General features: G+C 42.8%; 2 protein-coding genes across 5 annotated transcripts; one reads left to right on the top strand and one right to left on the bottom strand.

Moving 5' to 3' along the window:
* Positions 1-8,867: 8,867 nt before the first annotated feature.
* Positions 8,868-9,623, top strand: GJA3 (gap junction protein alpha 3; the record flags this gene model as incomplete). Its single annotated transcript, XM_080689417.1, has 1 exon — positions 8,868-9,623. One exon carries the CDS (start codon positions 8,868-8,870, stop codon positions 9,621-9,623), a length of 756 nt encoding a protein of 251 aa, XP_080545543.1.
* Positions 9,624-27,095: 17,472 nt separating this feature from the next.
* Positions 27,096-140,123, bottom strand: ZMYM2 (zinc finger MYM-type containing 2; the record flags this gene model as incomplete). Of its 4 annotated transcripts, XM_080690121.1 has the most annotated exons (25): positions 27,096-27,288; positions 28,083-28,203; positions 29,221-29,472; positions 29,995-30,109; positions 42,648-42,799; positions 43,479-43,647; positions 47,133-47,227; positions 49,006-49,131; positions 51,958-52,126; positions 52,740-52,855; positions 53,347-53,476; positions 58,996-59,030; positions 62,523-62,688; positions 68,541-68,713; positions 71,474-71,630; positions 74,297-74,413; positions 80,545-80,660; positions 86,047-86,197; positions 89,401-89,472; positions 96,726-96,938; positions 99,522-99,687; positions 102,281-102,566; positions 111,158-112,014; positions 138,897-138,965; positions 139,968-140,100. In XM_080690121.1, 23 exons carry the CDS (start codon positions 112,002-112,004, stop codon positions 27,096-27,098), a joined length of 4,137 nt encoding a protein of 1,378 aa, XP_080546247.1. The 4 variants fall into 4 exon arrangements, with proteins under 4 accessions (XP_080546247.1, XP_080546248.1, XP_080546249.1 ...); XM_080690122.1 differs by lacking the exon at positions 138,897-138,965 and having other exon boundaries at positions 139,968-140,123; XM_080690123.1 differs by lacking the exons at positions 138,897-138,965; positions 139,968-140,100 and having other exon boundaries at positions 111,158-111,251; positions 111,513-112,007.
* Between the last annotated feature and the right edge of the window lie 4,056 nt (positions 140,124-144,179).

Raw genomic sequence — 144,179 nt, 5'->3', positions numbered from 1 at the left:
CATGTTGCTGGGCAGACGGTCTGCACATCTGTAAAGCACTAAGTCCTCCTGCTGGCCGGGAACAGTGACACACGCCTGTCATCCCGGAACCGCGAGGCGGGGGCAGGAGGGGGCACGTGTAAGTAAATGAGCGAGGTGCTGTTTCAGACCACACAGCGAAATTAGGTGGGGGTAGCTCAGAGCTGAACACCCCTGGGTTCAGTCCCCAGTGCCACACACACACACACACACACACACACACACACACACACACAGAAAAACATATACACACACAGGCGTGTGCGCACACACAGGAAACATGGCCCAGTGAAAGGAACAAAATAATCCTCAGGCTGGGCATAATGGTAGAGGGCCCTGGGTTCAAGCTCCAGTACAGGAAAAAAAAAAAAAAAAAAAAACCAATCTGGCCTTTGCTCATGTGCATCCAGAACCATACATCCTTTAGTGCTGCCTACAGCTGTCACAAAGCAAAGGTGCACGTGCCCGCTCCATGCTCAGGACCTGGCTCAGGTGGACAGTACACCACAGTCTCTGGGGACCAGGCTGGCACAGCAAAAGGAGAGGGCACCTGTGATGCCTAGCCCTGAAGATGTGAAGGATGGAGGGAACTTCCTGAGACTGAGAGGAGAGCCAGGCCACTAATCTAGGGCTTTGTCAGAAGGAAACCCCCAGGCCAGGCATAGGCTGGCACTGGCCACCTTTGAGGGGACAGCGAGGTGGGGACAGTTGAGCACACCGTGCCATGGATAGGGGTTGGGTTTGGGGCTTGAAAAACAGCACACAGGCCTTATATGGAGTTTCAGCGTCCACAGCCAGGTCCTGCAGAGCCTCGCATGCTACCATGGTTCTCGTCCTACACAGTGTTGCTGGAAGGATTGACAGCTCTGGACTCGGGACTGTGCATTAGAAGATCTCAGCCAGGCACAGTAAGGGGAGGGCTAAGGTCAGAGGTGCCATCGGGCAGGGGTGTGTTTGTGAGCTTTGCATCACTGAATTAAAATATCTGAAAAAGTTCCAACCACCTTCAAGGGCATGTTCCCAACTACCTGAGACTCTCCCACCAGACTCTAGCCCTCAAAGCTTCTGCCATCTTCCAGGAGTGCCACTCTGAAAGCCAAATCTCCAGCACATGAACCTCAGGGGATACTCAGGCCACATCAGAACCATACAAGGAGCCTTGATGACAGTGTCTGGGAGCCAAGTCTCCATCCTTCCTGACACAGCTGGGAGGGCTGACTTAAGAGCTAGGTGATGCATACCCGTAATCCCAGTACTTGGAAGGCTGGGTGAGGAAGATTGCAGGTTTGTGGCCAGACGCAGCTACTAAGTGAACCCCTCTGCAACTCAGTGAGACCTTGTTTCAAAATAGAAAATAAGCTGAGCATAGTGCTGCACACCTGTAATCCTAGTACTTGGGAGGCTGAGACAGGAGGACCACAGGATCAGGGACAGCTTCAGCAAGTACTAAGACTCTCAGCAACCTAGTGAGACCCTGTTTCAAAATAAAAATAAAAGCCGGGCATAGTAGCGCATGCTTATAATCCCAGCATTCGGGAGGCTGAAACAGGAGGATCGTGGTTTGCAGACAGCCTCAGCTACTTAGTGAGGCCCTTTGCAACTCAATGAGACCCTGTTTCCAAATAAAGAGTACAAAATAGGGCTGGGGGTTTAGCTCAGAGGTAGAATACTCCTGGGTTCCATCACCAGTACCACAAAAATAAGTAAATAAATAAAATAAAAATAAAATAGGGTTGGGGTGTAACTCAGAGGTAAAATGCTCCTCAGTTCAAACCCTACTACCATAAATAAGCCGGGCATGGTGGTGCACACTTGTAATCCCCGTGCTTGGGAGGCAGAGACAGGAGGATCGCGGTTTGGGGACAGCCTCAGCTACTTAGTGAGGCCCTTCGCAACTCAGTGAGACCCTGTTTCAAAATTAAGAATAAAAAATAGGGCTGGGGGTGTAGCTCGGAGGTAGAATGCTTCTGGGTTCCATCCCCAGTACCACACAAATAAAAATTATAAATAAATAAATAAATAAATAAATAAAATAAGCTCGGTGTATATTTCAGTGGTAGAATGCCCCTTAGGTTCAATCCTTAGCAACACAGGGGAGGGAAGAGGGGTGGACGAGAGAGCAGAGCACAGAAACATGACCCAATCAAAGGAGAAAATAATTATTAAGCTGGGGTACAACTCAGTTGGAGAGCATACCTGGGTTTAATACCCAGTTCCTGTCTCCCCCCAAAAGAGCTAGGATTGGTAGTTTGGAGGAGAAGCAGGTCACCTATAATGATTCCCTGATATTCCTCTTGGGCAAGAGTGAGTTGTTTCATGGTTAATACATTCCTGAAGTAAAACATTTTACCTTATATGAACATGTAAAATGTCAGTTATTAACCGAATACAATTTATACAACATATGAACTATTTACAAATTAATCATGTGTTAACTAGTAGGACCACATACACCTCAATAAGTATTATTTTTTTGAGGGGATGAGAGAGTACTGGGGATTGAACCTAGGGGAATTCTACCTCCAAGCTATACCCCCAGAATTTTTTATTTTGAAATGGGGTCATGCTAAATTGCTGAGGCTGATCATGGTCCTGTGATCCTCCTATCTCAGCCTCCCAAGTACCAGGATTACAGGCATGGGCCACCACACCTGGCCGTAACCATCATTATTGATCTAGTGCCATTTACCTATCTTGTAGGCATTAACCCAATTATTACCATCAGACTGATACAGATCTTAGAGTGCTTACATTTTTGTGTGTGTGTGGTACTGGGGCTCCTGGAAGCCCGTCTACCTCTGGGCTACACTCCCAGACCTATTTTATAAGTTTTATTTGGAAACAGGGTCTCTTAAGCCAGCGTGGCTGGCTTCGAACCTACGTGATCCTCCTGTCTCCGCCTCCCAAGTGCAGGGATTACAAGCGTGCGCCACCACGCCTGGCCAGTTCTTACATTTTGTAACTGGAGACAAAACTGTCATGGTAGAAATTCAAGCATCCACAGACCTATGGGTGAATGTTTTGGCAGACATTTTGCTTTTACTCAGATCACTCCATGTGGGTACCACTTACTCACGTACACAAAGAAAGCCCTGTATCATTCAACATTCACAGGTCTGGGTTTGACATTAAGGTCCATGTCTAAAGTACTGTTTAAGGAAATCTGAGTCATCCCTGAGCTTCTCTATAGCATCCATGAGTCATTTCCTTTTCCATTGATCCAAACTGGGCACAAGTGCTTACAAGAAGTAGTTATGTGTGGGTGGCACGCACCTATAGTGCCAGCTACTCGGAAGCTGAGGTGGGAGAATGGCTTGAGCCGAGGTTGCGGTCAGCCTGGACAACACAGCAAGACCTTGTCTCAAAAACCTAAACAAGATGATGCCAGTCACAGTGTGAGCCAAGAAGACTTAGGGTGCGTGGACAACAGGACCTCTCTAAAGATTTCAATCTAACAAGAATTTGAAAGTGTATTTGGAGGGAGAATGAACATTCATCGGCTTCTTTGCTAGGGAGTCAAGTTTGCTTTCAAGCCTATTACTACTAAAGTTACTACTTTACAATCCAGAACAAAAGGGCATTCCTTGTTTTTGCTCATGACCTGGGCAGCCTCACACGGCAGAGAGACCGGACGTGGTACTGCACACCTCCAATCCCAGCACTTGTGAGGCTGAGATGGGAGAGTCACAGGTGGAGGCCAGCCTCCGACTTAGTGAGATCCTGTTTCCAAATAAAAAGAGTTGGGAGTATAACTCAGAGTTAGAGAAGCTCTGTATCCAATCCCCAGCACTACACACACACACACACACACACACACACACACACACACACACGGCAGTGACAGCTTGGGAGCGCTCCTTCAGAGCCTGCTGTGGCGTCCAGCTTGGGTGAGTAGCAGCAACAGCCTCTGGTCTCGGCCCTGGTCTGTCTGTACAGCACTGCCACCTTTTCAAAGGGGGTCTGTCTTGCCTCCCTCCAGCGCTGGCTCCCAGTCCCTGTGCTCAGAGAGAGAAAACTCCTGTGCAGGGACACTTCCTGAATACTTGATGCTGAGATGACATTACTTATTTATTTATTTGTTTGTTTATTTGTTTATTTATTTATGTTTGGTGGTGCTGGGGGTGGAACCCAGGGGCTTTCTACCTCCAGGCTATACTCCCAGACCTTTTTTTTTTTTTAATATATTTTTATTTGGAAACAGGGTCTCACTACGTTGCTGAGAGCCTCATTAACTAAGTAGCTGAGGCTGGCTTCGAACGCCTGTGATCCTCCTGTCTCAGCCTCCCAAGCGCGGGGATTACAAGCGTGCGCCACCACGCCCGGCTACTTATTTGTTTAACTATTTTTTTTCTGCGGTACTGGGGATGAAACCCAGGGGCATTCTACCTCTGAGCTACACCCCCAGCCCTATTTTTATTCTTTATTTTGAAACAGGGTCTCACTGAGTTGAGAGGGCCTCATAAATAGCTGACGCTGTCCGCGAACCGCGATCTTCCGGTCTCAGCTTCCCGAATGCTGGGATTACAAGTGTGCGCCACCACGCCCGGCTTGAGGTGACTTTTTTTGTGGTTATTTCTGTCAACTTTATGGAATCACATGGTGAGAAACCTGATCCTTTATCAGTTCTGTGCCCACCGTAACAGTGGCCTTTGAGAAGACTTTCTGATACTAGCAAAGTCACCCTTTACGTATACAGATTCCACCAACCAAGGATCAGAGGTGTTTGGGGATAAATATGACTGTACTGAACATATACTGACTTTTTCCTTGTCATCACTCTGGAAACAATATAGTATGACAATTACGTGCAATTCCGTGTTCCCAGTGCTTCGGAGGCTGAAACCAGAGGATTGCAGGTTCAAGGCCAGCCTCGGCAACTTAGTGAGACATTCAGCAACTTAGGGAGACTCTGTTTCAAAATAAAAAGGAGCTGGGCATAGTGGCACATGCCTGTACTTGGGAGGCTGAGACAGGAGGATCACAGATTCAGAAACAGATGATTTAAAGTAATCGGGAGGATGTATAGTTTCTATGATAATACAACGCCATATTACATATAAAACTCAAACATCCTTGGATTTTGCTATCCTCAGAGCTGCTGGAACCAATCCCATTTGGATACTGAGGGATAGCTATGTATCATTAACACCTCTTCCATACTCTAATCTCATTTATTTATTTATTTATTTATTTGGTACTGGAGAATGGAACTCAGGAGCCTTCTACTTTTGGACTATACTCCCAGACCTATTTTATTTTTATTTGGAAACAGGGTCTCACTAAGTAGCTGAGCCCAGCTTCAAACCTGCATGATCCTCCAGTGTCCGCCTCCCAAGCACTGGGATTACAAGCGTGCACTACCATGCCCTGCTAATCTCCCTCTTTTATTTATTTATTTTTATTTATATATGTGTATACACACACACACACACACACACACACACACACACACACATTTGTGTGTGTGTGTGTGTGTGGTACTGGGGTTCCTGGAAACTCTTCTACCTCCGGGCTACACTCCCAGACCTATTTTTATATTTTTATTTGGAAACAGGGTCTCTTAAGCCAGCAAGGCTGCCTTCGAACCTGCGCGCGATCCTCCTGTCTCCACCTCCCAAGCGCTGAGATTACAAGCGTGCGCCACCACACCCGGCTTGTATATATTTTTTATTGAAAGTAAATGGTATACATTTAAACTGTACTTGGTGCCCTCTCCCCCTCACTCTTGTTTTCCCTCCTCCCGCTCCCAACAATGAATGTCCAGGGTAACCATGCTATGTTTATACTTTTACACATATTCAGATGTAGCCCCTCATTAATCAAGTTCAACCTTCTTCCTCTCCTATCCTTCCATTCAGACTTTGCTGAGATTCCCCTTCCATTATCCGGAGTCCCTCTGCTATCCCCAATGCTCCCTAGTTTGGGCATATTAGAGAAAACACATGTCCCTTCTCTTTCTGTGCTTGGCTATTCTCACTTAATATAATACTCTACAGGACTTTCCATCTTCTTGCAAATGACATGATTTTGTTCTACTTTATAGCTGAATAGAATTCCATTGTGTGTATTTCCCATAATTTTGCAATCCATTCATCTGTTGATGGGGACCTGGGTTGGTTCCATATTTTGGCTATTACAAATTGTGCTGCTATGAACATAGGTATGCATAAGGTGCTGTATTTCTCTGATTTCAACCCTTTTGGAAAAATACTCAGGAGTCGTAAAGCTGGATCATATGGTGGATCTATTCCCACCTTTCTTAGGAATCTCCACATAGATCTCCATAGCGGCTGAACTAATTTGCATTCCTACCAACAGTGTAAAAGAGTTCCTCTTTCCCCACATCCTCACCAGCAATTGTTGTTGTTTGATGTCTTTATACTTGCCAATCTGACTGGGGTTAGATGGAATCTCAGTGTAGTTTTGATTTGCATCTCCCTGATGGCCAGTGATGTAGAACATCTTTTCATGTGTCTGTTGGCCCTTTGTATCTCTTCAATCTCCCTCTTTTAAACAAAGAAAGGGTTTATACTCAAGAGCTTTGGAAATCAATTGTCATTAATGTGTTTATTTTTAAAGTATTATATCATATCAATACCAATTTTTCTTTTACAGAAGTGATGTAAAGTTTCCTATTTAAACCGGGTGTGGTGGTGCACACTTGTAATCCCAGCATTCGGGAGGCTGAGACAGGAGAATCACCGTTCGCGAACAGCCTCAGCTACTTAGTGAGTGAGACCCTGTTTCAAAAGAAAGAATAAAAAATAGCTTGGAGGTAGAATGCCCCTAGGTTCAATTATTAGTACTGGGGAAAAAGTCTTCTATTTAAAATTAATTGAAGCAAGGCTTGGTGGTACTGTATCCCAGTGTTTGGGAGGCTGAGACAGGAGGATCACAGGTTCAAGGACAGTCTCAGCAACATAGTGAGACTCTCAGCAACCTAGCAAGAACCTGTTTCGATACAAAAACTAAAAAGGGCTGGGGGTGTATCTCAGATTTAGAATGCCCCTGTGTTTAATCCCCAGTATAAAAAAAAAAAGAGAGATATTTAAGCCAAGCCCAGTGGTGCATACCTGTAATCCCAGGAGAATTCAGACCCTGTTTCAAAATTTAAAAATATAAAATAAGCTGGGTGTGGTGGCCCACACTTGTAATCCCAGCATTTGGGAGGTTGAGACAGGAGGATTGCGGTTCTCAGACAGCCTCAGTGAGACCTTTGCAACTCAGTGAGACCCTGTTTCAAAATAAAGAATAAAAAAATAGGGCTGAGGGTATAGGTTGGAGGTAGAATGCCCCTCAGTTCCATCCCCAGCACCGCAAATACACACACACACACACACACACACACACACACACACCCCACAGCCGGCCACGGTGGCGCACGCTTGTAGTCCCAGCACTTGGGAGGCTGAGACAGGAGGATCGCGCAGGTTTGAAGCCAGCCTCAGCTACTTAGTGAGACCCTGTTTCCAAATAAAGTATAAAATAGGTCTGGGAGTGTAGCCCGGGGGGTAGAAAAGCCCCTGGGTTCCACCTGTAGTTACACACACACACCACACACACACACACACACACACACACACACACACACACACACACACAGTAAAGCTGGGGGAGAATGTCCCTGGGTTCAATTCCCAGTACCATACCACAAAATAAATAAATAACTTTAAGCATAGAAGGAAAGTCGATATGAAGAAAAAGAAAGTAAACGATAGGAAAGGCAGTAGATCAGTATGGCAGAAATTGTGACTTATGTGGCACAGAAGTGACAGCAACTGGGGCAGAGGTTGCTCTAGCCTGCGGACACAGAAAGGTAGAGATGAGGAACTGGTCCAGGCTGCATGTAGAGTCCCATCGGCTTGGGGGACAGAGTGCTGGAAGGGTAGGAGTGTCAGAGACAGTGTCTGTCTGTCTGTCTGTCTGTCTTTCACACTGGGTGTTGAACCCAGGGGCATTCTACCTCCAAGGTGTATCCAAGAGCTCTTGTTGTTGTTATTTTACAGGATTTCACCAAGTTGCTGAGGGTCTGGCTAAGTTGCTGAGGCCGTCCTCAAACCTGCAGTCCCCGTCATCTCAGCCTCCCAAATACTGGGATTACAAACATACAGCCCCAGCTGTAGACATCTGTTAATCGAGCAAGGTAATGAGGAGACGCATACAGACATCCTTCAGGATCTATGCAGATAGGCTCCAGGAGTTCTGCAGATACCAGAATCTCGGGGTGCTAACATCCTTCATGTAAAATGACTTGGTGTCCGCGTAGAATCTGCACACACCCTTCTGAATACTTTAAGTCATCCCTTGATGCCTTATAATACCTAATCCTATGTAAATATTATGAAACTAGTTGTCATCCTGTGTTGTTTAATGAATAAGGCAAGAAAAGTATACATTTTCAGGACAGATCCCATCCTGCTGTTTTTATTTATCTGGTACTGGAAATTGAAGCGGGGGCATTCTACATCTGAGCCACACCTCCAGCCAGCCCTTTTCTGATTTTTATTTTGAAACAGCGTCTTGGTAAATTGTTGAGCCTCGCCTCCAACCTGCACGCCTCCTCTCTTTGGCCTCCCAAGTACTGGAACTGAAGATGTTCACCACCACGCCCGGATTCTTAAAGTTTGTTTCCGTACTTTTATTGGTGCGTCGTAATGAAACATCCTAGCGAGACTATCCTAGGATGTAATGAAACATCCTAGCGACACGTTTATACCTCCCCGGTTTTGGGCCGAGGATGCGGCTCGCTGACGGTGGCGCCAGTGGGGCGCCCCGGCTGGGAAGCGGGGTCCCCTCCGCAGCCGCCGCGCTCACGCCCGTGTTCCCTTCCAGGCTAGGCGTCTGGAGCAATGGGCGACTGGAGCTTCCTGGGGCGCCTACTGGAGAACGCGCAGGAGCACTCGACCGTCATCGGCAAGGTGTGGCTGACCGTGCTGTTCATCTTCCGCATCCTGGTGCTGGGCGCGGCGGCCGAGGAGGTGTGGGGCGACGAGCAGTCGGACTTCACGTGCAACACGCAGCAGCCGGGCTGCGAGAACGTGTGCTACGACCGCGCCTTCCCCATCTCGCACACGCGCTTCTGGGCGCTGCAGATCATCTTCGTGTCCACGCCCACGCTCATCTACCTGGGCCACGTGCTGCACCTGGTGCGCATGGAGGAGAAGCGGCGGCAGCGCGACGAGGCCCGGCCGCGCAGGGACCCGCCGCCGTCCGCGCGCGCCCGCGAGCCCGGGGACGCGCACGCCCGCCCGCGCCTGCGCGACGACGTCGGGCGCGTGCGCCTGGCGGGCGCGCTGCTGCGCACCTACGTGTTCAACGTCATCTTCAAGACGCTGCTGGAGGTGGGCTTCATCGCCGGCCAGTACCTGCTCTACGGCTTCCGCCTGCAGCCGCTGTACCGCTGCGACCGCTGGCCCTGCCCCAACACGGTGGACTGCTTCGTGTCGCGGCCCACCGAGAAGACCGTGTTCATCCTCTTCATGCTGGCCGTGGCCTGCGCCTCGCTCGTGCTCAACGTGCTGGAGATCTACCACCTGGGCTGGCGCAAGCTCAGGCAGGGCGTGGGCCGCGCGGCCGCCGCGCCGCCCGCCGCCCTGGCCGTGTAGCGGCCCCGGGCTCCGCCTAGAGCGCTGACTTAGAGTTGCCTCCCCGTGGGGTCCTGGCCAAGGAGCGCGGGCGAGGCTCCGGCGAGTCCCCGGCGGCCGGGGGGGGGGGGGGGCCGCGAGCGGCGGAGGTGGCGGGAGCGCCAGGTATTTATTTTTTCCATGGTATTTTGTGCTTTGCTCTGAATGGTGCAGGTATGCCGATTTCCCTCGTTTTCTTTAGGAAACATAGTATTGGTAAAAAGTGGACACTGACCAAGAGTATGCCAGTTTGTCCTGGTACAGACTCATAAAGATTTTGAACCTTCTTTGGAAAAGAAGCCGGCTGATCAGTCTGAGAAGGGACGGTAGCAAATAAAAGCGAGGGAGTTAGGTGCTTTCACTACTTGAAGTTGTGGAGTTTTGAACAGAAAGTTAAAAGTACTGTTGCCAAAAAGAATATTTATACAAATAGTCAATGATACCCACTTTTTTTTTTTTTTTAAGAAAACAGTGCAAAATAAAACACTTCAAGTTTCCTAACCATTCTTTGTGGGCAGCCTGTGTGCTTTCTAAACTTTTTTTTCCCCTTTTTGGTGGTACTGGGGTGGAAGCCAGGGGCTTTTCTACCTCCAGGCTGTACTCCCAGACCTATTTTATACTTTATTTGGAATCAGGGTCTCACTAAGTTGCTGGGAGCCTAAGTAGCTGAGGCTGGCTTTGAACCTGCGCGATCCTCCTGTCTCAGCCTCCCAAGCGCTGGAATTACGAGTTTGAATAGAGGTGTGGGATTTGCTTCCTCTACAGGCGTACTGAGGCGGACTGATCGCTGGCTGTGTCCTAGTGCCTGACGTGGGAGCGTGTGGCCAGCTAGAAGACAGCACAGGTCTCTGTACAGCACCCACTGCTGAAACCATGTTTATAAACTGATGAGTGGCAGTTTGAGCCATCCAGGCACACTTCACCTCTGACCTCCACTGAGTCTCACCAGCAAGTCCTTAGCCCTCATTCAGCAAAATAGCAAATATATGCCCCCATTTAATTTCTTTTTCTTTTTACTTTTACTTTCTTATTTATTTATTTATTTATTTATTTATTTATTTATTTATTTATTTTTGGTGGTACTGGGGTTCCTGGAAGCCCTTCTACCTCCGGGCTACACTTCCAGACCTAGTTTTACATTTTTATTTGGAAATGTATTTGGAAATTTATTTGGAAAGCACGCGGCTGGCTTCGAACCTGCGCGATCCTCCTGTCTCTGCCTCCCAAGCGCAGGGGTTTACAAGCGTGCGCCACCACGCCCGGCTATTTTATTTATTTTTGAAACAGGGTCTCACTAAGTTGCAAAGGCCTCGGGCTAAGTAGCTTGGGCGTCCTTGAACTGTGATCCTCCTCGATCCTCCTTCATCCTCAAGTCTCCAACACCCAAGAGCTGGGATCATAAGCATGCACCACACCCAACCCTTTTTACTATTATTGATGCATTGTAATTATACATCATAGCAAGACTCAAAGTGATGCAGCTGGGCATGGTGGCACATACCTATAATCTCAGTACTTGGGAGGCTGACACAGGAGGATCTCGGGTTCAAGGCCAGCTTTAGCAATGAGGTGAGACCTGTTTCAAAATATAAAGATGAAAAACTAGGTGTGGTGGTGCACACTTGTAATCCCACTACTTGAGAGGCTAAGAAAGGAGGATCGTGGTTCGTAGCCAGCCTCAGCTACTTAGTGAGGCCTTCTGCAACTTGGTGAGGCCCTGTTTCAAAAAAAAAAAAAAAAAAAAAAAAAAGTAGGGCTGGGGGTGTAGCTTGGAAATAGAATGCCTCTGGGTTCAATCCCCAGTTCCACCAAAAATGAAAAATGAAAAAAAAGGGCTGGATAGTTCAGAGCTCAAATGATGCTGTGCTCAATCCCCAGTACCTACCCCCTCCCAAGAAAAATCAAAGTGATACAAATATACTTTGACACAGCATTTAGTGTATTTCTCTTTGCATCCCACCCTGCTCTCCTCTCTTCATTCCCTATACATGTTAGTGAGATTGATACCTTCATATGTAGACATAGCATTATTTGTTTTTTGTTTTTTGGTGGTACTAGGAATGGAACCCAGGGCCTTTTCTACTTACGGGCTATCCTCCCAGACCTATTTTATACCTTATTTGGAAACAGGGTCTCACTAGGTTGCTGAGAGCCTCACTCAGTAGCTGAGGCTGGATTCGAACCTGCGCGATCCTCCTATCTCAGCCTCCCAAGCGCTGGGATTACAAGCTTGTGCCACCACGCTCGGCTGACATAGCATTATTTGAAGTGTTCCTTTTCTCTCCTCCCCAACTCCCTCCTCCACTTCTAGGTCTACCAGTCTTTCTCCTCTTTTATCCTTCGAGCTACACCCCAGCCCTAATTTTTAACAGGGTCTCACTTAGTTGCAAAAGGCCTCACTAAGTAGCTGAGGCTGTCCCGGGAACCCTGATCCTCCTGTCTCAGCATTCCGAATGCTGGGATTACAAACATGCACCACCACGCCCAGTTTACCTAGCATATTTTTTAGTTTTATCCATTTATCTGCAAATGTAATTTTGTTCTTTATGGCTGAGTAGAATTTTATTGTGTATAGTTCATTCCTTTTTTTTTTTTTTTTTTTTTGCAGTACTGGGGATAGAGCACAGGGACATTCTACCTCTGAGCTACACCCCCTGCCCTATTTTTTATTCGTTAGTTTTTTGAAATGGTCTCATTGAGTTGCAAAGGGTCTCACTAAGTAGCTGAGGCTGGCCACAAACAGTGATTGATCCTCCTGTCTCAACCTCCCAAATGCTGGGATTACAAGCGTGCACCACCATGCCCGGCTTTAGTTCATTTCTTTTTATCAATGAATTTCCTGGTGTTCACTTGGAGCCACACTCTAATCTGCCTTCTGAATATGTCCTAAAGGATGGGCCATCACCAGTGTGCCCACAAGAGTGTGATCTCTTCCTGTGTTTAATTTTGCATGTGAATCAAACACATGGTTCATGCTGAGCGCATTGGCACACCTGTGATCCCAGAACACCTGTGGGAGGCTGAGACAGGAAAACCTCGGGTTTAAGACCAGACTTAGCAACTCAGCAAGACCCTGTTTAAAAATGAAAAAAAGAAGGCTGAGGGTGTAGCTTGGAGGTAGAGTACCCCTGGGTTCAATCCCAGACCACAAAAAACAAAACCCAAATCCATAACTAGTTCATCAGTGAGTTAGTGCTTTATAGTTACCATGGATACCTAGATTTAGAAAATGCTAACTTTCCACACACATCTTGAAGCAGAAGGAAGCCTTTTGAAAATCAACCCAGTGGCTGGGTGTGGTGGCGCATGCTTATAATCCCCGTGCTTGGGAGGCAGAGACAGGAGGATCGCAAAGGTTCGAAGCCATCCTTGCTGGCTTAAGAAACCCTGTTTCTAAATAAAAATATACAAATAGGTCTGGGAGTGTAGCCCAGAGGTAGAAGGATTTCCGAGAACCCCAGTACCACCAAAAAAAAAAAAAAAGAAAGAAATCAACTGAATGCCTTGTGCAGTTCTCCTCGCCCAGTGTGTGTCTAGGGCCATCTAGATGTGTGACATTAACATTCCATATGGCACAGATGTCAAGAGTGAGGGCAGCAGTGCTCAGTCTCCTGTGCAAAGGCAAGAAAACCCTAATGGGAGAAGCTTTAGCTAGCCCTGGTGGCACACGCCTGTGAGCCTAGTACATAAGAAGCAGAGACAGGAGGATCACAGGTTTGAGACCAGCCTCAGCAACTTAGTGAGGCCCTTTGCAACTTAGTAAGACCCTGTTTCAAAATAAAAATAAAATAGAGCTGAGGATGTAGTTTGTAGAATGCTTCTGGGTTCAATCCCAAGTATCAAAAAAAAAAAAAAAAAAAGGAGGGAGGGAAGGAAGGAAGGAAGGAAGGAAGGAAAAAAGGAAAAGAAAAGCTTTCTAGTACAAAGCTTAGCCAGGTATGGTGTTGCAATCTCAGTATTTGTAAGGCTAAGTCAGGAGAATAGCAGGTTCACGACCAACCTCAGAAACTTAGTGAAGCAACTTAGTGAGACCCTGTTTCCAAATTCTTTTTTCTCCAAACAGATTTATTGAACATAACAAAATTCTATATACAAAGTGACATGGACCTCCTGTTTCAAAACATGATCCTTTCTTATCAATATCCAAATAGGCTGGTTAAAAAGTAACTTAGTCTAAAATAAATGGAAAGTGCCCAATACACATTCAAATGAATGGCCTAACCACTGAAACTTTATAGTTTTACAAGGTAATTAACATAGGTAGGACTGAATCCCTATGATGGGCTGCTGGAGAACTGGTCAGAGACATCAAGAGGCCATTTTGTGCACTGCCACTGTGATGCCGTCATGTTTCTGGATCATAACATTCCCATTACCTGGCTTTGAACCTGCACGATCCTCCTGTCTCCGCCTCCCAAGCGCGGGGATTACAAGCGTGCGCCACCACACTTGGCCAGAGCAAAATACTTTGCAACCTATGTTATTCAATTTTAAATCATTGATGAAGAGTTTTCCATTAACTGACATAAAATACTAATAACTCAGTAGTAGAAATGTAGAAATTTTTATACTACATTTAGATTAAGCGACTAATAAGAATTATATTTTAGAAGGATTTAATGTATAACAAATTAATATCTTACATGTGCATATTTCAATTCATGCAAGAAAAGCATGAGGAAAACTGCATAAATAAGTTTATGAAAGCAGTCATAATCTGGAAAATCTCTTATTGAGGTCTTATTTTTTTACTTGATATATTATTATTTCTCCAGGTTAAGACACTTTCTTCAAAATCATAATCCTAAAGGCTTTATGGCATTTTACCATATAAACATTTGACAGTGTGTTTAAGCAGAATTCAATTGTCAAGCATTTAAGGTATTTCCAATTTTTTACTATTTTAAATAATTCTTGTACCTGAGCTGGGCGTGGTGGCGCACGCTTGTAATCCCCGCGCTTGGGAGGCAGAGACAGGAGGATCGCGCTGGCTTAGGAGACCCTGTTTCCAAATAAAAATGTAAAAATAGGTCTGGGAGTGTAGCCCAGAGGTAGAAGGGCTTCCAGGAACCCCAGTACCACCAAAAAATAATAATTCTTGTACCTAAATTTGTCCTTACCACTGATTCGTTCTTTTTCCTTTGATACTTGGAATTAACCCTGAAGGGTTGTACCTCACAGCTATACTTCCAGCCCTAAGTGTGTGTGTGTGTGTGTGTGTGTGTGTGTGTGTGTGTGTGTGTTACTGGGGATGGGACCCAGAGGCATTCTAACTTAGTGTTACACCCCCAGCCCTATTTTATTTCTTATTTGGAAACAAGGTCTCACTAGGTTGATGAGCATCTCACTACTTGCTGAGGCTGTCCTTGAACCTGTGATCCTTCTGTCTCAGCCTCCCAAGTACTGGGATTACAGGCATGTACCACCATGCCTGACTCCAGTCCTTTTTTTTTTCTTTTCTTTTAAATTTTGAAACAGGGTTTCTCTTGCTAAATTGCTGAGGCTGGCCGTGAACCTGCAATCCTTCTGTCTCAGGCTCCAGAGTGCTGGGATCCCAGTGAGCACTATTTTGCCTGGCTCCACTGTTTCTTTAGGTAGGTTCCAAGAAGTGGGATTGTTGAGACTTTGGAATGCATATTGCTAAGCTGCTTTCCAAAATCACTGTAGTAAATCCTACCCTGGACCTAGATCACGAGGGCCCAGGTCTCTCCATCAGGGGACTCGTCACTTAACTTGACCCAAGCAGATTCACCAGAGGTGGTGGGCTCACGCCCCAAGTGTTAACTAAAAAACAAAGATGCTGGGTGTAGTGGCTGTGTGTCTGTAATCCCTGCACTTGGGAGACCAAGACGGGAGGATTGTAGGTTCATGGCCAGCCTCAGCAACTTAGACCCTCAGCAAATTAAAAGTGTCGGGGGGGGGCACATCTTGGAGACAGAATGTCCCTGGGCTCCATCCCTATCACCAAAACAAACAAAAGATCCCGCTGCTTATAAACCAGCAATGGGCCTCACCGCTCACTCAGCGGAGAGCAGAAGAGCCCAAATTGCTCAGAGCACAGAACCATGAAGCCCCTTCGTCAGTTTGAGTTTTGCTTCCCTGTTTTCCAAAATGGCTATACTTCAATTACTTGAATAAAACAGTTTAAAATGCAGCTGTCATCTGTTCCATGCCTCTGAGAGCTAGACAGGTTGTTTGATGATCGCTGGGGGCCTTAGTTCAGATCACGTGCTAACAGGGCCTGGGCGCTCGTCCCTGCCTCTCATCATATCCTGTAAGCTCGCTTTCGCATTTCTATCTGGTCATCCCTCCCGACCCTGCTGAGCGCAGCACTTGGATTGTGCTGGACAAAGGGAGAAGGGATTGCTCAGGGACAAAAGGGAGCTGAGGATTGTTTTCATACCATGTGCCCTGTCGGCCCTGCCACCCGATGAATAGAGGCTATCTGGAGCCTGGCCAGAGCACTCCATGGAAAACTGATTTCCAAAGTGTTCCCAGTGCAGCCCCAGCGAAGAGGAAGCCCTTGCTGCTCAGGTGAGGGCATGCGGCTCACTTCTGCAGACCTTTTGCAAAGACTGGCTGGCAGGTGCTTCAGCTGTGTGAGCCTGTGTCTCTGCTGCAGCCACACTGCTCCAGCTTCAGACACAGCCGGGGCACTCTGGAGACTGGCAGGCGGGGCTCTGCACCACATGTCTTTTTGCTTTGGGGTTTTAATTTTTTTTTTTTTTAAACTGGAGATTGAAGCCAGGGGTATTCTACCTCTGAGCTATATCCCCAACCTTTTTTTTTTTTTTTTTTCTCATGGTACTGGGGGTGGAACCCAGGGGCTTTCTACCTCCAGGCTATACTCGACCTATTTTATATTTTATTTGGAAACAGGGTCTCACTATGTTGCTGAGAGCCTCACTAAGTAGCTGAGGCTGGCTTCGAACTTGTGTGATATTCCAGTCTCAGCCTCCCAAGCACAGGGATTACAAACTGGTGTGCCACCATACCCAGTTTATTTATCTACCTCCAAGCCAGCCCTATTCTTTATTTTGAAACAGGGTCTCACTGAGTTGCAGAGGGCCTCACTAAGTAACTGAGGCTGTCTATGAACTGATCCTCTGGTCTCAGCCTCCTGAATGCTGGGATGACGTGCACCACCACACCCAGCTCCTTTTTTTTTTTTTTTTTTTTTTTTTACTTTGAAACAGGGTATAAGTTGCTGAGGCTGGCTTCAAACTTGTGATCCTCCCTTCTCAGCCTCTCAAGTACTGGGATTACAGATGCGTGCCCCATGGCCAGATCAGATAATACTTTTTTAATTGTAGAAAAATCTCCCCTTGAGTTGGGCATGGTGGCACACGCTTGTAATCCCAGTATTTGGGAGGCTGAGACAGGAGGATTGCGGATTCGGGGTCATCCTATGCAACTTACTGAGACCCTGTTTCAAAATAAAGAATAAAAAAATAAGACTAGGGGTGTAGCTCAGAGGTAGAATGCCCCTGGGTTCCAACCCCAGTCCCACCAAAAAGAAAAGAAAAGAAAAATCTTCTCTTGCCAAGTACTGTGGCGTACACTTGTAATCCCAGTGTTTGGGAGGCTGAGACAGGAGAATCACAGGTACTTTTTGTGTGTGTATGTGGTACTGGAGATGGAACACAGGGGCCTTCTACCTCCGGGCTACACTCCCAGACCTATTTTATATTTTATTTGGAAACAGGGTCTCACTAAGTTGCTGAGGGCCTCACTAAGCAGCTGACGCTGGCTTTGAACCTGCACAATCCTCCTGTCTCAGCCTCCCAAGTGCAGGGATTACAAGCGTGCACCACCACGCCCGGCTAGAATCACAGGTTCTAAGCCAGCCTTGTGAGACCCTCAGCAGCTTAAAAAATAGGGCTGGGGTATAGCTTGAGGGTAGAATGCCCTTGGGTTCAGTTCCCAGGAACACACACACAGAAAAAGAAAAAAGAAAACCTTTCGGGTTCAGGCAAAGGGGCAGAGCTTCCCTCTAGAAACTTCTCCACTAGAGAACTGTAAGTCCAGAGCATGTTCTGAAATAGATCAGTGGCTCTGTTGCACACCTACTGTGTGCAGGAATTGCTGCCTGTCACCACATGCTCCCCAGCAGAGTTGGGTGCCAAGGGCTCACCAAGTAGCAGAATGTCAGGACACCAGCCCAGGGAGGCACTGGGATGGCCTGAGATGGACCTGTGTTGGGGCAGGAAGCGCTTTTCTCTGCCCTCAGGGATCCCAGAGCCTCAGGCCACCAGGATGCACCCCAGCCTGCCTTCCATGGGGAAGGGGCCAGGGGTATTCAGACTGGGGTCAGACCTTAAGGAGCCTTAGGGAGAGCCTGAGCCCTTCCTCCTTGCCTCCTGTTCACCCTACCAGCCCCAGATCAGCATCTTTGCTAAATAAAACCTGAAGCTGGGTGTGGTGGAGCATGACTGTAATCCCAGGATTTTTAGATGCTAAAACAGGAGGATTGAATGTTCCAGGCCAGCTTCAACAACTCAGCCTTTCAGCAACTTAGCAAAACCTATTTCAAAATAAAAGGGACTGGGTGTATAACTGGCAAGTAGAATAGCCCTAGGTTCAATCCTCAGTGTCACATAAATAAGGCATGGTTCAGAAGCAGAACACCTCGAGCCTGGCATAGTGGTGTAATCCCAGCTTTCGGGAGGCTGAGACTGGAGGATCGCCGTTCACAGACAGCCTCAGCTACTTAAGTGAGGCCCCCCACAGCTTAGTGAAACCCTGTCTCAAAATAAAGAATAAAAAATAGGGCAGGGGGTGTAGTTCGGAGGTCGAATGCCCCTGGGTTCCATCCCGACCCACACACACACAAAAAAAACAAAACAAAAAAAACCCATCTCTGGGTCCAATCCACAGTATCCCCCTCCCCCAACACACACACACATACAAAGGGAAAGTGACTGGGCCACCCTGCCACCAGAACAACCAGCTCCTAGCTGCTGTTTCAGTGTCAGACCTGAAGACCTACTGTGTGTTGTGCCTGTAAGGCATCAGATAAACAAGAACAAAAAGAGCCTGAACCAGAATCCTCTGTCCTTAAAAGCTGGTGTTAGGGCTATGGTTGGATACCTGAGTGTGTCAGTCCTACAAGCCCACCTGCCCCCTCCCCAGGAAGAAACAGGTCATGCTGGTGGCCATGGGTCCCTTCACTGTGCCGCCTGGGGACCAGGGTGTGAAGGAAGACACAGGACTAAGCCTGCTCTGGCCAGGGCTGTGCTGAAGGCAGCCACAGCTGGCCAGGCACAGCTGCAGAGGACAGGCTGCTGATGTGGCATCCACTGTGTTGCCCACTTCCTCACACCAACCACCAGTGATGGCCCTCTGCCTGACCCCCAATGTTTAGTTTTAGTACAGGAACTGAACCTAGGGGCATTCTACATGTGAACTACACTCAGAGCCCTTTTTATTTATATTTATTTTTTAACAAGACTGCTACTGTCCTCAAATCTTGTGATCTTCCTTAGCTTCCCAAATACTGGGATTGCAGGTGTGTGCCACAATGCCCAGACATGATCTCTGTTGGCAAATTCTATCTCCCTAAGAGACTGAGTACAGTGGAACTGTATTTTGAAACAGGGTCTCACTAAGTTACAGAAGACTTCACCAAGAGACTGAGTACAATGGAAATGTCCACAGATGCCCGGAGCTTCCTCCAGCTTTTGTCATGAGAATGAGCCTCAGAAAGCACTGAACACAAAGCTGGGTGTGCTAGCACACCCTTATGATCTCAGTACTTGGAAAGCTGAGACAGGAGGATCACAAGTTCAAGGCCAGCCCCAGCATAGGCACTTCATATATAACAGGTCTCATTTCCAATGGCTCCTTTATTTTTTGTGTTTTACTGAAAAGTGCTCTTGAATTTAAAAGGTACTTATAGCCACTGACTCACTTAACAGCATTTATTGATGCCCATTGCACGCCAGAAACTTTTTTTTTTTTTTTTTAGCAGTACTGAGGATGGAACCCAGGGGCATTCTACCTCTGAGTTACATCCCTAGCCCCATTTTTAAATTTTATTTATTTATTTTTGGTGGTACTGGGAATAGAACCCTTCTACCTCCGGGCTATACGTCCAGACCTATTTTATATTTTATTTGGAAACAGGGTCTCTTAAGCCAGGTAGGCTGGCTACGGACCTGTGCGATCCTGTCTCCGCCTCCCAAGTGCGGGGATTACAAGCGTGCGCCACCATGCCCAGCTGTTCTTCATTTTGAAACAGGGTCTCACTAAGTTACAGAAGACTTCACCAAGTAGCTGAGGTTGGCTGCGAACCTATAATCCTCCTGTCTCAGTCTCCCAAATAGTGGGATTACAAGCATGTGCCACCATGCCCAGCTCACCGGGAATTTTTGCAGGTACTTTGAACCAGGACATCAGAGAACCAGGACATTCCTGCTTTACAGTTTAGTAAAATATGTCCTGCTCTTTCAAGGTGCTAGTCAAAACCTGAGCAGCCAAATGCTATCTAAAAATTTCATAAATGGAGAGCCTTCAATCTGGTAGATTTTGTCCTTTCTCAGTTTGCATTTATCTGCATTCTAAACATCGCCTGAACCTCACCTTTTGCCAGAGCAGGAAACTGGAGAGAATCCTGAACTGCAGTCAAGAGCCTAAGGTCAAGGGCCTGTTCTCAGGGAGGCCTGAGGGCCCATCCTACGCTGACAGTCCCACATATTCCCTCTCTCCCCAGCAAGAACAAGGCTGGAGAGGAGGAGCTCGGCCTCTGACCTACTAGTCCCCAGCTGGGCTCAGAGCCTGGGACAGTGGCTGTTGAATGGGCGGCTGCAGTACGAGGCGGGCCACGTTTATGCTGAACACTTACACTGAGGCAAGATAGAAACTTAGTTTTTAAGTGCTTCAGAATCCAAAGCTGGTTCTAGAAGTTACATATGCCTGTTCTAAGCATTTCATGCATTTTTCTTTAAAACCAGTATGCAAATTTTATAGAGGAATACTTTGTTACCTCTACCAAGACAAAGCAATGAAAAAAGAAAAGGTACTATACATATTATTAAAGGAACGTGTTAGACGCACTTGTTCTCTTAAACAGGTCAGCAATTCCTTATCAGTTAATTCTGATTGTGTGTGGTACTGGGGATTGAACCCAGGGGCATTCTACCTTCAAACTACACCTCCAGCCCTATTTCTTATTCTTTATTTTGAAACAGGGTCTCATTAAGTTGCAGAGGGCCTCACCAAGTAGCTGAGGCTGGCCTGGAACCCAGGTCCCCCTGTCTCATCCTCCCAAGTACTGGGATTATAAGTGTGCACCACCACACCTGACTGAGATTTTATTTTAATCTGAAAACTTAAGTTTTATCCTAAACTGGTGACAAAAACTGAAGCAGTTTACTCCAGTCACTGTATCTGATCTATAACTGCAGAAAGTTTGACTATGGGTAGAACTCTATAACCTATTATAGGGTTTTATGTAATCTACACTATCTCATATTTGAAAAGGAGAAAATCACCTGATGCCTGTAATCCCAGTACGTGGGAGGCTGAAACGGAAGAAGGTTGCCTTAGCAACTTAGTGAAGCCAGTTCAAAATTTAAAAAGTTCTCGGGGTATAGCTTGGAGGTAAAAGGCCTCTAGGTTCAATCCCCAGTAAAACACACAATAAATAAAATAAATAAATAAATAAATGAATGAATGAAAAGGGGAAACTTATGGATCCCAGAACCTCCAAGATTTCAGACAAATTCCAAAGACAAAGGGACCAAAGCCTTGTAATCAGCTGCATACTGCCGCCACCTGCTGGCACAGACTTAGAACTGCAAGTCAGCCTGGAGCAGTGGCTTGTGCCTGGAACCCCACTGCCCGGGAGGGAGAGACGGAATGATGGCAGGTTCATGGCCTTTCAGCTACTTTGGGAGACTGTTTCAAAATTAAAAACAAAATAAGCCAGGCGTGGTGGCACATGCTTGTAATCCCAGTAAAACAGGAGGATCGCGGGTTCAAAGACAGTTTCAGCAAGTAGTGAGACTCATCAACCTAGCAAGACCCTGTTTCAAAATAAAAAAAATAAAAGCAGGCTGGGAGTTTAGCTCAGAGTTCAATTCTCTGTACCCCCTCCAAAAAAAGGGGGCATTGTGGGTGCACTTTTAATCTGAGTACTTGGGAAGCTGAGACAGGAGGATTGCAGGTTCGAGGACAGTTATCTTAGTGAGGCCCTCAGCAACTTAATGAGACCCTGTTTTAAAATCAAGAATAGGGCTGGAGGTGCAGGTTGGAGGTAGAATGCCCCAGGATCAACTTTCAGTACTGAAAATTTAAATAAGGCTGGGGGTGTGTGGCTGAGGTAGGGTATCCCTGGGTTTAATATCCAGTACTACAAAGAAATAATCTCTACAAATCAAAATGTAAAGAGTGCCGTTTTCAACTTACACTGAGCTGGGATAAAACTCAGGGATAAGGACAATGCCATCTGGACACTCCATCTCAGTGACCAGAACGCCGGGTGCAGGAAGCTCCCTCTGCTCATTCAAGTGGTGCTGCCCTCCAAATACTTGAGTGTCCACAACCTTCTCAGTTCTAAAACCATCAATATATTCTCTATGTTTCTAGGAGTTACATGTGTATCTTACGTACTCCCCAATGATGTAACATTTTGAACAGTAGTACTTTTTCTTCTTCCTCAACTAACTTAGTTCTTTTGGAGAGAAAATAACAGCAAACATTATGTTTATGATACTGATTTTTTGTATGCTAAGCCAATTCTGGGGAGTTTCCCTTTAAAACATTCATTAATCCTAGAACTTGGGAAGTTGAGACAGGAGGATCACAAGTTCGAGGTCATCCTTAGCAATTTACCAAGGCCTTCCACAAGTGAGGCCCTACTTCAAAATAAAAAAGGGCTTAGATGTATGAGTCTGGGTTTAATCCCCAATACCAAAAATGGGGGAAGGTCTTACCTGCTCAATATGAAGGATGTTTTGGGAAAGCCCTCTCCAACAAAATGTTTCTAAGTAAGTCACAAGGACTCATACACAAGTCTGTAAAGTTTACTATCAACATGCTCAACTTTAAACTCCAGAATCAGAAACCAAGACAATGTTTCACTGTACTGATAAACAAACCCAAACAGAAGCAAGTAGTGAGATCTCAGGAAGACAGTAGTATTATGTCAACACACCACAAAAGAGCATGCCTGGTGTTCACTCCCCTCCAACACCTAGTGGTGCATGGCCCTCTCCTCAGTTTTGTTAATACAGGTTAAGTGTCCTGTTTCCAAACTGCTTGGAAACTTATGTTTCACATTGGAAGTTCTAGAATGTTTGCATGGCCCAAGCATTCCTATTCCAAAATCTTAAACTCCCCAAGTGTTGTGTCATCACTTGTAATATTTGGATTTTTAGAGCATTACAGATTTTCCAACCAGGGATGCTCAACTTGCATTTTATTCACAGGTTAACTCTTAGCTTCTCTTTTTTGAAAGGCCTACAGTCATAAACTCTTCAGAGACACCTTTCCCTTGCAGTTCCAAGGGTGGAGCAGTGGCGATCATACCGTTCACTGAAATGTCCCTCTAACAGCAAGCTTCCAAGCCAGGGCAAAAACCAACATAAAGACCACCATTGCAGGGGTCTCTTATTCCCAGATGCAGAGGGGTGCAACCAACCTGTTCTTGACACCATCTTCTGTACTGGTAGGTTTTGTTATTGGTATGATAGACCCAGAAACATAAAGCACCTGGAAACTGAAAAAGAGCACCAATACTGGTCTAATCCTAAGAACACAGTAAAATGGAATAAATAAAATGCAGAATCTTCTCTAAAAGGGAAAAATAAGCTGGGCATGGTGGCACAGGTTTGTAATCTCAGTACTTGGGAGACTGAGACAGCAGGAACACAGGCTTGTGGCCAGCCTTAGCTACCTAGTGAGGTCCTCTGCAATTTAGTGAGACCCTATTTCAAAGTAAATTTTTAAAAAAATCAAGCTTGGGGTGTAATTTGGAGGTAGAATGCCCCTGGGTTCAATCCCTACTACCACAAAATAATAAAAAAGAGAAAATATACAAGTATTGTAACTTAAAATATATTATTTCTTGATTATATTGTTGGATTACCCTATGGCCAATGTCAGCTTAGAACATAAGTAACATGTGTATAGAAATATACCTTGCAAATAACTGGCAATACAAATATGTAAATGCTTGCTATGTCTTAAGACAAGGTACATAAGATATGAGATGGAATAGACCCTGCAGCTTACTGACTCCTCCCTTCCTGCAACCAAGGGAAGAGCGGTGGGGAATGAATGTGAAGGCCTGGGATACACTCTTCATACACAAGAAAGGAAGGAGTCCATACTATAAGAAAAGCACAAATTACTATTCAAGCACAAAGAACTTATTAGGGGGGAGGCGCTGAACTTCTTACCTAGAAAAGCCCTTAATACTTTATGTTTACTGAACATTCAACTTGCATAGGAAATCCACCCCCTTCAATATGGTGGTGATGATGAGGATTGAACCTAGGGGTATTCTACTTTCAAGCTATACTCCAGAGTCCTATTTTTATTTTTTGCAGTACTGGGTATGGGATCCAGGGGCATTCTATCCCCAAGCTATAACCCTAGCCCTATTTTTAGTCTTTATTTTGAAACAGTGTCTCACTTGAGTTGCAAAGGGCCTAAGTAGCTGAGGATGTTGCCATCCCCAATGCCTCGCTTTCAGCCCTATTTTTAAATTTTATTTTATTTTTTGCAGGTCTGGGGATGGAACCCAGGGGCATTCCACCTCCGGGCTACACCCCCTGCCCTATTTTTTATTCTTTATTTTGAAGCCAGATCTCACTGAATTGCAGAGGGCCTCACTAAGTAGCTGAGGCTGTCTGTAAACCATGATCCTCCAGTTTCAGCCTCCCAAATGCTGGGATTACAAGCGTGTGCCACCACGCCCTTTAGTTTTATTTTGAAACAGTGTCTTACTGAGTTGATGAAAGTCTCATTATTTGCTGAGCCTGTCCTTGAACCTCCTGTCACAGCCTCCCAAGTATTGGGATTACAGGCATGTGCCAGCAAACTTGAGTGATTTTAAATGGAAAAAAATTCTTTGAAACAGAAAAATATAGCATTTTCAATAGACATCTCAAGACAGTGAAGTCATATATACAGGATGCTAGGTTGTCTACAATGGGAAATCATTGAGAAGCAAAAGCAGCTACTACTGTATCACTGCCTTTTCAGCCATCAAGTACAATGAGGCCCAAGAAGGAGGAACAAGCTCTAGGTGAACAGACATTTCTCATAAAATAGCTTTTATTCCTCCCCCACTGCCCCAGAACAAAGTTAATTTTCCACTGGATTGCAACCAAGACAAAGAGCTCTAAATCCTTGATCATGACAAGATCAAAATTACAGACAGTCCCGCTTAGAAAAGCTAAAATGTACAAATGAGAGGGAAAAAATAAAACAGCAAAGACGCGGTACTCACCACTGGTGACCATGGCAGAAGTGTATGATGTCTGGGAAAATACACAAGTGACATTTGGGAAAAAGTTTATTGCTCTTTACGGAATATAGCACCACTATGAAGAGTAAAAGATGGTTAAGATTAACCACCATTTAATCAACAATATGCATGTATAAGAAAATGCTCAAAGAAGTCGTTCTGGAAAAAGGTGATCTTGAGGAGAGTTTTGAGTTTTTTAGATGTGTTGCTCACGTTTCTTCATTAGACAATAAGCAATGTAATTGGTAAAGGAACTTATACCAGACTCACTAAGGTCTGTCACTTAACAAATATAAAATTAAGGTCCTGAAAAGTTACTCAAGCTTATAAAACAAGTTAGAACATTATAATTTTTATGCCAAAAACATTCCAGATAATTATTGCTTAAAAATACAGTGATTATATCTGTCAAATTTTCCAGCTCATGATTGAGAGAATTTCTTTAATGTGCTAGTTTTATACTGAGAGACAGAGAAATATCTAAGGATGTGTTGATACAGCTATCCATTGTGGAAAATAGCCCAATTTCCCCATGATCAACTGTGAAAAGCTAATGTCACTAGGGTGGTTCAGGATTTAAAAACAAGAAGACATAATTACACAAATGCTATACAAAGTAAGCCAAATTATCTCTTTATGATAATTTTCGGCTAGCACTTTATAAACTCAGTCTTTAGAAAGTAGGATTTTAATTAACTTTCTTATTCTAAAGGAAAAGGTCTGAACAGAAAAATTGCTATGTAGAGGCTCAGTTTTTAAAAAAATGCAATCTTCTATAAGAAGTAAATTTTAAAAGCCAAACAATCTAAAATCAAACGTGATTTCCTCTGAAACAGATCTTATCCATCAGTTTTCTTTACTCTTCAGTCATCTGAAATAATCAGAATTACTACACTGGTAATCATAATCTTCATAGTAAAATGTGATACTATCTTATTTAAAGTAGCTTGACTTCTTATGACAACTATTTCAGTAGTAACATTTCTAAAAATAATTTGACCCAAGGTATGCATCATATTTGGAAGCAGGCACAAGAATTCTAATACAACTGGCAAAGGTTTGGAGCACTCTGCAGGTAATATCCTTAAGGGGGTAAGAAGGAGGAAAAATAAAGACTCAAGCCTCTGTAGATGAAGGTAACTTTAGACACTGGCGGCTGCTGGGAAGTAGAATCTCATACTGTCATCAAACATCTTTACAAAGGGAGATGTCTTGGTGACTTTGTCTTCAACTTATAGTCATTATATTATATATACATATACATATATATTTTTATTGATTGGGGTGATGCAGAAAGCCACAAATGAGAAAAGAACACTAGGTTTTAATAAGGGGAACAAAAAGTCATTTCACCAGGATAGATTCACATTACAGTACACCAATACCAACAGCATTCTCTTGTCTATTTTTGGTACAGAAGATGGTATCTCTCTACATAACTTGTAAGGCTTCAGCAACTAAAAAGTAAAACAAACAGCCACCCCCCCAAAAAAAAAAAAACAAAACCCAGCCTATTAGTTTACAGTTTATTTTAAAAATTCTGAAAGACACTGCAAGTTCTAACTTGAGTAGTGCTACCCATACACAACCTTCTGGTCAGGAGCCAGCAGAAGTGCCCTCTCTCTCTGGGAAGCTTTGCGACAGCAGAGTTGAGCAATACGGATGTTTCTTACTACAAGAAAAAAAATTATACATGGCACATTCTCGTTCATATTTTGTAATGTAAAAAGTTATAAACATACCTAATCAAATAAATAATAATAAAAAAAGAATCTGTATGTATTTGTTAAGTGTCCTAAAACCACTACAGAAGATAATGGCAACTCTCACTCAGAGATTATTTACATGGTAATACCCAGTGTGGGTACACTGCTACAAAACTCAGAACAGAAGAAGTAAACGTGAAATGTTTCCATAATGCATCTAGCAGCATGACTAGCTAATGCTGTTTATTCCAAATGCTTCCAAAACACGCCTCTTTAGTCTGTCTCTTCATCCAGTTCGTAATTGTCCTTATCATAAATATCTTTTACTAGAAGAACCCGTACAAGCATGTTTTCCAAGGTGTTTCGGTCCAGTGAAGTAGATGTGTACCAGACAGGGCTGTCGGTAGAACTAGAGCATTCTGGTTGCAAATAAAAAACGTCCATTCTCTGATTAAGATTCTGTGGACTTTGGGGGAAAAGAGAGAAAATGTCATTTTTATAACATATATAAAAACTCCCTACCATTTTCTTTCCTTCTTTTAAGAATATTAATCACCAAGTAGTAAGATTCTTATGAACCCATGTCCCATTTTCAGATAGTGGAATGTGAAAAACATGTTGTGGAACTGAAAAAATATCAATACATAAAAGTCCTTAGAGCATTATATATACAATAACAGTGCACGCGCGCACACGTGTGTGTTACTGAGAATGGAATCCAGGGGCCCTCCTACTTCAGAGCTAAACCCCCAGACCTATTTTATATATATTGTTTTGAAACAGGGTCTCACTAAGTTGCTGAGAACCCCACTAAGCTGCTAAGGCTGGCTTCAAACTTGCAAACCTACTATATGAGATTACAAGTATGAGCCACCATGCCGGGCAACTAACAAATTTTTAATCCAAGCAAGACAGTATTACGATAGGAATTGCCACCTAACACATAGTTGTTACCATTGGAAGACCCTGATACTACTGCAGCCAAATAAAGCTAACTTGAAACCATGGCCCCAAATAGGACCATGATCCAGGTGATATTATTGATGTTTTTTGTGGTACGGGGATTGAACCCAGGTACATTTGACCTCTGACATAACTATTAATGTTTTTGTTTTGAAACAGAGTCTCACAAGATTGCTGAAGCTGGCTTTGAACCTGTGTTTGTACTGTCTCAGTCTCCCTAATATTGGGATTACAAGCATGTGTCACCAGGGCCAGCATTGCCACCATCTTTAAAAGCCAAGTACCAGAAATACACACCTTTTAGACAGATAGCATTCAAACATTTTCACAGGACATCTAGAAGGGTTGGCTGTGTTTTCAATTTGTTCAAATACTGGCTCATCATCTTCATGTTTCCTTTTTCCAGTAGTAATTTTATCTTAAAAAATAAAAATTATAATAAATCTCCTAAAGTCAATTTAGAAGGGAAGGTATACTAATATATATTCACTCATAGGTTTGGTTTTATGAAAACAGGATTAGATGCTCTTCAGAATTATACCTTCTAGTAATGCACAATTTTCGACACAAAAGGAACTGAGACATTGTAAGACATGGTTTGCCTCGTTTTATGAAAACCACAGTCCTTGAGCTCTTCTTCTTCTTCTTCTTCTTCTTTATTTTTAGGTACTGGGGATGGAATCCAGAGGCTATACCAAGCTATACCCCCAGATCTATTTTCTATTCTTTATTTTGAAACAGGGTGTCACTGATTTGCAAAGGGCCTCACTAAGTAGCTGAGGCTGCCCACGAATGGATATCCTCCTGTCTCAACCTCTCAAATGCTGGGATCACAAGCATGTGTCACCATGCCCTGCTCCTTATGTTCAGGTTCTTTTTGTGTGTGTGTGTGTGTGTGTGGTACTAAGGGTGTGGAATCCAGGGGCTTTTCTACCTCCGGGCTATACTCCCAGACCTATTTTATTTATTTATTTATTTTTGGTGGTATTGGGGGTGGAACCCAGAGGATTTCTACCTCCGGGCTATACTCCCAGACCTTTTTTTTTAATATATTATTTGGAAACAGGGTCTCACCAAGTTGCTGCAAGCCTCACTAAGTAGCTGAGGCTGGCTTCGAACCTGTGCGATCCTCCTGTCTTAGCCTCCCAAGTGTGGGGATTAAAAGCGTGCACCACCACGCCTGGCTCCCAGACCTATTTTATACTTTATTTGGAAACAGGGTCTCACTAAGTTGCTGAGAGCCTCACTAAGTAGCTGAGGCTGGCTTCGAACCTGTGTGATCTTCCTGTCTCAGCCTCCCAAACGCTGGGATTACAAGCCTGCGCTACCACGTCCGGCAGGTTCAAGTTCTTAATGACTGTCCCAGGGGCTTTAATAAGGCAAGATTTGAATATCCCACCACAGACAATCTCAAAAGGAAAACCTATTAAACTACCTTCATTGTCTGTTCCACATAAGGAAGATACTTGGTATCGAAGACAAGCTTTGTTTTCCATTGTTAAGGGATTTTTTTTCCAATGCCTAAACACAGTGCCAAAGGAAAGTCTTAAGTGTTGTTCCACCGTTTTCAGGCCAAAATACTTAGTGTTAAAGTAGAACAGCGTATTGAGAAGAGCTACTGGAGAGTGCGGTCCTAGCTGTTTTATCCTCCAGAGATAGTCTTCTTCAACGCGAGAGAATATGGACCCTTGAACAGAGAGAACTACTTTAAAAAAATTATCATAAATAAGGCAGTTTTCGCTTAACCATCTAGAAATGAAGTTATTTTAAAACAAACGTAGACCAATCCTCCACTCACACCAGGTAGAGTAGAATGAATTTCAGAACTACCCATGTAGCTCCTTAAAAACACAGAGGTTAGAAAACACACCAGATTATGAACTACCATCTCTAGGATTAAGGGACTGCATGTTCACTTCTGTCCTTTCAAAGGACAAGTGGGGGAGGGGGGATTTCACAGACATGTACATTTGTGCTAAGTTGTTGAGCCTGGTCTCGAACATGTCATCCTCCTGTTTCAGCCTCCCAAGTACTGGGATTTCAGGTGTGTGCCACTATACCTGGCTGCATTCATTTCTAATTCAACAAGAAACAAGTAGATGAACTCATGAGCAATATGCTATCTGAATTTATCTCTTGATTATTTTAACATACTTTCTTTACAAAGAACATTTCAGTATTAAGTCAGCAATACTTAAAATAGCATTACCATCTGGAAGTATGCTTGGTTGCCAGCTTCGGAGTATTTTATTCAATTCTTGCTCAAACATCTGGTAGCCTGGATCAATAAATATGTTGTCCTTTCGATTACTACCACACAAGTACTACAAAAAGAAAATAAAGCAGCTATTCATAAAAATTACACTTTTGTATTTCCTAAGAAAATTAAGACTTTAAGCCTAAGAAAAGCAAGTGTTATAAATAAAACAGATTACTGGCTTCATATATATACCTAGTAATCATTTAGAATCAGAAATCACAATTTATCTGCTGTGCAAAACACTGAAAACTGAAACAACCATTCAAGAATCCAGAATGTAAAAACTGAGGTCAGTGTAGTAGCACATGCTTGTAATCCCAGTACTTGGGAGGGAGGCTGAGACAGGAGAATTGCAGATTTAGACCCAGTATCACAATAAAGAAATAAAAAAAAAAAAAAAAGAAAGAAGCCAGGAATGGTGGTATACACCTGTAATCCGAGTACTTGAGAGGCTAAGCCAGAGACTTGAAGGTTCAAGGTGAGTCTCAGCAACTTTGGGAAAACCCTGTTTCAAAAACTAGGGGAAAAAAAAAAAAAAGCCAAGTATGGTGGCACATGCCTGTAATTCCTGTATTTAGGAGGCTGAGACAGGAGGATGACATGTTTGAAGACAGACTTATCAAGTAGATGCTCATCAACCTAGAAAGATCTTGTTTCAAAATGCAAATAAAATAGGGCTGTGGGTGTAGCTCAAAGATAGAATGCCCCTGGTTGAATCCCCCATACCACAAATAAATACAAAGGGCTGAGTGTGTGGCTCAGAGGCAGAATACAGCATTTTTTAAAAAAGTATTTTATAGTAATTAGAGTAATTAAAAGTGTCTAACAGGACAAAGAAAGGGAAACACAGTAATAAGTATACTATTATAACAAGGCTCGGAAACTACACGTCAAATGGTAAAATATTTGAAGCTGGACAATGATTAATAAGATATATTCTGTAAATCACAACTACGAAAAAACTTGATGTTATAAACCAATTGTGCATTAAATGGAATCACAAAAGTAATTCATATAGAGCCTACTGCTTATTTCCATAAATAGTGTTCTTAGGAGCCGGGCATAGGGACACACACTTGTAATCCCAGTACTTTGGAGTCTGAGGCAGGACATCCTAGGTTCAAGGACAGCCTCAGCAAATAGTGACTCATTAACCTAGTGAGATCCTGTTTCAAAATAAAACTAGGGCTGGGGGTGTAGCATGGAGGTTCAATGCCCCTGGGTTCAACCCCCAGTACCACACAAATAGGAAGGAAAGGAGGGAGGGAGGGAGGGAAAGGGAGGGAGAGAGAATAAAGTATTCATAGGTTGGGTGTGGTGGTGCACAACTATAATCCCAGTTCTTGGGAGGCTTGGGCAATGGGATCACAGGTTCAAGGCTAGCCTCAGCAACTCTCCGCAATCTAGTGAGACCTTGTTTCAAAATAAAAAATAAAGCCGGGCATGGTGGCGCACGTTTGTATTTCCTGAGCTTGGGAGGTAGAGACAGGAGGATGGCGCAGGTTCGAAACCAGCCACGCGTGCTGGCTTAGGAAACCCTGTTTCCAAATAGAAAATATAAAATAGGTCTGGAGTGTAGCCCGGAGGTAGAAGGGTTCCATTCCCAGTACCACCAATAAATAAATAAAGGGGAGCTGAGCCAGGCATGGTGGCGCACGCTTGTAATCCCTGCACTTGGGAGGCTGAGACGAGAGGATTGCACAGGTTCAAAGCCAGCCTCAGGCCAGGCGTGGTGGCGCACGCTTGTAATCCCCGCGCTTGGGAGGCAGAGACAGGAGGATCGCGCAGGTTTGAAGCCAGCCGCACTGGTGTAAGAGACCCTGGTTTTTTTTTTTTTTTTTTTTTTTTTGGTGGTACTGGGGTTCCTGGAAGCCCTTCTACCTCAGGGCTACACTCCCAGATCTATTTTTGCATTTTTATTTGGAAACAGGGTCTCCTAAGCCAGCGCGCGGGGGCTAGCTTCGAACCTGCGCGATCCTCCTGTCTCTGCCTCCCAAGCGCGGGGATTACAAGCGTGTGCCACCACGCCCGGCGAGACCCTGTTTTAAAAATATAAAATAGGTCTGGGAGTGTAGCCTGGAGGTAGAAGGGCTTCCAGGAACCCTAGTACCACAAAAAAAAAAAAAAAAAAAAAGCCAGCCTCAGTTACTTAGTGAGGCTCTCAGCAACTTAGTGAGGCCCTGTTTCCAAATAAAATATAAAATAGGTCTGGGAGTATAGCCCGGAGGTAGAAAGCCTCTGGGTTCCACTCCCAGTTAACACCAAAAAAAGGGGGGGGGGGAGGGTGGCACTTGGCTCAGAGCCAGAATGTTCCTCAATTCAATCAACAGTATAAATAAGAACCAGGCATGGTGGCACAAGCTTGTAACCCCAGCATTTGGGAGGCTGAGACAGAAGGATTGCGGTTTTCAGAATGTGACCCTATTTCAAAATAAAGAATAATAAAAAATAAAAAAAATAGGGCTTAGGGTGTAGCTTGGAGACAGAATGCCCCTGGGTTCCATCTTCGGTCCCCAAAAAATATATATAAATAAGTAATTTAATGAATAAATGAACAATGGAATGAATGTATCAAGTATTCTTGGATCACAGCTGCCAGATATCCATACTGCCTTCTTGCTCACATTGGAGAGGCACTTGCCTGTGGGTACAGTGGCCTCTAATCCCAAACACATACTATTATCTCGGCTATTTGGTAAACATACTTGGTTAAAATCACTAAATAGCTGAGCATAGTGGTCACACTTGTAATTCCAGTGCTTGGGAAAATGAGACAAGAGGTTCGCAGGTTCATGGCCAGCCTCAGATTCTTATTTCCCTCCACAATTTAGTTGGACCCTATTTCCAGATAAGAAATAAAGTAGGACTGGGCGTGTAGTATGGAGGTAGGATGCCTCTGGGCTCTATCCCCAGTACCACAAAATTAAAATAAAAATTAAAAAAGTATTAATTAAAAGACATTGTCAAGCCAGGTGTGGTGGCACATGCTTAGAAGGCTGAGTCAGGAGGATTACAGGTTTGAAGCTAGTCTTGGCAACTTAGTGAGGCTCTCAGCAACCCAGTGATACTGTTTCCAAATAAATAAAAAATCAGGCTGGGGGTATAGCTGAGGTAAAATGCCTCTGGGTTCAATCCTCATTACTTAAAAAAAAAAAAAAAAAAAAAAAAAGAGAGAGAGAGAGAGACAGACATTGTCAGCCGGGCATGGTGGCACATGCTTATAATCCCAGTACTTGGAAGACAGGAGAATCACAGGTTTGCACACACCCCACACCTTTTGTTACACTCCCAAGATGTGAGGGAGTTTGTCTCTCTTTAGAAATGTAAAGCCTTTACCCTGGCTCCTGGCTTTTTTCTTACTTCTCTTTAGAAATGTAAAAAGACCCTTCTTTCTGACAATCCTGGCTTTCTTTAGTACAAACGGTATATTTTCAAAATTGGCAATCTTTCCCAATACTGGTACATGAATATATTTTGAAACCTCTTCCCAATACTAGTACAACAGCCACACACACACACACACACACACACACACACACACACACACACACACACACAGTCCAATAGCACAGAGGTAAAATGCCCAAGCCACAGCAACACACACACACACACACACACACACACACACACACACACACACAGTCCAATAGCACAGAGGTAAAATGCCCAAGCCACAGCAACACACACACACACACTCCAATAGCTCAGAAGCTCAGAGGTAAAATGCCCAAGCCACACCAATGTGCGCGCGCGTGCGCACGCACACACACACACACACACACACACACACACACACACACACCCCGTCCAATTTTGAGGCCAGCCTCCAAATAAGTAGTAGGCTGCGCATGGTGGCACATGCTTCGTTTTGGGGTGTTTTTTTTGCAGGTTTGGGGATGGAACCCAGGGGCGTTTGACCTCCGAGATATACCTCCTGCCCTATTTTTTTGTATTCTTTATCTTAGTGAGACCCTGTTTCCAAATAAAATATAAAATAGGTCTGGGAGTATAGCCCAGAGGTAGAAAGACCCTGGTTCTACTCCCAGTACCACCAAATAAATAAATACTAAAAATTAGGACTAGAATGGAGGTAGAATGCCCCTGGGGTTCAACCCTCAGTACAGAAAAAAAAAAAAAAAAAAAAAAAAACAACAACTGTAAACAAAGAATTTACTTCAAATAAAAAGACATAATTGAAAAGTAAGAGAAAGGAAAACCATAACACAGACACTAATGAAAACCCAGACTAGTACGCCATGTCTGAGCAGGCCTAATGTTATTTCTAGTCAGAAAGAATGCTGGCGAGCCTGCTCCCCAGACAATAGGCACAGACAGCAATGAGTGCTTTCAAACAAAATGGGTGGGAAATCTGGCAGTGCCAAGACCTCCCCTGCTTCTGGGTTAGTCATTGGGCAGCGTTCTCAAAATATCACTTCCTAGACCACGTGGATACTCCATGTTATTACTGCAGCACCAACTGATTACATACACTATCGTCATTCAATTCTTTTCTTTTTTTTCTGGTGGCACTTCCTCTGCACCACAAAACAACAACAACAATAAAAAACACCCCAAAACAGATAGGTAGGGAAGGAGGAAATACCCTTAGCTCCACTTTACAGACCACACTCCAGCCATGCCAAGCAAGCAGGCCTAGAGAGCTGAGCCTTTGTACATATACATGTTTCTCTCCCTTCCTAGGATGCCATTGACCTTCCTTCATCCTTTCTGCCTAGGACATTTCTATGTGTACTTCTTTACATTGTGATTGTTTTTATTACATAATTCTGTAACACCAATATGACATGCGTATAAGACTTGCTGTTTAAATATTATTTATCTATGTACTTAAATCCTTGGGCAGAGATAATTTATTTATTTATTTACTTACTTATGTGTGTGTATGTGCAGTACTGGTGATTGAACCCAGGGACATTATACCTCCTAGCTACATCCCCAGCCCCCCCCCCTTTTTTAATTCTTTATTTTGAAATAGTTTCCCTGACTTGCAAACGGCCTAAGTAGTTGAGGCTATCCACAAACTGCCATCCTCCTGTCTCAGCCTCCCAAATGCTGGGGATTGCAAACATGTGCCATCATGCCTGGCTCCCTATTTTATTTTTTATTTTGAAACAAGGTCTAAGTCGTGGAGGGCCTCACTGAATAGCTAAGGCTGTCTGTGAACCTGCGCTGCTCTGCAATCTTCCATGTACTAATACTACAAGCATAAGCCACCACAGCCAGCTTCTCTTGTTTTATTTCACTGTACTAGAGACTGAAACCAGGGGTGTTCTACTTCTGAGCTATATTCCCAGCTCTATTTTATTTTAAAACAAGGTCTCACTAAATTACTGAGGCTGGCCTCAAACCTGTAATCCTCCTCTTTCAGTCTCCAAAATACTGATATTACAGGCTTGCACTACCATGCCTGGGTTGAGCAGAGTATATTACAGTGGTGTTTAAGTCAAACTGCTCACTAGATTCAAAAGTCAAGCTATGAAACTTAAGCAACTATATTTCCTGACCAAAAAAAATAAACTGTTAAACAATTAAATGACATTTCCAACATTGAGCACGGAGCATGAAAAGCAATAGAAAGTGAAAGTAAGCCATCAATCAAACTTCTTCTCAGTGTCCAGAGCCCACTCCAGTGTCAGTGTCCTGCAGTGTCCCAGAAAACTGTATGCAACTGTTTGCACAGTTGGCCAACAACAACAACAAAAATAACAAGCTCCAATCTACCTCATCATTGCTATAAAAGACAAAATATTAATGCCCCGTGAATAAAGTGTTTTATATATTTTAATAGACTTGAAAATTACCCATTAATATAAACTTAAATTAAGAAGCTACATAAGTCAGATTGTGGGTGGGATTGGAGTGGGGTACTAAGGACTGAACCCAGGAGCATTTTACCTCTGAGCTACATCCCCTGCCCTATTATATTTTTTACTTAGAAACAAGATCTCACTAAATTGCTGAGGCTGGCCTCAAACCTGCGATCTTCCAACCTTAGCCTCAAGCACTGGGATTACAGGTATGGGCCACCATATTCAGCTACTTTAAAAGTACTATAGCTGGGCATGGTGGTGCGTGCTTGTAATCCCTGCGCTTGGGAGGCTGAGACAGGAGGATCACATGAGTTCGAAGCCAGCCTCAGCAACTGAGTGAGTGAGGCTCTCAGCAACTGAGTGATACCCTGTTTCCAAATAAAGTATAAAATAGGTCTAGGGGTGTAACCCGGAGGTAGAAAAGCACCTGGGTTCCACCCCCAGTATCAGGAAAAAAAAAAAAAGTAAAATTAAAAAGTACTATAAATATATTTTTAAATTTATAAATGGAGTTTACTCTTCTTTAAAAATTACATTTTTATCAAGTATGGTAGCATATGCTTGTAATTCCAGTATTTGGGAGGCTAAGACAGGAGGATTTCAGGCTCAAGGACAACCTCAGCAACTTGGTGAGCCTATCTACAACTCAGTGATGCCCTGTTTCCAAATAAAAAATAAAATAGGGCTGGGGGTCTAGGCATTGTGGTGACGCTTGCAATCGCAATACTTGGGAGGTTGAGACAGGAGGAATGCAGGTTTGTGGCCATCCTCAACTACCTAAGTGAGGCCCTCTGCAATGTAGTGAGAAACTGTTTCAAAAATAAAAATAAAAAGCCGGGTATGGTGGCACACGCTTGTAATCCCTGTGCTTGGGAGGCTTAGACAGGAAGATCGCAGAGGATCAAAGCCAGCCTCAGCTACTTAGTGAGGCTCTCAGCAACTTAGTGAAACCCTGTTTCCAAATAAAGTATAAAATAGGCCTGGGAGTATAGCCTGGGTTCTACCCCCTACCCCCATACCACACATATAAATAAATAAATAAATAAATAAATAAATAGGGCTGGGGGGATGAGAATTGGGGAAGGGCTAAATGAGTGATGTGTGGTATGTCTCTACTATCTTGTATCCTCTTAAGATGTATGACTACAATGTACCAACAAACAAACAGAAAATAGGTGGGAAATTTGGCAGTGCTGGGGATGTGGCTTGGTGCATGGCCTGCATGTGCACGCGCGCGCGCACGCACACACACACTCCTATCTACAGAGTTAAAGTTTAAACAATAAAAAAAAGTGCTAGAAAATTGGGGAAAAGTAGCATAAGCAAGGACCTCTTGCAAAATAAAAACAATAAAACAACTCACTTGATAATGGGAGGATTCACAGAAAAGCAAACATAAGCAAGCAGTAAACATTTTTTTGGAAGGTAACCTGACAATAACTTCATTTTAGTTTATTTTTTTGGCAGTATTGAGGATTGAATGTAGGAACATCCTATCTATATCCAAGGCTGTAACTCCAGCCCTTTTTATTTTTTCTTTTCCAATAGGGTCTCACTAGATTGTTAAGAGGCTCACTACATTTTTGAGAAGCTGGTCTTGAACCTCTAATCCTCAAGTTTCAGCTTCCCAAGGGACTGGTGCTAGCTTAAAAAAAAAAAAAAAAAAGCCAGGCATGGTGGTGCAGGCCTACAATTACAGTGTTTGGGAGGCTGACACAGCATTCCACACATGGGAGCACTTATATGAAAGACAATTCTGAAATGATGACAGTGGTTCTCAGAGGACGTTAGGGATTTCATGTAATAACATTTCCTTATTATGTAACAATAAACATTATTTCTTATATAAAATTAGGAGGAAAATAAGCTGTTGTTTGTAAAGAAGAAAAAAAATGTTGGGTTCTCTTTATTTTTATTGTAGTACTGGGGATGGATCCCAGGGGCATTCTACCTCCAAGCTACACCCCCAGCCCTATGTTTTATTCTTTATTTTGATACAGGTTCTCACTGAGATGCAAAGGGCCTCACTAAGTAGCTGAGGCTTTCTGTGAACCACGATTCTCCTATCTCAGTCTTCCAAATGCTGGGATTACAAGTGTGCGCCACCATACCCAGCTTTGGGTTCCATTTCTTACAGTACAGTTAAGCTATCATAATTTTGTTTAACTTCTCAATGTACAAAAGCAGCAGCTACTTACTCTTGTCTACCTTCACAAGACTTAGTCCTTACAACTCACTACAGACATACACAAGCAAGTCAGACTTCCTCAACATTTTATTTCTACTATCAGATGTCAACAAACAGAAAAACCTGCACCCTTCCAGAAACATGTTCTATTTCTGTATACATCCTTGAAGTAACTGTTTTAGGTATCTTTGTGCTGTTTTGGATTATTCTTATAAATAATAAAGCTGCTTATAAATACCAGTCTTTGGGAGGATCACAGATTCCCTGCCAGCATCAGCTACTTAGTGAGGCCCTCTACAACTTAGTAAGACCCTGTTTCAAAATAAAAAATAAAATAGGTCCGGGGAGCCAGGCGTGGTGGCGCACGCTTGTAATCCCAGTACGTGGGAGGCTGAGACAGAGGATCGCACTGGTTTGAAGGAGATCCTGTTTCCAAATAAAATATAAAATAGTCTGGGAGTGTAGCCTGGAGGTAGAAGGCCCCTGGGTTCCATCTCCAGTACCAAATTAAAAACAAATAAAAGGTATAGAGATGTAGCTCAGAGTAGAATGCTCCTAGGTTCCAAATATCCCCATTAACACACACACACACCACCCCACATAGACACACAAAAAAGGGGGCAGGGTAAGAAATCCTGATTCATGTAACAACATGGATGAACCCTAAGGACACTACACAGGGTAAAGGAAGCCAGTCACAAGAGGGCATATCCTGAACGGTTCTACCTATTCCAAGTTTGACAAAAGTCAAATTTAGAGACAGAAAGCAGAATAGCAACAGTCCGCACTAGCGAAGGACCTGCTGTTAATGGGTCAGAATTTCAGTTTTGCTAAGATGAAAAAAGTTTTTTTTAAAATAGATGGTAGGTGATGGCAATTAAGTGGACATATTTAATGCCACCCATGTATATTAGCACAGTAACAAAAACTGGTAGGAAAGAAACCTTTTAAAGCATTAATTCAAGCCAAGTGTGCTGGCTCACACTTGTAATCCTAGAGGATCGCACAGGTTCAAAGCCAGCCTCAGCTACTGAGTGAGGCTCTCAGCAACTTAGTGAGACCCTATTTCCAAATAAAATATAAAATAGGCCTGGGAGTATAGCCCGGAGGTAGAAAGCCTCTGGGTTTCATCCTCAGTACCACACACACACAAAAAAAAATCATAATCATAGTCATTCATTATAATGGTAATCCACTTAGCTCTCACATCAAATATTAGGAATAAAAAGTTTGATCACTCTATAGGCCTTAAAAAGATAATACAGGAATATTACCAACTTGTGCTAACAAATTTGACAATTCTGAGAAAATGCATACACTTCTTGGAAGATAGCATTGTCAAAGTGGCTCAAGAAGAAACAGGAAACCTAAATAGCCCTAGAATAAGAAGATTTAGTGATTTTGGATACTTCTCTTCCAAAAATCAACCAATCCCAGACCCATATGGCTTCACTAGTGAATCCTAGCAAACATTTCCAGAAGTAATACCAATTCTCACAAATTCTTTCACAAAACAGAAGAGTCTCAACTCATTTTATGAGGCCAGTATTGGATTATAATCCCTATGGCTATCAGTAAAACTATTTACAATATCTCCTCCAATCTAATCTGGCAATATATAGTATTATCCATTTTAATCTATCCTGGCAATATATAAAATACGTAATAGAGCCAGACATGATGGCACATACCTCTAACCCTAGTATTTAGGAAGCTGAGAAAGGAGGATTGCAGATTCCAGGATAGTCAACAACTAGTGAGACTCTCATCAACTCTGCTTCAAAACCAAATAAAATAGGGCTCGGGGGCAGTTGGAAGATAGAAAGCCTCTGGGTTCAATACCCAGTGCAACTAAAAAAAGTAAATAAAATGTCTGGATATGGTGATGTATGGTTGTACTCCCAGTACTTGGGAGGCTGAGACAGGAACCACTTAAGTGAGGCCCTCACAATTTAGTGAGCCCCTATTTCAAAATTAAAAAAAAAAAAAAAAAAAAGGAATATATAGGGCTGGGGGTGTAGCTCGTAGGTAGAATACTCCTGAGTTCAATCCCCAGAACCCCACACACATACAAAGTAAATAAAGCCGGGTGTGGTGGCGCACCCTTGTAATTCCCCCGCTTGGGAGGCAGAGACAGGAGGATCACGCAGGTTCGAAGCCAGCCTCTCTGGCTTAAGAGACCCCGAGTTTCCAAATAGGTCTGGGAGTGTAGCCTGGAGGTAGAAGGGTTCCATCCCCAGTACCACCAAATAAATAAATGAATAAATAAAGTAGTCAAAATAAATAAATTCAAAGATAGAATGCCCCTGAGCTCAATCCCTAGTACAAAAAAAAAAAGTTTGTTTCTAACAGAAGCCTTTTTGAAGTAAAACTAAAATTGTACATAAAAACCCACAATACATAAAGAAAGTATTCTTTCATTCCTGCTAAATCACTAACTTGGCAGAACCCTGGTGTTCTCCAGGAAGTTTTAAAGTAGAGTTGATCTAGACCAAAGAATTCTTCTTAAGATATAGGTTGTTAAAACAAATGAAACTGCCCCACAACTTTAAATCTCCCCCTCTCAGAACAGAGAACAGGTCTATTATATAAAAGTCATGACACTCATCCAGTTTAACAAGTTTTTGCCATGTGGACAACATATATAAGAAAGAGAAGACGACACAGTTCCTATTTCCTCTGAAAATATTTACATGGGGTCAGCAACTTCCTCTACACCCAGGCAGGGCACAGCATTTACAAATGCTCATCCTGATCATTTTTGTTACTGGGGATAAAAAGAAAGACCAGAGGAAATGCACATACAGGTCCATACCCCGCGTCAGAACCACCGGGGGGAGATGTTTTTTGGAATTTGTAATTTTTTAAATTTACATGTACACTACTATATAGTATTCCTTGAGTGATCTGAGCACTCTGCACTTAACTGGAAACATTAACAATTGTATAGTTAATGTCTTATGAATGAGGCCAGGTTTTGTGGTGCACACTTGGGGTTTGAAGACAGCTTCAGCTACTTAGTGAGGCCCTTTGTAAGTCAGTGAGACCCTGTTTCAAAATAAAGAATACAAAATAGGGCTAGGGGTATAGCTCAGAGGCAGAATGCCCCTGGGTTCCATCCCCGGTACCACACACACACACACACACACACACACACACACACACACACAAAGGAACACTAAGTATATTTATACTACAACAACTTCAACTTTCTTCAAGTCAGTTTTATTTTGTTTTATGGGGTGAGGGTGGGGGTGGGGGTGGAGGAGTGTGTATGCTCACACACTAGGAATTGAACCGCAGGACCTTTTACTTCCATCCTAAACCCCCAGCCCTTTAAAATTTTTTTTTTCTTCTTGCCGAACTAGTGATTGAATCCACACTCTACCTTCGAGCTACATGCTCAGCCCTATTTTTTATTCTTTATTTTGAAACTGGGTCTCACTAAATTGCAGAGGGCCTCACTAAGTAGCTGAGGCTAACTCCAAACCTGCGATTCTTGTGTCTCATCCTCTCAAATACTGAGATTACAAGCATGTGCCACCACGTTTGGCTCTTTTACGTTTTTTATTTTAATTATATAATTATTTTTTGCAATACTTGCGATTGGACCCAGAGGCATTCTATCTACAAGCTACACCTCTACCCCTATACTTTATTCTCTATTTTGAAACAGGGTCTCACTAGGTTGCAGGGGGCGCCTCACTAGTAGCTGAGGCTGGCCGAAGCCTACAATTCTCCTACCTCTGCCACCACAACTGGCTTCACTTTTTATTTTAAAACAGGAAGCAGGGTGTGGCGTGGTGGCACACACCTGTAATCCCAAGATGTGGGATGTTGAAACAGGAGGAGCACAGGTTCACAGCCAGCCTTGGCAACTAGGTAGGATCCTCAGTAACCTAGCCAGGTCGTGTTTCAAAATAAAAAAATAAAATAGGACTGAGGGGATAGGGTGTAGCTTAAAGGTAGGACACTTCTGGATTCAATCCCCAGTATCACACAACAAACAAAACAAAACAAACAAACAAAAAACCAGATAAGACAGTCTCAATAAATTACTGTGATCCTCTTTGTTTCAGCCTCCCAAGTATTGGGATTACAGGAGTGTGCCACCATGACTGGCTCAAGTCAGGTTTTATGTCACATGGGTTTTCATGATTCATTATAGAGCCTCTGGTTTTTCAGAAGTGATGAAGTTTTGGAATGGTAGATCTACATTACCATCAAAGCATGAAGCTTCAAGGTACATGTCAGTCTGTCAAAGAAGATTAAGAAAGGGCAAGATTGACAGTATTTCTCTCAGGTTGCTACTACAACCAAAAGAGATGATGGACTCTGAGTATAATACCTTAACGTCACAGACTACCTCCCATCAACCACACTGACATTATCTTATGCAAATGTCTATCCTGAAGTCAGGTAATTAAAATTATAAATTAAGACAATTACAGTTTTCTTAAGTAAACATCCTCAACTTATTTCAGTTCCTAACTCCTGGCACTACCCATTTTTCTCTCCAAGAACTGACCACAACACCTTTTCTTATGAATGTGCTATTAGAAAGCAGCCATCAAGTAACTGACCTCCTGTATCCCCAGGCAGAGGTAATAGATACTGTCAGGTGCATAATTCTCTCCATTTGGTCGGCGCACCTCATTGACAAAGTGGGCAAGCCCATAGTTAAGCTCAGCTGTGGTGTGAGAGAGCAGATCTTCTTTCAACTTTACTGATTTAGCTACGAAGAAATGAAATACAAATAATTATTATTAATTACGTCTGACTTGAGGGTAAAGACTTTCTGAAATTGATTTGTTCTTTAAAAGAACTTTAAATTAAAATAAAATACATTGTTGGAGCCGGGCGTGGTGCCACACTCTTGTAATCCCAGCATTCGCGAGGCTGAGACCGGAGGATCGCGGTTCGCGGACAGCCTCAGCTACTTAGAGAGGCCCTCTGCAACTCAGTGAGACCTGGTTTCAAAATAAAGAATAAAAAACAGGGCAAGGGGTGTAGCTCAGAGGTCGAATGCCCCTGGGTTCTATCCCCAGACCCGCCAAACAAACAAACAAACAAAAACTTGTTGGAATTGTTATAAGCTACAGCTACCTTTTTTTTTTTTTTTTTTTTTTCAGTACTAGGGATGGAACCCGGTGACATCCTACCTCCAAGCTACACCCCCTGCCCTATTTTTTATTCTTTATTTTGAAACAGGGTCTCACTGATTTGCAAAGGACCTCACTAAGTAGCTGAGGCTGTCCGCGAACCGCGATCCTCCTGTCTCAGCCTCCCAAATGCTGGGATTACAAGTGCGCGCCACCACGCCCAGCTACAGTGACATTTTTTAAAAAATTTAAGGTAGTAAAGTAATCTTGATTTTAAATAGGACTTAGGAAAAACAAAATAAAAAAACTTACGAGATTTTAGATCATCTAATACCAAAAGATCCTCATCCAGCTGCCTGGTCTTGACCCAGTGTTTCCACGCGTTCACCCCATACGTGTACTTGAAAGGGAAGCTGCATTCAGAATTGTCAGAACTGTCGTCATGAGACTGGTACCCTGACACAGCTTTTCTCTTAGCTCCCTATTAGAAAGTAAAATGCACTGTAAATTCCTTTTTAAGCCTATATTATTTCATGACTTTATGTAAGCCATCTCCAAACAAAGGCAAAATTTAAAAATAAATTTGCTTTAGAATTGACTGCTTTTCCCCTGAATCTGACATTGTTACCTATAATATTTCATTTTTGGTACTGGGGATTGAACCCAGATGCATTCTACTTCCAAGCCAGACCCCTAGCCCAATTTTTAATTTCTTATTTGGAAACAAGGTCTCACTAGGTTACTGAGAGCCTTGCAAAGTTGCCGAGGCTGGCTCTGAACTTGTGATCCTCCTATCTCAGCCTCCAAAGTGCTGGGATTACAACTGTGTGCCACCATGCCTGGTAATGTTTCTTGAAATGTAACTTCAGGAATGTCACAGTTCTACAGAAATCACTTTGTATAATAACATCTGAGTAAACGTGTTAATGAGAAAATAAATTAAATGTAAGGCAATTAATAAGCTAATAATCTAGAACACAAAGACTCTAAATATTACTGTAAGAGAGAAACTGAAGAATGTTTAAGAGTTCCACTTTCAAAGGAAATGCCCACTCAACCTTGTTTCACTTTTCCCTAGGCATTGCTGGAGATGAGCCGAGGGTCTGGCCCGCTTTCAAGAATGAGCGAGGCTAGGGCTCTGTCATGGAGCAAAACCCCCAACCCTCCTTTTTATTTAATTTAATTAATTAATTTATTTTTTGCAGTACTGGAGATGGAACCTTGGGGCATTCTACCTCTGAGCTACACCCTTATCCCTATTTTTATTCTTTATTTTGAAACAGAGTCTCACTAAGTTACAGAAGCTGAGTTGTCCACGAACCTGTGATCCTTCTGTTTCTGCCTCCCAAGTACTAGGACCACAAGCACGCGCCACCATGCTTGGCTTTCCTTTTCACTTTTTTTGGCGGGGAGAGGGATAGTACTGGGATTCCTGGAAACCCTTCTACCTCCAGGCTACACTCCCAGACCTATTTTTATTTTTATTTGGAAACAGGGTCTCTTAGGCCAGCACGGCTGACTTTGAACCTGTGCAATCCTTCTGTCTCCGTCTCCGCCTCTCAAGCGCGGGGATTACAAGCGTGCGCCACCACGCCCGGCTTTCCTTTTCACTTTTCTATTTGGCGGGGGAAAGGGGGGGGGGGAGTAGTAGTACTGGGGTTTCTGGAAACCCTTCTACTTCCGGGCTATACTCCCAAACCTATTATATATAGATATAGATATATTTTTTACTTGGAAACAGGGTCTCCTAAGCCAGCGAGGCTGCTTTGAACCTGTGCGATCCTCCTGTCTCCACCTCCCAAGCACCGGGATTACAAATCTGCACCACCACGCCCGGCTCCTTTTCACTTTTTGATGGCGGTGTTTGCAGTAGCCAAGTTTTTCACTTTTTTTTTTCCCTCGTGGTACTGGAGTTTCTGGAAGCCCGTCTACCTCCGGGCTACACTCCCAGACCTATTTTTTTTTTGGTATTTTTATTTGGAAACAGGGTCTCTTAAGCCAGCGTGGCTGGCTTCGAACCTGCGCGATCCTCCAGTCTCACCCTCCCAAGCGTGGGGATTACAAGCGTGCGCCACCACGCCCGGCTAGTTTTTCACTTTGATACAGCCCAATTTATCCATTTTCTCCCCTTTTATTTCGTCCTCGTGCTTTTAGTGTCTGGTATGACTTCCTCTGTATTTGCATGTTTCCGAGTCTACATATACTACATTGTGCCCCTCATCAATGCTAATTAATATCAAAAATAGTGGTAGCTGAGATGGGAGGATCCAGGTTTGTGGACAGCTTCAGCTACTTAGGCCCTTTGTAACTTCAGTGAGACACTGTTTTTTGTTTTTGTGTGTGTGTGTGTGTGGTGCTGGAGATAGAACCCAGGGGCTTTTCTACATCCGGGCTATACTCCTAGACCTATTTTATATTTTATTTGAAAATAGGGCCATATATTTTTTATTTTTTATTTTATTTGAAAATAGCAACTAAGTTGCTGAGAGCATAAGTAGCTGAGCCTGGCGGCTTTGAACTTGCATGATCCTCCTGTCCTAGCCTCCCAAGTGCTGGGATTACAAGCATGAGCCAGCACGCCCGGCTGAGACACTGTTTTAAAAAATAAAGAACAAAATATAGGTCCGGGAGTGTAGCTTGGAGGTAGAATGACCCTAGATTCCATCCCTAGTACTGCATTAAAAAAAAAAAAGTGGTGGGGCCGGGAGTGGTGGTGCATACTTGTAATCCCAGTACTTGGGAGGCTGAGATAGGATGACCACAGCCTCAGCTATTTATAGTGAGGCTCTCTGTAACTTAATGAGATACTGTTTCAAAATAAAAAATAAAAAGTAGGGCTGGAAGCCAGGCATGACGGTGCAAAGCATATAATCCCAGCACTTGGGAGGCTGAGATGAGATGATTTCAGGTTCAAAGTCATCTTCAGCAAGTAGGGAGCAACTTAGCAAGACCCTGTTTACAAATAAAAAAATAAAATAAGGCTGAGTATAGCCCAAGGTAGAAGGGCCCTGGGTTCTACTCCAAGTACTACCCAAGGGGGAAAAAAAAAAAAGACTAGAGGTATAGCTTGGAGGTAGAATGCACCTGGGTTCATTCCCCAGTACTACAATATCTAGTATCTAAGGGAGGATAAAAATGATAAAGAAAATAGTTCCCTAGAAAAAAGTCTCCATTGTTGTCAAAGAGCTAAATTTACATTTTTTAGTAACTGCTTTTTGTCATTCTTTGTTGTTATTGCTAATTTTTCCTTGAATAAAGCTTTTTTCTTTCTTTTTTTTTTTTTAAATTAAGGATTGAAAGCCGGGCATGGTGGCACACGCTTGTAATCCTTGCACTTGGGAGGCTGAGACAGGAGGATCACACGGTTTCGAAGCCAGCCTCAGCTACTTAGTGAGGCTCTCAGCAACTTAGTAAGACCCTGTTTCCAAATAAAATATAAAAAAAGGTCTGGGAGTGTAGCCCAGAGGTAGAAAGCCTCTGGGTTCCACCCCCAGTACCACCAATAAATAAATAAATAAATAAATAAATAAATAAATAAAATAATAAAATTAAGGATTGAATCCAGGGGCATTCTAGCTCTGAGCTACACTCCCCACCCCCAAGGGTATTTTATTTTTTATTTTGAAACAGGATCTCACTAAGCTGTTCAGGCTGGCTATGAACCTGTGATCCTCCTGTCTCAGCCTCTCAAGGTCTAGGATTATAAGCAGGCGCACCACCAGTCCTGACATGAGCTAAATTAAAAAAAAAACACTAAATGGCAAAAATATATTCACTCTTCTTCTATGATTAAACAACTAAATCTGAAACATATTACTTAGAAATAAATTCCCATTAGTTGTTTTCAACCTAGAAAACACTATCTTCCTCTATTCTGAAGCATATAAAATAAGCACTATATCTCCGGGGATACTGCTATATCACACAGATATTAAGTGAATGCAAGAAAATTATTAAAAACAGTACCTTTTTTTTTGATCGAGGTCTGGGCTGTTCCTCATACTCTTCTCCAAAAACAGGTGGTAATAAAAATTCATTTTCCATATCAAGCTCCTCAGCAGCTGACAAATCAGAAAGACTTTTATTACCAATGTAACAGTACAAGCCTCTGTTTCAGACACACCACTGACCACATGTTAGCAACATCCACACTTGAGGGAACCTGACCTGGGCTGAGGGGCAGGTGATCTGCTACACTAACATGATCATGGCTTCTGCTAAACACTCTTCAGACTCCCAAAAGAAGTAGGTATAACAAATATCAGTAAGAATCTTCATGGACTGGGCATGGTTGCGTACGCTTGTAATCCCAGCATTTGGGAGGCTGAGACAGGAGGATCTCAGTTCACAAACAGCTTCAGCTACTCAGTGAGAAACTTTGCAACTCAGTGAGACCCTCTTTCAAAACAAAGAATAAGCCAAGCATGGTGGTGCACATTTGAAATCCCAGCGCTTGGGAGGCTGAGACAGGAGGATCACACAGGTTCAAAGCCAGTCCCAGCTACTAAGTGAGGCTCTCGACAACTTAGGAGACCCTGTTTCCAAATAAAATATAAAATAGGTCTGGGAGTATAGCCCAGAGGTAAAAAAGACCCTGGGTTCCACCCCCAGTACAGCGAAAGGAAGGAAGGAAAGAAATAAAGAAATAGGGCTGAGGGTGTAGCTTAGAGGTAGAATGTCCCTGGGTTCCATCCCTAGTACCAAAAAAAAAAGCATCTTCATGTAAATAAATAACATCAGAAAAATTATCAGAACTTAAAATTTAATTATAAAATTTAAAAGGTTGGAGTACAAATCTGTATCCATCTATTAAACCGTTTCCTTCAAACAATGTTTTATATTCTGCTCAATGTGTCCATGAGCCATTTATAGATTAAGAAAATGTGCAGGGCGTGGTGGAGCACGCTTGTAATCCCAGCATTTGGGAGACTGAGACCGGAGGATCGTGGTTCGCAGACAAGCTCAGCTACTTAGTGAGGCATTCCGTAACTTAGTGAGACTCTGTTTCAAAATAAAGAATAAAAAATAGGGCTGGGGTAGAATGCCCCTGGGTTCCATCCCCAGTACTACAAAAAAAAAAAAAAAAAAAAAAAAATTGAACTTAAAATTTCCAAAAAGTCTTAAGAAAAATTCCATTGATATTAAAACAAAACAGCTGGGCATAGTGATATACACCTGTAATCATAGTACCTGGGAGGCTGAGGCTGGAGGATTCCAAGTTTGAGCACACCCTCAGCAAATTTAGCCAAGAACCTGTTTTTTTTTTTTTTGGTGTGTGTGTGTGTGTGTGTGTGTGTGTGTGTGTGTGTGTGTGTGTGTAGTACTGGGGATGAAACCCAGGAGCATTCTACCTTCTAGCTATACCCCTACCCCTATTTTTTTCTTTATTTTTATACAGGGAGCAAGACCCTGTTTTAAAATAAAAAGTGAAAAGCTGGACATGGTGGCACAGACCTGTAATCTCAGTAACTGGGAGGCTAACATAGAAGGATCACAGGTATGAGAAAAGCCTCAGCAAGTAGTGATACTCTCATCAACTTAGTGAGACCCTTGAAACATAATGCTCCCAAGTTTGGTCCCTGTACCACACACACACAAAAATAATAATAAAAAAAGTGGAAAGGACTAGAAGGGGTGTGGGTATAGCATAGAGGTAAAATGTCCTTGTGCAATCCCTAGTATCAAAAACAAAACAAAATAAACAACAACAAAAAAAAAACCAAAAAACCAAACCAAAAAAAAGAAAATATCATAGGCAATTATATGAACATTTAATGAACAATAGTCCTAATTGTTATGAGTTCATAATTTAATAATCATAAATTCATATACTGAGTACCTCTGGGAAAATCGATTTCAATATCCAAATCTGGTTCATATGGTACATCAGGCATGTTGGACTGTATCTCTGGGTCAGAATTCTTCATGAGATCTGAACCAATGATATCGGTTTCAATAATAACATCTGTAATCAATCCATAATTTAATTAGATATCAAAACAGAAACCCACAACACTTCTATACTTAAATCTGCCAAAATGAAAAGTCATTTAATTATAAGTACAAATGAAGAACACTTATATCACAAAAGGAAAAGGCACACAGCTACTTTAACATATAGACTAATCAAAATTTCACAATTAGAATTATATAATCATAAGCACATGAAAACTTTCAATCTTACAAATGCTGAGTGTCCCTCTTAATAGGTATGATTTGACAGTAAGGCAATTCTACTATGTACAGTGCCATCAGAAGTCTCCTCAGAAATAAACTAATGAGGGTAAGTAACTGCAATTTTCACTTTTCTTGAATATTGACCTAGGAGTCCCTATGGCACTCTACATGCTTCTTCATAACCAATCTCTAAGATTGTGATTAACAGCTCAATAATACCTCTATGTTGGAACCACAGTAAAAAGTGCCTTTCATCCAGATGGTCGAAGTAGACACATCACATACACTGAAAACAAGGGGTTTCCAAAACGATACTCCCCCTTTTGGTAAAGGACCCATGATGACACTTCTATTCCCTGTTCCATTTCTTTTTTAAAAAATAAGAACAGTTGGGCATGGTGGTAGCACTCTTGTAATCTCAGTACTTGGGAGGCTGAGACAGGAGGACCACAGGTTTCAGGACAGCCTCAGCAAGTAGTGAGACTCTTGTCAATCTAGCAAGACCATGTTTCAAAGTAAAAATAAAAGCCAAGCGTGTTTCCCCCAATGTTTTACACTCTGCTCAGTGTGCTCATAAGCCATTCATAGATTAAGAAAATAATAAAGGTAAGCATGGAGGCACACGGCTGTAATCCCAATATTTGGGAAGCTGAGACAGGAGAATCACAGTTTCAAGGACAGCCTCAACTACTTAGTGAGGCTCTCCACAACCTAGTGAGACCCTGTTTCAAAATAAAGAAGAAAAAAATAGGGCTGGGGTATAGCTCAGAATATAGAATGCCTCTGGGTTTTATCCCCAGCACTTCAAAAATAATAATAATAAAATAATAAATAAATAAATAAATAAATAAATAGGATCCGGGAGTGGTGGCACATGTTTGTAATCCCGGCATTTGGGAGGCTGAGACAGGAGGATCATGGTTTGTGGACAGCCTCAGCTACTTAGTGAAGTTCTCTGCAACTCAGTGAGACCCTTTTTCAAAATAAAAATAGGGCTGGGAGTGTATCTTGGAGATAGAATGCCCCTGGGTTCCATCCCCAATACTGAAAAATAAATAAATAACAGGGCTGTGGGTGTAGTTCAGAGGTAGAATGCCCCTGAATTCAATCCCTACTACTATAAAAATAAAATAAAGAATAAAATAGGGATGGAGGTATAGCTAAGAGGCAGAATGTCACTGGGTCAATCCCCAATACCACACACACACACACACACACACACACAAAATAAGACTGGAGGTATAGCTCAGAGGTAGAACCCCCCTGAATGCAATCGCTAGTACAAAAAAAAAAAAAAAAAAAAAGAAAACCCACTAGTAGCAACCTATTACATTAATTGCAACCTCTCAACACAGTGCTTCAAAAACACTACTATAATTATGAAACACATTCATACAACTGCCCTTTAGGGAAAAGGAGCTTAGGCAGCTCATGACTGAAATGGAATCTTAGGTTTCATCAAAGGGCTAAGATTAGAAATATTCTTTTCCTTTTTCTAGTACTGGGGACTAAACCTAGAGGTCTTCTATCTCAGAGCTCTACCCCTAACTCTATTTTATTTTTTATTTTCAATGGGCTCTTGCTACATTGCCAAGGCTGGCCTCTAGCCTGCAATCCTATAAAGTATTATACTGGACAGAATCATCCCCAACATACTCATACAGAGCCATGCTGCACCATGTGGTAAACAGTGCCTAACAGAGGCTGTGATAAATAATGGCTTCCATAACACAAACTACTTTATTAGTATAAGAAGTAAAATAAAATCTGGGATAACAATACTAAATAAGAGGCTGGATCATTTGCTAAGGCATACTGTAAGTCAGTTTTGTGTCTGTGCTACTCTATTGGAAAGAACAACCTTGCCGGGCGTGGTGGCGCACGCTTGTAATCCCCGCGCTTGGGAGGCGGAGACAGGAGGATCGCGCTGTTTTGGAGCCAGCCTCCCTGTTTCCAAATAAAAAAATATAAAATAGGTCTGGGAGTGTAGCCTGGAGGTAGAAGGGCTTCCAGAGCATGAGCCAAGCATAAAACATGCCAGTGGACCTAACTACTCAGGAGGTCTGAGATAGAAGGATCACTTGAGCCTGGGAGTTCAAGACCAGCCTTGGCAACATATCAAGACCCTACATCCCAAAATACATGGAAAAGTAAAACCCAGGAACATATATAAATTCCTGCTTTGGAGATCAGGCTTGGCAGAAGATGGCACCATGATAAATAAAATATATTCTTGGCCTCACCCGGTGATATATACCTGTAATCTCAGTCCTTGGAAGTCTGAGACAAGAGGATTACAGGTTTAAGGTCAGCCTCAGAAATGTAGTGGCCACAAAGTCAGCAAGGTAGCAAAACCCTATTTCCAAACAAAAAATTGTAAAAAGGGATGAGGGTATAGCTCAAAGGTAGAATTCCTCTGAGTTCAATCCTCAGAATGAATGAATGAATGAATGAATGAATGAACAAACAAACAAGTGAATGTATCCCCCATTCCCATATCAAGTTGAAGTACAGTAATGTGCCTGGAAAGTACTATGATAATTATAATACTTCTTTAAAAATAAACAGAACCAATGCCACACTTATCAACAAAGCATGACATTGCGCAGCTCACTGTTGATGCTGGATGGCTCTAATTTCTCCTCCTCAGGAGTCATCTCTGTCATTGTGAGCAACTCTGTATCAAGAGGATCTGAGGAAACTTTGCTTTTTAGCTCCTCAATGGCTGCAGGGATCTTCTCACTGCTTTCCAATGGAGCAGGTAGAAAAACAGGGACGGGTACCTGGTTAACCAAAGCACTAGTGTTAGGCTTACCACACATTCAAAGGTATTTTTCTAAACTAAAACCTACTGACACATGATCTACTTATAACAACAGACCATGAAAAGAACACACAAGAGCCATGGAAAGAACACACATGAAAACTAAGAAGTCACCTGTGCCAAGGGAAACTCAGAATAGAAATGTCTAAAAATTAAGAGGAAGTCATTGTTAAGGTATTCTGGCCCCTAGGGCCTACAGTAGCCAAGTTCCAACACAGTGCTCCAAATATTACATGTGACGGGATGAGATGCAATGTAATTTTATATGGATATCGGTTTCAGTTCTGAACTTTTATGACTTCAGAAATACTTCTTTTCAAAAAGGGGCCCATATAGAAAAGAAAACAAGTCCAGTGCAGATGCACACATTTGCTCAACATCTCTCTCAAGGATTAATGTACACCCGACTCAGCACAGAGCAAGGTCACACCAGCAGAGATCCTACCACACAGAACTGCTGCAGAGGCAGAAATGGTAAATACCTGCTTTGATAAGCTCTAGGGGCAACAACACTGTTTCCCATCTGTGCAAAATTAATCTCAAAATAAAAAAGAGCTTAAATTGTGACTTACGGGAACGGGGACTGTGGTGGGAACAGGAATATTCTGACTGTACATGTGCATAGGTACTGGAATATACACAGGCACTGGGATAGGCACTGGAACATATTCTGTCTTCCAATTATCATCTAAAAACAACACAGATGGGTAAGAAGCAATGTTATAAGCTAGCACTTTCATACAGCTACTCAATGCTAAAATAACTTGAGAAAGAAAAACTTAGAACTACCTCATTACCTACTTAAGAAAAACTCCTAGTTTTTATAAGAACATAAATAGAATAGGCTTATTTTGTTAAGAGTGAAAATATCCTTTATAAATGTAATATAGTTCTAGACACCATACCAGAATGCACTCAACCTACTTCAAAGGTTTACTAAACAATTAGATACAACTACCACTGTAAATTTGATGGAAACACATATTTGGATTATTTCATCTCTTTCAGAGAAGCAGAACAAAGGAACAATGCAATGCTGGTAGGTCACAGTTCCAAATAAAAGAAATTTTTATTAAGGTGGTTTTTCACTTTGGATGTTATTTGTATCAGACACTAATTAGCCAAAAGAGATTAGGCATTGTGTGTAAGAAGTACATAAATTGGAATTTCTTATATTACCTGTCTGGCAAGCCTTGGTCTGCATGTGAGGCTTACAGTAAGTAGCTTTTGTCATTGTTAGAGGTTTGCAGAGGACTGCTTTGTTCTTCATCTCCTTGTTGGGTGTTGGGGATGGGGGTGGTGCTGAGCCCTGGAAAAAAGCATAGAGAAACAGTGCCAATGACTACCTGGCTGCTAGTCCTAAGAGGGAAAACAGAGCAGTGGGCCAGTGCAAGCAGTCATGCTACACTCACTCTGCTGGCCACAGTCCTCATCAGGAGCACAGGGGAGCCTACCAAGACCAGGCCACGCAGGAGGGAACATTCCCTGTACAGGCCACCACACCTTCAGGACACAAGGCTCACTCACTGTGGCATTACCTTTATTGCAAACAAAACCCCAGATAAGTCTGAAAGAAGCCAAAGATCTTCCCATAAAGAACTAAAGGTAAAGTGCTCTTCATTAAGACCTCTAAGAAAGTGAAGAATATGTACAGAAGTCAACAAAGGCCATCATGGTTACAGAGGTAGCAATGTGCTACCAAGTGGCCTGAATGCTGAATGGGTGTCTGTGGACCAGTGCTGCAAGGAAGAGCACAGCAGTCCCCTGGGCTTGACAGTGTCATCAAGCCCTCAGTACGTAGGTTTGTTGAAAGACACTTTAATACTTCTTACAAATTATCATATGCAGTCTCCAACATATACTACTTCAGTTACGTTTTGTGTAATATACGTTATTGAACATCCACCCTGGCTCATTTACACAGTAAATATTCTATTCCACAAACACACACACATATGCGTGCGCGCATTCTACATAGCACTCACACAGCATATACAAACTGTACACTAAACACCATACTATCAATACAAACTGCATACTCAATGATAGTGCAAATGAAAACCTGAACAAATGTATAAGGCACGACTAAGCTTTTTTTTTTTTCTTTTTTTGGTGGTACTAGGGGTGGAACCCAGAGGCTTTCTACCTCCGGGCTATACTCCCAGACCTTTTTTATATTTTATTTGGAAACAGGGTCTCACTAAGTTGCTGAGAGCCTCACTAAGTAGGTGAGGCTGGCTTCGAACCCATGTGATCCTCCTGTCTCAGCCTCCCAAGCGCGGGGATTACAAGCATGCGCCACCACGCCCGGCAAGACTAAGCTTTTTAAATTTGTTAACATGAACTGTGAGGATGGGTGGAGCAGCAGCATGGTGTCCCATGAAGACAAGAGAGTGAGGCCAATGGAAGCAGGTCTAGTTGCTGGGTTGACAGTCAGTCTCCCTTGCAAACTTGTCTGCTTTGCTTATCTGCCCCCATGCTGCTAAGTGTCTTACTATAACACACTTACACAGCATTGCTTAAATTTTAGAGTGTACTCAAATATGAAGCCACATCTTTCCACATTGTTGACAGCCTCTACTAAAATAGAAATCTATGCCAAAGCCCTTTGCCTTCATGTTGCCACATGCAATACACATATTTGTAATACTGTTCTTTATATTTTCTGTAGCTTCTTCAAAGCCTTTGAAACTTTCAATCTGGGCAACCATGTTGCTCATTTGTCTGCTGTCATCCATTCCAAGCTGTGTTGACAGATCAGTAAGCTGCTACAGGAAACGAGCACCTGCTGTCCAACCTGCAGTCTCCCTGTGGCCTCTGAGAGCCTCACCAGCTCCCTTGATGGAGGATGGATGAGAAACAGTGACTCCACAGGCATGAAAATAATGCCTAGGCCATGAAGGATGTTTTAAATTCTCCACAGAGGCGGACTGAGACATTATCTGACAATAAAGCTTTGAAGGCAAAATTTCCACCCTGGAGAGAGTGTTCAACTTCTAGGGTCAAGCAGCTGTGGAGCCAATTCCAGGATACTGCAGACACTTCCCATGTCCTTTTGTCCATCTTAAATGGAATGATGTACAGCTCCAGGTTTTAAGTCTCATGTGTTTGTATTCCATAGATCATGAGGGGTTTGCACTTAAGTGTTTCTTGGCATTGGTACACAACAGCAAGGTCGCACAAATTGCATGACTTAAAGCCAGGTTCTTTGGAGACTATGTGCACATTTGTTTGCAAACAACCTTATTAAAAAAAAAAAAAAAGCCGGTCCCATGAGTATTGAAAACTAATTCTTCCATATAATCCATTTCCTGTATGACACTTAGCAGATTTTCTCCCCAAGAGTATCCTGATCTAAGCCCACCAAACCCGTGCATCTAACTTTTCATCAGCATATGGCTTAAAGCACAAATGCCAGTCAGCAAGCAACTGAGAAGGGTTTAATATTTTTCTGATCCAGGTTAACATGCTATCTGTTGAAAGCCTGACAATGCTGATTGCTATGCTTTTGTTAAGTGGGTCATAATATTATGAATCCACACTTAGAGCCTACTTCAGTTCCTGGAGTGGCCTTGCGTACAGAAATGGCAATTTTCCTCATCCTTTCTTGAATTATATTGTTGATTCACTGATAACCAAACTCACACCAACAATATTCCAACTCATGCCAGAATGACACTTATCTAAGATACAGATCTGCTCCCTTAGGCAAAGCATGGCTTTCTGGTACTCAGAGACACTACAGGGCTCTTTGCCACCACATCTGTGGCCTTTGTCAACAGCAAAATCACCAGTAAAAAGCACAAAAATGCAAGAAGCACAACACTAGCTGAATCGTGACAAGAACACCTGTTCACAGTATGAATTAAAACGAAAAAGCAAGTACTGCCTTCATCTACTTCAATTGGGAATACACGCAGCAACTGACTCAAAACTGCTACCACTCTGCACATGTGCAACTGTCTCAAAACCTACTCTCTACCAGGTGCTGGGTAACTATAGTCTAACCTGGAAAACACTCCATATCCCCATGTAACAACAAAGAACCCTAAAGCCTCAGACGTACTGGGACTGACAATGGTGGTCTCCTGCATTCTGCAAATGCTACTTTGAATCCATTAAGGAAGCCTCTTGGTGAAACCTACACTTGACTCCAACCTTTCTTTTTCTTTTCTGAGGTACTGGGGATGGAACACAGAGGCATTCTATCTCTGAGCTACAGCCACAACCCTATTTTTTATTCTTTATTTTGAAACAAGGTCTCACTAAGTTGCAGAAAGCCTAAGTAGCTGAGGTGTCCACAAACCGTGATCCTCCTGTCTCCGCCTCCCAAATGCTGGGATTACAAGCGTGCGCCACCACGCCCAGCTGACTCTAGCCTTTCTGTTTTAGAATGTGTTTACTTTTCACATACACACACCAAATATTGACCTAAACTAATAAAAATTATACTGACAAAAAGATACCACGTACTGAGCATCTGCCAGGAATGAGGGAAAAAAAAAAATCTTACTTTCTCCTCTGAACAGAAGAGAAAGGGCATGTCTTCATTACCATTTCACAGATGGGGGAGCTGGGCTTGAAGTTGCAGATGCTGGCAAGGGCCAGAGCTTTAGTGCTAGAACTGGAACTTCAACCCATTCACCTGATGCCAAAGCCCATGATCTCAACTGCGTGTTACTAACACATGGATTGCTTCTAGAAGGTCTGCAATGATAGGTTTTATTCTATGAAACAAAACTGAGGTGGACCATTTTCACCTGATTTTACATATAAGAAAACACAAAGACTTGCCCAAATTATCTGGCTAAGCTCTTATTGTTTGAAGTAAACAGGAAGGTAGTTAAAAGCTTCTGAAAGCCTACCAAGAAAACATGCAGGAAGATACTACAAGGTAAAGGCGATAGCCACACAGGATGGGTCCTCTACAATTCTACCATATGATGTGACATGAGTATGACACATCACATTTCTGAACTCAAAGAGGAGGAGAAGAGTATCTAACACTAAGTGGGAAGGAGTTTCTGAAGCCACAGTCAAAATGTCACACCTCTGAGATGAGGCTGAGGTGTTGCCTTGTGGGCTCCACAATGATAGCAAATGCGAAGCTGGCACACACACACCTGTCATCCCAGTTCTTAGGAAGTTGAGGCAGGATGATGGCCAGCTGAGGCCAGCTTTAGCAATTTAGTAAGACCCCAAGTCAAAATAAAAGATAATGGCCAGGCGTGATGGCACCCGTACTTGGGTGACTGAGAAAGGAGAACTGCAGGTTCAAAGCTAGCCTTAGCAAATAGTGAGATTCTCATCAACCTAGTGAAACTTTGTTTCAAAAATAAAAATAAAAATAAAAATAAAAATAAAATAGGGCTAGAGAAACTAGGCGCCTGGTGGCCCACGCTTGTAATTACAGCATTTGGGAGGTTGAGATAGGAAGATCGCGGTTCGAGGACAGCATCAGCTACTTAGTGAGGCCCTTTGCAACTCAGTGTGACCATGTTTCAAAATAAAGAATAGAGGGGAATGGTGAGTTGGCCCGGGCCACCCTCCCCCCTCATGCCATTTTGGCATGGGGCTGTAACTATTTTCTGTATTTCTATCTTTCTAATAAACTTCTTTAAATCTTCAGCAAGAAAGAAAGAAAGAAAGAAAGAAAGAAAGAAAGAAAGAAAGAAAGAAAGAATAGAAAATAGGGCTGGGGGTGGAGCTCAGAGGTATAATACCCCGGGTTCCATCCCCAGTACAAAAAAAAATAAAAAATAAAAAATAAAGCTCAGAAGTAGAATGCTGCTGGGTCCAATCTCCAATACCAAAAAGGAAGAAACAAAGGAAGGAAGGAAGGAAGGAAGAAAAGGGGCTGAGATTTGAAAAGGGAGATGGCACATGTCTGAAATCCCAGTTCTCAGAAAGCCAAGACAGGGGGATCTGAGATTAGAGGAAAACCTTAACAACTTAGCAAGACTCTCAGCAATGTCCTGAGTCCTATTTTAAAACAAAAAATAAAAAAAGGATTGGGGTAAATCTCAAAGGTAGAATGCTCCTTGGTTCAATTCCCAGGATCACCCTCCCCCCAAAAAAACCCTCATATTCTAGCCCTCAACATAGATCTCTGGCTTCTCTATTTCATAAAATAAACTGGCCTACTCAATCCTTTCAGCCTTACCTCCCAATATTCCAAAGACCCCATTCAAGCTTGACCTCAACTGTCAGTGCAGCTAAATGTGCATATGAAGTATACATTCAAAGTCCTACTCTCCACGCTCATCCACAGGACCTAACTCAGCTGTTAACACCATCAGGCTCTCCATGCTCTTCAGAAACACAGTATATAATTTCAAACATACCACAGCTGCTGTCAAAGATGCATCGATTATGGGAATTTCAACTCAAATACCATTTAAAATAAATATTTAAACACTGACTGTAAGGGCTATAATTAATTTAAAAGTTATTTTCCTTCGCATGTATAAAAGTCCCTGATATTAATATTTCAGCTTAAGTTTTAACTGGTTGAAGAAAGTTAAAAAAAAGTTATCATTTTAGCCGGGCGTAGTGGCGCACGCTTGTAATCCCCGCGCTTCGGAGGCAGAGACAGGAGGATCGCGCTGGTTCGAAGCCAGCTGCTCGCGCTGGCTTAGGAGACCCTGTTTCCAAATAAAAATGTAAAAATAGGTCTGGGAGTGTAGCCCGGAGGTAGAAGGGCTTCCAGGAACCCCAGTACCACAAAAAAAAAAAAAAAAAAAGTTATCATTTTAATTAGATCGCCTTGGCTGTTTTTACTCCATATCATAAAACCACAACACAGTGCTCTATTGAAGCAATACTTACAGTCATTTTGGTTCGGGAAGTTTGACAGCCCTGATCTAAAAAAAAAGAAAAAAAAAATCAGATAAATACACTTTCTTGAAAATTATCGAAATCCCTTTTATCATTAAATCACCCCGCCTTTTTTACTAAAGAAAATATTTTCTTTTTTTTTTTGGTGGGTCTGGGGATGGAACCCTGGGACATCTGACCTCCAAGCTATATCCCCTGCCTTATTTGTTTGTTTGTTTATTTATTTATTTTGGTGGTACTGGGGTTACTGGAAACCTTTCTACATCTGGGCTACACTCCCAGACCTATTTTATACTTTTTTTAAAATTTGGAAACAGGGTCTCTTAAACCATCGTGGCTAGCTTCGAACCTGTGTGATCCTCCTGTCTCCACCTCCCAAGCGCGGGGATTACAAGCGTGCGCCACCACGCTCGGCCTTTATTCTTTATTTTGAAACAGGGTCTCACTAAATTGCGAGTGCCTCACTTAGTAGCTGAGGCTGTCCACATGATCCTCCGGTCTCAGCCTCCAAAAGGCTGGAATTACAAGTGTGTGCCACCATGCCCAGCTTAAAGAAAATATTTTCAACTGTTTTAAGAAAAACATCTAAACCAGGCATAGTGGTGCACACTTGTAATCACAGTATTAAGGAGGCCAAGAAAGGAGGATTACAGGCTTAAGAAAAGCCTCAGCAACATATTTCAAAGTAAAAATGGCTGGGAGCATAGCTTGGAGGTAAAATGCCCCTGCATGGGTGAAGAGTGGAGAGGGAGGGAAAGAAAGGGAAAAAAGGAAGAAAGAAAAATAAATCAGCTAGTGGCACAAGCTTGTGGCCCCAGGACTTGGGAGGATACGACAGGAGTATCACAATTTCAAAGCCATCCTCAGCAAATTTAGGGTGAGGCTGAAAGCAATTTAGTGAAATCTTGTTTTCAAATAAAATTAAAAAGGGGTCTTGGGGTATAGCTAAGCGGTAGAATGCCCCTTTTCAATCCCCAGGACGGGGGTGGGGGGGTGGGGGGGGAGGAGGAGGAAGGAGGAGGGGGAAGAAGAGGAGGGGGAGGGAGGGAGGGAGGGAAGGAATCTAAAATAAATACAAAGTATCCAGGCTTGGTGGCTCACATCTATCATCCCAGTACTTGTGAGGCTGAAACAGGAGGATGGCAGGTCCTAACTGTACCTAGGCAACCTAGTGAAACGATTAAAAATATAAATAAATGAAATGCCAGGCATGGTGGCACACACTTGTAATCCCAGCATTGGGGAGGCTGAGACGGGAGGATCAATGGTTCGCGGGCAGCCTCAGCTACTTAGTAAGTCCCTTTGCAAATAACTGAGACCCTGTTTCAAAATAAAGAATAAAAAATAGGGCAGGGGTTGTAGCTCTGAGGTCAAATGCCCCTGGGTTCTATCCCCAGTACCGCAAAAAAAGAAAAGAAAAAAAAAAAAAAAAAAAAAAGAATAGAAATAAAATTAAAATAAAAAGGGCTGCAGTGTACCTCAGAGATAGAACACTACTGGGTTCAATTTCCAGTGCCACAAAAATAAATAAATAAATTAGAATAGAAAATATATAAATATAGCCAGGCGTGGTGGCACACGATTGTAATCCCAGCATTTGGGAGGCTGAGACCGGAGGATCGTGGCTTGCGGACAGCCTCAGCTACTTATTGAGGCCCTCTGCAATTCAGTGAGACCCTGTTTCAAAACAAAGAATAAAAAACTGGGCAGGGAAGGCCGGGCATGGTGGCGCACGCTTGTAATCCCCGTGCTTGGGAGGCGGAGACAGGAGGATCGCGCAGGTTCAAAACCAGTCGCGCTGGCTTAAGAGACCCTGTTTCAAAATAAAAATATATTAAAGAAAAAATAGGTCTGGGAGTGTACCCAGAGGTAGAAGGGATTCAGGAACTCCAGTACCACCAAAAGAAAAAAAAAATAAATAAATAAAAAATAAATAAATAAATAAATAAATAAATAAAAATAAAAACTGGGCAGGGGGTGTAGCTCGAAGGTCAAATGCCTCTGGGTTCCATCCCCAGACCCGCAAAAACAAATAAATAAAAAATAAAGTATATAAATATAGATTTAAATGGGCAGAATGCATTCTTTGCCACTTCAGAATCTAAATGTCTGAGCAAGTACTATGTTCTTAGATTCAATAATTAACCAGAACAGAAAGTCATCATGGCTTCTAAAAGGCTTTTCCTGTCCAGCCTACTCACAGCATATACAATTTGCTAAAAATAGTTTTCATTTAAAATTACTAATGAAGTAGGGCTTGGTAGCACAAAGGTATGGTAGGGCACACTCATAATACCAGTACTTGAGAGTCTAAGAAAAGAGGATTGCAGGTTTAAAGCTAGCTTCGACAATTTACCAAGGCCCTCTGCAACTTAGCGAGCCCATTTCCAAGTAAGAAATAATTGGGCTGGGGGGGTTTGGTTCAGAAGTAGAATGCCTTTGGCTTAAGCCGGGCGTGGTGGCTCACGCTTGTAATCCCAGCATTTGGGAGACTGAGACAAGAGGATCCTTGTTTGCGGCCAGCCTCAACTACTTAGTGAGGCCCTTTGCAACTTAGTGAGACCCTGTTTCAAACTAAAGAATTAAAAATAGAGCTGGGGGTGTAGCTCAGAGGTAGAATGTCTCTGGGTTCCATCCCCAGTACCTCAAAAAAAAAAAAAAAAAAAAAAATCCTCTAGGTACCATCCCCAGTACCAATAAATAAATAAGTAAATAAAAAAAAAAGATTTCCTATGGGAGCAGGCATGGAGGTGCATGTTTATAATCCCAGGATTTAAGAGGCTGAGGCAGAAGAACCGCAGCTTTGTGGCCAGCCTCAGCAACTTGTGAGGCCCTTCCAAATTAGTGAGACCCTGTTTCAAATAAAAAATAAAGTAAGGCTGCGAGTATAGCTCAGACACAGAATGTGCATAGGTTCAATCCTCAGTACCCCCTAAAAAAATTCTAAGGGGTACTCTGACCAAGAAAAGAACAAAATTTAAGTTGCTCTTAAATTATCAATAGCTGGGCGTGGTAGTGCACGCTTGAAATCCCGGCATTCGGGAGGCTGAGACCAGAGGATGCAGTTCACAGACAGCCTCAGTTACTTTAGTGAAGTACTTTCCAACTCAATGAGACCCTGTTTCAAAATAAAAGACTAAAAAGCTCAGAGATACTACCTGGGTTTCACCCCCAGTACTGCAAAATAAATAAATACAGATTATCTAGAACCTGAGCGTGGTGGCGCAGGCTTGTCATCTCACCATTTGGGAGGCTGAAACAGGAAGGATCACAGGTTCGTGGCTAGCCTCAGCTACTTAGTGAGGCCTCCAACTTAATGAGACCCTATTTCAAAAAATAAATAATATATAGGGCTGGGGGTGTAACTCAGAGATAGAATGCCCCTGGGTTCAATCCCCAGTACCAAGGGGAAGAAAAGATTATCTACAAAACCAACGACTGATCCTCAGCAGGTATAAAACTAAAAACATAAGGACAAATGTGGAGGGTTTTGTGGGGCCATCTATAACAGAGCATACCATAGTGCAGGTTTTCAGGTCCTTTCTGAGTGGTCAGGTTGGGCTCATTTTGCTGACAGTAGAAACGTAATAAGCAGTGCTGGTCACAGAAATGTTTCATTTCCCCACGCCACTGCACACGCTCTTTAAGTGTTCCTTGAGATTTACAACAGTCACATCTTGCAGCCTTAATAAAAAAAGAGAATATTTCAAAGAGATCAATTTAGCAGATTTAAAATATCATACATGTATATGTTTTTCAAGTTTTCTAAAAACCTGTCAGTGATTACTGACAAATGAGATAAAAATGTCTAATAAAGAAAAAATAAAATTACAAGTCATAGACAGTAAGATCTATAATAAATAAAACTGAGAGAAAACTGGACTCATTTTCTTCATTAACTAAATCTCTAAATTTGTCAAAATTCAAACACTAGGTTACAAGATAAGTAACTAAATGAACACTGGTAGACCAAATTGACACAACCCATTCATTATTGTAAATAATTTGGGAAGTCTTAATAATATACCAGTAAAAGTTTCTTATACTATCTTCAAAACTTCTGATTAATGAAGACTTCCTAGCCTAGCTGTACAAAAAAAAAGAGGATTCTTGAAGCAAGCTCTTACAATGAGAAGTTTAGAAATATTAATAGAAAGCATTTAAAATTTTAATATAAATGTGAAAGACTTTATTAAATACTTAATTTTTCAGTCAGGCTTGGTGATACACACTGTAATCTCAGTACTCAGGACATTGAGACAGGAAAATTGCAGGTTTGAGACCAGCATCAGCAACTTAGTGAAACTATCAGCAATGTAGTGAAAGCCTGTTTCAAAAATCAAACTATTAGCTGGGCATGGTGGCGCACACTTGTAATTCCAGCATTTGGGAGGCTGAGACCGAAGGATCACAGTTTGCGGAGAGCCTCACCCTACATAGTGAGGCCCTCCACAACTCAGTGAGACCCTGTTTCAAAATAAAGAATAAAAAATTGGGCCGGGCGTGGTGGCGCACGCTTGTAATCCCCGCGCTTGGGAGGCAGAGACAGGAGGATCGCACAGGTTCGAAGCCAGTCACGTGTGCTGGCTTAGGAGACCCTGTTTCTAAAATGAAAAATGTAAAAATAAGTCTGGGAGTGTAGCCCGGAGGTACAAGGGCTTCCAGGAACCCCAGTACCACCAAAAAAAAAAAAAAAAAAAAAAAAAAAAAAAAAAATTGGGCAGGGGGTAGAGCTCAGAGGTAGAATGCCACTGGGTTCCATCCCCAGACCCGCAATAAAATAAAATAAATCATCAAACTATTAAGTGGGCGAAGTGACATACCCTTGTAATTTCAGTTCTTGGGAAGCTCAAACAGTCCAGTACTTGGGAAGCTACACTATAGGTTCCAGGCCAGCCTCAGTTACTTAGTGAGGACCTCTGCAACTTAGTGAGACCCTGTTTCAAAATAAAGAATAAAAATTAGAGCTGAGAGCGGGCGCGATGGTGCACACTTATAATCCTAGCATCTGGGAGGCTAATACAGGAGGATAGTGACTTGAGGACAACTTCAGCTACTGCCTAGTGAGGCTCTCTGCAACTTAGTGAGTCCCTGTTTCAAAATAAAAAATAAAAATTAGGGCTAGGAGTGTAGCTTGGAGGTTTTAAAGCATCTAGGTTCCATTCCCAGTACTGCCCCCCCCCTCAAAAAAGTAGACCTAAAGGTATTGCTCAGAGGTAGAATGCCCCTAGGTTCAATCTCCAGTTCTGCAGAAATTAATAAAAGGGGTGGGAGGACCCAGCATGGTGGTACATGCTTGTAATCCCAGCACTTGGGAAGATGAGACAGGAGATTGCATAGGTTCTTACTGATGCCCTCTGCAACTTAGTGAGACCCTGTTTTAAAGTAAAAGATAAAAAATAGGGCTGGGGATGTAGTTTGGAGGTTCAATTCCTACTATCCCCCCAAAAAAGTGAAGTGGGGTGTAATTAGGAAGTAGAATGCTCAGGGTTCAATACCTAGTACTAAAAACAAATTTAATTTTAATAAGAATATCATGTCTTAAAACATGCAGTCATTTAATTATTTAAAAAAAAAACAGTAATTATAGACCAGTTTGGGGCTGACATAAGCCTAGGAAAATGAACAGACCAAACTCGTCTACAACTTAATATGGAAAAAGGAAGGGAAAAGAAGGGAAAGGCAGGGCCCTAAAATTCATATGCAAAGTAATAGCTTATAATATTGGGTCAATAATCCATGCACTTTTTTTGTGGTACTGGGGATCAAACCCTATCTGCACACTATACCTCTAACCCTTTCCAGTTCTGAAATAAGGTCTCATTAGGTTGCTGAAGCTAACCTTGAACCTGTGATCCTCAAGTCTTAGTCTCCCAAGTACTAGAGCTGTGGGCATGTGCCACCAAAACCTTGCTACTATTAATTTTTAAGAGATTCCATTTTCTCTAGATTTTGCCCATTTTTACACTTTCTTTCTTGATCAATGGGTAGACCAAAAGATGTGATTAATTTCAAATGTTTTTATCATAATTAGGTTTCTGATCTAGAAATAAATTACTGTATTTTTTTTTTTAAGTGATCTTTGGCTTCGTGGCACATGCTTGTAATTCCAGTACTTGGGAGGCTGAGACAGGAAAATTTCAAGTTTGTAGCCACCCTCAGCTACTTAGTGAGACCCCCCCCCCCAACTTAGTGAGACCATGTTTCAAAAATAAAGAATAGAAAATAGAACTAGGGATGTAGCTAGGAGGTAGAATGTCCCTGGGTTTAATCCCCAGTACTAAAAAAAAAGTGATAAATCAACAAATATTAAGTATTTTATCATTCATAATATGAATTGTGCCTTTTTCATGACTACTAAATAATCTCTGACTTTATGTGTTGAAATTCTTACTCAGGAGGATTATAAGTACAACTCAGTGGTAGAACATTTGCCTAGCATGAGCAAGGTCCCTGGGTTTAATCCCAGCACCATAAAATAAATAAATAAAACCTCCTAAAAGTGGAGAAAAAGCACTTTTGTGTGGGCTAAGCTAAAATTAAGCATTTAAAATGACCAAAGTAACATTTTTTCTAAGTGATTTCTGAAAAACTGTAATAAAAATGCTGGTTTTGACTTAAATCATTCAGAAGTAACAGTGATACAATGAAGCAATTTAAAAAAAAAAAAAAAAAGGTACAACAAGCAGGGTGTGGTGGCCCACGCTTGTAATCCCAGCACTTGGGAAGCTGAGACATGAGGCTGCACAGGTTTGAAGCCAGCCTCAGCTACTGAGTGAGGCTCTCAGCAACTTAATGAGACCTTGTTTCCAAATAAAGTATTAAATAGGTCTGGGAGTATAGCCCAGAGGTAGAAATGCCCCTGGGTTCCAGCCCCAAGGACCAAAAAAAAAAAAAAAAAAAGTACAACAAAATCCTTACCCTCAATTATTTTAACTCTGACTTTTTTAAGTCACAAATTACCACATTAAGTTGTAGATAATCAAAACCACACTAGAAATACCCGCAGTTCTTCTCTTAGTATTGTATTAACTCTGATGCCTTCACATTAAACTGTTCCCCATTTGTTTCTGTACAGGGGGCTAGCACGACTTGAACTGACACTGCTGCTTCTGCAGGCTTTAGGCCTGAACAAAAAAATTTTTTTTTATGAACCCAACACATGAATCAATTACTTTTTTTTCCTTAGGTTATATCTGACTACCCAAAGTCAAAATTTATATTCACTTTCTTATCCAGAAAAAAAGAAGAAAAACCAATACAATGGGCCAAAGAAGATTTATTTTTAACTTTTTCAAAGTAGATTTCCATAAGACAGACACACATTCCCATGCTTATTTACTGTTTCAAATTAAATGGTCTGATCTCTTTAGTATTTTTCAGTATGAAAGTCTCCAAAAATCTACAACTTTAAAAATGGAAAAAAAAAAAAAAAAAAAAAAGCCAGGCGTGGTGGTGCACACTTGTAATCCCAGTACTTAGGAAACGGAGACAGGAGGATCACAGGTTCACAACCAGCCTTAGCTACTTAGGAGGCCCTCCACAAATTAGTGAGACCGTTTCAAAATAAAGAATGAAAAATAGGGCTCAGGGGTGTAGCTAAGAGGTAGAATGCCCCTGTATTCAATCCCCAGTATGGGGTGCAGGGGGAGCCACATACAAAACCAGGCGGGGTGGCACACATTTGTAATCCCAACATTCAGGAGGCTGAGACTGGAGGATTGTGGTTCGCGGCCAGCCTCAGCTACTTAGTGAGGCCCTCCGCAACTCAGTGAGACCCTGTTTCAAAATAAAATAATAAAAAATAGGGCAGGGGGTGTAGCTTGGAGGTAAAATGCCCCTGGGTTTCATCCCCAGACCCACACACACACAAAAAAAGCCAAATACAGTGGCACATGCCCTGTCATCCCAGTAAATACTTGGGAAGTAGAGACAAGAGGATCACAGGCTCAGCCTCAGCAATTTCGTAAGAGCCTGTTTCAAATAAGAAAATACTAAAGCTAGAAGTATAGCTCAGAGTTAAAACTCCGCTGGGTTAAAACCAAGTACCAAAAACAAAACAAAACAAAACAAAACAAAAAAAGTTTTAAAACACATCCTTTCTAAACAAGTAATGCTAATCTTCAACATTGATAATGGAGACATAAAAAATATCTCTATTTAGCCAGATGTGGTGGCACATACTTGTAATCCCAGTACTTGAAAGGCAGAGAGGAGGATCACAGGTTCAAAGCCAGCCTTGACAACTCGGCAAAGCTCTTAGCAACCTAATGAGACCCTGTTTCAAAATGAGAAAGAAAATCAGGCTGGGAGTATAGCTCCAGGGTAGAATGCCTCTGCAATTCAATTGCAAGTATAAAAAAAAATCGCTACTTAAGTAAAAAAAAAGCAACTAATTAAAAAAAATTTTTTTTTCACTCTATTAAACTACACCACTAAGCCAGGTGTGGTGATGTACACCTGTAATTCTAACACTTGGGAGGCTGAAAAAGGAGGATCACAGGTTCAAAACTAGACTCAGGAACCCAGTGAGGCTTGTATCAACTTAGTGAGACCCTGTTTCAATATAAAAAGGGAACCGGGCATGGTGGTGTACACTTGTAATCCCAGCATTCAGGAGAATTCCAGTTTGCGGACAGCCTCAGCTACTTAGTGAGGCCTTTTACAACTCAGTGAGACGCTGTTTCAAAATTTAAAAAAAATATAAAATAAGGCTGGGGGTGTAGCTTGGAGGCAGAATGCCCCTGGGTTCAATTCCTAGCATGAAAAAAAAAAAAAAAAAGAAAAAAAAAAAAAAGAAATGAACAATAAAAACACAGGTTTTCTTTGGTAATGCCAAAATTATAAAGCAAAGAATAATAATAATCTCACTTCAATGCCAGACGTTGCGGTGCATGCTTGTAATCCCAGCATTTGGGAGGCTTTTAACCAGAGGTTCATGGTTCAAGGACAGCCTCTGCTACTTAATAAGGCCCTCCGCCACTCAGTGAGACCTTATTTCAAAATAAAAAATAAAGCCAGGTATGGTGGCACACGCTTGCAATCCCAGCATTTGGGAGGCTGAGACAAGAGAATCGTGGTTTGAGGACAGCCTCAGCTACTACTTAGTGAGGCCCTTTGCAACTCAGTGAGACCCTGTTTCAAAATAAAGAATAAAAAATAGGGATGGGGGTATATCTCGGAGGTAGAATGCCCCTGGGTTACATCTCTAGTATGGCAATAAATAAATACATAAAATATAAAAAATAAAAAATAGGGCTAGGAGTGTAGCTTGGAGGTAGAATGCCCCGTTAAATACACAAATGAAGGTTGGGGATATAGCCCTGAGGTAGAATGCCCCTGGGTTCAATCCCCAGTACTACAAAAAATTAAAAATAAAAAAGTCTTACTTCACTTTATAGAGTAGGAAAATAACTTAGGCCTAAAGTATGTACATTTTTCAAACAAATGAGGTACCATAATTGTTAATGATAATCACTACAATCTTTGTAAAACATTGGTCAAAGTAGCTGCTGTAGGTCAGCTGGGTGGCTTGCCTTGTAGTACCAATCCTGGAACTTCTTACAGCAGTCCTCACTGCAGAAGTCCCTCACGACGCCATCCAATTCCTTCGTGGCTCCCTTCTTACAGAGCTGAGAGCAATAGTTGCATGTAACACATCTTAACCCTAAACGTCTTGCAAAATCCTGTTTGTACAATAGTTTGCAGCCTGAAAAATAATAAATTTTAAATATTCAAATACACAAAAACACAAAAAAGGATGTTTTTTGACATATCTTCATAGGTCAAGTAGATTATTAGTTTTTAAAAGCTTCCAATAAATTCACATATAAAGTCCACTTTCTCTTCTGATCACCACCACCTTTTAAAAACTGGGAAAGAATATGAAATATTACATTAGAAAACACTGCCTAAGCCAGGTGTGGTGGTGGACGCTTGTAATCCCAGCACTTGGGAGGCTGAGACAGGAGGATTGCACAGGTTCAAACCCAGCCTCAGCTACTGAGTGAGGCTCTCTCAGCAACTTAGTGAGACCCTGTTTCCAAATAAAGTATAAAATAGGTCTGGGAATATAGCTCAGAGGTAGAAAAGGGAGAAAAAACACTACATAGAGCCAGGCATGGTGGCACACTCTTGTAATCCCAGCATTTGGGAGGCAGAGACCAATCAAGGACAGCCTCAGTTACATACTTACTTAGGCCCTTTGCAACTCAGTGAGGCCCTGTTTCAAAATAAAGAATAAAAAACAGAGTTGGGGATGTAGTTCAGAGATAGAATGCCCCTGGGTTCCATTCCCAGTACAGTAAAAAAAGAAAAAACATTGCCTAAAATGTTACTACAGGCCAGGTGTGGTGGCACACACTTTTAATACCAGTACTTGGAAAGCAGAAACAAGAGGTTTTCAAGTTCACAGCCACCCTCAGCTACTTAGAGAGGCCCTCTGCAACTTAGTAAGACCCTGTTTCAAAAAATAACGAATAAAAAATAGGGCTGGGATTGTAGCTTGGATGTGGAATACCTCTGGGGTTCAATCCTCAGCATCAAAAAAAAAAAAAAAAGTGTGCCCAGGCCTGGTGGCCCACCCATGCAATCTCAGTACTTGAGAGGCTGAGACAGGAGGATCGCAGGTTTGCAGCCAGCCTCAGCTACTTAGTGAGGCCCTCTGAAACTCAGTGAGACCCTGTTTCAAGATAAAGAATAAAAAAATAGGTTTGCAGGTTTGAAGCCAGCCCTAGCAGCAATGTAGTGAGGCCCTCACCAACTTAATGAGCTCCTCCCTCCTTCAAAATAAAAAATAGGACGGGTTATAGCTTGGAGGTAGAATGACTCTGAGGTTCAATCCCCAGTACCCCACCACCCAAAATAGAAAAAAAAAAAAAAAAAAAAAAAAAAAAAAGGTGAGCAGGAAGGTAACTCTTGGCTGTCCTGTCACACAGCCAAGTATTTCCCAGGCACCCAAATCTTTCCATTACAGTACTCTTGTAGCATTGATTTCCCCACCCCTCCCTGTGGTACAGATTAAGTACTTCTGACCAGAAGGGTTTCATACTTTGGAATTTTCCAGATTTTTGAATATTTTCAGACTTTACTGAGCTTCCCTAATGCAAAAATCCTAAATACTCCCACCCTATTGGCACTTAAGAAGTTTTAATTTTCAAGTTAGGAGTATTCAACCTACATAAAGCAGCCCTACGCAGAGTGGGCATCAGTGAGGCAGGGATGATAGAGTTAACAGCAAAGAAGTCTATCTGAGGCCACAATGTGGAGGTTAAGATGACATGGTATAGCCAGGCATGGTGGCACACGCTTGTAATCCCCTCGCTTGGGAGGCTGAGACAAGAGGATCACAAAAGTTCAAAACCAGCCTCAGCTCGCTTAAGAGACCCTGTTTCCAAATAAAATATAAAATAGGTTTGGGAGTATAGCATCGAAGTAGAAAGACCCTCCCCAGTACCAAAAAAAAAAAAAAAAAAAAAAAAAAAGACAGGGTATGACAATGTTTTGTTATTCTCAAAACTTCCTTGTGATGGAAAAGTGGCTATCAAAGGAAAGAAACCTTTAAGTCTAGAAGTTTTCAAATAAATATAAAATAAAAAAGCAAGTCAGGAGAAAAGTGTACTCCGTTTTTTGTTGTTGCTGCTGTTTAGCTATATTAATAATTGTGCAGCTGAGCTGAGCATGGGGGCGCATGCTTGTAATCCCAGCATTCAGGAGGCTAGACAGGAGGCTTAAGGTTCAAGGACAGCCTCAGCTATTTAATGAGGCCCTTTGCAACTCTGGGAGACCCTTTCAAATTAAAGAGTTAAAAAGTCAGGCGTGGTGGCACATGCTTGTAATCTCAGTACTTGGGAGGCTGAGGCAGGAGGATCTGGACAGCCTCAGCTACTTAATTAGGCCCTTTGCAACTCAGTGAGACCCTGTTTCAAAATAAATAATAAAAAAAAAATAGGGCTGAGGTTGTAGCTCAGAGGTAGAATGCTCCTGGGTTCCATCCCCAGATGGCAAAAAATAAATAAATAAATAAATAAATAAATAAATAAAAATTAAAAAATAAAGAGTTAAAAAAAGGGGGCTGGGGTGTAGCTTAGAGGTAGAATGCCCTTGGGTTCAATCTCCAATGCAAAAAAAAAAAAAAAGTGCAGCGCCAGACGTGGTGGCACACACTTGTAATCCTGCACTTGGGATGCTGAGACAGGAGAATCTCACAGGTTCGAAGCCAGCCTCAGCTACTTAGTGAGACTCTCAGCAACTTAGTGAGACTCTGTTTCCAAATAAAATATAAAATAGGTCTGGGAGTGTAGCCCAGAGGTAGAAAGCCCCTAGGTTCCACCCCCAGTACCACTAAAAAATAAAAAAAAAATTAAAAAAAAAAACAGATAATCTGGACACATATAGTTATATATTTTGGCAAAACATATTTTGTCAAAATACACATGTCAATAAAAGTCATGAGCAGCACTGTGTATACACTTGCCTTCACTACAGAAAGGCCTCTTCACTCCAGACACATTGACCGTGTCATGCAGTGTCTTCTCCTCCTGACAGTACTCGCAGTAGGTAACGATGCAGTGCAGCTTCTTGTAGTCATCAGAGCAGGCTCTGCTGCAGAACTGGTGCACCTTGTTCTAAAGGCACGGATGGGGCTTGGGTCAGTGCATGACAGCCTCCACAGGACACGTTTAAGAAATACACAACTTTCACCATTTGGAATACATTTCCTATAGGCCACACCATTACAACCCTTGGGACACATTTCGTATAGGCCACAGATAACAGTTCATTACTAAGTACAGACACAGCTCTAAACACCTCAATACCATTCATTACCCAAAAATCACTCAAATGAAAGCAGTTATGCCTCAAATAGAATGGCTAACAGAATTGGAGACATGGAGAGGAACCAATAGGGCAAACTAGAGAAAGATGTAAATTAAGACATTTTCAGCCAAAAGAAAGTGTTGTTTGTTGAGTTGATTCAATCACATTCCTGACAGATGTGAACAGTCACGGATTGATTACGGCTACAATGGATCGATTCAGTGTGTTACACACTGCACTGTGAAACGAGAATGGGCTGCTTCCCGTGAGCAGAAGAGTTATTAATTATTAATTTATTTCCCCTGGCCTTAGGCCCACAAAACTCAGAGTTATTTTTCACTCAACTTAGTCATGTGATAACCAACAAGTGAAAACTTGCCGGAAAGCAGCTTTGTTCTCCTCTGTTAATGCAGAGAACTCAGACTAAATCTAAATAATCTACCTAACAAAAATATCTGAAGACCAGAATAAGCAAGTTGGGACAATCTAGGAATCAATACTGGCAGGGGTGACTCTTAGGAACTAAACTGCCCCACAGTGAATACACAGCTCAAAGGAAGAAAAGACAATGAAGAAATCAGCACTGCCAACTACAGATATAAAGAATTAAAATAAATAATGTAAAATAAATAATTAAAAAATAGGGCTGAGGGCTGGGTTTCATCCCCAGTACCGCAAAAAAATAAAAATAAAAATAAATAAATAAATAAAATAAAATAAAAAGAAGTTGCTCAAGGTAGGTTATGAAACAAAGCAACATTTTTTTTGGGGGGTGGGGCAGGGGACTGGGAATAAAACCCAGGGGTCTTCTACCTCTGAGCTATAACCCCACCCCTATTTTATTGTTTCTTTTGAAATAGGGTCTCACTAAGTTGTAGAAGGCCTTATCAAGTTGCTGAGGCTGGCAGTAGAACTTTGATCTTCCTCTCAGCCTCCCAAATACAAGAATTAAAAGTGTGTACCACCATGCCTGGCTCCCAGCTCATATTTTTTAATTTTGAAACAGGGTCTTATTACGTTGCCAAGGCAGATCATCTGGTGTCAGCCTCAGAAATACTGGGATTACAGGTATATGCTGCCATATCCAGTAAAAAAAAAAAAAAAAATATATATATATATATATATATATAAATATATAAATATATTTATATATATATATATTTTGTGTGTGTGTGTGTGGTACTGGGGGTGGAACCCAGAGGCTTTCTACCTCCGGGCTATACTCCCAGATCCATTTTATATTTTATTTGGAAACAGGGTCTCACTAAGTAGCTGAGAGCCTCACTAAGTAGCTGAAGCTAGCTTTGAACCTGTGTGATTCTCCTGTCTCAGCCTCCCAAGCGCAGGGATTACAAGCATGCGCTACCACACCCAGCTAAATATATATTTTAATATGAATTTAGAGCTGGGTGTTGGAGTGAGCACAAGCCTATATTTCTAGTACTTTTTTTTTCCGTGTCTGGGGATGGAACCCAGGGGCATTTGACCTCTGAGCTACACCCCCTGCCCTGTTTTTTATTCTTTATTTTGAAACCGGGTCTCACTGAGTTGCAGAGGGCCTCATTAAGTAGCTGAAGTTGTCCGCGAACCGCGATCCTCCAGGTCTTAGCCTCCCGAATGCTGGGATTACAAAAATGCTGGGATTACAAGCGTGCACCACCACACCCGGCTAGTTCTAGTACTTTGAAGCTAAGACTGAAGTTTAAGGATAGCTCTCATCGACCTAGCAAGACCCTGCTTCAAAAAGAAAATAAAATAAGGCTAGAAAGGAGTACCTCAGAGATAGAATAATTATGGTTTAAAACCTCAATACAATACAATTAGAGAAAAAAAAAAAAGAATTCAGAAGCTAGGCGTGGTGGCGCATGCTTGTAATCCCAGCATTTGGGAGGCTGAGACTTGATGATCCAGGTTCATTGACAACCTCAGATACTTGCAACTCAATGAGACCCTGTTTCCAAATACAGGGCTGGAGGTGTTGCTCAGAGGTAGAATTCCCCTGGGTTCCATCCCCAGTACTGAAAAAAAAGAAAAAAAAAAAAAAACCCAATAATTTGTTTGTTTAAGAAATCGATCCTGGAGCTAGATGTGATGGCACACACTTGTAATCCCAGTATTTGGGAGGCTGAGACAGGAGAATCAAAGGTTTGTGGCCAGCCTCAGCTACTACTCAGTGAGGCTCTTTGCAATTTAGGGAGACCGTGTTTCAAAATAAAGAATGAAAAATAGGGCTGAAGTTGTAGCACGAGAAGGGTGAATATTCCTGGGTTTAATCCTCAGTACCACAAAAAAAAGGAAAGACAGACAGACAAACAGATCCTCTTGATTCTATTTCCACAAAAGTAAGTCAATCACCAGAAAATCTAAAAAATTTATTATCTACTAAAATAGATATCTAGATGGAGATACCACAGTTATTTAACTAGACTTTCATTTTAGCGATACATAATATACAAAGCAAAACACAATTTACCTCCCATTCCAGGATTTCTGGTTTTGAACAAAAGGAATTTTTGCAGTAGTTGCATTTCAACTGAATATCACTTGGTGCTATGAACTGGCCATTTGGAGAGGACTGCATGCTGAGAGCCTGAAAGATAGAACAAAATACAGAGAGCCTGAATTCCAAAGCACAGGTCTGGGAATTTCTACTTGTGACTACTATGAAATATCTATTATGTACAGAAAATAATATGTATCTGTGAAATATTTTTTCAATGCATAAAATGATGATTCTGGGTTTTCTTTTTTAAATTATACTAATACACTGTATTATAAAACTGAAACTTAGGTTTTTAACCAAAGAATTACTATTTACCTAAAATAAGAAAATAAAATGAAAAAGGAAAAATTAAGTTCAGTTTTATGGTTTTTTCACTTGAAAATGTAAGCAAATCATATTGATGTTAGTTGTCCAAGTTCTAAACAACAAATAAATGCTTAAAGAGAAAAGCAAAACAAAACAACAAAAAACAGAAAACAAAAGCCCTGGCTCTTACTGTTGTCTTACTAATGATTTGTCCCATGAATGAGTACCATACTTTCATTCCTATCCATCAGTGTGGTCTTACAGCCTTTCTCATTTTTCCCCTCCCTCCCTCCCTTCCTTGTGATACTAAGGATTTGTGGGGGGTACTGAGAACTGAACTTAGGGGCATTCTACCTGAGCTATACCCCCAGCCCAATCTTATTTTTCATTTTGAAATAGGCTACCAGGAAGTCACAAACGGCCCCCAAAAGTTGCTGGAGTTGGCCACAAAAGGGGCAATACATCTGTCTCAGCATCCCAAGTACTGGGATCACGAGCACCTGAGCCAACACACCCAGCAGGCACTGAGGATTTAACTCAGGGGCATTCTACCTGAGCTACATCCTGACCCTTATTTTTTATTTTGAAACTGTGTCTCACTAAATTGCTGAGGCTGGCCTCTAATTTGAGATCCTCCAAAATACTAGGATTACAGGCATATGCCATTACACCCAGCTACACTGAGACTGTGTTTTGGAATAAAGAATCAATAGGGATGACAGTGCAGCTCCAAAGTAAAATGCCCCTGCTTCCATCCCCAGTATCACAAAAATAAAATAATATAAACACTAGGAAAAAGATTAGCAGACTGATGTTCATATTCATAGAATTCATATTCATGGATTTTAGTATTACTATTTTCTAAACATTAAAATAATTTAGAGTAAGATGATATGCTTAAACAGTCTTTAAATTGGCTAATTGTTAATCTGAATATTTTAATCATATCAAATATATATATTTATTACATATAATCTTCTAAAAGTATAGAATAGGTAATAAAAGTGAACTATCAAGGTTCGCTAGAGAAAGAGGGCTATCATTATTATTTTTTAAACACCTGCATGTACCATACAACACAAGTTTGCAAAAAATAAGGCATTAATATGTAAGATATTTAGTATCCAGTGAATATCTATCTATATATATATATATATATATAGATATAGATATAGATATAGATATAGATATATATTGGGGGGGGCGGGTCTGGGGATGGAACCCAGGGGTATTTGATCTCTGGGCTACAACCTCTGCCCTATTTTTTTATTCTTTATTTTGAAACAGGGTCTCACTAAGCTGCGGAGGGCCTCACTAAGTAGCTGAGGCTGTCCGCGAACCGCTATCCTCCAGTCTCAGCCTCCTGAATGCTGGGATTACAAGTGTGCGCCACCATGCCTGGCTCCAGTGAAAATTTTTAAAGAAAACATTACCCATAGAGTTACCCCCCCCAAAAGAAGCACATTAAAATTAACTATTGTTTGAAAATAAATGGCATATGCTATGCTCTGAATGTCTGTTTCCTCACAATTCTATGTTGGAATCCTAACCCCCAATGCTATGGTATTAATGAACACAGCACTGAAGTGTTTTCCTGACATAATCAGTGCCCAACATCAACAAGAAGGAAAGGTCTAAGCAGTATGTGGACCTGGGGTGTGTGTTGCTGGGGACTGAACTCAGGGAGCACTTTACATCTGAGCTACGCCTCCACTCTCAACCTCCCCACCACTTTCTTTTGGCGCTTCTGGAGACAGAACCCAGGGATATCATACTTCTGAGTTACATCCCAAAACCTATTTTTTATTCTTCATTTTTGAAGTAAGGTCTCACTAAGTTAGAGAGAGCCTAAGTAGCTTAGGTTGGCCAAGAACCGCAATCCTCCTGTCTCAGCCTCCCAAGTACTGGGACTATAAGCCTGTCCACCAGACCCAGCTTCCGCCCCTGTTTTTTTTTTTTTTTTAAAGTACTGGGGTTCCTGGAAGCCCTGCTACCTCTGGGCTACACTCCCAGACCTATTTTTACATTTTTATTTGGAAACAGGGTCTCTTAAGCCAGTGCGTGCAGCTGGCTTCGAACCTGCGGGATCCTCCTGTCTCTGCCTCCCAAGCGCGGGGATTACAAGCATGCGCCACCACGCCCGGCCCGCCCCTGTTTTAATTCATTTTACAACAATGTCTCACTGAGTTGCTGAGGTTGGCCTCAAACCTGCAAGCCTGTCTCAACCTTCCAAGTACTGGGATTAATAGTTTGCACCACCATGCTTAGCCTGAGGTAGTTTGTTTGACCCTTGCACTCTGTGAGATGTGAGAAGGCACAATATACGAGGAAAAAGTCTTAAACCCAAAACTCCTTGAGCACCATCTCCAAATCCCAACCTCCAGAACTGAGAAGAATCAATTTCTACATTTAAAAACTACCCATTCTAAGGTACTGTTGTAGCACGTGAAACAGACTAAAAATACCATACTATTATCTTACTTTTTAAAAACTCTGTGTGTATGTATGTGAGTATGCACGATTATGTATACACTATCTCAACCTCCCCAAGTATTGGTATTACAGGCATGCGCCACCACACCCAGCTAGCTCTAGCTCTCTTAATTTTTTTTTAATTTTGAAACAGGGTCTTGTTCTGCATTGCTGAGGCTGGCCTCAAACCTATGATCCTTCTGTTTCAGTCTCAAAGTACTAACATTACAAGTGTATAGCACCAAGTCCAGCTATTATCTTACTTTTAAGAGGAAAATATCTAATAAGAATATAAATATTACCTTTCTGTTTGTCAGTTTTGTATTATTACATATGAAGTACTGATGAACCTGCCCGTGGTATTATCTGGGTGCAACTACACAAAACTGAGTACCCAAATTAGGTATTTCTTTTACTTACTTTATTCTTGTTAACTGCTAGAGATTGAACCCAGGGGCATTCTACCTCTGAGTTTAACACCAGGCCTCTTTTAAAATTTGTTTACTGAATTATTGTTCATCTAGTAACTTGCTAAATTGCTGAGGCAGACCTAGAAAATGTAATCCTCCTGTCTCAGCCTCCAAGTACTGGGTTTTCAGGTATGTGTAACCATGCCCAGCAAGATTTCTTTAAAATATACAATGTACACATACAGAATTTCACTCATCAAGTCATGGCAATACAAGTTTCAAGGGGGAAAAAAGGTAGTTAAAACAAGACCCACGCTGGGCTTGGTGGCGCACGCTTTGTAATCCCTGCGCTTGGGAGGCAGAGACAGAGGATCGCGGTGGTGTAAGAGACCCTGTTTCCAGATAAAAATATTTAAAAAACAGGTCTGGGAGTGTAGCCCGGGGGGTAGAAGGGCTTCCAGGAACCCCAGTACCACCAAAAACAAAAACAAAAACACAAGACCCGCAAAAAAAAAAAAAAAAAGTTAAATTAAAGCTGGCATGGTGGCACACACTTGTAATCCCAGTACTTGTCAGGCGGAGACAGGAAGCTCACAGGTTCCCTGCCAGCCTCAGCTACTCAGTGAGGCCGTCCGCAACTTAGTGAGAACCTGTTTCCAAATAAATAAAAACTAGGATTCAGGGTGTAACTCGGAGGTAATATTCTAACTTGGGTTCCATTCCCAGTATTGCAAATATAGAAAATAAAAACAAATAAACAAGTTAAATTGTCAGTTGAGTTTACCCAACATCAAAACTTAAAGACAGCTTAATACGAGAGGTAGCATGCTATACTGTCCTTTTCTTAATCATTACTCCTTAATTTCTACTTTTAGAAATGGAAAACACATAGCCGGGCGTGGTGGCGCACGCTTGTAATCCCCACGCTTGGGAGGCGGAGACAGGAGGATCGCGCAGGTTCAAAGCCAGCCGTGCTGGTGTAAGAGACCCTGTTTCAAAAATATAAAATAGGTCTGGGAGTGTAGCCCGGAGGAAGAAGGGCTTCCAGGAACCCCAGTACCACCAAAAAAAAAAAAAAAAAAAAAAAAGAAATGGAAAACACAATATTTACCACCATGTAGATGCATCGGAAGCCATGATCTTAACTTCTAAGTGCTTACTTAGATGATAAACCACATTTAAGGAGCCGGGCATGGTGGTGGTGTACGCTTATAATCCCAGCATCGGGAGGCTGACACCAGAGGAGCAAGGTTTGCGGAGAGCCTCGCTACTTAATGAGGCCCTCCGCAATTTAGTGAGACCCTGTTTCAAAATAAAAAATAATAGGGCAGGGGATGTAGCTCAGAGGTAGAATGCCCCTGGGTTCTATCCCCAGAACCCGCCCCCCCAAAAAAAAACACATTTAAGAATGTGTGTGAGCACAAGTGCTTATGCGTACACAATCTCAACCTCCCAAGTATTGGGATTACAGGCATGCGCCACCACAAGACCCAGCATGCAGAGTCTTGCCCTGCATTGCTGAGGCTGGCCATTTAAGAATGTGGCTTATCATATAAGTAAGCATTTTGAGAATATGACTTAACAGAAACATTCATTTGGCTGAATTCAAAGCAACCTAAAAATAAATGCTAATAACTACTGTAGTAAACATACTTAAGAGACTATATTTTCAGTTTAAATAAATTAACATAAAACACAATACCTGGAACAAAGGAGATCTGTGGGATAAATTAACTTATAAACCATGACTTTATGCCCTAGTTTGATTCTGTGTTCAATACCCTGAAATTTTCACATACAACAGGTAAACCTACTAAGTACTACCTAATATTTGAATCTCAACTATTCCTTCCTAGTGGTCAACCTGGTTAAGTTTGGACACTTCTATTAACACTTTCTTTTGATATTATTTATATTCCACCTTGCAGAACCATGTCAGAAAGTTCATCATATTTACTAACATGAGCTGGGTGTGGTAGTACAAATTTGTAATCGCAGGAGACTGAGACAGGAAGATTGCAGTTTAGCAGCCAGATTCAACAATTTAGTGAGGCACTGTTTCAAAATAAAAAAATAAAGCCTGGAGTGGTGGTGCACATATTTGGGAGGCTGAGACCAAGACCGGAGGAGGATGCAGTTTGAGGACAGCCTCAGCTACTTAAGTGAGGCCCTCTGCAACTTAGTGACACCCTGCTTCAAAATAAAGAATAAAAAATAGGGCAGGGGGTGTAGCTCAGAGGTCAAATGCCCCTGGGGTTCCATCCCCAGATAGATAGATAGATAAAATTTTATTGTACTAAAATGAAAAATATTTCCCGCCTAGCATGGTGGTACACGCTTGTACTCCCAGCATTTGGGAGGCTGAGACCAGAGGACCGCAGTTCACGGGCAGCCTTAGCTACTTAGTGAGGCCCCCTGCAACTTAGTGAGACCCTGTTTCAAAATAAAGAATAAAAAATAGGGCAGGGAGTGTAGCTCAGAGGTCGAATGGGTTCCATCCCCAGACCCACCCCCCCCCCAAAAAAAAAAAAAAAAAGAAAAGAAAAGAAAAAGAAAGGAAGAAAGAAAGGAATTTCCCTAAAGTTGATCTTAATTAAGGCTTATAGTAGATAAGTCTAATCTCCCCTCTTTACATTTCTAATATGAAAAATAGATATGCTTGATAAGTCTAAACAAATCTGGATACTTTATAGAACAGCTACTCATATCGCAGAACCCCATTTTATACAATCCATCTAAGAGAAAAGTACTACACAACAAGAATTGAGTTTAACTATACTAAAATAAAATCCCTTTTCCTTCATAATCTACATCAAGTTAATCATTCAAAAGCCAATCATATCATTTGTTCTAAAGTAGAAGCTGGTAAAGCCAGATCTCCTGTGACTCATTCTAGAATTTCCATCCCTCCATTTGACCCAACAAACTATGTAAAAATTAACAGAAAAGACAAAGATAAAGCATATTACACTAATTATTTTCCATGTGTATTTTATTAAGGTTGGGGGTTATGCAAAATAAGTAACAAACCTGAAATTTAGCCACACAACTGGAATTGCAAAAGTTATATAGTTTTCCATCAGGCATTGTGGCTTGGTATTGAGGTAAAGAGTTTCGCTTACAAAAATGGCAAATAATTCCCAAACCTAGGAGAGAAAAGGTACATATCTGATTTCTTTGTAAAGTTACACAGTTTTTCTTTTAAACTCATAACTCACTGTTGAGATTTTCTTAAGTAGAAACTTTCAACTACGTGTGTGTATGTGTATGTGTGTGTGTATGTGTGTATGTGTTACTGGAAATTGAACCCAGAGGCATTCTACCTCCAAGCTAAACCCCCAACTCTATTTTATTTTGAAACAAGGTCTCTCACAGAATTGCTGAGACTTACTACTTAGTAAGGCTGGCCTTAAACCTGCAATCCTCCTATCTTAGCCTCCCAAGTACTGGGATTACATGCATTCACCACCACACCCAGCTTGTGCTTTGTACTTTGAATATTCAGTACTAGTTACAACTTAAAAAAAATACTGTCATTAAAAAAAAAGCTTCTGGTAGGTTTCTTTTTGTATTTTTTATTTATTTTTATTTTTATTTGTCTGCAGTACTGTGGATAAAATTCAGGGGCATTCCACCTCTGAGCTACATCCCAGCCCTATTTTGTTTTTTTTAATTCTTTATTTGAGACAAGGTCTCACACTAAGTTGCAGAAAGCCTAGCTAAGTAGCTGAGGCTGTCAGCAGAACAGGATCCTCCAGTCTCACCTTCCCAAATGCTGGGATTACAAGCATGCACCACCACGCCCAACTCTGGTATGTTTTTAAAGCATACAAGGACACATCAAAAAATATTTTTAGATAACTTCAGATGGAACAACAACTTTAGCTAGGAACAGAGAGACAGAGAACTTCAATAACTTAAAAACTAAAAGTTTGAGTTGATCAAAATATAATTGTTTGCAGTAAAAATCCATAGTCTGCAAACAAATACTCCAATAAACTAGAAAACCCAGAAGAAATTGACAAAGTACTAAACACCTGCAACCTACCTAAACTGAACCAAAAGGACAAAGAAAACCTAAACAGACCATTAGGAAGTAAAGAGATTGAAACTTTAATAAAAAGCCTTCCATCACATAAGAGTCCAGGCCCAGATAGATTCCCAGCTGAATTCTTTAAGACCTTTATAGACAAACTAAGTTCAATGCTCCTCAAATTATCCCACAAAATAGATAAAGGAATACTACCAATTAAATTCATTCTATGAAGTCAGCATTACCTTAATCCCAAAACGAAATAAAGATACCATGAGAAAAGTACAGATCAATATCACTGACGAACATAGATGCAAAAATTCTTAAATATTAGCAATTCACATTCAAACCAACATCAAACAGATAGTGGGCCATGACCAAGAAGGGTTCAATTCCAGGAATCAATAAATATAGAGCTAGAAACAAAATCTACACAATCATCTCAATAGATGCAGAAACAGGATATGGCAAAATCTAATGCCCATTCTTGATAAAAATGGCTGAAGAAATCAGGGATAGAAGGATCCTACCTCAACATCATAAAGGCTATATATGATAAACCCAAAGCAAGCATCTTTAAGTGTGGGAGAAAATGAGAGATTTCCATAAGATTAGGAACTGCCACCACTCCTATTCAACATAGTACTTGAAACTAGCCTCAGCATTCAGACAGGAGGGAATCAAAGGAATACAAATAGGGAAGGAAGAACTGAAATTATCTTTGTTCACTGATGAAATGATCCTTTACTTAGGAGATCCAAAAACCTCAACCAGAAGACTTCTAGAGTTAATGAATAGCTTCAGCAGAGAAGCTGGATATAAAACCTACTTGTGAGCCAGGCGTGGTGGCACACGCTTGTAATCCCAGCAATTGGGAAGATGCAACAGGAGGATCGCAGTTTGCGGATAGCCTCAGCTACTTAGTGAGGCCCTTTGCAACTCAGTGAGACCATTTCAAAACAAAGAATAAAAACGAGGGCTGGGGGTATAGCTCAGAGGTAGAATAGATTTAACCAAGGAGGTAAAAGATCTCTGTAATAAAATTATAAATCACTAAAGAAAAAAATTGAAGATTTTAGAAGATGGAAAAGATCTCTATGCTATTGGGTAGACAGAAATCAGTCATAAAATTCATATGGAAAAATAGAAGACCCAGAATATCCAAAGCAATTCTTAGCAATAAAAACTAAGCCAGAGGCATCACAATAACTGATTTCAAACTATACTACAAAATGATAGTGATAATAATAAAAAAAATAGTACTGGCACAAAAACAGACAAGCAGATCAATGGACAAAGCCTTATATTTATAACAGATTATTGATAAAAGTACCAAAAGCATATACTGGATAAAAGAAGCATTTCAACAAATGGTGCTGGGAAAACTAGTTATCTGTATGTCGAAAAAAGGGAATTAAACCGGGAGTGGTGGCGCATGCTTGTAATCCCAGTGCTTGGGAGGCTGAGACAGGAGGATCACACAGGTTCGAAGCCAGCCTTAGCTACTTAGTGAGACTCTCAGCAACTTAGTGAGACCCTGTTTCCAAATAAAGTATAAAATAGGTCTGGGAGTGTAGCCCAGAGGTTAAAAAAGCCTCTGTGCTCCACCATCAGTACCACAAAAAAAAGAAAAAAATAATAATAATGAAAAAGGAATTAAACCCCAAATTCTCACCCCGCACAAGCATCAACTCAGGATGAGGATTAAGAAGAGCCAGGCTGAGAAATGGGAAACTCAGGTTTGCTGTCAGCCTCAGCAAGTTAGTGAAGCCCTCTGCAACTGAGCAAGACCCTGATTAAAAATAAAAAATAAAACAGATCTGGGCATGGTGGAGCGCACTTGAAATTCCAGTACTTCAGAGGCTAAGACAGGAAGATTGCAGGTTTGAAGTCAGCCTCAGCAATTTAGCGAGACTCTCAGCAACCTACTGAGAACTTGTTTCCAAGTAAGAAAATTTGGCTAGAGGTATAACTCAAGAGGTAGAATGCCTCTTGGTTCAATCCCCAGTACAGAAAGAAGAAAAAAGAACTGTGGGTGTAGCTCAGAAATAGAATGCCCCTTTTCAATCTCCAGTACCAAAAAAAAAAAAAAAAAAAAGGAAAAAAAAAAAGAAAGAAAGAAATTAAAACACAAACTAGTAGGGGGCACAGGATTGATAGATACTCCACTCCAGTGTATAGGAGAGGTTTCAGAGAGCCTATAGAATGGGAGATCTTTACCATATACCCCTCTAATAAAGGATTAAGATCTAGAATATACAAAAAACTTATAGAAATTTAACACTTAAAAAAAAAACCCAATCAAGCCGGGCATGGTGGCGCACGCTTGTAATCCCAGCATTTGGGAGGCTAAGACCTGGAGGATCGCAGTTTATGGACAGCCTCAGCTACCTAGTGAGGCCCTTTGCAACTCAGTGAGACCCGGTTTCAAAATAAAGAATAAAAAATAGGGCAGGGGGCGTAGCTCGGAGGTCAAATGCCCCTAAGTTCCATCCCCAGACCCGCAAAAAAAAAAAAAAAAAAAAAAAAAATCAAAAGACAAGCAGCTAAATTAAACACTTCAAAAGAGAAAGTCTAAATGGCCAGTAAATACATGAAAAAATGTTCAGCATCATCAGCAATAAGGGAAATGCAAATAAAAACCACACTGAGATTCCATTTAATCCAGGAATGGCAATCATCAAAAACAGTAAGAAATAGGCTGGGCACACGCTTGTAATCCCAGTACCTGGGAGTCTGAAACAGGAGGGTATCAGTTCGCCACCAGCCTCAGCTACTGAGCCCCATTTCAAAATAAAGAATAAAAAAGCCAGGCATAGTGGCCCACGCTTGTAATCCCAGCATTCGGGAGGCTGAATCCAGAGGATCGCAGTTCGTGGACAACCTCAGCTACTTAGTGAGGCCCTGTTTCAAAATAAAGAATAAAAAATAGGGCAGGGGCTTTAGCTTGGAGGTCGAATGTCCCTGGGTTCCATCCCCATACCTGCGAAAAAATAAATAAATAAAAACAAAATAAAGAATAAAAAATAGGGCTGGAGGTGTAGCTCAGAGGCACAATGCCTCTGGGTTCCATCCCCAGTACCAGCCCCCCCCCAAAAAAAAAAATGCTCACAAGGATTTGGGGGAGGGGGAAACTCTAATTCCCTGTGAGACTACAAACTAGTATAGCCACAATGGAGATCAGTGTGGAGGATTCTCAGAAGACTGGGAACGGAACCCTCATATAATCCAGCGATACCACTGCTGGGCATCTATCCTAAGAAATTGAAATCAGAATATAGAAGTGATACTTGCATATCCATGATCGTAACAGTACGATTTACAATAATCAAATTATGGAACCAGTATAGGTGACCATCAACATATGAATGAACAACAAAACTATGCTATACACACGATGGAATTTCATTCAGCCATAGAGAACAAAATCATCTCATTTTCAGAAAAATGGAGGGAACTTGAGAATATTATTAAGAATATTATCTAAGCAAGATTGGCCAAACTTAAAAAATGAATAGATGGGCCAGGTGTGGTGGTGCACACTTATAATCCCAGTACTTGAGAAGCTGAGAAAGGAGGATCACATGTTCAAAGCCAGTTTCAACAACTTAGCAAAACCCTCTTTCCAAATAAAAAATAGGGCTAAGGGTGTAGCGCAGAAATAGAACACCTCTGGGTTCAATCCACAGCACCACACACACAAAAAAAACACACATGCACACAAATACATGTATATTTTCTTGTATATGTGAATGCTACAGAGAAATCCAGACATAAGGACAATAATCAAGTAGAACAGAGACACCAATGGAATGATGGAGGAGGGGGCTTAGGAAGGTAGGAGGAGGAATAAAGAAATACAGTGTACCCGTTGAAATAATGCCACATATGTATGTAAAATTATCAATTCCAATTTCAAAGAGATGTACAGGGAGATGAATGGGACCTGAACGGAAATGCATATAAATGTTTCTGTGAATCTGAAACCCAAATGAGTAAGCGGACACACATCTGTAATCTCACTACTTAGGCTGAGATAAGAGGATCACAGGTTCGAGACTAGTGTCAGCAATTTCCAGCAACCTAGCAAAACTCTGTTTCAAAACAAAAAATTATATAGGGCTGGAGCTTAAAGGTAGAACAACCCTGGGTTGAATCCTCAGTTCCAAAAAAAGAAAAAGAAAAAGAAAAAAAACATGATGTGGCATGGTGGCACATGCTTATAATCCCAGTACTTGAGAGGCTGAGGAAGGAGAATGATAGGTTCGCGGCCAGCCTCAGCTATTTAGGCCCTCAGCAACTTAGTGAGAAACTTTTTAAAATAAAATAATAGGGCTAAGGGTGTAGCTCAAAGACTACCCCTGGTTCCATCCCTAGTACCACAAAAAGAAAAAACATAATTATAATGCACCAAATAAAAACATTAGCAAGAGTACAAAAGCAATTATTTTTGTGAGACTTATACTATTAAACTTAATTTTTTAATATCTAAAACTTACTTTGTGATTTTGCATATTTTGTCTTGTGACTATTCATGCAAGCAGTTGAACAATATGGCTCCATATATCCATTAGGACCTATACACTGAGTCATATCAAAAAATCGGCACTGTGTTCGGCAACCTGTACAAGTTGTCAGTTTTCCATATTTCTAAAATTTGAAACACACACAAAAAAAAATTTAAAGAAGCCGCAAGTTAACTAGGAAAAATGTCATATTTTTATTATGCCTTTTGTCTCTGCAAAACAATTCTGTAATCTGTAATTTCAGGAGTCTTCATCTGGATGCACACTAGTAGTTGAAACAACTACTAAATTAGGTTTAATCCAACCTATGTTCATCGGCTGATTCTCCTTAAAAAATAAAGTGTATCATAGCATCCATACAGATAGGTAAGTAAAACTGAAAATATAAGACAGGCATAGGCTTGTTTTGTTTACAATGAGTACACATTGCTTTCTCTTTTGATAGAAGAAATTAAATGGAGTGTGAAAAGTAATAAAAGTACTTTACACGAGAAATTTAAAACTAATAATACTTTCCACATGAGTGGCTATGGTTCTAATTATTTTTGTAACTTCTCTTAAAAATGATTTACCATGCTGGGCATGGTGGTATCTGTTTGTAGTCCCAGTCCTAGGAGGCTGAGACAGCAGGATCAGAGGTTCAAAGAAAGCTTCAGCAATAGAGCAAGGCTCTCAGAAATCTAGTGAGACCCTGTTTCCAAACAAAGTGTAGCTCGGAGGTAGAATGCCCCTGGGTTTCATTCCCAGTACTACATGAAAGAAAGAAAGAAAGAAAGAAAGAAAGAAAGAAAGAAAGAAAGAAAGAAAGAAAGAAAGAAAGAAAGGAAGGAAGGAAGGAAGGAAGGAAGGAAGGAAGGAAGGAAGGAAGAAAGAAAGAAAGAAAGGAAGAAAATCAGGCAGGGAGCATAGTTAAGAGGTAGAATGCCCCTGGGTTCTACCTCTTAACTATAAAAAAAAAAAAAAAAAAAAGGAAAAGAAATCAACTATGGGAGCTGGGTGAGGTGGTGCACACCTGTAATCCCAGTACTTGGGAGGCTGAGAAAGAAAGGAGTATCACAAGTTCAAAGCCATCCTCAGCAACTTAGTGAGGCCCTCTACATCCTAGTGAGACCCTGGTTCCAAATAATAATTTAAAAAAGCACACACAGAGCTGAGAGTGCTTTGTCCAATCAGTTCAAGAGAAGAAGCAGATCCAGGCAGAGTAGGCAGAAGGGATAACCAGGGCTGTAGAGACTGACTAGCAAGACTGAACTCAGCTCTAGCAAAAGCCATTTAAAAAGCTTAAAAGAATACCTCGTAAGGATTCAAATAAACTCCAAGTAATGTGACATTGTGCCAGAACAAAGTACACCATTGAAAATTACAAAACAAAATCCAGCAACCAGCAATGTGAAATTTACGATATCTAGAATCAAATAAAAAATTACCAGTCATTCTGTAAAAGAGCAGGAAAACAAGACCCATTAACAAGAGGGGGGGAAAAAATCAGTAGAAATAGACCTATAAATGGCAGATATAAAAAACAGTAAGCAAAAATGCTAAAAGAACTATGATATGTATGCTAATAAACTTAAAAATTAATAGAGGAACATCAGGCATGGTGGTGGCGCACGCTTGTAATCCCAGTGCTTGAGAGGCTGAGACTAGCCAACCTCAGCTACTTAGTGAGACCTTGTTTCCAAATAAAGTATAAAATAGGTCTGGGAGTATGTCCCGGAGGTAGAAAAGCCCCTGAGTTCTACCCCCTTTAACACACACACACACACACACACACACACACACACACACAAATAATAATAATAATAATAATAATAATAATAATAATAATAAAGGAGAAATTAACATAATAAGGAAAAATGCAAGACATTAAAAGACTCGATGAAACTTTTATTTATTTATTTATTTTGTGGTACTGGGGATGGAACCCAGGGGCATTCTACACACGGGCTACATTCCCAGACCTATTTTATATTTTATTTGGAAACAGGGTCTCACTAAATTGCTGAAAAGTCTCACTAAGTAGCTGAGGCTGGCTTCAAACTTGTGCAATCCTCCTGTCTCAGCTTCCCAAGTACTGGGATTACAAGCGTGCACCACCACGCCCGGCTCAAATAAAACTTTTAGAGATGAAAAAAAGAACATGAAAGATAAAAAACACATTGCATGATATTAACAGCTGACCAGAAAAGATCAGCAAATGTAAAGCAATAAAAACTCTCCAGCAGAAGAAAAGAAAAAGAAAAAAAAAAAAAAAAGGAAAAAAACAAATAATTGGGACCTCTGGAATTAGGGACCCAGAAAATGAAAGCAAGGAATGAATGAATGAATAAATAAATAAATAAATAAATAGAAAAAATAAAATGGCTGAAGATCCTGGATTGGATCCTAGACAAATAATCTTTTACACTTGCTATGTAAGTTAACAGAAACGGAAAAATTACTGCATAAGGTCTATAAATTAACTTGCTAATAACGGTTTATTGATATAAATTTCCTTATGTGGAATATCGTACTATAATTCCTAATTAGATATAGTAATACATTCATATACTAATTCATTCATCTGGATTAATAGGAATATGACCTTATTTTTTTTTTTTTTTTTTTGCAGTACTGGGAATGGAACCCAGGGGCATCTACCTACATGCAGCACCTCTAGCCCTATCTTTTATTCTTTATTTGGAAACAGGGTCTCACTAGGTTGCTGAAAGCCTCTAAGTAGCTGAGGCTGGCTTCGAACCCGTGCGATCCTCCTGTCTCAGCCTCCAAGCGGGGATTACAAGCATGCGCCACCACGCCCGGCTTCTTAAAAACTTTTTAAGAGTTTATTTTTTACCTTTCAGATAGGTACAAAAGAATTGTTTATATCCCACAAATAAATGCATAACGTGTACAAGGTCCTATGTACTAAAAATTTTTATCTGTAAAAATATATTTTTAATGGCCATGTACTACCACATTGAGATGGCTTGCTTTCTTATTTATTTATTTGATGCTAGGGATTGAACTCAAGGGCACTGTACCTCCAAGCTACACCCTTAGCCCTATTTTATTTTGAAACAGGATCTTGCCAAGTTGATGAGAATGAGAGTCTCACTACTTGGTGAAGCTTTCCTCGAACCAGTGGATCCTCATGTCCCAGCCTCCCATGTACTGGGATTATAAGCGTGTACCACCATGCCTGGTCAACTAGTATATCTTAATTATAAAATTAAAACTACTAATATAATTCAAAAGACACATGATTTTTTTCAGGAGTATATGAAAGTTCCAGTGCTTAAAAATGTGCTTAAGATGGGCCGTGAGCCCATCTACATTCCTGCTTACCTCGGGCTGCATTAAGAAAGAGTCCTGCATGTGATCCCGAACCTCCTTCAGAAAGCTTGGGTGGCTGCCTACCTAAAAAGAAGATTGTAAAAGACTTTATAAATACATATTAAGAAAGACTACTACACCAAATAATAAATGAGCAATCTGTAAAAAGTTGCTTCTGAATATTCTATTGTGATGAATAAATTTATTCCAACTTTCAAAAATGCTTATCTACCCTGGCCCCACTATTCTTGTCCATGTTATAGAATCATCAAATAACTTTAATTATCCAACAACCAAACAATGGAGTAGGAATTTATAGACATACACTTAGATATGATTCACATCTACCTGGAAAATATGGGTTTTCTATCCTATAACTTGTGTTCTAAAATCTCTTTACTAACCAGGCAGATGTGATGGCTTACACTTGTAGTCCCAGTACTTGGGAGGCTGAGACAGAAGGATCGTGAGGCCCTCTACAACTTAGTGAGACCTTGTTTCAAAATAAAGAATAAGAAATGGGGCTGAGGGTATAAATTGGAGGTAGAATGCTCCTGTATTCCATCCCCAGTACTACAAAACAACAAAAACTTGAATATTTGTGTTTTATGTTGTGAGATTTTTTTCTTTTGGTGGTACCAGGGATGAAACCTCTGAGCTATACCCCCCAGCCCTATTTTTTATTCTTTATTTTGAAACAGGGTCTCACTGAATTGCAATGGGCCTCACTAAGTGGCTGAGGCTATCTGCAAACTACGATTCTCCTGTCTCAGCCTCCCAAATGCTGGGATTACAAGCTTGCGCCACCAGGCCCTGCTTATGTTGTAGAATTTGCTCTTGATTTAAAGCCTTCTGTTTTAGCCAGCAAAGTCCTTAAAGAAATGCTATCTAGTGGTGGCGCAAGCCTGGAATCCCAGCATTCTGAGGCAGAGATCTGAGGGGCGCGCGGGGTTCATGGACAGCCTCAGTTACTTAGTGAGGCCCTCCACAACTCAGTGAGACCCTGTTTCAATAAAGAAAAATATAAAATATTTTAAAAAAAGAATAAAAAATAGGGCTGGGAATGTTGCTCAGAGGTAGAATGCCCCTAGATTCCATCCCCAGTACTGAAAAAAAAAAAAACAAAAAACCCCAAACTAGGCAAAAGATAGAAATCTACAGACAAAAGAAGCTGAGCAAAGTCTAGAAAGAAAATCCTCCCAAATTACCAAGATATATTACAAACCACTAAAAACCAAATACAAAACAAAATCTTGAAACCAGCAAAAAAAATGACATTTATATGACAAATACAATTGGAATGGGAGCAGTATAGAGCATGGGATATAAAACAATTTCAGGAACTCAAACAAATTGTTCAGACACACCAACATAAAATTCAAATTCATAAACTCAAACAACTTGTCCAGATATGTCAGCATAGGGCTCAGACCAGCACATCTGTGCTACGATAGATGATAACGGACCCTTGTATCATAAAATGCCTTCTTACTTCTGATGGACTTCTGTTATCAAAACATCTGTGACTACTGAAAGGAGTCTGGTAGGGTGTGACAGGGCCAGAATTTGACAGACATATGGCAGCATCACAGAAAGCCTATAGAAGGGCAGGTCTTCCAACGAGGAGCACACTGAGCTTTCCTCAGGCCACACTGGGCTTGCCTGTGTGTATGACTCTAATTCATCAACGTGCTCCAGTCCTGCTCTTCACTGACCACGGAGGATCAGTACAACTGCACCATTCCAGGGGTTTTTTACCCCCTTATCTCCTGTTTTGTTTTGTTTTTCCTACCCCCGAGTGACATCCCCAACCCCATTTTTTATTCTTGATTTTGAAATAGGGTCTCACTGAGTTGTGAAGGGCCTCACTAAGTAGCTGAGACTGTCCGCGAACCACAATCCTCATATCTCTGCCTCCCAAATGCTGAGATTACAAGTGTGTGCCACCCACCACGCCCAGCTTCCTGTTATGTTTTTAGCATGTTATTTTGCTAAGGATTTAAAGTGCTTTAAATGTACAGAACTGGTTGTATATTATACTTATTCGACCTAAACTGTTAGATTTTCTAGTGTGAAGTGTATTGTCTAAAGCTCATTTATAGTTAATTGGCTCTGGCAAAGCAGCCACCCAGCATCCAAATGCAGCTTACCTTTACTAAGTTTCCTGTTAAGTTCCTACCTGCTTTAACCTTCAACTGTATGAAAAAACACAAATCATGTGACATGACTTACTGGACTTAGAACCTTGTGTCCCATTGCTCAGGACAGCAGGCTAGAAAAAGAAAAACTTTTGGATAATAGGCCCTCTATTCCAGCCAAATACCACATACTAGCACCCCCCCCCTACCCCCAACAGAAGTCCTGGCTGTAGTGAGGTCCTGCACTTCAGCCATGGTGAGTTCAAAGGAAGAAGTGACCTTCCCTACTTTACCCCAATAACCCTTTACCTCAGCATGAACCCCTGCTGAGCTCTAAGAAGTAGAAAGCAAACATTCACCAATGACTAGAGGAGCAAAGCCCAAATCAAATTACAGAGTCTAAGTTGCAGAAGGCCTCACTAAATAGTTGAAATTGGCTCGAACCTGCCACCCTCCTGTCTCAGCCTCCCAAGTAGGGGACGACAAGCATGCACCACCATGTTCAGCATAAACATTCAATGTAATGGGGAGGGCTGAGAGCAAAGCCTAAACAGGAAAATGGGCAGAAGGCAGAAACAATTAATAGAAAAGGAAAAAGATATATGAAACTTGAAAAGCTAATTCCTATTAAAAGCAATATAGCAGGACCTGATGGCACATGCCTGTAATCCCAGCACATCAGAGGCTGAGATAAAGGATTATAAGCCACCCTCAGCAATTTAACAAGACCTTGTTTCAAAATAAAAAATAAAAAGGGCTGAGGGTACAGTTCAGAAAATGTCCCTGGGTTTAATCCCTACTACCACAAAACAAAGTAATACATATATAAATTAAAAAAACCAAACTGAAGATATTATTTTCAATCAGTAAAGCGTTAAGATTTTTATGGGTGAGGCTATCAAAAAACATATCATATATATTACACATAATATATACCTTATATTGTCATATAATTTATTAATAAAGAATAAGCCAGACATGGTGGCACATGCTTGAAATCCCAGCATTTGGGAGGCTGAGACAGGTGGTTGGCAGACAACCTCAGCTACTTAGTGAGGCCCTTTGCAACTCAGTAAGACCCTGTTTCAAAGTAAGTAATAAACAACAGGGCTAGGAGTTTAGCTCTGATGTAGAATGGCCCTAGGTTTCATCTCCAGTACCCCCCAAAAAAAATAAAAATAAAATAGGGCAGGGCATGTAGCTCAGAGATAGAATGCCCCTGAGTTCCAACCCCAGTACTGAAATAAATAAATAAATAAATAAATAAATAAATACATAAATGAAATACAAACTGGTACAACTCAAACAGAGGGGAATTTTGACATATCTAAGACCCAGGGTGTAGCCCAGTTAGAATGCCTCTAAACTCAATATCTGATACCAAAACAAAACAAAAAGCCAGGCATGGTGGTCTACCCCTGTAATCTTAGTAAGACCCTTTTTCAAAATAAAATAGGGCTGGGGGTATAGGTAGACTATTACTGGGTTCAATTCCCAGTGCAACAACAACAAAAATACTAGATGTAAGCCAAATGCCATCAAAATCACACTAATCAAATATACCTACTGTAGAGCCATGTGTTAGCTAGAATACGGTCTACACTAGCTCTTGAGGGTGAGGAGGAGTACCATGAATTCTGTGAAAACAATTCAACTGTGGCTAATGATGAAATCAAGAAGAGATAAATAGGACACCACTATATATAGAATTCCACTATAAAAATAGAATCCTACCTCCAAAATATACTATAACCGTGTGTGTGTGTGTGTGTGTGTGTGTGTGTGTGTGTGTGTGTGTGTTGGTAGGGATTGAACCTAGGGGCATTCTACTTCCGAGCTACACCCCCACCCCTATTTTTTATTCTTTATTTTGAAACAGGGTCTAAGTTGAAACAGGGTCACTAAGTAGCTGGGGCTGGCCACAAATCCAGATCCTGTCTCAGCCTTCCAAGTACTGGGATTACAAGCATGTGACACCACACCCGGCTTTGTGAGTGTTTTATAAAGGGTCTCCTTAGGTTACTGAGTTTTGCTGTATTGCTGAGGCTGACCTCAAACTTGTGATCCTCCTGTCTAGGCCTCCCAAGTACTAGGATTATAGGCATGTGCCAGCTGGGCATGGTGGCGCACGCTTGTAATCCCTGCACTTAGGAGGCAAAGACAGGAGGATCGCACAGATTCGAAGCCAGCCTCAGCTACTGAGTGAGGCTCTCAGCAACTTAGTGAGACCCTGTTTCCAAATAAAATATAAAATGGGTCTGGAAGTATAGCCCGGAGGTAGAAAGCTTCTTGGGTTCCACCCCTAGTACCACCAAAAAATAAAAATAAAAAATATATAGGCATGTGCCACCGTGCAAGTATCTGTTTTAAGTATTATAATTTTTTTCTTTTTTTCTTTCTAGTACTGGGGATTAACTCAAGTACATTCTACCTGGTATGGTGACACATCCTTGTAATCCTAGTACTTGGGAGGCTAAGAGAAGATCGCAGTTTCAAAGACAGTCTCAGCAACTTATTGAGGCTGTCACCGATTTCAGTGATACTCCATTTCAAAATAAAAAAATAAAGCTGAGGGTATATCTTAGAGGTAGAATGCCCCTGGGTCCAATCCCTAGCAACACACACATGAAAAATGACATCAGAAGGCTCTCTCTCCTTATCCACACACAGAGGAAGGCACTGTCTCTAAATGAAGAAAAGGCCTTTTCTGGCTGAAGAAAGGACTGTGTGTGTGGAGGGGGAAGGGGTACTAGGGATTGAACTCAGTGGTACTCTACCTCTGAGCTATATCCGCAGCTCTGTTTTGTTTGGTTTGGTTTTATGGTACTGGAGATGGAACCCAAGGGCATTCTACCTCGGAGCTATACCCACAGCCCTGATATTTTATCCTCTATTTTGAAACAGGATCTCACTAAGTTGCAAAAGGCCTCATTAAGTAGCTGAGTTGGCCACAAACCTGTGATCCTCCTTGTCTCAGCCTCCCCAAGTACTGTAATTACAAACGTGTGCCACCACACCTGTATTTTATTTTTATTTTGAAACAGGGTCTCACTAGGTTCATGAGAGTTTCACTACTTGCTGAGGCTATCCTCCAACTTGTGATCCTCCTGCCTCAGCCTCCCAATTACTGGGACTACAGGTGTGCACCACTACAATTGGCTAAGAAAGCATCTGTGATGGCACTTTCATCTTGGACTTCCAGTCCCTAGAGTTGGGGAATATAAATAACTGTTGTTTAAGTCACCCTGCCTGTGAAATTTTGTTATAAAAGGCCTAATACACTCATACAAATATTTAACTGCAATTTTCTATAATTTAATTTTTAATGGAGCTAAACATTTTCTTTTTTTTTTTTTTTTTTTTTTTGGTGGTACTGGGGGTGGAACCCAAAGGCTTTCTACCTCCAGGCTATACTCCCAGAACTTTTTTTTATATTTTATTTGGAAACAGGGTCTCACTAAGTTGCTGAAAGCCTCACTAAGTAGCTGAGGCTGGCTTCAAACCCGTGCAATCCTCCTGTCTCAGCCTCACAAGCACAGGCATTACAAGCGTGCGCCACCACGCCCGGCTGAAGCTAAAAATTTTCTATAAATTTAATCCTGCTGTCATAAAAGAATGAGAAAAGTCTATATATTGATGGGAAACAATTTTGAAATATATTGTGAAGTGAAAAATGGAAGCTACAGAACACATATAAGCTGCCTTTTTTCTAAGATAAAGGGAAACTAACATTGAATAATATATATATCCTTAATGTTTCAAAAAGAATAGGAAACATAAAAAAGTAAATTTTCAAAGTAACATGAATAAGCAAATCAGAAACCAAGAGGAAAAAGTAAAAATAAGAGAAACACTTCTCTTAAATTTTTTTTTTTTTTTTTGGTTTTGTTGTTGTTGTTCTGAGGATTGGACCCAAGAGCATTTTACCTACAAACTACATCTGAACTTTCAGCAACCTAGAGAGATACTGTTTTAAAACAATAAAATAGGGCTGGGGGTATAGCTCAGAGGAAGAAAGCCCCTGGGATCAAGCTCCGCTGACAAGGAAGGGAGGGAGGGAGGGAGGGAAAGGGGTCTACCCTAGATCCCCAAAGCAAGCTATACACCTGCACCCTGTCCCAGTGCTAGTTACATGGTGTCACAGCCCAGTGCACACTGACTGGAGACTTATAATGTGCACTTGCAACACACAGATTCAAGAATAAACCTGGCCAAGCCGGGCGTGGTGGCACGCACTTGTAATCCCATGATTTGGGAGGTTGAGACTGGAGAACCGTGGTTCGCGGACAGCCTCAACTACTTAGTGAGGTCCTCTGCAACTTAGTGAGACCCTGTTTCAAAATAAAGAATACAAAATTGGGCAGGAGGTGTAGCTCTGAGGTCGAATGTCCCTGGGTTCCATCCCCAGACCACAAATAAACAAATAAATAAATAAGCCTGACCCATCCAGGCATGCAAGGGGTAGGGAGGAAAACAGCAGGTTCAAGGCCAGCCTCCACAAGGTAATAGGAGGAAACAGAAGGACAGTGCGTTCTATGCAATGTGGCAAGGCCTACTGCAAAATAAAAAATAGGAATGGTGTATAGCTCGAAGGTAGAATGTCCGTAGGTTCAGCCTCCAATACCAAATAAGAATAAACTGAATCCAAAATACCTTAAAATTAACCTAAAAATGTAAATATGAACAAGGTAACCATTCACAAACTATAGCAATTTGAAAAACTGTATTCCTAAGCCCTCTCCAACTCCAATAAAGAAGAAAATTCAAAAGATAAGCAGGTGCAATGACCTATAATCCAGCTACATGGAACTGCTTACAGAAGCATCTCAAGTTGGAGCCTTTCTTGGGCAACTTAAGCCAGAAAGTGTCTCAAAATAAAAAATAAAAATGGCTGGGGGTAGAGCACCCCCAGATCCAATACCCATTAACACACACACACACACACACACACACACACACACACACACACACACACAGAGGAACCATACTAGTACTCCCATTAGATATAAAATCTCAGTGTTTTCAATAATTTATACATATTTCTATATTCACCTCATACAGATCACCATCTTATGAAGATAAACAAAATTAAATTACTCCAAGACAAACCTGGTTAATAAATGCTATCAAAGCAAAACTGTTACAGCACTTTCAAACACATTCAAATGAATGCCCAAATTGTAATGATGTATGAATTACCTGTTTGTATTCACTGACACAACTCTGACAGCAAAATCGCTTCTGCTGGCCATCAATCACCAGGACATTATTCCCAGCACCTTTGCTGGGTAAGTACTCTCCACACTGCTCACAACAGTTCATTATCAGACCATTGGCCATTCTATAGCGATTAAAGCAGTGGTCGCTGCATAGCTTATGCGTCATATTTTTAAAGCTAACTTCATGGCGAATCTGAAAGAAAAATATAAAAATAACTTTCTTTTTCTTTTTTCTTTTTTTTTTCTGTACTGAGGATTCTAACAATGAGCCACACCCTCAGCCCTAATTTTTATTCTCTATTTTGAAACAGTATCTCACTAGGTTAATGAGCGTCATACAACATTGCTGAGGCTGTCCTCAAACCTACAATACTCCTATCTCGGCCTCCCAAGTACTCGGATTACAAGCATGCACCATCACATCCAGCATGTTTTTTTGTTTTGTTTTGTTTTGTTTTGCGGGTCTGGGGATGGAACCCAGGGGCATTCAACCTCCAAGCTACACCTCCTGCCCCATTTTTTATTCTTTATTTTGAAACTGGGTCTGAGTTGCAGAGGGCCTCACTAGTAGCTGAGTGCTGTCCACGAACCGCGATCCTCAGGTCTCAGCCTCCCAAATGCTGGGATTACAAGCGTGCGCCACCACGCCCGGCTACATCCAGCATTAAACAAACTTTTGTTTTCTTTTTCTCTCTCTCTCACTCTTTCTTTTTTTTTTTTTTTTTTTTTTTTGTAGTACTGGGGATTTAACCCAGGGGCATTCTACCTGCAAGCTACACCCCCAGCCCTATTTTTTATTCTTTATCTTGAAACAGGGTTTAACTAAGTTGCACAAAGCCTCACTAAGTGGCTGAGGCTGGCAGCAAACCTGTGATTCTCCTGTCTCAGCCTCCCAAGCACCTGGATTACAAGCATGCACCAAAAAGCCTGGTTTAAACAGAAATTGTAAAACACATGTCTTCAGCTGGACATGGTAGCACACGCTTGTTATCTCAGGACTTGGGAGGCTAAGACAGGAGGATCATACAAGTTTGAACCCAGCCTCAGCTACTTAGGGAGGCTCTCAGCAACTTAGTGAAACCCTGTTTACAAATAAAATATAAAATATTTCTAGGAGTGTAGCCCAGAAGTACAAAACTCCTGGGTTTCATTCGCAGTACCACAAAAATAAATAAATAAATAAATAAATGAATAAATAAATAAATAAATAAAACACATGTCTTCAAGTAGCTAAATAATATGGTGATCCAAGAAAAAGGAAAACGCCCCAGTAAAGTTCATTTGGGGAAAAGTAAAAGTAAAATACATTTCACAGTTTTATGAACTCTATTTTTCCTGGTGTGGTGGCGCACCCTTGTAATCCCAGTACTTGGAAGCCTTGAGACAGGAGGATTGAAGGTTCGAAGACAGACAGCCTCAGCAACACAGTGAGACCTGGTTTAAAAATAAAAATAAAATATAGCTGGGGGTGTAGCTCAGAAGTAGAATGCCTTTGGGTTCAAACCCCAATGCTCGAAAAGAAAAAAATATTTTTATACACATAGGAACATCTTATAGAATTGAGAAAAAGAAAACCCACCAGTAATATCACTATGAACTTCTGAAGGAGTATACAGAAATGACAGGAAACAACCATGTGTGGAAATTGGTGAGATTAAATCTCTTCAAAAATCATTTTGAAAACTCTTAGACAACTCCAAAAAGAATAATAAATAAATATATTGCTTTTTAAAACAGGAGGAAGGCAGCTGAGCATGGTTGTACATGCCTAAAATCCCAGTACTTGGGAGCTGAGACAGAAGGATCACAGGTTCAAGGACACCTAAGCAACAGGGTGAGGCCCTTAGCAACCTAGTGAGACACGGTTTTAAAACAAAAACACAGAAGCCAGGTATGGTGGCACAAGTTTATAATCCCAACACTTGGGAGGCTAAGACAGGAGGATTGCAGTTCTAGGACAGCCTCAGCAAGTTGGCAACTAGTGAGGCCCTTTGCAACTCAGTGAGATCCTGCTTCAAAATAAATAATAAAAATAGGGCTGGAGGTGTAGTTTGGAGGTAGAATCCCCCTGGGTTCCATCCCCAGTACCGCAACACACACACACACACACACACACAGAAAAAAAGCTCAGAGGTACACTATTCCTGGGTTCAATCCCCAGCACAATTAGAAAAAGAAAATCTTTCCATGTAACACTTCCCAGAAGGGTCTTTGTTGTCTTTCCTATATAGTCAGCCTACATGCTTAACAAAATATATTACTAGACAAAAGAAAAATCAAACCGGTGTGCTGGCACATGCCTTTAATTCCAGTACTTGGGAGCCTGAAACAGGAGGATTACAGGTTCAAGACCATCCTCTGCAATTTAGTAAACCCTGTTTCAATATAAAAATATAAAAGGGCTGAGAATGTCGATATAAAATGTCTTTGGGTTCATGCCCTAGTACCAAACACAAAAAGAAAAAGCCAACCTCAATACTAATTTTTCCCATGACTGATCCCAATCTCAGGCAAAAAGAGGTAATTACATAATTTTTCTATGTCATCTTCTTATGGGAGAATGGGATAATTATTAGACAATTTTTTACATATTCTCAGTTTGAAGGAAATATACTATGATTAAAAATATATTGCCGGGTGTGGTGGCACACGCTTGTAATCCCCGCGCTTGGGAGGCGGAGACAGGAGGACCACACAGGTTCGAAGCCAGCCTAAAATGGGTATACATTCAAATGGAACTTAGTGGAGCTAAGTAATAAACTATAAAAATACAAACCTCTGTTAGTTTCCCACAGATTGTACATCTTGACTTATTTAGAGCTCCTTTAGTAGGATTTTGTTTGTCTTCATAGAGAGATAAACAAGATGTACTACAGAATTCCTGGAAGGACTCACTTGAATCCACTTGAGCCACAATGGTTCCCTTCATTGTAGTTATATCTCTGAAAATTAAAAGATATAACTTAAAGTAAAATTTCATTCTTAAGAAATTTAGAGTTAATAACTGACATTTTTACTTCCATAGACTGAATCATCGAAAACACCACTTTTGGACAAAAAAATCACTTTTACTATTTACAAACTCATGGAAATAAAATATAAACTCTTGAAAATAAAGACTGAGAAGTAAAACTTTTAATACTATTAAATTTTTCTCTTAAATCAGGCATGATGACACATGCCTATAATCCCATTACTCAGGAGGCTAAAACAAGAGGATTACAGGTTCAAGAACAGCAGCAAGTACTCTCACCAACCTAGCAAGACTCTGTTTCAAAATAAAATAGCCGTGGCCGGGTGTGATGGTGCACATTTGTAATCCCAGCATTCAGGAGGCTCAGACTGGAGGATCATGATTTGTGAACAGATAGAGCTACTACTTAGTGAGGCCCTCTGCAATTTAGGAAAACCCTGTTTCGAAATAAAGAATTAAAAAAATAGGGCAGGGAGTATAGCTCGGAGGTAGAAGGCCCCTGGGTTCCATCCCCAGCCGCCAAAAAAAAAAAAAAAAAAAAAAAAAAAAGAAAAACTAAAAAATAGGACCCAGGGTATAACTCGGAGGTAGAATGCCCCTGGGTTCCATCCCCAGTACCACAAAAAGTAAATAAATTAAATAAAATTAAATTAAAAAACAGGGCTGGGGTTGTAGCTCTAAAGAAAGAAATAATGCAGGCCATGGAGCATGCTTGTAATGCCAGTACTTAGGAGGCAGAGATTGGAGGATCACAGGTTGGCAGCCAGCCTCAGCTACTTAGTGAAGCCCTCCAAAACTTAGTGAGACCCTGTTTCAAAATAAAGAATAAAAATTCGGCAGGAGGTGCAGCTCAGGGGTAGAATGCCCCTGGGTTCAATCCCCAGTTCCGCAAAAATAAACAAATAAATAAATGAATAAATAAATAATAAGGCTGGCCAGGCGTGGTGGCGCACTCTTGTAATCCCAGCATTCAAGAGGGTAAGAACACAGGATTGCAGTTCACGGACAGCCTCAGCTACAAAGTGAGGCTCTTTGCAACTCAGTGAGACCCTGTTTCAAAATAAAGAATAAGAAATAGGCCTGGGGGTGTAGCTCAGAGGTAGAATGCCCCTGAATTCCATCCCCAGCACTGCAAAAAAAAATAATAATAATAACAACAACAACAACAACAACAACAATGATATGGCTAGAGAACCAGGCATGGTGGTGCACACATGTAATCCCAGCATTTGGGAGGCTGAGACAGAGGATCCGGGTTCGAGGATAGCCTCAGCTACTACATAGTGAGGCCCTTTGCAACAATGTAAGGCACTGTGGTGGTGCATGCTTGTATTCCCAGCACTTGGGAGGCTGAGACCAGAGGATCACAGTTCTCAGAGCCTCAGCTACTTAGTGAGGCCCTCGAAACTTAGTAAAACTGTTTCAAAATTAAAAAAAGAATAGGGAAGAGGGTGTAGGTCGGAGGTAGAATGCTCCTGGGTTCCATCCCCAGTACTGCAAAGAAAAGAAAAAAAGAAAAAGAAAGTGGCATATCTACTTTTAAAATACCATAAATAAAGCTAGGTATGGTGACACATGCCTATAATCCCAGTATTTGGGAGACTGAGACAGGAAGATCAAAGGTTTGGAATCTAGCCGGGCATGGTGGCACACGCTTGTAATCCCAGCATTTGGGAGGCTGAGACTGGAGGATCGTGATTTGCAGGCAGCCTCAGCTACTTAGTGAGACCCTCTGCAACTCAGTGAGACCTGGTTTCAAAAATAAAGAATAAAGCCGGGCATGGTGGCGCATGCTTGTAATCCCTGCTCTTAGGAGGCAGAGACAGGAGGATCACACAGGTTCGAAGCCAGCCATGCTGGCTTAAGAGACTCTTGTTCCCCCCCCCCCAAAAAAAAAAAAATATATATATATATATATAAAATATGTCTGGGAGTATAGCCCGGAGGTAGAAGGGTTTCCAGGAACCCCAGTACCATCAATCAATAAATAAATAATATAAAAAAAATAGGGCAGGGGGGTGTAGGTTGGAGGTCTAATGCCCCTGGGTTCCGTCCCCAGACCTGCAAAAAAAAAAAAAAAAAAAAAAAAAAAGGTTTGGAATCATCCTCAGCAACTTGGTGAGACCCTCACCAACTTAGCAAGACCCTGTTTCAAAACAAATAATAAAAAAGGTAAGTGGTATATAGCTCAAAAGTAGAATGCCTCTGGTTTCAAGCCCCAGTACCAAAATAAGCAAATAAAATAAAACACTGTAATTCATCTAGGTGTGGTGATGCACCCCTGTAATCCCAGGACTTGGAGACTGAGACAAAAGGATCAAAAGTTTAAGTCTCAGCAGTAGTGAGACTCATTATCAACCAAGCAAGACTCTATTTCAAAACAAAAAATGAAAAGTAAAGCTGGGTGATATAGCTCCAAGGTAGAATCCTGAGTTCAAACCTCTAGTACCACACACACACACACAAAATGACAATTCCCCTCTAAGACACTTACTCAGTTTTCTTAAAAAATGTATAGCACCAATATTCAACCATGTTATTACACTTAAGGTAAACCTTACTTTTTACACATAACACAAAGTTTCTTTGGAGCAGGCTTGTGAGAGAAGGAAGAGAGGCAGGCAGTTGAGCAGAAGAGGTGAGCTGATCCTTTCCGCTGGTAAGCTGTCTGTCCCTTCTGTAAAGGTTTTTTACAGTTTGCACAAGTGACTTTGACTGGTTTAGTAGGTTGCTGCTGGGCTGAAGGCTGGAAAATCTGTTTAGGGAGCGAGGCCACTGGAGATAAAGAATCCACCCCTGGCTGTTTCTGATTCCGGGGAAATGATGCTGACTGAGAGATCCAAGAATCTTAAAAGTGAAACACAGAAAGAAAAGCAATGAAATCAAGCTGTTTATACAAATTGAAGTTTGTATTAGAGAAATAGTTTTAATTTCCTATTTGGTGTAAGTTTAAGATATTAATGAAACAGTAATACAGCAGAGGTATAAATTTGGGGGTGAGAATATCTGGCTCTTAATAAGAATTTATTAAGAAAACCTAGAGCTGGGCATGGTGATGCATGCTTGTAATCCCAGTACTCCACCCCATGTATAGTGCACAGGCTTGCCAACATGCAGACAACGCTGCATTTTTCTTTACATGCTCAAAGGGTAATTTCCAGAAGGTGAGAAGGTTTTTTCTGAAAAGGGGTGGTAAGCCAAGTAAGTCTGGAACCTCTGTGGAGAAAACAAGGACATTCAGTCAAACATGACACTTCAAGCATATGCCAGAAGGAACAGAAACTTTTGAAACACAAATCTTGACTCCTAACCTTTTTCTCCCCTCCCCCACCTTTGATACTAAGAATGGAACCCAGGGCATTATACCTCCGAGCTACACCCCCAGCCCTATTTTTTATTCTTTATTTTGAAACAAGGTCTCACTGAGTTGCAAAGAACCTTACTAGTAGCTGAGGCTGTCTGGGAACCACAATCCTTCTGTCTCAGCCTCTCAAATGCCGGGATTACAAGCCTGCACCACCACACCCTGCCTGGCTTTCCTAACCATTTTTGATTCTGTAGGCTTATCTTTTCAATACATATTTTAAGAACTCCATTTCAACCTAAGGGCATTATAGCCTAGATTCTGGAAAAAAGTGTTACATTTTTCAATAAAGTTTCACACCAAGTATATATATCAAAACAAAGCCGGGCCTGGTGGCGCACGCTTGTAATCCCCACACTTGGGAGGCGGAGACAGGAGGATCGTGCAGGTTCAAAGCCAGCCATGCTGGCTTAAGAAACCCTGTTTCCAAATTTAAAAAAACCTATAAAATAGGTCTGGGAGTGTAGCCCAGAGGTAGACAGGCTTCCAGGAACCCCAGTACCACCAAAAAAAAAAAAAAAAAAAAAGCCAGGCGTGATGGTGCATGCTTGTAATCCCAGCATTTGGGAGGCTAAGCCAAGGAGGATCACAGTTCACAGACAGCCTCAGCTACTTAGCAAGCCCTTTGCAACTCAGTGAAACCCTGTTTCAAAATTAAAAATAAAAAATAAGGCTGAGGGTGTAGCTCGGAGGTATAATACTCCTGGGTTCCATCTCCAGTACCACAAAAAATAAATATCAAAACAACAATAGAACATCTCCTTTATCTATATGTAAGCTCTTACATTTCCCTACTTTTACATTCTGGCTTCCTCAAACAACAACAACAACAACAAAATTTTAGAAACAAAAGGGACCAAATTATGTTAAAACTCTCAATTCTCCCAGTGCGGTGACACTCACTTATAATCTCAATACTTGAGTGACTGAGACAAAAGAATCACAGTTTCAGAGGCAGCCTCAGTTACTTAGTAAGGCCTTCGGCAACTTGGTGAGACCTTGTTTCAAAAGTAAAAAATAAGCTGAGCATGGTGGCACACGCTTGTAATCCCCGTGACAGTAGGATCACGTAGGTTCCAAGCCAGCCTCACTGGCTTAAGAGACCCTGTTTCAAAAAAAAAAAAAATGTGTGTGTGTGTGTGTGTGTGTGTGTTGTGTGTGTGTGTGTGTGTGTGTGTGTGTGTGTGTGTGTGTATGGTAGCCCAGAGGGTAGAAGGGTTTCCAGGAACCCCAGTACCACAAAAAGAAAAGTAAAAAATAAGCCAGGTGTGGTGGCACACACTTGTAATCCCAGCATTTGGAAGGCTGAGACGGAAACAAGGCTGAGGTTCGCAAACAGCCTCAGCTACTTAGTGAGGCCCTCTGCAACTCAGTGAGGCTATTTCAAAATAAAGAATAAAAAATTGGGCAGGGGGTGTAGCTCGGAGGTCAACTGCCTCTGAATTCCATCCCAGACCCGCAAAAAAAAAAAAAGTAAAAAAGAAAAAAAAGTTGAAAAAAAGTAAAAAGAAAAAAAGTTAAAAAAAAAAAGTTAAAAATAAAAATACGGCTCGGGGTATAGTTCAGGTATAGAATGCCCCTGGGTTCAATCTCCAGCACCCACAAAAGCAAACAAACAAAAAAACAAACCATCAATTCCATAGAGTCAAAAAGGGATAGCAATTACATTTATCCAAACCACAATTCATGGTAAAAGAAAAAAAAAAAAAAACAGTAAAAATAGCCAAAATTTTACAACTCAATGCATTATTCTATTACAAATAAAAACTGCTCATAAACCAGGATTGGTGGCACACACTTGTAATCCCAGCATTCAGGAGGCTGAAACTGGAATATCACGGTTCTGGGACAGCCTCAGCTACTTAGTGAGGCCCTCCACAACTTAGTGAGACCGTGTTTCAAAAATAAAAGAATAAAAAGTAGGGCAGGAGGTGTAACACAGAGGTTGAATGTCCCTGCATTCCATCCCCAAACCCGCCAAAAAAAAAAAAAAAGAAAAAAGAAAAAACTGCTCATACATGCAAAAGCAAGATATTCCTGTTTGTTTACATTTTTCTTATGAGTATTCTCTTTCACCCCATTCTGGGCAAACAGAAACAGAAGTACGATTCTTGGCCTGGCATGGTGGCACACGCTTGTAATCCCAGCATTCAGGAGGCTGAAACCAGTGGATAACGGTTCAGGGACAGCCTCAGCTACTTAGTGAGGCCATCTGCAAATTAGTGAGACCCTGTTTCAAAATAAAGAATAAAAAATAGGCAGGGGTTGTAGCTCAGAGGTTGAATTCCCCTGGGTTCCATCCCCAGTAGAGAGAGAGAGAGAGAGAGAGAGAGAGAGAGAGAGAGAAAGAGAAACAGACAGACAGACAGACAGGGAAAGATAAATAGGGCTGGGGTTGTAGCTCAGAGGTCAAATGCCCCTGGGTTCCATCCCTAGGCCCTCAAAAAAAAAAAAAAAAAAAACAAAGAAAAAAAAGAAATTCAAATCGGGCATGGTGGGGCACACTTGTAATCCCAGCATTTGGGAGGCCAAGACAGTAGGATAGAACCTGTTTCAAAATAAACAATAAAAAAAAAAAAATAGGGCTAGGAGTGTAGCTCAGAGGTAGAATGCCCCTGGGGTTCCATCCCCAGTACAGACAGACCGAGAGAAAAAAATAAATAAGGGCTGGGGTTATAGCTCAGAGGCAGAATGCCCCTGGGTTCCATCTCCAGTACAGAGAGAGAGACAGACAGACAGGCAGGCAGGCAGGCAGGCAGACAGCCAGACAGAGATAAATAGGGCTGGGGTTATTGCTTGGAAGCAGAATACCCCTGGGTTCCATCCCCAGTACCACAAAAACAAACAAACAAACAAACAAACAAACAAACAAACAAACAAACAGGGGTAGAGCTGTAGCTTGGATATGGAATGCCCAAGTTCAATCCCCAGTACCAAAAAAAGCTCTTATTTACTACCCGGACCCAGATACACACACACATATATATGCGTACACAATCATACATATATACTGGAGACTTAGAAGAAACAAGAGATGGCAAATTAAGCAATAAAAACTTCTCTTTTAAAATAATAAACCAAGCTGGGCCTGGTGGCAAACACCTATAACCCTAACACTTGGTAGGCTAAAACAGGAGGAATGAAGGTTCAAGGACAGCTTCTGCAAGTAGTGAGACTCTTATCAACCTAGTGAGACCTTGTTTCCAAATAAGAAATAAAATCAGGCTGGGGCTAACACTAAGGTAGAATGCCCCTGGGTTTAATCCCTGTATCACAAACAGACACATACACACAAAATATAACCAATATGCCAGGCGTGGTGGCCCACACTTGTAATCCCAGCGTTCCGGAGGCTGAGACCAGAGGATCACAGTTCGTGGACAGCCTCAGCTGTTAGTGAGGCCCTTTGCAACTCAGTGAGACCTGGTTTCAAAATATAAAAAATAGGGCAGGGGGTGTAGCTCGGAGGTCGAATGCCCCTAGGTTCCATCTCCAGACCCGCAAAAAAAAAAAAGAAAAACCCAATATGCTAGATATGTGCATGTATGGATGTGTATATGTTTACGTATCTATATATATATATACTATATATAATATATAACTATATACATATACATACATATATGTATATATGTATGTATATATACATATATATGTGTATGTATATAATTTTCTCTCTCTTTTTTTTTAACTACTGGGGATGGAACCAAGGGACAGTCTACCTCCAAGCTACACCCTCAACCCTATTTTTTTTAGTGGTACTGGGGTTCCTGGAAACCCTTCTACCTCCGGGCTACACTCCCAGACCTATTTTTATACTTTTTTATTTGGAAACAAAGTCTCTTAAGCCAGCGTGGCTGGCTTCGAACCTGCGCAATCCTCCTGTCTCCACCTCCCAAGAACGGGAATTTCAAGTGTGCGCCACCACGCCCTGCTCTCAACCCTATTTTTTATTCTTTTTTTTGAAACAGGGTCTCACTAAGTAGCTAAGGCTGGCCATGAACCCAGATCTTCCTGTCTCTCCCTCCCAAATGCTGGGATTATAAGCATGTGCCACCACGCCCAGCTTACTTATGTATTTTTAAGCCGAAATCTTCAGAGGACTGGGGTTAATATTCTTTGGCCAGTAACTCCACCTCTAGGAATATAAGCTAAAGAAATAATCAGGAATACTAGTAAATGTTCATGTTAGCCAGGCGTGATGACACGTGCATATAATTCTAGTATCTGGGAGGCTGAGACAGGAGTATTACAGGTTTGGGATCAACCTAAGGAATTTAGGAAAGCCCCTTTCCAAAAAATAAAAACGAGCCGGGCATGATGGTGCACGCATGAAATCCCTGCGATTGGGAGGCTGAGACAGGAGGATCGCACAGGTTCAAAGCCAGGCTCAGCTACTTAGTGAGGCTCTCAGCAACTTAGTGAGACCCTGTTTCCAAATAAAATATAATAGGTCTGGGAGTATAGCCCGGAGGTAGAAAGCCTCTGGGTTCCACCCCCAGTACCACCAAAAAAATAAAAAATAAAAAAATAAAAACAGAGCCGGGTGTGGTAGCACACACTTGTAATACCAGCATTTGTGAGGCTGAGAAAGGAGGAACACAGTTTGCAGACAGCCTAAGCTACTTAGCGAGGCCCTTAGCAAGTCAGTGAGACCCTGTTTCAAAAATGAAAAGACTAGAGCAGAGCATGGTGTTGCACGCTTGTAATCCCAGTACTTGGGAGGCTCAGACAGGAGGATCGCAAAGGTTCAAAGCCAGCCTCAGTTACTTAGTGAGGTTCTCAGCAACTTAGTGGGACTCTGTTTCCAAATAAAATATAAAAATAGGGCTGAGGGTATAGCTCGGAGGTAGAATGCCTCTGGGTTCCATCCCCAGTACCACAAAAATAATAAATAAATAAACAAACAAATAAATAAACAAACAAATAACCGGTGTGGTGGTGCACACTTGTAAAACCCGTACTCTGGAGGCTGAGATAGAAGTATCACAGGTTCAAAGCCAACCTCAGCAATTTATCAAGGCTCTCAGCAACCTAATGAGACCCCAGTTTCCAAATAAGAAATACAAAGCCAGGCGTGGTGGCGCACACTTGTAATCCCAGCACTCAGGAGGCTGAGACAGAGGATGGCAGTTCAAGAACAGCTTAAGCTACTTAGTGAGGTCCTCTGCAACTTAGTGAGACCCTGTTTCAGAATAAAGAATAAAAAATAGGGCAGGGGGTGTAGCTGGGAGGTCTAATGCCTCTGGGTTCCATCCCCAGACCCACAAATAAAATAAAAACAAATAAAAATTACAGTAGGACTAGGATATAGTTTGGAGGTAAAATGCCTCCCAGTACCACCAAAAACAATCCCCAGCACCACCAAAACAGATAAATAAGCCAGGCTTGTTGGCAAAGGCTTGTAATCCCAGCACCTGGGAGGCTGAGACAGGAGGATTGCTGTTCTAGAACAGCCTCAACTACTTAGTGAGGGAGGCCCTTTGTACCTCAGTGAGACCCTGTTTCAAAATGAAGAATAAAAAATAGGGCTGGGGGGTGCAGCTCAGAGGTAGAATGCCTCTGAGTTCCATCCCCAGTACTGCAAAAAATAAATAATTAAATTAAAAAAACAAAATAGGAGAGCCGGGCATGGTGGTGCACGCTTGTAATCCCCACAATTAGGAGGCTGAGACATTAGGATCGCGCAGGTTCAAAGCCAACCTCGCTGGCTTAAGAGACCCTGTTTTCAAATAAAAAAATATAAAATAGGTCTGGGAGTGTAGCCCAGAGAAGTGTCTCCAGGAACCCCAGTATCACCAAAAATAATAATAAAATAAATTAATTAAATAAGGCTGGGGATATTGCACAGAAGTAGAATGTCCCTGGGTTCGATTCCTATGATTACAAAAATACATACATACAACTGCAGAGAAAGGTGGTACATGTCTGTATTCCCAGTACTTGGGAGGTTTAGACAAGGGCATTACAGGTTCGAGGATAGCCTAAGAAACTCAGTAAATTCTATTTCAAAATAAGAAAATAAAAAAAGGCTCATTGTGTAGCTCAGAAGTAAAACACTACTGGGTTGTAACTCACAGGTTGAACACCTATGTGCTCAATTCCCAGCACCAATCAAAATTTACTTTCCAAATAATAGGAAAATAACTATTACATCACAAAGCATTCAACACTGCTTCAGTTTTAGTTGCCTCAGATTATCCTCCACAATTCCTCATGTAAGAAAGCTAAAATGAAAGAATGGGATAGACACAAGGGACATACACAAGTTTGGGAAAGAGAAGAGAGGCACATATATAGCCGCGGTTATGAAAAGGCCAGAACTCTTAAATGTATTTGAATTTTTCATAGTAGGGCACTCACAGAAAAAAATATCAGATAGTCAAAAAATATACCAATCTTCAAAAGTGAACAGCATTAATGAAGTCCTAATTAAAAATTAATATAGAACAATAAAAAATAAACACAAGGACCTTGAATTCTAGTTGTAAAAGTTAAATGTGTATCACCCTTGGCATATCATCCTTTAAAGTGATTTTTAAAAAACAGATGTGTTTGGCTTTCTGGAAAAATGAGATCAGAGCTGGGTGTGGTGGTGCACACTTGTAATCCCAGTACTTGGGAGGCTGACACAGAAGGATCACAGGTTCGAAGCCAGCCTCACTACTTAGGCCCTCTGCAACTTAAGTGAGACCCTGTTTCAAAATAAAGAATAAAAATAGGGCTAGGGATATAGCTCAGAGGTAGAATGCCCCTGGGTTCCATCCCCAGTACCACACACACACACACAAAAAGAAAATTAAAAAATGAGATCAGAAGTAAAGCACTAAGGTTTGGTGACATACGCTTGTAATCCCAATACTTGGGAGGCTGAGACAGGAGAATCAGAGGTTCCTGGCCAGCCTCAGCTACTTAGTGAGGCCCTCCGCAACTTAGTGAGACCTTGTTTCAAAATAAAGAATAAACTGGGCATGGTGGTGCATGTTTATAATCCCAGTACTTGGGAGGCTGAGAAAGGAGGATCTCAGATCTGCAAAGAGCCTCAGCTACTTAGTGAGGCCTTCTGCAACTTAGACCGTTTCGAAAATAAAGAATAAAAAATAGGGTTGGGTGTAGTTCAGAGATAGAATACCCCTGAGTTCAACCCCTAGTTCTGCAAAAAAAAAAAGAAAAAGAAAGAATCTTAGCAAATTCTTTAAAAATTATGAATAAACACACAAGGAAAGTAGAAACAAATCTAAATATAATTTATTATACAACTATCCTTTATGGGTGCCAATTATCTTTTTGTCCTCTAATTTACATCTTAAAATATTAGTAAAAGTCTGTTAGAATAAAGTAATACATGACAAAATGCCAAATATAAAAATTATTTTAATACTTTCAACATAAATTAATTTTCTAATAATCTGCAGAAAAAGTTTTACAATTCTTTTTAGTTAAAATTTCAAACTTAAAAGTCAACCATAAGCCGGGCGTGGTGACACACGCTTGTAATCCCCTTGCTTGGGAGGCTGAGACAGGAGGATCGCACAGGTTCAAAGCCAGCCTCAGCTACTTAAGTGAGGCCCTCAGCAACTGAGACCCTGTTTTCAAATAAAATAGAAAATAGGTCTGGGAGTATAGCCCGAAGGTAGAAAGCCTCTGGGTTCCATCCCCAGCATCACAAAATAAAGAATAAAAAATAGGGCTGGGGGTGTACCTCGGAGGTAAAATGCCTCTGGGTTCCATCCCCAGTACTGAAGAAAAAAAAACACTATACAATGTAGTGCAAATTACTTCCCCCCCCCCTTTGGTACTGTGGGTGAAACCCAGGGGCATTCTACCTCCGAGCTACACTCCCAGCCCTATTTTTTTATTCTTTATTTTGAAACAGGGTCTCACTGAGTTGCAAAGGGCATAACTAAGCAGTAGCTAAGACTGTTCACAAACCACAATCCACCTGTTTCAGCCTCCCAAACACTGAGATTACAAGTGCGCCATGCCATCATGCCCAGCTTATGCCAGTGACTTTTAAAAAATCAGCCATCAGGTTAAATCCTACATGAGATAGAATATCATACATACGGCTTACCAGGATTGTGATGAGTTGCAGATTCTCCATTTTGAAATACGTCGCCTGCCACATTCATTCTACCAGGATTAAAAGGTCCTACTCCAGTCTTGGTCTGGGAAGTTAAGGATGGGGTGTATGTTTGGATATTAACACCAAAACTACTTGACTGCAGTCCATTAGCAACATCTCCCAAGTTGGCATTCTGCAAGGATGTTACATGCGTGATCATCAAGTTCATGTCCCTTCCATCAGGGTTTTCCAACTGGCTGTCATTCACAGAGTTTCCACCTGTTTCTAGGGTTGTAACATTAGCAATTTGAATTTCCGAGTCTGGTTCTGTGGTAATACCACTATTACCCATTCCTGCATTGACTTTATTTCTAGAAAAACTAGAAGTGGAGAAATCCGCATCATTACTTCTGTTTTTAGTCTCAGGAGGTCTACGATCAGTAAAATTGGAGGAATTTTTCTCTTGCCCTTGATTAGTTTCCATGTCCTCTTCATCATCAATGACAATTGTCTCGCTTACACTGCCCTTCTGAGAAGTCAACTCTTTTGAGGAAGGAAGAATTTTAGAATCATTTCCTTGTAGTTCTTCATTTTTTGCTGATGTAAATGTTAGAGTTCTTTGATCAGTTACCAGTGGTGCAGAAGGTAGGGGAGGTTGTACAGGTTCAATAAAAACAACGTCATCATCATCTTCCACCGATGAGTTTTGAAACTTATTAGATCTAGACACTAATGAATTAGGCGGACCACTAAAGGAATTCCCTACATTGGAGAGACTAGTTGCCATGGCCGTACTCCCTAATAAAACAGGAGACTGCTCCGTCAATTCTACTGCTCCCACTGAACTTGTGTCCATGCCAAAGAACCTATCAGGAAAATGGACAAAGAATAAAAATGTTAGTAATGAATCTACTATTCTAATTGAAACTATCTTTAAAGGTATTTTTGTCTGCTTTATTGGAAGAATGATGTGATATACATTCCGTGATCCATCATTTCATCTAGTTTACACGCTAACCTCCGCGGAAAAACAAACATTCAATTTTGGGGGTTTTGTTCTTTTATTTTTTGTGGAACTGGGGGTTGAACCCAGGGGCATTCTACCTTGGAGCTACACCCCCAGTCCTATTTTTTATTCTTTATTTTGAAACAAGGTCTCACTAAATTGCAGAGGCCTTACTAAAGTGGCTGGGGCTGGCCTCGAACCTGCAATCCTCCTGTCTCAGCCTCAAAAGTTCTGGGATTACAAACATGTACCACTGTACCACTATGCCCAGCTACAAACTATTTTCAGTAATCATGTACAGTACACTTCCACCACTACAACTGCCTTTCCAACACATAGTATGTCCTCTAAACTTTAACACTGAAAATACAGATAAATCTTTTTACAAATTTAAATGGGAACCACAAAAAAAAAAAAAAAGACACTGGACAAATGGGAAAAACTTTCCATTAAATTAAATAAAATAATCTAAATCCTAATTTCCCTTACTCTCACCTTTTTTAAATTGTTTTTGCTTGTATTCCCTGGCTCCTATGTAACTTTTTTTTATTTATTTATTTATTTTTTTTTTTTTTTGCAGTACTAGGAATAGAACCCAGGGGCATTGTACCTCAGAGCTACACCCCCAACCTTATTTTTATTCTTTATTTTGAAATGGTTTAAGTTTTGGAAGGCCTTACTAAGTAGTTGAGGCTGACTGCGAACCTGTGATCCCCGTCTCAGCTTCCCAAGTACTGGGATTACACCACCACACCTGTCTTTCCTTTCTTTTTCAAAAATAAATACATCCACCCCATATCAACTTTCTCAAACTCTTTTTTTGTGTGTGTGTGTGGTACAGGGGTTGGAACCCACAGACATTCTATCTCTAAGCTAGCCTTATTTTTTATTCTTTATTTTTATGCTGGTTTTTTTTGTTTTGTTTTGGTGGTACTGGGGGTGGAACCCAGAGGCTTTCTACCTCTGGGCTATACTCCCAGACATATTTTATATTTTATTTGGAAACAGAGTCTCACTAAGTTGCTGAAAGCCTCACTAAGTAGCTGAGGCTGGCTTCGAACCCATGCGATCCTTCTGTCTCAGCCTCCCAAGAGTGGGATTACAAGCATGCACCACCACGCCCGACTATTCTTTATTTTTAAACAGGGTTTCATTGAGTTGCAAAGGGCCTAAGTAGCTGAGGCTGTCTGAAAACCGTGATCCTCCAGTCTCAGCCTCCCAAATGCTGGGATTATAAGCATGCACCACCATGCCTGGCTCCATGTAATTTTTTTCTTTTTTATTCTTTATTTATTTGCGGGTCTGGGAATGATGGAACCCAGGGGCATTTAACCTCCAAGCTACACTCCCTGCCCTATTATATATATATATATATATTTTTTTTTTTTTTTTTTTTTTTTGTGTGTGTGTGTGGTACTGGGGTTCCTGGAAGCCCTTCTATGTCCGGGCTACACTCCCAGACCTATTTTTATATTTTTATTTGGAAACAGGGTCTCTTAAGCCAGTGTGGCTGGCTCCGAACCAGCGCGATCCTCCTGTCTCCGCCTCCCAAGCGCAGGGATTACAAGCGTGCGCCACCACTCCCGGCTATACTGTATTTCGAAACAGGGTCTCACTAAGTTCCGGAGGGCCTAAGTAGTTGAAGCTGTTCTTGAACAGCCATCCCCTCCAGTCTCAGCCTCCTGAATGCTGGGATTACAAGTGTGCGCCACCACACCCAGTTTGTAATTTTTTAATTGCTTTTTGCTTGTATTCCCTGGCTCCCAAGTAAATCCACAATTAAATCTTTCTGAAAATTTAAAATCTAACCGGGCTTAATGGCCCAGGCTTATAATCCCAGTACTTGGGAAGCTGAGCAGGAGGATTCCAGGTTTGAAGCCAGTCTTGGCAAGGCCCTCTGTAACTCAATGAGACTCTTTCCAAATAAAAAATAAAATCAGGCTGGGGGTATAGCTCAGAGGTAGAGTTCCTCTGGATTCAATCCCCAGTGGCACACACATAACATCTTTCTTGACTCTATCCAGAAAGCTAAAGTTATTTTGACCAACCACCATTCTGTGTGTTCTGTATGCCCATTCATGTAGTAGGCTGAATAATGGCCTTCAAAGACCGCAAAGTCCAACTACAGGGACCTATAAATATTTTCTTATACAAACAAAGTCTTCAGCCAGGCATGGTGGCGTACACTTGTAATCCCAGAAAACACAAGTTTTTGGAGATATGATTGTAGATAAGGATTTTTTTTCTTGGTGGTACTAGGGGTGGAACCTAGAGGCTATCTACCTCCAGGCTATACTCCCAGATTCATTTTTTTTATACTTTATTTGGAAACAGTGTCTCACTAAGTTGCTGAGAGCCTCACTAAATAGCTGAGGCTGGCTTTGAACCTGTGTGATCCTCTGGTCTCAGCCTCCCAACCACATGCGCCACCACAAAGAGCTGTAGATAAGGATTTTAAAGTGAGATTATTTGGGTGTGGTGACCCACACTTGTAATTCCAGTCCTTGGGAGGCTAAAATAGGAGGAACCCAGCTTCAAAAAAAAAAAAAAATAGACCGAGTATGGTGGCACATGCTTGTAATCCCAACATTTGGGAGGCTGAGACAGGAGGATCACAGTTCACGGGCAACCTCAGCTACTTAGTGAGGCTCTTTGCAATTCAGTGAGACCCTGTCTCAAAATAAAGAATAAAAAATAGGGCTGGGGGCCAGGCGTGGTGACGCACACTTGTAATCCTAGTGCTTGGGAGGCTGAGACTCTCAGCAACTTAGTGAGACTCTTTCCAAGTAAAGCATAAAAAAAAAAAAAAATAGGTCTCGAAGTATAGAAAAGCCCCTGAGTTCCACCCTTAGTACCACAAAAAGGGGGGGGGGGGGTGCTGGGGTATATAGCTTGGAGGTAGAATGTCCCTGGGTTCCATCCCCAGTACAGTTAAAACAACAACAACAAATAAAAACGAGCATAGTGGTGTACCCTTGTAATCCCAGTTTTAGGCTAAAACAGGATGATGGCGCAGGTTCAAAGCCAGCCTCAGCAACATAGTGAAAAATAGATCTAGGGGTGTAGCCCAGAGGTAGAAAGCCCCTGGATTCCATCCCCAGTACAATAAATAAATAAACAAACAAACAAACAAACAGTATTTGGGGTGTAGCACAACAGTAGAATGTTCCTGGGCTCATTCCCCAGTACCACGAAAAATAAATAAGTAAAATTAAGTGGCACACGCTTGTAATCCCACCATTCAGGAGGCAGAGACCAGAGAATCACAGTTCACAGACAGCCTCAGCTAATTAGCAAGGCCCTTCGCCACTCAGTGAGACCCTGTTTCAAAAAATAAAAAGACCGAAATAAACATTTAGGACTGAGTGTGTAGCTCAGAAGTAGAATGCCCCTAGGTTTGATCTCCAGTACTGTAAAAAAATACACACACACACACACACACACACACACACACACACACACACACAATCTGTATAGACCTTTATTTGTGTATGTGTGGGAGGGTGCTAGGGTGTGAACCCAGGAACATTCTAACATTCTCTGATCTATACCATAGCCCTTTTTTAAATTACAGGCTTGTGGTGGCCCACACACCTATAATCCCAGTACTAGGGAAGCTGAAACAGGAAGATCTCAGGTTCAAGACCAGTAATTTAATGAGACCCTGTTTCAAAATAAAGAAGAGAATGTTTTTGTTAAATATATAGGCCTACGGTGCTGGGGCCAGCGAGGCTGGCATCAGAGCCTGCCATGAGACAAGGCCGGTACTGGGGCCTCCGAGGTCAGGATAAGAGCCTGCCCAGGGGTTAGGCCGGTGCTGGGGCCAGTGTGGCCGGCATCGCAGCCTGCCGTGAGGCAAGGCCAGTGCTGGGGCCTCCGAGGCCGGGATAAGAGCCTGCCGAGGGGTTAGGCCGGTGCTGGGGCCAGCGAGGCCGGCATTGGAGCCTGCCGTGAGGCAAGGCCGGTGCTGGGGCCAGTGTGGCCGGCATCGCAGCCTGCCGTGAGGCAAGGCCAGTGCTGGGGCCTCCGAGGCCGGGATAAGAGCCTGCCGAGGGGTTAGGCCGGTGCTGGGGCCAGCGAGGCCGGCATTGGAGCCTGCCGTGAGGCAAGGCCGGTGCTGGGGCCTCCAAGGCCAGGATAAGAGCCTGCCGAAGGGTTAGGCCAGTGCTGGGGCCAGCGAGGCCGGCATCGGAGCCTGCTGTGAGGCAAGGCCGGTGCTGGGGCCTCCAAGGCCGGGATTGGAGCCTGCCCTGAGGCAAGGCCGGTACTGGGGCCTCCGAGGCCAGGATAAGAGCCTGCCCAGGGGTTAGGCCGGTGCTGGGGCCAGTGTGGCCGGCATCGCAGCCTGCCGTGAGGCAAGGCCGGTACTGGGGCCTCCGAGGCCAGGATAAGAGCCTGCCGAAGGGTTAGGCCAGTGCTGGGGCCAGCGAGGCCGGCATCGGAGCCTGCTGTGAGGCAAGGCCGGTGCTGGGGCCTCCAAGGCCGGGATTGGAGCCTGCCCTGAGGCAAGGCCGGTACTGGGGCCTCCGAGGCCAGGATAAGAGCCTGCCCAGGGGTTAGGCCGGTGCTGGGGCCAGTGTGGCCGGCATCGCAGCCTGCCGTGAGGCAAGGCCAGTGCTGGGGCCTCCGAGGCCGGGATAAGAGCCTGCCGAGGGGTTAGGCCGGTGCTGGGGCCAGCGAGGCCGGCATTGGAGCCTGTCGTGAGGCAAGGCCGGTGCTGGGGCCTCCGAGGCCGGGATTGGAGCCTGCCTTGAGGCAAGGCCGGTACTGAGGCCTCCGAGGCCAGGATAAGAGCCTGCCGAAGGGTTAGGCCAGTGCTGGGGCCAGCGAGGCCGGCATCGGAGCCTGCCGTGAGGCATGGCTGGTGCTGGGACCTCCGAGGCCAGTATCGGAGCCGGCCGAGGGGTTAGGCCGGTGCTGGGGCCAGCGAGGCCGGCATTGGAGCCTGCCGTGAGGCAAGGCCGGTACTGGGGCCTCCGAGGCCAAGATAAGAGCCTGCCGAGGGGTTAGGCCGGTGCTGGGGCCAGCGAGGCCGGCATGGGAGCTTGCCTTGAGGCATGACCAGTGCTGGGGCCTCCGAGGCCGGGATCGGAGCCTGCTGAGGGGTTAGGCCGGTGCTGGGGCCAGCGAGGCCGGCATCGGAGCCTGCCATGAGGCATGACCAGTGCTGGGGTCTCCGGGGCCGGGATCGGAGCCTGCCGAGGGGTTAGGCCGGTGCTGGGGCCAGTGAGGCCGGCATCGGAGCCTGCCGTGAGGCAAGGCCGGTACTGGGGCCTCCGAGGCCAGGATAAGAGCCTGCCGAGGGGTTAGGCCGGTGCTGGGGCCAGCGAGGCCGGCATCGGAGCCTGCCGTGAGGCAAGGCCGGTACTGGGGCCTCCGAGGCCAGGATAAGAGCCTGCCGAGGGGTTAGGCCGGTGCTGGGGCCAGCGAGGCCGGCATCGGAGCCTACCTTGAGGCAAGGCCGGTACTGGGGTCTCCGAGGCCAGGATAAGAACCTGCCGAGGGGTTAGGACGGTGCTGCGGCCAGCGAGGCCGGCATCGGAGCCTGCCGTGAGGCATGACCAGTGCTGGGGCCTCCGAGGCCGGGATCGGAGCCTGCCGAGGGGTTAGGCCGGTGCTGGGGCCAGTGAGGCCGGCATCGGAGCCTGCCTTGAGGCAAGGCCGGTACTGGGGCCTCGAGGCCAGGATAAGAGCCTGCCGAGGGGTTAGGCCGGTGCTGGGGCCAGCGAGGCCGGCATCGGAGCCTGCCGTGAGACATGGCCAGTGCTGGGGCTTCCTAACCCGGGAACGGAACCTGCCGAGGGGTTAGGCCGGTGCTGGGGCCAACGAGGCCGGCATTGGAGCCTGCCGTGAGGCATTACCAGTGTTGGGGCCTCCGAGGCCGGGATTGGAATCCTGCCAAGGGGTTAGACAGGTGCAGGGGCCAATGGCCAGCATCGGAGCCTGGCGTGAGGCAAGTTCACTCCTGCGGCCTCCAAGGCCGGGACCAAAGCCAGCTTAGGGGTTAGACCGGGGCAGGGGCCAGCGAGACCAGAACTGGGGCCTCCCATGAGGCAAGGCCGCTGCTTGAGCCAGCGAGGTCTGGATCAGTCCACTGAGTAGCCAGGCCACTACTGGGACCATCAAGAGTGGGATCGGTACTTGCAACGCAGCATGCACAGAGAAATATCGCAGAAAATATAAATCAGACGCTTCTCTTAATCAGCAATAACTAGGAGGAAAAGGGCAACAGGAAGAGGTTGAGCTATAGAAAGGGCCCTATAGTGAAGCAACTAATGTGACCAATCAGAGGGTATGTAATGCTGGAGGACGGAGCCTCTTTAAAACGCAGGAGGTACATAAACAAATGTATCAAAGTAAATCACCAAAGAAGCGTGGGATGGAGGGAGGGGGAGGGAATGGGATGGGGGCTGGAGGAGGGCTAATTGGATGATGTGTGCTTGTATATCCTCTCAAGTCTTGTACTCCAATGTGATTGATATATGACTACAATGCACCAATTTAAAAAATAAATAAATAAATAAATAAATAAATAAATAAATATATAGGCCTAAAACAGTGGCTGAACACAGAGCAGACAATTATCCAAAATACTTGTGGAAGGACCACAGAGCAAAACCAGTATGTTTTCTTTAATGACCAGAGTTGTCTTTCATGTCATTGTCAACTTAGGCAATTTCACCTGTCTTGAATACACAGTGTTACTCACTGACCATTAAGCACCCTCACTATACCAACTTCTAAAAATCAGGAGGGCACTAACACTTAGCATATTAACAATATAAAATATTTTCAGCTAACTTCTATAATATTACAGGGTACAAAGGTTATATTTATATTTAATGGTAACAATAACCACTGAGTTAAGTAAAGTGGATATTAAGTATTTTCTGTAATAAAGCAGAAGCTTGGGCATTCATTAAAATTGTCAAAGAAACCAGAACAACACAGCAAACACTATGCAGAGAATAGAATTTCAATATGAACCTTCATTTCTCATAGATCAAGAACAGCATATCTAAGGATGGAAGACATGCCGAGTCCAAAAAATGTAAAAGACACAGGCTTTAAATAGATAATTCAGCTGATCAGGTGTGGTGGCACACACCTGTAATCCCAGTACTTGGGAGGCCGAGACAGGAGAATCACAGATTTGAGGACAGTCTCAGCAAGTAGTGAGACTCTCATCAACTTAGTGAGACTGTTTCAAAATAAAAATAAAATAGGGATGGGGTACAGCTCAGAGGTGGAACACTCCTGACTTCAATTCTCAGTAACACACACAAAAAAATAATAATTCAGCAAAGCATGGTGGTAGTGCACACCTGTGATCTCAATACTTTGGAGGCTGAGACAGGAGGACTACAGGCTCCAAGCCAGCCTCATCAACGTAGGGAGGCCCTCAACAACTTAGTGAGATCCTCTTTCAAAATAAGCACTCTCCTTTCTCTGCTTTCTGCCACATGCCCAGAGATCTACAGCCCCTGGCCTCACACAGATCAAAGTCCCAAACTAAAACAAGTTTGTTTTGGAAGCAACTAGCCAATACAAAAGGAGAAGTTAAGAGCCTGGGGCATTATTTAAGATAAGTCCTAGCAGTTTTAAGCCTTGTTGGACTGCCCAGCCCTGTGAAGAAGAATGACTGGTCATGAACTCTCAGAATCTCAACAATGAATCTTTAACACTCAGAATCTTTATGTTGGCAAAACTTGGAGTACAAGGAATTAAGCAAACCTTTTTCTTTTCTTTTTTCTTTTTTTGGTGGTACTGGGGTTCCTGGAAGCCCTTCTACCTCCGGGCTACACTCCCAGACCTATTTTATACTTTTTATTTTTGGAAACAGGGTCTCTTAAGCCAGCGCAGCTGGCTATGAACCTGCGCCATCCTCCTGTCTCCACCTACCAAGCGCAGGGATTACAAGCCTCTGCCACCATGCCCGGCCAAGCAAACCTTTTTCAAGAGGTAGGATATGTGGCTAAATGAAATCAAAACACATTCAATGTATTTTACGAAAAGAAAAGGGAAAAAATATCCATATTGCTAAAGCTCAGAAACAATGCTCACAAATAGATTTAATTTTTTTTTTCGGTGCCTGGATTAGAACCCGGGGACACATGGCTCTTCTCCTCTCTTTTGTCTCGCATTTTTTTTCTCTACTCCCGGACCCAGGAAAGCTGGAGACAGGAACTGCCTTTCCCTAAAGACAAGCATAGAAACCAAAACCCTGACGGGCATGGTAGCGCTCGCTTGTAATCCCAAGATTACAAGAGCTTGGAAGGCTGAAACAGGAGGATCACATAGGTTCAAAGCCAGCCTCAGCTACTTAGTGAGGCTCTCAGAAACTTAGTGAGACCCTGTTTCCAAATAAAGGTATTAAACAGGTCTGGAAGTGTAGCCAGAGGTAGAAAATCCCCTAAGTTCCACCCCCAGTACCACCAAAAAAAAAAACAGAACCCTTTTCCCCTAAAGCCCACAAAAAAACCTAAGACATATTACTATAACTTTCCCTCACTTTTCTGTAGCAGATTTAGCCATGCAAAACTTATTGGGCACTGGGCATAGTGGCACATGCATATTATAACACCAGCATTTGGGAGGCTGAGACAGAAGGATTTTGGTTCGCAGACTGCCTCAGCTACTTATTTAGGCCCTTTGGATTTCAGTGAGACCCTGTTTCAAAATAAAGAATAAAAAAAAAAAAAAACAGGCCAAGCGTGATGGCGCACACTCATAATCCTAGTACTTGGGAGGCTGAGGACAGGATGATCACACAGATTCAAAGCCAACCTCAGCTACTTAGTGAGGCTCTCAGCAACTTAGTGAGATCCTGTCTCAAAATAAAATATATAGGTCGCTGCCGGGCGTGGTGGTGCATGCTTGTAATCCTAGCGTTTGGGAGGCTGAGACCGGAGGATCGCAGTTCGGGGACAGCCTCAGCTACTTAGTGAGGCCCTTCGCAACTCAGTGAGACCCTGTTTCAAAATAAAGAATAAAAAATAGGGCAGGGGATGTAGCTTGGAGGTCGAGTGCCTCTGGGTTCCATCCCCAATACCACCACCAAAAAAAAAAAGGGGGTGGGGGGTGCTGGGGTATAGCTCAGAGGTAGAGTGCACATGGGTTCTATCCCCAGTACTGCAAAAAAAAAAAAAAATATATATATATATATATATATATATATATATTGGCCTCTGGACAGCATATCCTGCCTCATACCTGGAAGAATCTAAGTGTGTGGTGGCACATGCTTGTAATCCCAGAATTTGGGAGGCTGAGACAGGAGGATCAAGGTTTGTGAATAGCCTCAGCTACTTAGTGCATCCCTTTTCAACTCACTGAGAACCTGTTTCAAAATAAAGAATTAAAAAATAGGGCTGGGGTATTGCTTGAAGGTAGAATGCTCCTGGATTCTATCCTCAGGACCACAAAAAAAAAAAAAAAAAAAAAAAAAAATAAGGCTGGGCCAGGCGTGGTGGCGCACACTTGTAATCCCAGCATTTGGGAGGTAGAGACAGAAGGATTGCAGTTCACCTCAACTTAGTATGGCTCTTGCAACTCAATGAGACCATGTTTCAAAATAAAGAATAAAAAATAGGATTGCCGGGTGGCGCATGCTTGTAATTCCCACGCTTGGGAGGTGGAGACAGGAGGATGGCACAGGTTGGAAGCCAGCCTTGCTGGCTTAAGAGACCCTGTTTCCAAATAAAAAATACATTAAAAAAAAATAGGACTGGGAGTGTAGCCCTGTGGTAGAAGGCTTTCCAGGAACCCCAGTACCACCAAAAAAAAAAAAAAAAAAAAAAGGGGCAGGGGGTATAACTCGGAGGTTGAATGCCCCTGGGTTCCATCCCAGACCTGCAAATAAATAAAGAAAGAATAAAAAATAGGGCTGGTTGTGTAGCTTGAAGGCTTTTATTTATTATTTATTTTGTAGTACCGGGGATGTTCGAACCCAGGGGCCTTCTACCTATGAAGTTCACCCTCATCCCTATTTTTATTTTGAAATAAGTTGTTAGGCTGATGAGGATTTCATACTTACTAGGCTGCCCTCAAACCTGCAATCCTCTGGTCCCAGCCTCTGAAGTAGATTCCAGGTGTTTGCTACCACACCCAGCTTTCTTTCTTACTTTAAAACAGCATCTTATTCAGCTGCTGAGAGTGTCACTAAATTGCCAAAGCCCACCTCAAACCTGCAATCCTTCTGTCTCAGTCACCCAAGTACTGGCTACTTTATTATTAAATAATTTAACTTCCAAAAATTAAAACATAAGCATTTTAACTCTACGTTAGCTTCTCAATAAGGAAAACGTTGTAAACTAAATCAATAAGGAATACTGAGGGAAAAGCTTTAGATAAGGCCTTCAGTAAAACATGAAAATAAATTTTTCACATTACCACTAAAGTTTTTATTTTTGGTGGTACTGGGGGTAGAACCCAGAGGCTTTCTACCTCCAGGCTATACTCCCAGACCTTTTTTATATTTTATTTGGAAACAGGGTCTCACTAAGTTGCTGAGAGCCTCACTAAGTAGCTGGGGCTGGCTGGCTTCGAACCCGTGCGATCCTCCTGTCTCAGCCTCCCAAGAGTGGGGATTACAAGCGTGCGCCACCATGCCCGGCTACCACTAAAGATTTTAAAAATTAAAGTGTAAAGGCAGGCATGGTGGTGCACACTTGTAATTCCAGTATTTAGGAGTCTGAGACAAGAGGATCATGTAGGTTCAAATCCAGCCTCAGCTACTTAGTGAGGCTTTCGGCAACTTAAAGGCCCAGTTTTCAAATAAATACAAAATAGGTATGAGAGTATAGCCCGGAGGCAGATAGCCCTGGGTTCCATCCTCAGTACCACAAAAGAAGAAGAAGAAGAAGAAGAAGAAGAAGAAGAAGAAGAAGAAGAAGAAGAAGAAGAGGAGGAGGAGGAGGAGGAGGAGGAGGAGGAGGAGGAGGAGGAGGAGGAGGAGGAGGAGGAGGAGGAAAAAAAAAAACTGAAGTCTAACCTGGACATGGTGGTGGACACTTGTAACCCCAGTACTTGGGAGACTGAGACAGGAGGATCGCAAATTCAAAGCCAACCTCAGCAACTTAGCGAGGCTCTCAGCAACTGAGTGAGACAGGATGCCCCTGGGTTCCATCTCCAGTACCAATAAAAAATAATAAAGTAAGAAAATAAAAATTGGAGCCAGGTGTGGTGGCCCGTGCTTGTAATCCCAGTACTTAGGAGGCTGACACAGGAGGATTTGGGGATTTGTGGCCCTCTGCAACTGACACCCTGTTTCAAAATAAATTGAGCTGGGCATATAGCTCTGAGGTAGAATATCCCTGGGTATAATCCCCAGTACCACAAAAATAAAAAAAAAATTAAAATTAAATCTGAATAATACCTTTGGTACAAAATTCACTTCAGTTTGTTTTTTGGTTTTAGGGTTTTTTTTGTGTGTGTGTGTGTGGTACTGGGGTTCCTGGAAACCCTTCTACCTCTGGGTTACACTCCCAGACCTATTTTTTATACTTATTTTTTATTTGGAAACCGGGTCTCTTAAGCCAGCGTGGCTGGCTTCGAGCCTATGCAATCCTCCTGTGTCTGCCTCCCAAGTGCCGGGATTACAAGCGTGCACCACCACGCCCGGCCACTTAAGTTTTTAAATACAAGTTCAGCAATTTGGTTAAAGTTAACAGTTATTTAGTGGTTATCACAGGGCAAATATACATGCTAGTTAAACATTACAAAAAAAATCACAGAGCAGAATAACTATCATACCTCTATTCTGAAGATTAAAAAAGATTCTCAAAAGTAAAGTAAGGGCTTGCCAGCATGGTGGCCCACTCTTGTAATCCCAGCCTCAGCTAATTAGTGAGGCCCTTTAAAACTCAGTGAGGCCCTTTTTCAAAATAAAGAATAAAAAATTGAGTCCAGGGTGTAGCTGGGAGGTAAAATGCCCCTGGGGTCAATTCCCAAGTACAGAAAAAAAAAAAAAAAAAAAAAGAAAAAAATAAGTGAAGTAAACTAGCAACGCATGATGGTGCATGTCTAAAATACTAGTACTTGGTAGGCTGAGACAAGAGGTTCACAGGTCCCAAGCCTGCCTCAGCAAGGCCCTCAGCAACATAGAAGCAACTCATTTCAAAATAAAAATAAAATGGGACTGGAGGTATGGCTCAGAGGTAGACTGAACCCCTGGGTTCAATTCCTAGTAACAAAACAAAACAAAAAAACTGCCCTAGGCGACAGCCAGAAAGCAGAATTCAGTTTAAATAGACATAACTAACATAAAATTAAGTATTAAACAGTTAATACAAATCAACACAACTTTGATTAATTTTTTAATTTATTTATTTGGTAGTAGGGATTGAACTGAGGAATGTTCTACCTCTAAGCTAGCACTCCAGCCCTATTTTGTGTGTGTGTGTGTGTGTGTGGTACTGGGGATGGAACCCAAGGGCATTCTCCCACATACCCTATACATATTTTTTATTATTTTGAGAGAGTTCCACTGAGTTGCAAAGAGCCTAAGTAGCTGAGTCTGTTCACAAACTGCAATCCTCCTGTCTCAGCCTCCCAAATGCTGGAATAACAAGTATGCACCACCACACCTGGCTTCCAGCACTAGTTTTTATTCTGTTTTGAAATAGGGTCTCATTGAGTTGCAAAGGGCCTCACTAAGTAGCTGAGGCTGTATGCAAACCATGATCCTCCTGTCTCAGCCTCCCAAGTGATATTATTTTTTTATTTTAAAATAGTCTTACTAAGTTGCTGAGATAGGTCTGGAAACTGTATAAAACTGCATTCCCACATAAGTTGATATTTTTGTTGTTTTTTGTGTCAACAGGGATTGAACATGTAGAGAGGCATTCTACCTCTGAGTTACACCCTCAGTCCTATTTTTTTTCTTTTTTTTTTTTTTTTATCTTTTTTGCATTATTGGTGATGGAACCCAGGGGCAGTGTACCTCAGAGCTAAACCCTAAGCCCTATTTTTTAATTCTTTATTTTGAAACGGTCTCGCTAAGTTGCAGAGGGCCTCACTAAGTAGTTGAGGCTAGTTATGAACCACGATCCTCCCATCTCAGCCTCCCAAATGCTGGATTACAAGCATGCGTGCTACCACACCTAGGACCTAGGTATATTTTTCTTCCTTTTTTTTTTTTTTTTTTTTTCAGTACTGGGGATGGAACCCAGGGGCATTCTAATGACAAGTGACATCCCCAGCCTTATTTTTTATTCTTTATTTTGAAACAGGGTCTCACTGAATTGCAAAGAGCCTCATAAGTAGCTGAGACTGGCTTCGAACCTGTGCAATCCTCCTGTCTCAACCTCCCAAATGCTGGGATTATAAGTGTTCGCCATCAAGCCCAGCTTATTCTTTATTTTGAAACAGTCTCAGTGTGTTGCAAAGGGCCTCAATAAGTAGAGCTGAGGCTGTCAGTAAACAGTGTTCCTCTTGACTCAGCCTCCCAAATGCTGGGATTACAAACGTGCAAAACCTGTCTTATTTTTTGAAACAGGGTCTCATATACTGCTGACAACCTCTCCAACCTGGTAAGGCTGACCTGAACCTACAATCCTCCTGTCTTAGCCTACCAAGTACTGAGAGTATAGGCATCACCACATCTGGCTTATTTTAAATTTTGAAATGTTGCCTCATTAAATTACCAAGGGCCAGACTAACTTGCTGAGGTTGTCCTCATAGCTGGTAACCTCCTGCCTCAGAATCCCAAGTACTGTATTATACAGTTCAGGTACATGCAACCAAACCCAGATGACAGACTGATTGGTACTGGGGATGAAACCCAGGGGCATTCTACCTCCGAGCTACACCCCCAGCCCTAATTTTACTCCTTATTATGAAAAAGGGTCTGAGTTGCAGAAGGCCTCACTAAGTAGCTGAGGGTGTCTGCAAACAGCAATCATCCTCTCTCAGCCTCCCAAATGCTGGGATTACAAGCACCCAGCTAATGACAGACTTAACTTAAAAAAAAAAAAAAAAAAAAAAAAATCAAGCCAGGCATGATGGTGCATACTTGTAATCCCAGCACTTGGGAGGCTGTGACAGGAGGATCCCACAGGTTTGAAGCCGGCTTCAGCTGCTTAGTGAAGTTCTCAGGAACTTAGTGAGACCCTGTTTCCAAATAAAGTATAAAATAGGTCTTAGAGTATAGCCCAAAGGTAGAAAAGCCCCAGGTCCCAACCCAGTACCACTAAAAAGAGAAAAACATAAACTAAGCCACGTGTGGTAGTGCATGATGTACTTCCAGTACTTGGGAGGCTGAGATAGGAGAATTGCAGGTGCCATGCCAGCCACAGCAACTTAGTGAGGCTCTCAGCAACTTAGCAAGACCCTATTTCCAAATAAAACATAAGGCCAGAGCTGGGCGTGGTGGCACACACTTGTAATCCCAGCATTTGAGAGGCTGAGACAGGAGGATTACAGTGCAAAAGCAGCCTCAGCTACTTAGAAAGGCCCTTTGCAACTCGGTGAGACCCTGTTTCAAATAAAGAATAAGCTGGGTGTGGTGGCGCATGCTTGTAATCCCAGCTTTTAGGAGGCTGACACAGGAGGATCGAGGTCAAGGACAGCCTCACAGCTACTAAGTGAGGCCCTTTGCAATTCAATGAGATCCTGTTTCAAAATAAAGAATAAAAAATAGGGCTGAGGGTGTGGATAGGAGGTAAAATGCCCCTGGCTTCCATCCCCAGTACCACACACACACAAAAAAAAGAAAGAAGAGAAAGAAGGAAAGTATAAAAAAAAAAAAGAAAAAAAATCAAAAATAGGGCTGGGGGTGTAGCTCAGAGGTTGAATACCCTTGGGTTCCATCTGCAGTTCCTTGCAAAAAATAAATTAAAATAAAGCCAGGTGTGGCAGTGCATGCTTGTAATCCCAGAATTCTGGTAGGGGAGACTGCAGGATTGCAGTTCCCAAACAGCCTCAGCTATTTATTTAGTAGTGAGGCCCTTGGCAACTCAGTGAGCCCCTGTTTAAAAAATAAAGAAAACACTAAGCTGGGCATGGTAGCGCACATCCCCAGTACCACACAAAAATTAATTAATTAGCTAATTAATAAAATAGGGCTGGGGGTGTCACTTGAAGGTAGAATGTCTCTGGGTTCCAACACCAGTACCACAAGAAAAAAAAAAAAAACACACAACATACTCAAACTTAGACACAACCAAGCAGTGATCACTAAGAAACTATAACAATGCACATTAGCTATTAATATCCCATCAAAGCCAGACCTGGAGCATGCTTGTAATCCCAGTACTTGGAAGACTGACACAGGAGGATCAAGGTTCTCAGACAGCCTCAGCTACTTAGTGAAGCCCTGTGCAAGATGGTGAGACCCTGTTTCAAAATAAAAAAACCGGCTGGGCGTGGTGGCGCACTCTTGTAATCCCCACGCTTGGGAGGCTGAGACAGGATTGCACAGCTTCGAAGCCAGCCTCAGCTACTTAGTGAGGCTCTCAGCAACTTAGTGAGACCATTTCCAAATAAAAATATAAAATACGTACAGGAGTATAGAGTGGAGGTAAAAAGCCCCTGGGTTCTACCCTCAGTACCACAATAAATAAATAACCAGAGCCGGGGACAGGGAGCACACTTGTAATCCCAGCATTTGGGAGGCTAAAACAGGATGATACGGTTCAAAGACACTAGAGAGGCCCTTTGCAACTCAGGGAGACCCTCTTTTGAAATAAAGAATAAAAAATAGGGCTGAAGGTGTAGCTCAAAGGTACACTGTCACTGGGTTCCATCCCCCGTACCACAAAATAAAGTAAAATAAAATAAAAATCCAGGCTGAGCCGAACGTGGTGGTGGCTCACACTTGTAATCCCTGCTTGGGAGGCAGAGACAGGAGGATCGCACAGGTTCAAAGCCAGCCTTTTTATTTGTTTCCAAATAAAATATAAAATAGGTCTGGGAGTGTAGCCCGGAGGTAGAAGGGTTCCATCCCCAGCACCACCAAAATAAAAATAAAAATAATAAAATAAAATAAAAACAGGCTGAATGTGTAGCTCGCCGTTATATTCCCAATTTCAATCCTCAATACCACCAAAAATTAAATAAGGACACTTAAACCAGGTGTGGGCACACACTTGTAATCCCAGTACTTGGGAGGCTGAGACAGGAGGTTCAGGTTCCTGGCCAGCCTCAGCAACTTAGTGAGGCCCTGTGCAACTTAGTGAAACTGTTTCAAAATAAAAATCTGAGGTATGGTGCCCCAAGTTTATAATCCCAATATAATCCCAGTATGTGGGTTCACGGCCAGCCTCAGCTACTCAGTAAGGCCTTCTGCAACTTAGTGAGGCCCTGTTTCAAAATAAAAAAATGAAAAATAGAGCCAGACATGGGGACGCAGGCTTGTAATGCGTACACTTGTAATCTAAGCATTTGGGGGCTGAGATGGGAGGATCACAGGTTCACAGCCACAGCTACTCAGTGAAGCCCTCTACAACTCAGTGATACCCTGTTGCAAAATAAATAATAAAGCCAGGTGGTGGCTTATGCTTGTAATCCCAGCATTCTGAAGGCTGAGACTGGAAGATTGCAGTTCCCAGACAGCCTCAGCTACTTAGTGAGGTCCTCTGTTACTTATTGAGACCCTGTTTCAAAATAAAGAATAAAAAATAGGACTGGGGGTGTAGCTCAAAGGTAGAATGCCCCTGGGTTCCATTCCCAGTACTGCAAAATAAAGAAAGAATAAAAAATAAGGCTGGGGGTATAGCTAGGAGGTAGAATGCCCCCAGGTTCCATTCCCAGTACCACAATAAATAAATAAAAAGCCAGGTGTGGTGGCACACAACTATAATTCCAGTACTTGAGAGCCTGAGACAGTTCGATTGTAGGTTTGAGGACAGCCTCAGCAAGTAGTAAGACTTTCACCAACCTAATGAGATGCTGTTTCAAACAAAAATAAAGTAGGGCAGAAGTGTAGTTCGGCAGTAGAATGCCCCTCATCTACTTAGTGAGGCCTTCTGCAATTTAGTGAGACCTTATTTCAAAATAAAGAATAAATGTAAAGCCTACCGGTTGTAATCCCAGGTTGAGAGAGGAGGATCCCACAGGTTCAAAGCCATCCCAGTGCTTGGAAGGCTGAGACAGGAGGATTGCACAGGTTCAAAGCCAGCCTCAACCTAGTGAGGCTCTCAGCAACTTAGTGAGACCATTTCCAAATAAAATATAAAATAGGTCTGGGAGTATAGCCCGAAGGTAGAAAAGCCCCCTGGGTTCCACCCCCAGTACCACCAAAAAAAAAAATAATAATAAAAAAATAAAAAAAAGAATAAATGAAGCTCAGAGGTAGAATGCCCCTGGGTACAATCCCCAGTACTGCAAAAAAAAATTTTTTTTAATAAAAGTATATTATTTTAAAGGAACTTAGATATTCTGGAGGACAGAGCATTCCCGCACTTGTAAACTAATAAAAGAGCAAGCAGAAGATAGAAAAAATCCAAATCTATCTAGCAACCACCACAAATACACCACTGCGTACCAGTGGTAGCAACAAATTCTTGTCACTTGTTCCATACCCACAGGCTGATTGCAATTACTATTAACCTACTGTTGGGCACTTAACTACTCTTTACCATTTTACCTAGGCCTCATACATGGTAGGCAAGTGCTATACTGACGTACACCCTAGCACCCCTGCTCTTAATTTTTTATTTTGAAACAGTGCCTCACTAAATTACTGAGGCTGGCTGTAAATCAGCAATCCTGTCTCAGTTTCCCAAGTACTGGGATTCAAGGCCTGCACCACTGTGCCAGCTTCACAACCCTTTTTCAACCATGGATAGTGTGATGCCATTTGACAAATTTTTCCTTCCAACAAAGAAACACATAATACCTTATTAAGGGCAAAGATTCACTTTGTCTCAATAGCACTGTTTTTGTATGTTGCTCTTGTTCAAAGTAGTATTACACAATGGCAGTATGAGAAACTCCATAGCCACCAAGTAGGAAAAGATGCTCTTTTCTTCAGCTGCTGTGAGAAACCTCAGTGATTCAGGGCATCCAGCCTAGCCAGGTGTGGGAAAGCATACCTGCAATCCCAGTACCTGAGAGGCTGAGACTCAAGGATTCCAAGTTCCAGGCTACCTCAGCAACTTAGGCAGACAAATAAACCGGGTGTGGTAACACATGCTTGTGATCCAAGTACTTCGAAGGCTGAGACATGTTAACAGCCAGCCTCAGCTACTTAGTGAGGCCCTCCACAACTTAGTGAGACTGTTTCAAAATAAAGAATGGCCGGGCTTGATGGCCCGCGCCTATAATCCAGTACTTGAAAAACTAAGACAGAATCACAGGATCTCAGAATCAAGGCCAGCCTCAGCTACTTAGGGAGGCCCTCTGCAACTTATTGAAACCCTGTTTCAAAAATAAAGGCCAGGCGTGGTGGTGCTTGTATCTCAGCATTTGGGAGGCTGAGACCAGAGGATTGCGGTTCCCGGACAGCCTCAGCTACTTAGTGAGGCCCTCTGCAACTTAGTGAGACCCTGTTTCAAAATAAATAAAAAATAGGTCAAGGGGTGTAGCTCAGAGGTCAAATGCCCCTGGGTTTCATCCCAAGACCCGAGAGAGAAAAAAAAAAAAAAAAAAAAAAAAAAAGAATAAAGCCATGTTTGTAATCCTAGCATTTGGGAAGCTGAGACAGGTAGATAGAGGTTTGCCGACAAGCCTCAGCTACTTAGTGAGGTCCTGTTTTTTTATTCTTTATTTCAAAATAAAAGATAAAAAATAGAGCTGGGGGTGTAGCTCAGAGGTAGAATGTCCTTGGGTTCCATCCTCAGTACCACAAAAAAAGAAAAAAAATAAAAAAATAGGGTTGGGGTGTAGTTCAGAGGCAGAATGTCCCTGGGTTCAATTCTCAGTACTGCAACAAAGAAACAAATAAATAGGGCAAGAAGTATAGTTCAATTACCAGTACAAAAAAAAAAAAAAAAAGTAAAGTCTGAGAGAGGATGATTGCAGATTTGCAGCCAGCCTCAGCTACTTATGAGCCTCTCCAACTTAGTGAGACACTGTTTCAAAATAAGGAATAAATAAACAGGGCTGGGGGTATACCTTAGAGACAGAATTTTCCTAAATTCAACCACCAGTACAACCAAAAAAAAAAAAGTGGACTTGGTGGCATATGCTTGTAATCCCAGTATTTGGAAGACTGATACAGAAGGATTGCCAAATTCAAGACCAGTCTCAGCTACTTAGTGAGACCCTCCACAACTTAGTGAGACTTTGTTTCAAAATAAAGAAAGGATTGATGTGGTAGCAAACAATTGTAAACTGGGTACTTGGGAAACTGAAACAAGAGGATTGCAGGATCACAGCCAGCCTCAGCTACTTAGTGAAGCCCTCTGCAATTTAGGAAGACCCTGTTTCAAAAATATATACCATCAAGCCGGGCGTAGTGGTACACGCTTGTAATCCCAGCATTTGGGAGGCTGAGTGAGGCCCTCTGCAACTCAGTGAGACTCAATTTCAAAATAAAGAATAAAAATAGGGCAGGGGGTGTAGCTTGGAGGTTAAATGCCTCTGAGTTCCATCCCCAGACCAGCACAAAAAAAAAAATTGGTGTGTATATATATATAATCAAAAAATATATACCATCAAGCCAGGCATGGTGGCACATGCTTGTAATCCCAGCAGAGGCAGAGATAGGAAGATCTGGCCAGCCTCAGCTACTTAATGAGGTACTTTGCAACTTAGCAAGACCCTGTTTCAAAATAAAAGAATGAAAAATGGAGCTGGGAAGTGTAGCTCAGAGGTAGAATATCCCTGGGTTCCATCCCCAATAACGAAAAAATACACACATACACACACACACACACACACACACACACACACACACACACCATCAACAATGCATTAAAGAATGCCATAACACTGCAAAGGTTGGTGTGTGTGTGTGTATGTATGTGTGTGTGTGTGCGCGTGCTTAAACCCAGGGGCATTCTACCTCTGAACAACATCCCCAGCCCTATTTTACTTTTATTTTTATTTTGCAACAGTTTTGCTCGGTTGATTAGTCTCACTACTTGCTAAGTCTGGCCTGTAACCTACAATCCTCCAGTCTCAGCTTTGCAAGTACTAGAATAACAGGCTTTTGTCACCACACCCAAATTTTTTTGTGTGTGTGGTTCTGGGGATGGTACCCAGGGGCATTCTACCTCCAAGCTACATCCCTAACCCTATTTTTTTACTCTTTATTTTGAAACAGGGTCTAAGTAGCAGAAGGCCTCACTAAGTAGCTGAAGCTAGCCTTAAACCTAAAATCCTCCAGTCTTAGCCATCGCCCAAGTACCCAGCTTACAAGCATGTGCCACCACGCCTGGCTTTTTTTTTTTTTTTTTTCTTAATATAAGGGATTGAACACAGGAGTATACTACCTGAACTACTTTCTTAGCCCTATTTTTTTTTTTTTTTTGCAGTACCAGGGATGGAACCCAGGGGTATTTATTCTACCTTCAAGCTACACCCCCTATTTTTTATTCTTTATTTTGAAACAGGGTCTCACTGAGTTGCAAATGGCCTCACTGAGTAGTAGATGAGGCTGTCCAAGAACCATGATCCTCCTGTCTCAGCCTCCCAAATGCTGGGATTACAAGTGTGCACTACCACACCCAGCTCATCCCGATCCCTATTCTATTTTTATTTTGGTTTTGTCGTGTGTGTGTGTGTGTGTGTGTGTGTGTGTGTGTGTGTGTGTTAGTAGTAATAGTAGTAGTAGTGGAGATTGAACCCAGGGGCATTCTACCACTGAGCTACATCCCCACCCCCATTTATTTTGTTCTTTATTTTGAAACAGGGTCTCACTAAATTGCAGATGGCCTCACTAACTAGCTGAGGCTGGCCACAAACCTGTGATCCTCCTGTCTCAGCCACCCAAGTACTGGGATCACAAGCATGTGCCACCATGCATCCGGTTCTATTTTTATTTTGGAAGAGTATGGCTAAGTTACTGAGATTGACCTTGAACCTGTGATCTTCTCCCCAAAGTACAGGTATCACAGATGATGGAACCCAGGGGCATCCAACATCAGAGCTACACTCCCAGCTCAATTTTATTTTTTATTTTTGAAACAGGGTCTAAGTTGCGGAGGGCCTCACTAAGTAGCTGAGGCTGGCAGCAAACAGTGATCCTACAGTCTCAGCCTCACAAGTACTGGGATTACAAAAAAGCAAGTGCCACTACCATTGGCACTGCCAAGTTTTTGCGGGTTTTTTTGAGTACTTGAGATGAAACCCAGGAGCATTCTACCTTCAAGTTATACCCCCAGTCCCATTTTTTATTCTTTACTTTGTAACAGGGTCTCCCTGAGTTGCAAAGATCCTCACTAAGTAGCTAAGGCTGGCTGCAAATCATGATCCTCCTTTCTCTGCCTCCCAAATGCTGGAATTACAAGCATGCACCACTATGTCCGCTTTCTGTGAAGTTTTTTTTTTTTTTTTTTTTTGGTGTGTGTGTGTGTGTGTGTGTGTGTGTGTGTGTGTGTGTGTGTGGTATTGGGGTTCCTGGAAATCCTTCTACCTCTGGGCTACACTCCCAGACCTATTTTTATATTTTTTATTTGGAAACAGGGTCTCTTAAACCAGCGAGGCTGACTTGAACCTGCACGATCCTCCTGTCTCCACCTCCCAAGCACGGAGATTACAAGCGTGCGCCACCACACCCAGTACTGTGAAGTATTTTTAACTGTTAAAATAATTTCTAAACCAGGTGTGATGGCGCACACTTATAATTCCAGCATTTGGGAGACTGAGACCTGAGGATTGTGGTTCATGGACAGCTTCAGCTACTTAGTGAGGCCCCCTGCAACTTAGTGAGACCCTGTTTCTAAATAAAGAATAAAAAATAGGCTGGGTATGTAGCCTGGAGGTCAAACGCCCCTGGAGTCCATCCCCAGATCCGCAAATGATAATACCAAGCCAGGCATGGTATCTCCAGTACTGCAAAAAAAATAATAATAATAATTTCTACCCAAGAATGGTGGCACACGCTCGTAATCCCATTACTTGAGAGGCTAAGAAAGGAGGATTGCAGGTTCAAAGCTGCTGTGGCAACTTAGCAAAGCTCTTAGCAACCTAGTGAGAATGTTTCAAAATAATAAAATCGGACTAGGGATGTAGCTGGGACGTTAACTATCTCTGGGTTCAATCTCCAGCACCAAAAAAAAAAAAAGAATACAAAAATGAAGCTGGGGCCAGTAGTGGTGGCCCACGTTTGTATCCCAGGATTTGGGAGGCTTAGACAGGAAGATCATGGTTCACGGACAGCCTCAGCTCTTAGTGGGGCCTTTTGCAACTCAGTGAGACCCTGTTTCAAAATAAAGAAGAAAAAACAGGGTTGGGGTACAGTGCAGACATAGAATGCCCCTGGGTTCAATCCCCAGTACCATAAAAAAAAAAAAGAGAGAGAGATAGCACGCGCGCACTGGGCATACAGCTCGAGGGCAGAATGTTCCTGGGTTCAATACACAGTACTGCCAAAAAATAAAAAAGAAACTTCAGGAGACCCTGTTTGTTTTGGGCACTAGAGTTTGAACACAGGGACATTCCACCTCTGAGCTACACCCCCACCTCTAATTTTTTATTTTGAAAGTGAGTCTAAGTTGCAGAGAGCCTAAGTAGCTGAAGCTGGCCACGAACCCACAGTCCTCCTGTCTCGGCCTCCCAAGTACTAGGATTCCAAGTGTGTCACCACGTCCAGCTCAAACCATAAATTTTTTTCAAGTTTTATTTTTTTGGTGTGTGTGTGTGACACTGGGGTTTTTGGAAACCCTTCTACCTCCGGGCTACACTCCCAGACACCACATTATATATATATATAATGTATATATATATATACACATATATATATAATTTGGAAACAGGGTCTCTTAAGCCAGCAAGGCTGGCTTCGAACCTGCGTGATCCTCCTGTCTCCGCCTCCCAAGCAAGGGGATTACAAGCGTGCGCCACTACGCCTGTCACATTTTTTATTCTTTAGTTTAAAATAAGTTCTCACTGAGTTGCAAAGAACCTCACTAAGTAGCTGAGGCTGTCTGTGAACCGCAATCCTTTTGTCTCAGCCTCCGGAATGCTGAGATCTGTTTCCTCCTCTGCAAATTTTTAGAATAAAAGAAATATATATGTAACTGGGAGCCAGACGTGTTGGTGCATGATTGTAATCCCAGCATTTGGGAGGTTGAGACCAGATAATCACGGTTCATGGCCAGCCTCAGCTACTATTTAGTGAGGCCCTTTGCAACACAGTGAGACCCTGTTTCAAAATAAAGAATAAAAAATAGGGCTGAGGGTGTAGCTCAGAGGTCAAATGCCTCTGGGTTCCAAATGCCTCTGGGTTCCATCCCCAGACCCACAAAAAATGTGTGTGTGTGTGTGTGTGTGTGTGTGTGTGTGTGTGTGTGTGTAACTGGGGTTGTGTATATATTTGTGTGTGAACCCAGGGGTATTCTACCCCCAGCCCTATTTTTTTGTTGTTATTTATTCTATTTTTGCGGGTCTGGGGATGGAATCCAGAGGCATTCTACCCACAAGCTACACGCCCTGCTCTATTTTTTATTCTTTATTTTAAAACAGGGTCTCACTAAGTGATGGAGGGCCTAAGTAGCTGAGGCTATCCATGAACCGCGATCCTCTGGTCTCAGCCTCCCAAATCCTAGGATTACAAGCATGCGCCACCATCCCCAGTTATTTACTTATGTATTTATATAAACATATAAGCAAGTAATAAACATATATAATATGCTATTTATTTATATATTTGTTTATGGTACTCGGGGTTGAACCCACAGGCTTTCTACCTCCAAGCTATACCCCAGCCTGATTTTCTTTACTTGCAAACTGGGTCTCCCCATGTTGCTGAGAGCCTCTCTATACTGCCAAGGCTAGCTCTGAGCCTATGATCCTCCTTTTTCAGCCTCCTGAGTACTGAGATTACCATGTCTTTTTTTTTTTTTTTTTCTTTTCTTTTGCGGTACTGGGAATGGAACCCAGGGGCATTCTTCCTCTGAGCTACACCCCAGTTCTATTTTTATTCTTTATTTTGAAACAGGGTCTCACTGAGTTGCAAAAGGCCTCACTAGCTGAGGCTGTCTGAGAACTTCGATCTTCTGGTCTCAGCCTCTTAAATGCTGGGACTACAAGCCGGCTCAACCAGGACTGGCTTGTTCTTCATTTCTGAAACAAGGACTCACTAAGTTGCTGAGGGCATGGACTAAGTAGCTCAAACTGGTCACAAACCCACGATTCTCCTATCTCAGCCTCCCAAGTACTGGGAATACAAGCATGGGCCACCAAGCCTGACTTATTTTGAAACAGGGTCTCTGTAAATTGTTGAGGCTGGCCACAAACCTACAATCTTTATGTCTTAACCTCCCAAGTACAACAATACCAGTACTATACACTGCTATAACACCGGGTGTTATCACTGTTTTTTTTCTTTTCTTTTCTTTTCTTTTTTTTTTTTTGCAGTGTTGGAGATGGAATCCAGGGGCATTCTACCTCTGAGCTATACCCCCAGCCCTATTTTTTATTCTTTATTTTAAAACAGGGTCTCAGCCGGGCGTGGTGGCGCACGCTTGTAATCCCCGCGCTTGGGAGGCAGAGACAGAAGGATCACGCAGGTTCAAAGCCAGCTGCGCATGCTGGCTGGCTTAGGAGACCCTGTTTCCAAAAAAAAGGTAAAAAATAGGTCTGGGAGTGTAGCCCGGAGGTAGAAGGGGTTCCAGGAACCCCAGTACCACCAAAAAAAAATAAATAAATAAAAATAAATAAATAAATAAAATGGTCTCACTGAGTTGCAAAGAGCTCAAGTAGCTGAGGCTATCCAATAACCGCAAACCTCCTGTCTCAGCCTCCCAAATGCTAGGATTAGAAGCCTGTGCCATCACACCGGGTTTATCACTGAGATTTTTTTTTTTTTTTTTTTGGTGGTACTGGGGTTCCTGGAAACCCTTCTACCTCCGGGCTACACTCCCAGACACCGATTTTTTATATTTTTATCTGGAAACAGGGTCTCTTAAGCCAGCGAGGCTGGCTTCGAACCTGCACAATCCTCCTGTCTCCGCCTCCCAAGCACAAGGATTACAAGCATGTGCCATCATGCCCAGCTGTTTTGGTTTTTTTGTAGTATAGGGAATTGAAACCAGGGGCATTCTACCTGTGAGCTACACCCCAGCCCTATTTTTTATTCTTTTATTTCAAAACAGTGTCTCACTGAGTTACAAGGGGCCTCACTAAGTAGTAGCTGAACTGAGGCTGTCCGCGAACTGGGATCCTCCTGTCTCAGCCTCCCAAATGCTGGGATTACAAGCACGTGACATCACGCTTGGCCTATCACTGAGTTGTTTTTTTTTGTTTGTTTGTTTGTTTGTTTTGTGGTACTGGGGTTCCTGGAAGCCCTTCTACCTCTGGGCTACACTCCCAAACCTATTTTTACATTTTTATTTGGAAACAGGGTCTCCTAAGCCAGCGTGCACGGCTGGCTTCGAACCCGTGCGATCCTCCTGTCTCTGCCTCCCAAGCGCGGGGATCACAAACGTGCGCCACCATGCCCGGCTATCACTGAGTTTTTAAAGTATGAACTCACTTAATATATGTTAAAAATTCATTTGAGGAGCCAGACATTGTGGCCCACATATGTATCCCAGTACTTGGGAGGCTGAGACAGGTTTATGGTCAACCTCAGCAACTTAGGCCATCTGCAACTTATTGGAGAGCTGGTTTCAAAATAAAAAGACAAAACAGGTCTGGAGATACAACTTGGGAGGTAGAATATACTGGGTTCCATCTCCAGTACCAACACCCAAAATAAAAATTAGTTTAAACCAGGTGTAATGGCCCATGCCTGTAAGCCCAGTATTTGGGAGGCTGAGACAGAAGGAGCACAGGTTTGAGGGCAGCCTCACCAATTTAACTGTGCCCTCAGAAACTACCTAGGAAGATCCCATTTCAAACTAAAAAATAAAATAGGGTTAGGGGTGTAAGTCAGGGGCAAAATGCCCCAGGGTTCAACCCCCAGTACCACACACAAACACATACACAAGAAAAAAGGTAATTCCGGGGTACACATCCAAAAATGACTCTGAAGTGAAAACTAATCGACAATCAATATGAAGACTACAAGTATCTAGAGCAGCAGACTGATCTGATCAGCATCCTGGGTCATGAAATAAGATGGCAGACACTAGAGGAGTGGATAGCACCAACTCACTATCCTAAGCAAAGGCGTGAAAAAGACCTAGTAACTCATGACCTTAAGATCTGAAATCTGTTTTGCATCACACACACACACACACAAACACACACACACACACACACACCCAAAAAAAAAAAAACCCACAACATTGGGTTTCGAATCTTATATCCATTGTGAAGGATAAAGATGTTAAAAATGGTTTCACGCATAACATTTACAACGAAATGCCGTCACTTCCCACTTTGGAACTCTAGAGGGCACCAGAAATATGCCCTCCTTCGCACCACCCCTCCTCCCGGGTAACGTGAGCAGCTGCAGAAGCCAGTCGTCTGGTTGCTGAGGTTGGTATTGCAGCCACAGGAGGGATGTTTGCAGCGGTGCAAACAGCAGCGCCCACTCCCAGCTGCTACACCAGCTATTACCCAGGCTTCGCCTTGAGGGCAGCTGCCACCCAAGGGAACGCTCCTCCCCCTCAAAACAACCGGGAGGGTCTAGAAGAACCCCGACAACGGCCTCTACAAAGAGCAACAAATTGGGGGCAAAGAACTCACAATGGGGGTGTTTTCCTCCTCACTTTCTGCCAAAGATGCACGAGAGAGGGTTGCAGGCGATTCCTGGCCCTGGGATGAGAGAAGAAAAAGAAAACTCGGTCAAGAACGCCCGATGTGGGAACGCGGAGGCTCCTCCAGCAGAAGGAGGCAGAGAGGGAGGTCAAGGAGCTCCGACCATTATCACCTCCCGCCCCAAGCACAACAGCCCCCTCCACTGTGTAGGAAGCCTAACAACGCAAAATGAAGACAAACCCCATGCTAAAAGCAAAATCTGGAGGGGAGGGGCCTCAGGGCATCAAGCCTGCTCCTGGGAACGAGAGGGAAGGGCACACACTGCCCCGACGCCAGTAAGGGACTTTTATTCGCTCTAAATTTGCCCACCCTGCGCCATCCTCGTGGCTCTTGACATTAATATCGAGGAGAGGCACGGCTCACGTCACCATCGGGGCACTTAAGGCCCATAATTGCCCCAAGCAGTTGCCCTGGGCCGGAGGTTTGCCCCCCCTGCAGTCGGCGACCGGCAGCGCTGCCTCCCCGTCCGCCATTAGAGACCCAGCCAAACAATACGTGAGGAGCCCGAGTCGCGCCGCGCCGCGCCCGGGAAAAGAGGAGAGGAGAGGCGCGAGTAGGGACCGCCGGCATCGCAGCGGTCCGCACCCCAGGAAACTTGGGGACCCCGCCTCGGGCCGACAGGGCGGCAGCGCAGCCCACGAGCGGGAGGCCGCCCGCGCCCCTCCCCCGGCCCCGCCGCCGCCGCCGCCGCCGCCGCGACAGGAAAACACCGCGGTCGCCCGCGCCCCCCGCCCGGCCGCCTCACCCCGCCGCCCTCGGCCGCAAGCCCGGCCCGCGACGCCAGCGCCGTCCCCGCAGCCCCGAGGCCCGACGCGCCCGCCGCCACGGCGGCCGCCGCCGGGGATTACGCCCGGGCCGGGGGAGGCTCCGGAGCTGCCCTCACCATCTCCGCCTCCCCGGCCGCCTCCGCCTCCGCCTCCGCCTCCCGAGGCTGCGCTCGCCCGGCCGCCCCCGCCCGCCGCCGCCCCGCGCTGCAAAGACGCCGGGGGCCAGCCTCACCCGGTGCTGGCTGCGGCTCCGCGGAGCGAACCTCCCCTCCCCCGGCCCACCCCCCTTCGGCGACGCGCACAACTCCGCTCCGTCCAGTCCCGGCTTTAGCGCTGGTGAGGAGGAGGCGGAGGCGGAGGCGGCGGCGCGGCTGAGCCCCGGGACGCCCCGCCCTCGGCGCGCTCATTGGCCGCCGCCGGAGGCGGGCCGGGGCGCCGCGGGCACGGCCATTGGCTAAGGCGGCCTTCCTTCAGGGCGCCCTCCGTGGGGTGGGCCGAGCGGCTGCCCGTCACGGGCGGGCCCCGCCCCGCCCCGCCTGCCGCCCCGCTCCCCCCGCGCCGGCGCGGCGCTCCGGCCGGTCCCCTCCCCTCGAAGCCCCCGCCCCACCCGCCCCCACCCCGGGGGCCGCCGGGGTCAGAGCCCGGGCCTCGCAGCCTCGCGGCCCCCGCTCGCCTCCCGCCGCCCCCGGCCCGGGCTTCTCGGCGGCGGCCGTCCGAGTGATCGCGGCGAGGCCGCCCGCCCTCGCCCGTCGCCCAGCTGCTCGCCCGGGGACGGCGCGGCCTCGGTGTCCCCGTCGTCCCCGCGCAGGCCCGGCGCCCACGAGCGCGGTGGGGGGATTGCAGCCGGTGGGCGGCGGGCCGGACGCTCGGGGCCGCGGGCCCTCCACCCTGGCCTCGCCGCGCCTCGCCGGCGGGGACCGGTCTCCGCCGCTCGGCATGGCTGCGGGGAGAAGGCGACGTCCTCCATCTTGTCGGGACTGCGGGGCACTGGGACCGGCCAGAGTCGAGCCCCGAGGGACCGGACACTCGTCCCGAGCAGCCGGCCTGGAGGCGGCGCGGGGACGCCCGCTGCCCCCCATCTCAAGATGGAGGGGCCTGGACGCCCGGGAGTCGGCTGCGCCGTCGACGGTCGCTCGGCAGCCCAGCGCGGCCCTGCTGGCTCCACGGCGCCCGGCCTCGGGTCGACGGAGCGCCCGCGCCACCGCTCCCACCCTGCAGCCCCGGCGCGCGAGCCCGGCCGGTGCCCGGGACGCTGCGGCCCCGTTAGAGTGCCCACCACGAGGGTCCGCTCTTTTGTTCTTCGTCTACACCTACGTCTTGGGCGGACGTCAGGGTGCCGATTTCCCAGACTCCAGGGGAAGATGAAGTGATGTGTCTCGCCCTAGTGGTGGTTAGGGGGATTACAATCGATGGCGTTGGCCTCTCCCAGAGGTTGGGTGAAGTAGACCTCAACTTCAAGACTGACACCTATTCTTAAGGAGACACGTGGTGTCACAGTAGGACGCTGTACCGAATGATCAACATCAGGTTTTGTTTCTTTTTTTTTTTTTATGGTACTTGGGATTGAACCCAGAGGCATTCTAAATTGCCGAGGGCCTCGCTAAATTGCTGAGGCTAGCTGTGTACCTGCCATCCTCCTGTCTCCACCTACCACCTACTGGGATTACAAGTGGTTGCCACCACAAACATGCGGTATTGGTGATGGAACCCAGGGGCATTCTACCTCCGAGCGATACCCCCATCCCTATATGTTATTCTTTATTTTGAAACAGGGTCTTAATGAATTGCAAAGGGCCTCACTATGTAGTAGCTGAGGCTGGCCGCGATCCACGATCCTTCCTGTTTCCGACCCCCCCCCCGCCCCGAGTCCTAGGATTACAAGCGTGGCCCGCCACGCCTGTCAAAAATGGTGCTTTTAATGAAGTTAATCATTTCAAAGGACTCTGTAAAGACTAATGTGTAACTCGCACAGCACTTAACTAGGCATGGTGGCACACGTTTTTAATCCCAGTACTTGGGAGGCTGAGACAGGAGATCCCAGATTTGCGACCAGCCTCAGCTATTTAGGCCCTCCGCAATTTACTGAGACCTTGTTTCAAAATAAAGAATAAAAATTGCCGGGCGTGGTGGCGCACGCTTGTAATTCCCCGCGCTTGGGAGGCTGAGACAGGAGGATCGCGCAGGTTCAAAGCCAGTCTCAGCTACTTAGTGAGGCTCTAAGCAACTTAGTGAGACCCTGCTTCCAAATAAAATATAAAAAATGGGTCTGGGAGTATAGCCCGGAGGTAGAAAGCCTCTGGGTTCCACCCCCAGTACCACCAAAAAAAAAAAAAAAATAGGTTGGGGGTGTGGCTCCAGGGTAGAATGTCCTTGGGCTCCATACCCAGTACCGAAAAATTAATAATAAGCCGGGCGTGGTGTCTCATGCTTGTAATCCCAGCATTCAGGAGACGAGACCAGAGGATCCTGTTTCAAGGACAGCCTGAGCTACTTAGCGAGGCCCTCTGCAGCTCAGTGAGACCCTGTTTCAAAAATAAAGAGACTAAAACTTAGGGCTGGGGTGTAGCTCGCAGGTACATACCCCTGGGTTCCATCCCCAGAGCCGTAATAATAATAATAATAATAATAATAATAATAATAATAATAGCATTTGCAGAGGATAATCTAGTACAAATTGAGATTCATATACTCACTATCAATGAAGTCCTTACACCTGAGGCTAAATTCCCTGAATACACTTTTATTAATTAGAAAATAAATCAAGCAAGAATGGTAGTGAAAGCCTGCAATCCCAGTGTTTGGAGACTGTGACAGGAGGATCACAGGTTCAAGAAAGCCTCTGCAGTTTAGCAAGACTCTCAGCAACCTAGCCAATTCCTATTTATTTATTTATTTTTGGAACCCAGGGGCATTTGACCTCCAAGCTACAGCCCCTGCCTTATATTTTTATTCTTTATTTTGAAACCGGGTCTCACTAGGTTGCAGAGGACCTCACTAAGTAGCTGAGGCTGTCCGTGAACCACAATCCTCCGGTCTCAGCCTTCCAAATGCTGGGATTACAAGCGTGCACCACCATGCCCAGTTCCCTATTTATTTATTTTTGGTACTACTGCAGGTGGAACCCAGGGGGCTTTTCTACCGCTGGGCTATACTCTCAGACCTATTTTATACTTTGTTTGGAAACAGGGTCTAAGCTGCTGAGAGTTTCACTAAGTAGCTGAGACTGGCTTCGAAACTGTGCGATCCTCCTGGATCAGCCTCCCAAGAGCTGGGTTACCAGTGTGCGCCAACATGCCCGGTTGCCAATCCCTATTTTTTTTTTTTTTTGGTGGTACTGGGGTTCCTGGAAGCCCTTTACTTCCGGACTACACTCCCAGACACCTATTTTTTCTATTTTTATTTCAAAACAGGGTCTCTTAAGACAGCACGGCTGGCTTCGAACCTGTGCGATCCTCCTGTCTCCGCTTCCCAAGCACGGGGATTACAAGCATGCGCCACCATGCCCGGCTGCCAATCCCTATTTAAAAACAAACACTAGCCAAGCTTGGTGTCCAATGTTTGTAATCCCTATACCTGAGAGGCTGAGACAGGAGGATTGCAGATTAGTGGCCAGCCTCAACTACTTGGTAAGGCCCTCGGCAACATAATGAGACCCTGTTTCAAACTAAATAAAAAAGAGCTGGGACTTGTAGCTTTAGAGTAGAAAATCCCTCAGTTTAATACACAGGATCAGAGCCGGGCATGGTTGCGCACGCTTGTAATCCCAGCATTTGGGAGGCTGAGACGAGGATCGCAGTTCACGGACAGCCTCAGCTACTTAGGCCCTCCGCAACTTAGTGAGACCCTATTTCAAAGTAAACAGTAAAATAGAGCTGAAGAGCCAGGTGTGGTGGCGTCCACTTGTAATCCCAATATTTGAGAGGCTGAGACAGGAGGATCATGGTTCATTGACAGCCTTAGCTACTTAGTGAGGCCCTCTATAATTTAGACCCTCTTTCAAAATAAAGAATAAAAAATAGGGCCGGGGGTGTAGCTTAGAGGTATAATGTCCCTTGGTTTTATCCCCAGTACTGCAAAAAAGAGAGGGCTGGAAGTATAGCTCATAGGTAGACTGTCCCTAGGTTTAATCCTCAGTACCACAAAAAATAATAATAAAAAGAGCTGGGAGAGGCTGAGACAAGAGGATCCAGGTTCGTACCCAGCCTCAGCTACTTAGGCCCCCCACAACTGAGACCCTGTTTAAAAATAAAAAATTGGGCAGGGGATTTAGCTAAGAAATAGAATGCCCCAGAGTTTAATCCCCAGCACCACAAAAACAAGTGTCAAATACAGATACTTCCAAAGAAGTTTCCCTATGTCTGAGGCTGGTATCAAACCTCTCATCCTTCTGTCTCAATCTCCTAAATTACAATCTCAAATTACAAGTGTGCACCATCCCACTTGG

The sequence above is a fragment of the Muscardinus avellanarius genome (genome assembly GCF_963383645.1).
Source record: "Muscardinus avellanarius genome assembly, chromosome: 2".
NCBI lineage: Eukaryota > Metazoa > Chordata > Mammalia > Rodentia > Gliridae > Muscardinus > Muscardinus avellanarius.
Note: the sequence above shows the minus strand (reverse complement) of the source record. Positions and strands in the feature narration are given on the sequence as shown.